This window comes from Bactrocera oleae, chromosome X (assembly GCF_042242935.1).
Source record: "Bactrocera oleae isolate idBacOlea1 chromosome X, idBacOlea1, whole genome shotgun sequence".
NCBI lineage: Eukaryota > Metazoa > Arthropoda > Insecta > Diptera > Tephritidae > Bactrocera > Bactrocera oleae.
In genome coordinates this window covers 29,901,143-30,015,949 of record NC_091541.1, presented here as the reverse complement: position 1 = coordinate 30,015,949, position 114,807 = coordinate 29,901,143, and the positions used below count along the sequence as shown (strand labels likewise).

Sequence of the window (114,807 nt, the reverse complement as noted above, 5' to 3'; positions counted from 1 at the left end):
TGCCTCATTGAAAATATTAGTACTACTGAGTTTTGGGAAGTAAATTCAAATTTTGATTATGCTATTGCTATTTAAACTGTTACTTATTTTCTGAACATCCCTTCCGCCATTAGAAATAGCAGACGATATTTAACGTGCAAAAAAACTATGTGCCGGGCGTACAGGTTTATATTATATGTGAATCGGTATTATATATTCAAACAATTTGAAAGAATTAAAGGCAGAGGAAAAACTTTAGGCTCATATATATTTATATACTACAAGTATAATGAAAGTATTAAGTGACATATCTCGCTCAGTAAATGGTATGAATTCAGTCAATAAAATGTACAGACTTAGGGAAAAGCTTCCTTCAAATACAATACTTGGTAAAATAAATCATCCACATAAAATACTGTACATTTATTGTGGGGGCATTTATTTTCGGGAAAGTATGAATATCAAATATGTATAAAGTGAACAAAGTAGGCCACGAAAAAAGCGTAAAATTTAAATTCTCTTCATTATATGAGTTCCTAGTTTCTTCTATTTAAAGAAAATTCTTACATTTTGCTTTTTTCACTAAACTTATCCACAGTATTTCTTTAAGAATATTTTTCAGAATATTATGACAGATTTACAGGATTGCACTTCGATATAACCAAGCCACCTGTAAAAATGTCACGGTTTTACACAACCGCAATGACGAAAATCAGAAACGTCTGAAATCCTATAAAATATATAGAAATATATATGATCAGAGTGAAGAGCTGAGTTGATGTCATGTCCGTCCATCCGTCTCTCTGCATATACGCGAACTAGTCCCTCAGTTTTTGAGATATCGCCTGAAGAGTCAGAGTCTTTTCTCCCAAAGAAGCTGTTTATTTGTCAGAACCGCTGATATCGGACCACTATAGCATATAGCTGCCATACTTGCAAAGTTATTTCCATGAAATTTGGCATTTATCTTCTAAGGCATAGCTAAAATATCTGAAGAAATTTAGCTCATCGCTCTACTATAACGTAAAGCTGTCATACAAACTGAACAATCAAAATCAAGTTTTTGTAAGGAAACTTTTTTTGTGAAGGGTATTCGAACTTCAGTTCAACCGAAGTTAACGTGTTTTCTTGGTTTACAATACTTACAGTTTTCAACAATGATCATACATATATATATATGAAATGAAAAATTAAAAATTATGAAAGGGCACTGTCCGTAATTAAAATAATAGGTACGTTCGTCAGGAAATTGCTAAATTTCTATGCGTTGACATTGACTTTTTTCAAGTTCTTTAATATTGGCAATTTTAAAAAATTTTAGAATTTAGTTCTAATTATCAATCAACAGAAAATATAAATTTAAAAAAATAATTTACAATAAATAAGCGTAAAGTAAATAATACTACAGCAAGTAAGGAAGAGGTAAGTTCGGGTATAACCGAACATTTTATACTCTTGCAACTTGCAAGGATCAAAGCCGGGGAAATATCTTCTGATGTTGGCAAAACTTTATATTAAAAAAGTAAGGAAGGGCTAAGTTCAGATGTAACCGAACATTTTATGCTCTCGCAAAGTCAAACGGTATACTCGTTTGAGTCTTCTTTATATATTTCGCTTGATTTGCATAGTGGAAAGTGAAAGAATCAGATGGAATTTAAAAGGGATTTCGCTCATTTTCGCACTCTAACATAGAAGAATGTTATGTACCAAAAATGTTTGCAATCGCTTGAGCAGATCCCAAGATATGGGTTTTCACCTTAAAGTGGGCGGTGCCGCGCCCACTGTCTAATTTTGAACGTGGTTCCTATAAAGTCATCTCATACCATCCCAGAGATAAAATTTAATGTCTCTGGTGTGTTAAGTGCTTGACTTATCGCGCTTTTAGTAGTTTTAAACAGTACCGTTATATGGGAAGTGGGCGGAGTTGTCACCCCATTTTCACACTGTCGATAGAGGTGCTAAAAGCATTTGTTCCCAGTGAATTTCGTTATTTAGTGGTTTAGGAGATATGCACATTAAACCTATTAGGGTGCAGATTACATGCAGATGCCCCTCCCTAATGTGATCCTGTATACCAAATAACAGTCTTGTATCGTATTGTGGAGCTTAGTTATGGCAATTTATTTGGTTTTGATTAATGGCGTTTTGTGGGCGTGGCAGTGGGCCGATTAAGCCCATCTGCAATACCAACCGTCTTGCGGTACTAAGAAACACGTGTACGAAGTTTTATAGAGAAATCTCAATTTTTACTCAAGTTACATCCTACACGGACGGACGGACGGACAGACAGTCACCCGGATTTCAACACGTCTCTTCATCCTGATCATTTATATATACATAACCCTATATTATTGTCGAATTATAATCAAATTTGTCATTTTATTAAATTACATTATAGGTCATAGACTTCTTTCGTTTTACTAATATATTTTACTAGCTGAACAGGCGAACTTCGTACCGCCTAACAGTCAATTACTGTCGTGTTACCTTTAAGCTGAACTAATTTAGGCTTTGATGAACGTAATACAATGATACAAAATAAATATGAACATAGAAAGTATTTTATTATGATTAACAATACATACAAATAAAAATTCTGAAAAAAAAGATTAAAATAAAGTATATTGTGCGCTCGGATTAACTATCTTCATTCAAGCACCTTGTGGTAAATGACATTCTTTGTTTTTTTGTCCGGCGCAAGAACAAATAAAGCGGATGGTTTACCGACACGTGAACATGTCAGGTACAATAGACCATGAGAAAAACATGCATTTTCTAGATTGAGGCCACAAATAGTCAATGGTTGGATCGTCATGGCGAAGGCAAGACGGATCGAGAATTGAATTAGTTTAAATTCAAAGGGCATATCCTTTGGTATCATCGGACTCCTTGGAATAAGAACTGGTAAACCAGGCTCATCCAAGGAGTTTAAAAATTCATTTGGATAATTAGTGGCTTCATCTTCGTTACAATTCGTTCGTCACAATCGATAGATTTGAAAGAATACAGAATACCTAGATTTGATTCTGAATTATAATATTTAGGTCAGCTACATCTTTATTTTTAGCCGTCAAAATTAATCGCTCACTTAACCATTTAGTATTTTTGTGATTAGCAATGATATCCGGGAATACTTTGTTGATAAGCTTGTCTTTCGATGAGACGAAATTGCAAAGATTTGGAGGAAACGAAATTAATCCGCTGGATTCGTCAACTCTCATATTTACTGACAATTGAAGTTTAAGTAATTATTAATCTTAGAAAAATCGCAGACAACATAAAAAGACATTTACTTTTTCGTTAACGTATAGAATAAATCTTAGAACTTGTTTTCGAGAATATAAACTTTAATTTACACAAAATAAATTTATGAACGCACTCGTAAACGTTAATCATTTGTCATTATTTCTGCACGCATGTTAACCATAACTTATAGTATTTGACATGATGGACAACAAATGTTTGGCAGGTACGAAACAAAGTAACATTTAGGGAAAATGATTCATCTTTTATAATTATGTTTTCGTCCAGTTTTTATTATTTTTAAGATGTATTCTGCTATTCGGGGCGGGGACAAATCCAACGAACCAAAAACCATGAAAATTGGTCTAGCCGATCTCGAGTTATAAGTGTTGTAACAAACCCGACTTTGTTTTATATATAATATAGATTTGGCGTCAGCTAAAATTTTATTTAAAAAATCTTCAAATGTGATTTATATGATATAAACTCAACCGAAGAGGTCGACTTTAATATATTGAGTTTATGTGGAAATCGTCAACCAGAGGATCGGTATTTATTATTTAGGGATAAGAGGTTAACACCAAAGTCTAGATCAAGTCCATTAATATACCTAAACCTTTAATATAACTTTTAAGAAAAATTGTTCACTTAATTTCATTAAAATATCACACATTTTGACCAACCTAAACGGTTTGAGTCAGATGGAAAGGCAAAAAACACTATACAGGGTATATTGGGATCTTGTTGCATTAACCTTTGACATTGCTCAGGTATACTCGAGAATATATTTTTGTTAAACAATTTTATAAATAAATAACTCACGCACTGAACGATACATTCGGCATAAGACTTGTTAGAATAATGAAAATCATTTTATGTAGTATAAAATAATTTGATATTGTTTTGGCATTTTACTATAATATGGTATATCCAATATTACACTTTCAATTAATTTTGCTGAGATATTTTACTTCATATACAATCACCAATATATAGGGAGTAAAGTCAACTAGATATTTGAAAATACTGATATTAGGTATATGGGGGCAAGTTTTCAGCCGAGCGCGTAAATGTTCCGTTAAAAAAATAAAACAGGCCCACTCAATTTTATTAAGACATCTCTCGTAGTGACGGAAATATGTAGTATAAAGTCAACCGAAAGTTCGAAAATCTTTTTATTAGGTATATGGGGGCTAAGGGAAGGATTGACCCGATTCCATCCATTTTCGACATACAAACACATTGCTATAAGGAAAGGATTATATCCAAATTTCAAAAATATATTTCACACGTTGACCGATATTTTCGGCAAAGTCAGCCATAAGCACTTTTGTTCACATTTTAGGTACATGGGAGCATGAATAGTTATAGTACGATGTTGACATTTTTCTCGCGATGGCAGATCTTAAAGGTGCTATTTTATTATACTGGAAAGTGAAAAAATCGAATGGCATGTAAATTTGTTTTGTATGGGAATGGGCGGGGTTGTAATTGTGATTTCAACTCATCTCGTCATCCTGATTATTTATATATATAAATATAACTATATCTAAGACAAAATTATTATACTCTGTAGCAACATGTTGAGAGAGTATAAAAGCTCCTAAAGTTTTTAAATTTTGAAGACCAATTTGGCAAATTATTCAAAAATAAAGTACACATATTTTCTTTAAAGATGTTTAATGTATTCAAACTCTATAATTCGCAAAAGAATGCAGGCAACCGTGCACTTGAGCAGTTTCCTGATTTTGACAGTTTTTAATAAGGGTTGATAGTATTGGATAATATACACATTTGTCTAAGCATAATTAGTTGCCCGCGTTATCTCTTTTAGAAGCCGTTGAATACACAGAAATAATACATACTGCTATATAACACTACCAAATTTATAATCTGAGATCAGCGTGCATTGCTTAAGTATGTAAGGTGTGTTCAAAAAATAAATTTCATTTTTTTGTTTTAAATATTTATTCATTCGTCTACATTAATGATGTTGGCTTCAAAATAGTGCCCATTCGATATTATGCACTTATGCCAGTGCTTCTTCCAATTGTCGAACTACTTCTCAAACTCGACTTTTGGGATATTCTTTAGCTCTTTCAGTGATTTTCATCTATCTTGTTAAACGACGGCCCTTCAAGGTTATCTTTATTTTTGGAAATAGGAAAAAGTCACACGGAGCCATGTCTGGTGAATATCAATATTATATTAAAACATCAAAATTGGACTCTCCAAGCGTTCTTGTGGACAACTCTGCTGACTATTTCAATAAACTAAACATGTTTCCATTTCAAAAGACTGTTTAAATTTTATTTTTTAAGCTTCGTTTTTAGTTTTTTTGGCGATTGAAAGAAATGTATTTATTTTTAGTACAATTCACTTTTATTATATGTAGTTAGTGGGCAATTAGTTTCTTTCAACTAATTTTCATCATTTGCTAGCTTTAAATCGATAATTGAAAATAACCTTCAGTTATTTATTTTCTTCACTGCTTTGCGTTACATTTTGCTAAACAACATTAAAAAGTACATTGATTGGTTTATTTAGTTTAAATTTTGGATATACTATGTATATAAAAGGTGCAAATTTATAAAAATTATGTATACAGAAGTAATATATATGTAAATATATGAATATGTACCATTTTATAAATACATATAGAATATTTTTATGCAGTGATGGACAATGAAATGCTATGTAAGTTTAATATTCACCTGAAAGACTATAGAAAAAAAATTATTAAAAAATAGGACAGATGAAAATACTTTTTTTATGTTTACTGATTCAAAATGATTTCAATTTTCAAAATTAGATAAAAAATTTTGAAAAAATGACAACTTAATAGAAAACCTAAGTTTATTTGATGATATCGAAAATTTTAAAATTATTTTTAATCACTATAATTGGATGTGTTGGATTTAAAAGTATAGTCATCAGAAATTTTGACAAACATGAAAGCTTCAGGTTCAGCACGTCCAAAAATTACCCCGGCAGCAGAAACAGAGAGACTGAAGCCCCCTTTTCGGTTTTCCACCCAACTGAATTTTGGCTGAAGTTTTTAAATTCGGTGTTATCGATATCAACATAACCCGTAAAAAAAAAATTAGGTTGAAGTGTTGTCAAACTTCAACTTTTTTGTGGTATTACGGCTTTCAACTCTGTGCGAGTGGATTTGACGAGGGTCAAAATGTTCAACTTTTATATTAATTGAAAATGGGTAAAAACAAAACTATTATAACTTCAAACTATTTTATACAAATACATAGAAAGGTGAAAAATTTGTTAAGCTCGTGGAGTAAAATCCCGAAACACGACGAATCTACAAATCTATAACAGTAAAAAAAAAAAATTAAGTGAACGTAGCGAGTGTTTCGAACTTAAAGAGGCGGCACAATCTACAACTCCTAGGAATATACTTTTTGAAGCAAATTAAATTTATGAAACGTTTTAATTTTCAACTATTTGTTCATAGTATTTGATAGCAGATTTTGTAACAACCATAAATCGTTGGTTGCTCCAGCCGATAGTTAAAATCGTTTAAACTGCTTCTTGATAACTACCATTAGCTAGGAAATGGAAAGTTTGTGGTAATGTTCCTTCATCTCATTCAGTAAAAAACAAAATTATTCCTTATTTAAACGAAAATAACTTATGAATTTGCAACAAACACAATTTAAAAGCCATTTAATTGTCAATAAAAGTTTGGCTTTCTTTGTGTATGGAAGTACCACTAGATTTGAGTGACCCCGAAGGCTTTTTATTATGCGCAGCACATCAGTTTTGGCCCAAAAATATTTGTCAATGTTATACCATATAAATAAAAACGATTGTTATGTTAAAAAAGTTTCACTTTTTCGTGTGCAATAACTGATTTGAATTTCATTTAAAAATTAAAAAGCTGTCAATTCAACTGAGCGGAGTTGAAAACCGTAATAGGGATATGAATTATTGTAATTTTGAAATATATAATAATGATGCAATTTCAACAAAAAAGTGACACAATAAGCCGTGATTAAACTATAAAAAGAGACCTAACTAAATAATAATTATGGCGCCATAGAAATATGTTACTTACATTGTGTTCTAGCTTCTATTGACACTGATTAGATATTATCACACATATATAATTGAAAAAAAAACGTTAAGTTCCCGCAAAATCAAATAAGCTGTTTGAAATATTATTATTGTTCGATATGTTCACTCCCTTCAAATTCGTTACAAATATGAGCGTTGCCTTACATTCTTCAGCACTAGCTTCAAATTGTAATATGTGATCTAAAAATACATCCGTATATATGTGAATGTATGTAATGTTTTTTCTGTGGGCATATGTTTAAATTCTAGTAAGAAAGTTATGCTTATTTTTTATTTCGATTTTATCGAAATTTAAAATTTCCAATTCTTGTTTAATATAAAACACAACATACAGTCTCCAAAAAAATGGCAAGAATAACGCAAATAATTTATACTATTGTAAATTAATACGTTAGCTACTTCAACTATTGCCACAGATTACTTCACTTGAATATGCGATAATCTCTTTATGATTATTGGTATGACTGTTATATTACAATACAGAGATGACGATATTTTCGCATTTAGTGAGGAATAAGGGAAATATGTTTCGAGTTTATATTTATTGCATTTCTTTCACGTTACTTTAAAATAAACTAAAACTCTAAATTACTTGTATAATTACACATTTACAGAGCATTTTTTGAAATTTCTCTATAATTTATATCTTAATTTTGTATAAACGAACAACAAAGCAGACATACAAATTAAGGTACGTAAACATTTTGATTAAAGATATTTGCACTTAAAGTTAATTTGAAGATGTTGGTAGAACTTACATACAACCATTCGCAATAAATGAAACCCGTTTATATCATCAGAATTTCAATTTATTCGTAAATGAAATGATTTTGGATCAGAATAACTCTGGACTAAATTAAGGCTATTCTATAAGTAGTTAAGTCTTTGCAATATTATTACACTTACGAAATAGGAAAAAAAAACAAGAAAATCCGGCTGCATCGAAGCTATAATAACCTTAACAGGTTCAAGTTTTCTTACAAGAGCTTGATTTTGATCTACCAGTTCGTATAGCAGCCTTATGCTATAGTAGCCCGATCTGAACAATTTTATCGGAGATCTATGTGTTGCCTTGGATAAGAATCCATGCAAAATTTCGTAAAATATTTTGGGAAATAAAAAAGTTTTCCGTACAAGGACTTGATTTTTATCGATCAGTTGGTATGGCAGATATATGCTATAGTGATTCGATATCACCAGTTGTGGCAAATGTGCAGCTTCGTGGGGAGAAGAGGACGTATGCAAAATTTCAGATCGATATCTCAAAAACTGAGGAACTATTTCGCATTTATACAGTCAGCCGGACAAAATCGATTCATCTCGTTACGCTGATCATTTATACATGATTTTATAGAGTCTCTGACGTTTTCTTCTGGGTGCTACAAACATCCTGGCAAACTTAATATCCCTATTTAGGGTAAAATAACATTTGCTGGTATAGGTAGCATGCATATCGAACCTGTTGTTTTCATATGAGGTGTTGCTATTAAACGAATAAACAATCTCTAATCCGTACAATGATGAGGAAACATAAACAAAAATTTAGAAAACAATAATTTTATGCGCTCTTCGGTGCTCCGACCGGAAACAACTCAAACGTCCTACTCTACTACTCTGTACTCTCTCTGTAAAATTTATTTAAGAAAGCAAATTGAAAATACCATTTTTAAAAACTTCAAAGGGTTATTCCTAAAACTATGGTTTTTTGAACGGGTGACCAGTGTAGCTCAAAAACCGCTCGCTAGATTCCAATGAAACTTGTACAGCCTTTTGAAAATATAAACAACTCTCACAACATATTGCTACAGAGTATAATCAGGGGTGTTGTGAAATCCAAGACAGATTTACGTAGTTATCAGAATTGCAAACCAATTCTGATTTTGAATGGTGTCACAGAATCTGATTAGATTTGCGTCTTTTCGAACATATGCAAAACCAATATTCGAATCAGCTGTTTGCTAATGTGACAAAATTTGCAAATGAATAAATTAGGAAGTGTTTTATAAATTTGAAATGCTGAATGAAGTCTACTAAAGTTTACAATGAGTTCCGCTATTTTAGCTTTTATTATATTTGAAGAAAAAAAGCAACGAAAACAAGTAAGGAAGGGCTAAGTTCGGATGTAACCGAACATTTTATACTCTCGCAAAGTCAAATGGTATACTCGTTTGAGATTTCTTTGTGGATTGACTGATATTTTCGGTAGAAGGTCAACTATAGGCACTGGGGTCCACATATTTAGTACTTAGGGGTTTGAACAGTTTTGGTTCGATTTAGACAATTTTTGGCCGCAAGGTGGCATACTATAATTGCATTATTCACGCAAAGTTTTATCCTGATATAATCATTGTTACCTGATTTGCATAGTGGAAAGTAAAAGAATCAGATGGAATTGAAAATGGTGTTACATGGGAAGTAAGCGTGGTTGTAGTCCGATTTCGCCCATTTTCGCACTATGACATAGAAACATGAAAAGAACGTTATGCACCGAATTTGATCGAAATCGGTTGAGCAGATCTCAAGATATGGGGTTTCACCTAAAAGTGGGCTGTGCCACGCCCACTGACTAATTTTGAACGCGGTTCCTATAAAGCCAATTTATACCATCTCAGAGATAAAATTTAATGTCTCTGGCGTGTTTAGTGCTTGATTTATCGCGCTTTTAGTAGTTTTTAACAGTACCGTTATATGGGGAGTGGGCGGAGTTGCCACCCGATTTCAACTATTTTCACACCGTCAATAGAAGTGCTAAAAACATTTGCTTCTAGTGAATTTTGTTATTATAGCATTAGCGGTTTATGAGATATGCACATTAAACCTATTAGAGGCGGGACCACGCCCACTTTTTAAAAAAAGTTTTAACTGCAGATGCCCCTCCCTAATGTGATTCTGTGTACTAAATAACAGTCTTGTATCTTATTGCGGAGCTTAGTTATGGCAAGTTATTTGTTTTTGATTAATGGCGTTTAGTGGGCGTGGCGGTGGTCCGATTACGCCCATCTGCAATACCAACCGTCTCACGGTACCAAGAAACATGTCTACCAAGTTTCATAAAGATATCTCAATTTTTACTCAAGTTAGACGGACGGACGGACGAACGGACGGACGGACAGACAGTCACCCGGATTTCAACTCGTCTCTTCATCCTGATCATTTATCTATATATAACCCTATATCTAACTCGATTAGTTTTAGGTGATACAAACAACCGTTAGGTGAACAAAACTATTATACTCTGTAGCAACAGGTTGCGAGAGTATAAAAATAAAAGGAATATATTAAAAGATCACAGTAATCCACTTGATGCACCAGGGGAGTCGCATGTGAAATTCGGCTTGCATTTACTTGTATGTTTGTATACATGCTTACTTTACAGATTTATATCACATTATCGACTGAATAAAGACGCATTTGGGTGTTATATTACGTTAGTTACGTTGTGTAAATTCTCTTAAAATATCTTGATTTTTTTCATAAACTCGAAAATTATGACATTTTTTGTTTTATTCTTATGTTTTCCCCAATATATAAAACGATAAGTTAAATCGTAACAATAACATAAATTATTTTCTTAACTTATATTTCAAATCTGTCAGCAAAAATCCTGTTGCTTTGTTTCTGATAACAAAACCGATAAAATTGGTTTCTGTGACACCCAAAACCAATACAGTTTCTGTTTTGAACGTCAAACCAATAATATCTGAATTCATGACACCTACTACATTTTCTTATCGGTTTCAATTCTGATTCCGACAACTATCAGATTCTGCAACACCCCTGATAAGTTTTGTTCACCTAACGGTTGTTTGTATCACCTAAAGCTAATCGAGATAGATATAGAGTTATGTATATATAAATAATCAGGATGACGAGACCAGTTTCGTCCGTCTCTCCGTGCAAGCGATAACTTGAGTAAAAATTGAGATATCTTGATGAAACTTGCTACATATATTCCTTGGCACCCAAGTTAGTATTGCAGATGGGCTTTATTCGACCACTGCCACGCCCACAAAACGCAGGGAAACCCTATAAGCTACCATAACTATGCACTTAATTAAGATTCATAGTTGTTATTTGGTATGGGGAATCACAATAACGAGGGACACCTACTGGCTAAAAAATTTTCAAAATAGAGCCCCACCTACTAAATGGTTTAATGTACATTCTTCCAAACCGCTTAAGTTAAATTAAGGAAACCTACTGAAAGGAACTTTTTCATATACTGTGAAAATGAAAATAATAAAACCAGATTATAATCAATCCTACCTCCGATAACTAAAGCGTTTGTTAAAAACTACAAAAAGTGCGATAACTCACTGAAAAAATACGCCACATATCTTAAATTTCACAACCAAGATGGTAGAGAAAGGCTGTATAGGGCCGGTGTAAAAATTGGACAATAGGCGTGGCACCGCCAACTTTTAGGTGAAATCCTGAATCTCAGGAACTACTTGAGCAATTTTAACTAAATTTGGTAAGTGAGGTTACCCAATTATTACTATCGTAGACTGGGCGAATTCGAAATACAATCCCACTTGCTTCCATATAACAAACTTTTAAACTCCATCTTAATTTTTTACTTTTCAGTATACAAATCAAACATCAATCAGAAAGATCTTCTTTCTAATCTCTTCTTTCCGGTGATTGTAAATAATGGTTGCAATACTTCCTACTGTTAATTAAAATATAGGTATACGAAAATCCTGTGTATCACTCTACCTTCCGAGTAGAAAATGTTCGATAACATCCGAACTTAGCCCTTCCTTACTTGTTTTTTTTTTATTTAGATTTTTTATAAACAATTAGAAAAAAAGCGTTTCCTGAGGCTGCCATTTTGTAAATTTAAAATAAAAAAAAAACATATAATTAAAAGATAACTATTAATAAAACTCTGCGGTGTCGCAAAGAGCTTCGGTTAGAACTGCATCAACACAAACTGCCATTACTAAAGCAAATTTTTTTTTTTTGCAAATTTCTGTCAAGTCAAGTGGAAACCTTCTTTAATGACGCTATCTATGTCTTTTTTTTCATATAATAAAATAATTTACTGGAGAAAAAAACCAAGTAAGGAAGGGATAAGTTCGGGTGTAACCGATATCGCATATTAATAATAGAAAAAGATGATCTCAGAGTTTCATTAATGTACCTCACATACCATTAAAATCTTGATATTAGTTATGTGGCAACTAGGGCAAGTTTTTACCCGAATTTATCCATTTTATGAACAAAGATACATTGTTATTAGAAAAATGCGCTCTTTCATTTCATTAAGATAACTCTCATATTGACCGGTATTTGTGTTATAAAGTCAGTCGGAAGATGGAAAAATTTTCTATTAGGTATAGGGAAACTAAAGGAATTATTGATCTGATTCAGCCTATTTTTGGTACACGGGCATATTATTATCAGATGAGGGCTCTCTATGAGTTTCTATAATATATCTCACTGATTAACCGATATTTTCAATAAAAAAGTTCGCAATAGGAACTGGAGTCCATGTATTCATTATTTGGAGTTTTGAACAGCTTTGGTTCAATTTAGATAATTTTGTCATAAGCTGGCACAGATGCCCCTGCGATTCCCTGTGTCAAATTCCAGTTTAATATCGTTATAAAGTGCTTAGTTATGGCACATTCGTTTTCGTTTAATGGTCTTTTGTGAGCGTGGCAGTGGTCCGATTACTCCCATCTAGGAACTCGTCCTCCCTTTTTTGCCAGGTAACACGTATACGTATTCATTACGATATCCTAATTTTTACTCAAGTTACAGCTTGTTTAGACGGACCGATGGACGGACAGACTGAAGCTCGGATTTCAACTCGACTCTTTTTTTGTTCATTTATATATATACATCTATGGACAAAATAATAGGTGTATACAGTTTTTATTTTATTTATTTGAAGAATTTGCATTTAAAACAATTTTATTTTAGACATATATACGGTTTACTGTATTAAACATATATATGTCGAAAATCATTCATTCCGAATTTTAAAACTGATTTTTTTTTTCAAAATAAGAAATATCATTGGTCTAAATAATAGGTGTAAAAATTTTTTTTTAAATAAAAATCAAAAAATTCAAGTTTTCCTTTTTCGGTCCATGGGTTTTTGATAACCTGAAATACCTCCGTGGTTTTTCATTAGTTTTCCAATTCTACTCGGCATGGATTGAATTAAGTTTTGGCAGGTTCCTAAGGGGGTAGCATCCCAAAGTTTCTTTGCTTTTCGCCACAGTCCCTCCTTATTTTAAAAAGAAAAGGCTGCCATTGTCATTGTGTCCTTTATCCAAAATAACGGAACAACACTTTGCCAAGATCATTATCTCCACACCATTATGTTTTCGGCCCATGCTTAATTGTCTTTTTGGTGTATCTACAATCAAATTATTTCCCTTTATGGCGACGGACAGTTATTTTATAATCATTTCCATAAAAATTAATCTAACCTTCGTCACTGAAAAAAATATTTCGCCACTTTCTTCTTCAGTGGGACCGCACTAATTTTTATGTTCAGCGGCAAAAGCTTTTCTCTTCTGTATGTAGACCTTTCTTAGACGAGGAATTTTTCAGGCCTCACGCACCGGTAGATTACCGTTCACTAATCGACGACGAACTGTCGGTGTGCTAACATTTAGTCCAACTTCAGCTGCATTTCGCCGGAAAGTCACAAAAGTGTTCTTTTGTGCCATGAGAAGTATACGCCGATCATCAATCAGGCCAGTCTTTCTTGGATGATTTAAAAGCTTTTCCTTCATCACGCAATTTTTTTACCAATTGATACTCTACATCGGTACAGTGCCTTTTACGACCCATTCTAAATAATTTCTTGTTTATAGTTTATGGTGTTCAAAGGAATATAAAATTACAAATACTCTACATTAATATGAAAAATACTTCGAAATAATACTTATTTTTTAAAGATATTACTTAAACCTATTTTATTGGCCAACCAAATTTAATAAAGCAATGATAACTAGTCACTCAAACTCAAAACTAACAAAAGAGTAATGCAATTTGTTGATACTTATGCATGATTCTTTCGCCTTCATCGTAAAAATGTAAAGGTATCAAAAAAAAAAGTACGGATGCGTTCGAGCTACGTAATAATTACAGCAGTACATCTACTATATTGCATATTTGCTGATACTCTGCTGATGTGCAGACAAAAGTTTAGTGTTGCCGATTATTTGCATAAATTGCGTGCAAAAAGTGACAGTAGAAAGTGATGCCGTTGCAAGTATTGCCAAAAATTCACGCAGAACGTGATACTTTGAGAAATTTTCAACACTGCTGTCGTGATTGCCATCTCGAACGCACCCTACCAGTTACAACACCATTTGGCAAAAAAAAAAAAAAAAAAAAAGTACCAGCTAAACGCCCACCTATTATTTTGTCCATAAGAGTATATAACCCTTTCTATCTCGATTAGTTTTAGGTGATACAAACAACCGTTAGGTGAACAAAACTATTATATTCTGTAGAAACAGGTTTACAATTGTAATTTTTTCATTTCCCTGACTGCACCTAACCCCTTAATTTTTTCTAGTGTCATAAATTATGATTTAATTTCAACATTTGTTGTTAAACAAAACATGTGAGTATGAAATAATAAAAGGGCGTTTTTCCAAGGCATAGAGCAAGAATCACAAATTCACAATGGAGATCAAATAATGTTTTCACTACCGCGAACCGTTATTCCATTAAATTTTACTACCTCATTTTTATAACTTTCATACTAAGGCAAAAGCAATCGTGGAATATATAGCAGGTGTTATGCATTGTTTTAACGAACAATGATTAAGTAATAGTTTTCTTTAAATAAATGAAGATGATGTTTGTTGGAAGCTCAACAAAATATGCGAAATGTTAATTACGCTTGAACTATGTTAGTTAAACCGAAATAGTTTTATTATATTAAAAAATGTATCCCTGCTAAGCATGTTTTTATTTTAGCATCATCTCTTATTGCTTATAACTATTATCAACTAAAAAAACCAAAAAAATTTTTTTTTTAGTAAAGAAGACCTCGAAGTTCAACCAAAGGGTTCTGATGATATCAAAAAGTTGCATCAATCAGCAAATGTTTCTGTGTACATATAGTATGTACATATGTATCTGGCAATTAAATTTTGTTGTCAAGAGCATATGTGTATATGTATTTGAATTTGCAATGTGTGGCTAGTTGTTAGCCCCTTTAACTGCTTTTGATTTATTTTTAATTGTTTAAAACAGTTACTTCGCATAATACAGCTGCTTACGCGTTTAACTACTTTTTATAGATTTGTTTGACTGAAGTTTTTACTTCACACGTACATACTGCCCCTAAATAAATTGATATCCATAACTGCATTTATTTACTTTCGTTTTTTTCATATTCAGTTTGTTGTTGCTGACTTTCTGTATGATTTATAACTACTGAACTAAATAATTATCGAAATTTGCGTAGAAATGTCATTAGTTTACACAATACACTTATTTAATATGTACTTCGTTCGTTCAAATTAACTTTTTATTTAAATATTATTATTAGTTTTTCATTTTCATATATATTATTTTGCTATGCTTTAATTATATAATAAATTCTTAAATAAGTGTCACTAGTTTCCTTTGTGTTGAGATTAATCAGTTTTCTTAGGAAAATAAAAAGTTAGTAATCACGCAGTTAATTTTAATTTCATGCTTTCATTGTTGAATTTTTTAAAATTATTGTTTTCTACATAATAGCTTTTGAAGCCATTTATGTATCAAATATGTATATACATAAAAATATATTTACTTGTTTAATATCTTAAAATTAGTTTAAAAGTGTTTTATTTTTCATTTCCGTATCTTTCGCTTTGCTGTTTCAAATTGGTTATGTACTTGGTAAAATTTTCACTCGCTACAAAGTTTACTTGAAAATTCTACGAATCTAAATTACCACATAAATTTTATTAGTAATTAAAGTAAACATATATGTATATAAATGTGTATGAATACATTTTATAACAAACAAAAATTTGTTTAAGCCTTCTGTTCATTTACATATATGTAAAATATGTGATTGTTATAAGGGTATGCAAATTTTTTGGAGATATGATTATAAGAGAACGGATCTAATTATATATGCCTGACCGAGCACCACTAGATAAACTCGCATGCTAGTAAATAAAACTTAAAGATATACATAAATAGTTTTTTTTATATATAATTAATAGACATAGTGGACCATTAGTCAAATAAATTTTTTAACAGGTTTTCATATCGTATAAGTCTCATTTTTAGCATTTTTGTTAAATTTGTTTAAAAATCCTATCACAAAAATTTTTTTATATTGGACATTTCAGAATTACGTACCACGAGACCATGGTCGTTGTATTTTTAATTTTCCATTCATATCCATAAGATTTATGTAGTATTAAGAGTTACTTTAGTCGGACAATAGTCGGTTACGTTAGGTAACTTCGATTCGCGAAGCGTTACTCTCTAGCGAATCAAAGAAGCTATACCAGATGCTCAAACAACCTTGCACTTGTAGTGCAACCCTGCGCTAACATGCCTGCTGACGCATCCGCAATAGAGTTATGATTCTTTCTTAGTGGAGACATTTTTTTCACATTAAAAAACGTTGCTGTAAGCCTTAATTTTTGTTTTCTATAAATTAGTGTAATTGATTTTAAGTTTTAAGATTTTAGAACAAAAGATAAAAAAAGAAGTTTGTATTTTCATTTGTCATTTGAACCATTGACACTAATACAACTGATCTAAAATATGCCAAATAAATATTGATAATTTTTTTGACAAGAGAACATAAGCGAGCAGAGAAGACAACTATTATCTGGTTCATTATACCATGTTATGTATTACGGCTATGTACGGAGTAATTTAAAACTGAGACAACTGAGCAAAATACATCAGACGCAGTTTTTGAGGATTATATTTATGTTTTGTTTAGGATAGGTTAAGAGGTCGATTTTAACAGGTATCTCAATTGAAGCTTCCATATAGTTGATTATAAGACCCTCCCAATTCGACAAAGCGCTTTGAGCCTATCACAAATTTGATGAGACGGCTAAAGTCAGCTTCGGCTATGATTCCTGGTTCACCAAAGGTAAGACTACCGAGATGTTTCGCCATCAGTCTTGCAAAGGCTAGACAATGGAGGAAAAGTGTATGGATGTTTTGTTAACTTCGTTATGAAAAATAAATCAATATTTACTTGTGTATAAACAGAGTCACATTCAACTGTGCGCATGAACTCCAACAGTGTTTACAGTGGCATTTAAAGAGGAGAAAGTGCATGATAGTGTTTAGTAATATGCGGAGCACATTACTTATTTGGTGTTCTATTGAATAGATGAGATAATTGAATTAGATACGTAATACAATACTTCATCTGAATATAAAAGTATATTGATCCTAGTTTCAACATATCCACTAACATACTCAAAACTAAAGATATGCCTTATTATTCAGACATCAAGACAGACAGACTGACTCACAAAAGATTGGCTAGTTTGAAACGGCTTTAGAATCTTAGTCTTTGGTTGCCTTAAATTGCTTTAATTACATTAAAGTATATAAGTATACAGATGTGTTTATATACACATGTACTTCATATATGTATATTTGCTTATAAAACGGATCTTTCTCAAGTATTACAATAATATTTTAACTTGATAGTTAAACGTCGCTTTCGGCATGGCCCAACTCTTCTTAATCATATGCATACACGTAATTTGGATTTTATTTTCACCATCAGAACCCGCCATAACCACCTATATCGGACGGTTTCAGTCGATCAAACATCGATAACGGATGAGCATGCGGATGTGTTGCGTGAGGATGATGGCCGGGGTGATGAGTATGATAAACGGCGGCAGCAGCAGCAGCGGCTGCAGCAGCGGCAGCTGCTGCAGCGGCGGATACCGCACCGGGTGGTGGTGGTGCACTCGCTTCCGGGGACTGTGTATGATGAGAATGCATCGCTGTTGGATAATTACTTTGGGCAGCAGCTACTGCAGCAACGGCTACTTGACTTCCATAACCGTAGGGATAATTGGGACTGGGTAAATGGAGGGGTGCAGTTTGTGGTGCACCGGTAACGGTGGGCGTACAAAAAGGATTGCCATAATCGCTATTAGTACTGTGTTGCGCTGCTGAACCGTATGTTGAGTGATGATGATGATGATGGTGTGCTGGATGATGTGTCAAGTGGTGGTGATGATGTGATGGTGCTGGAGCATACACGGAATTAACACCTGCCATATGTGGTGGCAAATGTGGATGTGAATACATTTGTTGATGTGTAACATGGTGGTGCGCTGCGTGATGAGCCGCCACGGCAGCGGCAGATCTGGGTGATGTCTGTAAATGATTGGTGGGTGAATTCACAGCGGCCGCAGCTAAGGCAGCAGCGGCCATAAAGTTTGTATGATGATATACATTGCTTGCGGCAACTGCCGATGTTGTTGTCGACAATGAAGCATAATTGTTGTTGCTGCTGCAACTATTACTGGGCGTAACAGACGAAGCGGCTAAACTGCTTACGGAAAAGTTATTAGAACTTATATTGTGCATATTTGTTATTGTTACGTTGTTATACAAGCTGGTCGGCACTGTTGAAGTATTGATAGTGCCACTGATTGGTGGTGTACATGCATTTGCAACGTCTTCAACCAAATTTTTGTCGGCTGGACTATTTGTATGGCTAGCTGAGCTTGTCATCGGCGTTGATGGTAATAAAACATCTGCCATTAGCGGTGTGCTTACTGAACTTCCGTAAGGTTGGTGTAACGAAATTTGATGTTGTGTCTGCTGATGGTGAGGTGACATCATTACTGGCGATGAAGCAGCTGAGGAGTTAAGTCGATGGATACTATAATTGCGTGGAGAATTTGCGCTATATAAACCATTAATTGGGAGTGGGGTGTTGCTGCCGCTGCTATTATTACCCGCTATTGTATCAGTGTCAGATACCGTAGGAACAGCATTTATTGTGCTGTTTGGTGTACAATAATGATCGGTATGTATTTCAACCGCTGTATCACCGGCAACAAGGTGCGGTTGCCGCTGATGGATATGATGTTGTTGTTGCTGTTGCTGTAAACTTTGTAAACGACTCTCCACTGCTGCATTTACACCGCTATTTCCTACTGCTGGTGATATTGGTACTGATTCATTATCTGACAGTGAAGGAATTTGATCGACTAGTGACTCCAGACCAGAGATGCTTTTGCTGCTCACATCTGTAGGTAAACGTGAGTGATGATGTGAGATATGACTGGGATGATGCTCAGTAATATGCTGCTGTTGTTGCTGGTGAGGGTGTCGCAGATGCTGTTGCCTTTGTTGCTGCTCCTGGTGATTTAAATGTTGTGATGTGATGCTATAATTACCACCAACGATATCAGCGTAGTGCTGCTGCCGCGCCCATTGTGCATGCATGGGCGTTGTTGATGGCTCTCGATGGGGCTGTGTTGGATGCTGCAGCTGCTGGATATGATGCTGTTGCTCAAAGTTTAAAATCGGTTGTGGTTGTTGTATTTGTTCTGGTTGGTGATGAGTATATTGTGCTGACAATGACATTGCTGAGTGCGGGTTCATCCATTGCTGATAGTGATCGTCTCCTTGATGTTCAGACGACGACTCGTTTACCGGACTAGCGTATCGTGTGCGCTGCTGCAACTGCTGATGTTGTTGCATACGTGATTCTATTTCAGTTGGGCCCTGATTACGCATTTCTGTTCCGTGCTCATTTGCAAGAGCTGCACTTGCTGTTGGTGGTTCAAAGTCAACTGTACATATGTTTGGTGAACTTGGAGGGGGAGACTCACCCAACTGCGTTTCGTGAGCAGCAGTTATAGATACCTGTATAGCAGCATTGGCTGGTATTTCATTTACAAGTTCATTTGAAGTTATTGCGTGCGGTGTGGATACAGTTGATCCATCATGGAGCTCCGAACTGTTCGAGTTTATGACAGCCCCAATGTGTTTACTACTGTAATAGCTATTTCTGTTGTTACAGCCGCTATCCCTTTGAGTTGCTGCTAAGTTCGTGGGACTCTCCATGATACCACTAACATTCTCATGCAATTTATCACAATGCTGTTGATGTGTGGGCGGTGTAGATTGCGTTGAAGTCGGCGGTGTTATACCAGAATATGAGCAATTTATTGCTGGTGACCTCATAGGCGAACTTGATGTATACGTTTGTTGGGACGAATGTTGTTGTTGCTGCTTTGGCATATCCTTACTACTATAAATGGCATGCACGTGCTGCTGCATGCGTTGGGACAAATTATTATCCATGCCGGAAAGTGACGGAATTGGCATTGCATTTGACTTTCCTTGTATTAGTGTATTTTGAATTAGCTGAGCTTCATTTGTTGGTTTCACTTTCTTTGGTCTGCCGCGCTTCTTCTTTGGCGTCTCACAGTTGCCGACACCCGCACTACCCAAAAGTGCATCATTGCCACTTTGACCAGCTCCGCCACCACTCATCATCGACAAGTTTAATATGTTGCCAAAATCGTTAGTGTTTGACATCTGTCCCAGAATTTGCATACGATTACGTGCGACTGTATCGATTGAATCCAAGTCTTTGATCTTTTTTGGACGCCCGCGCTTTTTTTTCTCCGGTGGTGGTTGCACATAATTTCCAGTCATCATGTAGTTTTCATTTGGATGTTGTATAATGGAGCCTATAACTGAAGTGCCTGGTGGTGGCGGTGGCCCAGGGCCGGGGGTATGAGCAGCCATATTGTGGCCTCGTTCATTCTCATTTGTCCTATATATGTAGGTAGTCTCCGTAGAACTCCCCTGAAATCTAGGAAACTTCTCCTGCTCCTGACGCATAGAACAACTCTCATTAGGTATAGTATTACTATCTCTGTTGATACCTCCACCATTATTTATCACAGTGCCACTGCCGTCGTTACTATTAGGGCAACCACCACAATTGCCAGTATCGACACAAAGCCCACTAATATCATTGCCATCGTTGCCTATCCCATCGGCTCCATGGTGTTGTGTCGATACACCTGTTTCAACATCATCAATTGGTTGCATTGGCATCCTATTGTATGTAATGGTCATACCGTCTGCTGAAGTAGGTATACTTGCACCACTGTTAGCTCCACATAAAACCCCTACTGCTGAAGTAATAGTAACGGAGTTCTTATAATTCTCTTGCTCACAAACCTGCTTAATTTTTTGTTCTGTGAATATACATTCGGACTCGTCCATATGTGGTATTAATCCATTCAAGTAGTCCCGAAACTTTTTAAGCGCAGCATAGAAGGGCACTTTATCTGCTGCTCGCGGCAACTGTGCGCATCTTGCCGACGATGATGGCATAACCCATACATACTGTAATACAAATAAATATCTAGATATAAAAATATAAATATTATAATATATCTAGTAACCTACGGTATCGGTTCCCTCTACGCACTCTGGTTGGCGACCAAAATTAAAGTCTTTCTTTCCAGAGAAAACTTCAAAAATTAATTTCCCATTAAATACAGCAATTTTGGGACGAAATCGCTGAAGCTTTTCAACTAAAATGCGACTACCCTCTTTGATTTCCTTGCGGGTGAGGTCAGCGGAGCCCTTAGTCGCACGCTGCACCATATTTGTGAATCCAATACCGTATTTCAATAGTTTGTAATCCTGTTCAGCGCTCATTTGTTCTCTTGTAAGCCCTGATAGGTATAAGCATTTCCAGAAATGGTTGCCAGGTCCAGCATAATGATGGCCTTTATATGCAGCAAATAAGCCTGGATTAATTCCAATCTGTAAGTAGACGAATTGTTAAGAGTCTAAATTATTACAACTTCACTTTGGTTAATATAGCGAGAGATAATGGTAGTTATAACATTTTTATAATTTGACTTAACCAACAGCTATTAAAAGCTAGAGCTAGAAATTTGATTTAATATTTTACGGAACAACATACATAAAAAAAAACTTCGGTTGCATAGAAGCTAGAATACTCTTCATAAATAAAATATATTCCACAAAAGAACTTAATTTTGATTGTTCAGTTTGTATGACAGATATATGATACAGCGGTCTGTTCTGGAAAATTTCTTCAGATATTGTAGCGCTACCTTAATAATCTCTGCCCGTTCCCACGACAGTAGGGACTATGTAACCGGAACGGACACGGATTTTTATCCGGCCAAGGACTGTCAATTCGGCAGCATTTCTTCAAATTACTTAAGGGATGGCTGCTGTTGTGGTTGTTTTAGCGGCAGAAAGTAACAACAATAATCTCTGCCAAATTTGCTGAAGATACCTTGTCAAATAAATTTGTTATAAAGGTCCGATATCAGCAGTTCCGACAAACGATCAGCTTTTTATGGAGAATAGGACGTGTGAAATATTTCAGAATAATATCTCAAAAAATGAGGGACTAGTTAGCGCATATACAAACAAACGGGCAGACGGACATGGCTAAATTAACTCAGCTCGTCATGCTGATCATATATACGAATATATGTATTTTATAGGGTCTTCGACGTTTCTTTCTGGGTGTCACAACTGTTCAGGGTATAATAAGAGATAAGAGCTGATACACTGGAATCTCCATTTAAACAACTTTGAATACTTTTTGGTAAATTTGTCTTTCGATATTGTTAACTAAATGTTAATAAAGTTTAGCATATATGATATTTTTATATACAGAAATACATAGTGTTGTCCAGTTTATGAACTTCTGCAGGATTATGTTCCCTTCGGTATGGAAATAAAAAAGTGTGAACAATTTCAAAAAACAAATCATTAATGGTATTGACTACGTCAATATAATGTTAATATATTAAACTTATTTAAAGCCATTATCAATTGGAAATTTACACTCACTATGACTATATCAAGATTTTCACATAAATGGTCGGGTAGTGTACGCTTGACGACTTCTTCTTCGGACATTCCATTGAAGCGGTCGTGCTTCTTGCGCTCCTTCGACTTCAGCAGACCGGTAGCATGATTTTCACTTGAGTTCATTAGCGTGTTGTCAGCGATGCAGCTTTAAAACCGTACAAATATGTAATTTAGAATAGATATCAAAGTGTTTGTTGATGTTACTTACTTAGATGGCAATTCTCCGTTTGCTGGTGTTACACCGCATTCGTTACTTCCAGTTAGTAATTGTAAAGATAACGACAATGTATTGTCGGCATTTGACTGAATTTTCTTTTTGCGACCACGCTTCTTTTGTGGAGGCCTGAGGACCACATTGTTTTCCGTGAAAATGAATTGGTTTGGCGTAAGAGATTGTTGCGGAAGTTGTAGCTGTTGCTGATGCAAGTTTTGATGTATCACAGTATGTTCCAACTGTTCAGCATCGCTTAATCCGTTTCCAGATGTTGGTGTCATTTTTAAATTATAATCCATTGATTGGGGTAATTCGATGTTGGTCGTATGCAACTGCTGCTGTTGTTGTGGCTGGTTTTGGTGTTGCTGCTGATTTTGAATACTATACATATCATTCACATGATGGCTCATTATATTAGTGGGCGCACACATATAAGATTCTACAATTGGATCGCTATTTTTAACAGTCTCACTACTAAGTTGTGCGTCCTGCGGCATATTAATAATCCCTTTATTTCCTGTGTTATTAGTATTGGAAACTGCTGTCATTGTTCCCGCTATGTCCTCCAAATAGGAATATGAATCCGTAGACAAATTTTCCTTCCCATTCAATCCAGATATTTCGTCGTTTTGATTATCTGTATTGGCCATTCTATGCAATGTTCCTTGTGTATTATTCCGCGGCGATTGTTGTTGTTGGTTAATTTCATCAATAGCAGTGCTTTGAAGTGGCTGTTGCATTATCATTTGTTGATCTTCACACTTCAGTTGAGGTATAAGATTGATACCATGCTGCATCTGATGCTGTGGCGTCACCGAATGTGTTGATGAGCTGTGGGAATTCGGGGTGAGCACATCGCCGGCGCTGGTCTCATAGCCATCATCTTGATTTTCATGCTTAACGTGATTTGGTGAAAGAGCACTGTAATAAAGTATAAAGTTTAATATAATTTGGGGTATCGTTTTAACAATGTTACGTTAAGCACATAACATCAATTTTAATTTAACGTTTTTGGTTCTTTGACTGATATCAATATTCATTCATTTTCAGTCTTATGAAATACACATAAATACATAAATACCGACTGAGGAAACTGTGCTTTTGAAGTTGCTCTGAACACAAATAAAAGTGAGAGCGTAAAAAAATTAGTGCGTCATTTCGACTATTATACTAGAGTTAAGTCATATCCGTAATAGTAATTCCAATATTTCTGGGGCTTTGTTATCAATATAAAATTGAGAAGAAAATCACGGGTGAAGAAGTAAAATTCTCTTACATGACATTTATATTACTATCTTGAATGATAGAGGTAGAGATTATGCCAAGTCTTTACAGTTACTTTTCTCGGTTTAGGCTGTAACAGTTGTGACCAAGAAGGTAGCAATAAAGTGCAAGCGGTGACGTAATAAATTTAACAATTTAACTGTTTACAATATACCAGCCATTTGACAGCTTTTCTGTGTTACCTCTTCTCATTCTTAAATTCATGCCGTCAAGATGGCGCTATCTTTCTTCTATCATTCTTGTATTAGCACTATTTTGCCTAATCGCTTACTTTGATTTTCTATTGACGTAACTAACAAAGTAAACATTTCAACACCATATGTACATACTTATATCACCTAAACACTTGGCAACACCTCATGGTTAACACTAGAACTACGAAGATTTCCATATACCTATTTCAAATAGGTCTCTCTCTTTGAAAATTAGAAGCGTAAGAACAAACTAATCTATAATATTATTTTATACACAAATTTAATAAAAATCATGACAATATCGTAAAATATTAAATAGGAATAAAGAGGAAATGGTATAAATAAATGATGCAACCGGTCATTTTGACCGGTTCGTAGTTCCAGTGTTAATATAAGCGTATGAGCCGCCATAGACATACATATTGTGATTCCACATCTGCACTTCGGTTTTTTTCAGAAATAGTGTCATGTTGGGCTTTGTGTACGGAAATCATCGTTAAATAATGTTAATTGTTTAGTCGTTGAAATTACTTATACTATTGTTTTCTTTTTCATAGAATTGTGGTACCCGAAATTTGTTATAATTGACTTTTTATATTCAAAAATCTATATGGCATTAAGCCATACTAATTTTAGCACGATTAAGTCTTAACAAGAAAAAACCTTAACAGTTTGTATGAGCCATATGATACAGTGGTCCGATGTAAACAATTTGTTCGGAGATTTGAGCAATGCCTTCGATAATAATCTTTGCCAAATTTCGTAAAGATACCTTGTCAAGTAAAAAAGTTTGCCATAGCAAGACTGGAGTTCGATCCGAACAATTTGTTCGGCGATTTAAGCGATGTCTTGGGTAATAATTTATGCAAAATTTTGTGAAGATACTTTGTCGAATTAAAAAGTTCGTTCAGTATGTATAGCAGCTACATATATGCTATAGTGGTCCGATATTGACGGTTCCAGGAAGTGAACAGCTTCTTGGAAAGGAAAGGATGTATGCAAAATTTTAGATCAGTATCTCAAAAACTGAGGAAGTAGTTCGCGTATATACAGACGGACAGCCAAACAGACATGGCTAAATCAACTTAGCTCCTCGTCACGCTGATCATTTATATATATATTTTGTAGGGTCTCCGACGTATCTTTCGTGGCAGCTACGATTAATCATTGACAGCATGATTCGAAAATAATTTATTCTCCTTGAAAGGAGAAAAGCAACTTTATCACCATGCTGCTAGCCTCATATACCACCACGTTACTAGTTAGCAGTTAGTTGATTAAAAAAACAAAATAATGACAGCATGCTGACTAATAGTATTTATTGATATGTCTAGCCTAATGTTTTAAAAATTCTACCTATAAAGGATATGGAAATATTATTACTGATTCCAAACTTTTTTTATAATTAAACTACATGTATGTATAACTAAATTTAGTAAATAAGCTATATGAGTCTCATACACTACTCACAGTTTATAGGATGCATGGGGATCTTCTGAGAATTCGTCTATTATGAGGTCATCAATACTAGTGGGTGGCGGACGATTTATACGTTTCAAATCCATTGATATATGCGGCTGTTGATTCGGCTGTTTTTTGGCTATTAACAGAAAATTTGTCTGCATTTGTTGTTGTTGCTGATGTTGATTGTGACGATTTTGTTGCTCTTGTAGAAATTGTTGCTGGTGTTGTTGATATTCATGGTGTTGTAATTGTTCCTGTAATCGGGTCTGTTCGGTAGTGTGATGTAAATATGCAATTAAATGTTGCTGCTGTTCCTCATCATGCCTTTGTTCATGCTGATGCTGTTGCGCAAAATGTTGGGTCTGCTGATGGCTATGCCGCAAAGCATCATGCACCGGATGTAGTTGTTGCGAATGGCTATGTAAATTATAATCGTGCAACGAAATTTGTTGTACTACTTGAGATGCATCATGAGGATATTGCTGTTGGTGCTGATGGTGATGATGACGATTTAACTCTTCTTGCTGTTGATCATGCAGTTGTTGCCGCTGCTGGTGCTGCATTTGTTGACATAGCTGCGCCTGCATATAGTGTTGAATGTCCTGACTCCCTTGTCTTTGCTGTTGTAGCTGTAATTCAGTATTGTATATATTCGTGGCGCTCATTGAGACAGAAGCATCGGTGGACTGCCGCGGTAAGTATTCACTTTCGTGTGAAGTTTTTGAATTCAGCTGATGCTCTTTCTCAGCAGTGTAATTAATTACATTTTGTTTGTTGACAGCAGTCTGTTGGTCCTTTAACGGTTTCTCCCTGCGATCGTCTGATATTTTGTAGCCCAACTCAGCTGTCCCCGACAGGCAGGCCTCTGAACCACCATCAACAGGGGTTTGGCAAAAATTATTGCTATTGTTATAACGTTGGTAGGCCTCGTTAGGCGTTGGGGTCCAGGGCTCATTGCGGTTATCTAAATTGTCGCTGGTGCTGGTGTGTGGAGGGGCGTATGTTGTTGCTGATGCTGATAAAGTTTCTTCTAACTCCTGTGAATTGTTCAAATTATAAGTACTTTCGCCTAACCCATGCTCATTAACTATGTTTGTAGATGCCAATTGTTTGCCGTTTTCGCAACAATCCACGGTATTAGCTGCATATACTTTTGCAGCCGGTGTTTTTATTGCTGCAGAGGAATCTGATTTTGTATCATCAGAATTAGGAATCTTATTAATAGTAACATTTGTTGAAACACAACCTTTTGTAATCGTAGAGCTAGTAGTATTAATAGTAGTAGTAGAAGTAGAAGTAGTATTAATATTACTAGTGGTGGTATCATTTATATCATTTATATTTGTAGTAGTAGTTGATACTGTTGTTAATGCTGAGCTTTTGGTCTTACTGGTTTCGTCTAATGATAAGGCATATCGATCCACTTCTGGTTTTTCGATATACGCCTCATCGTGTTGTTCAACACAATTTGAATCCTTGCTCGTCTTAGCGTTAGTGCCGGCACTTTCAACTCCATCATAGACATTACAAATATTTTCCATATTTTCGTTGTGCCTTCGTGACGGCTGCGTTGAATGAACAGTTTCTTTCAAATTAACGGTACTACCCATAAGAGATGTATTGCAATTACTCATGTCATTAATATTTGTGACTGCTAACTGCTGTGAGTTACTATCACCTGCACGCTCCTCTGCATAAACTGACTGCTCCCTGTTGCAATCTTTTATACTATGTAATTGGCTGGATACATACGTTTGTTCTTTATTACAGTCAATGTTCTCCCTAACAGGGCTTTCACTTGTGCAGCCCTTATCATTATCATCAATATTATTAGCACTGTTTTCAGCACTAGTTATATTGCAATTCGTTTTGTTGTGCTGCCAACAGCTGACAGCTGTAGCATTTTCATATTGCTTTAAGTCTACGTCACTGTCAACGTACGGGCTTGTTTTCGTTGTCGATCGCTCGTTTCCAACATTCATTATATCATATCTATAGCTATGCGCACGTTGTGCTAGACCGGTTGTCTGTGTGTTTTCTGTGGATGTTGAATAGGGTAGCACAAGCCTACGGTCCGCCTCAATGAATTCGTGCAAATTACTGTTCTGTTGATGTAGTTCTGGTCGTTTTGTTGACAATTGCATAACTGAATTGGACGGCACGTTTTCTTCCCAGGGCCGTGGGTTGCATGGTGTTGTTTTCGTAGTAGCATCAGTAATGTGCGTTTCATTATGACCGCAATACAGAGTACTCTGAAATCTACTACTATCTGCGTACTCCTTTCCATTATAAAACATTCTGGCCGTATTTTGTGTAAGTGAATTAGTTGATGTTTCCCGCATTTTCAAACTATTATTATCGTTTAGAATTCGAAACGTATTATAGTCTAGCACATTTGATGTGTCAGTTTCCAGTCGCTGTTTACCTAGTTGATCCTCCAACACATCCGTATCTTCAAGCTTTTCTCTAGAACTGCTGTTATCAGAATTGAAAAGCTCATTTTCACAACCATCGGCTTGTTCATTATGAACATCATCCCCACAGCAATCAGATCCCTCAAAATCCGATTTTTTTACCACTTTTTGGGCCATACGTTTGCGATATTTATTTATCAATGCGCGTTTGCTTTGATTTCGGCAACTTGCGTCTTCATCTTGCTTAAACCGCTTGCGTTCCGAAACATAACTTCTCTTGCTAACTTTTGGGACAGTTTTCTGCTTGAGACCAGCTATAGTTGAACGCAGCAGTTTTTTTGCATGTGCTTCGTCATCGTTTATATCAAGACTAGTACTTTCGGTATTGTTACTATCGTAGTTAGGTGGAACAAACTCTGATGAGGGACGCAAATTCTTGGGAAACACTATTGTTTTATCACCCTCGTCTGCCACGTGTACTAGACGGCTTTGTGCCTCCATTTGAAACTTCTGCTTGAGGTCTTGTTCATGCAGTAGTTGGTGCTGCTGTTGCATTTTGTGGCGTGTTATACGGTTGTGATCTTCTTCAGTTAAACAACGTTTACGTTTGCGGTCCCGTTCACGTTCAATTATATCCATTTTGTTGATGTCGCTTTTACTAATATTATCACTGTTGTCGTTTAATATGCGCTCGCTACCCGCATTAAAGGAAACAGCGTCCACATTCAGTACCCTACTGCAATTAGAGTCGGACAAATTATTCGCGAAATTCTCAGTTCCCGGCAATTGTAAGGTAATGTTTTGTGGATTCATTTTGTATTCCAGTGTAGCTTCTAATATGATGGTATCTTCTACAATACTGGATTTAAGCTTATTTAGGGTCGATTTCTCGGGTGTAATATTTTCTATTGTTTTAGTTCGTTTTTCTATTACGTTGTTGCTAGTTTCATTGCTGATATTCAAATGAAAACCCTTATTTCTCTGTATTCTGATGAATATGTGTTGATCAATTAAGTTAATATTGTCAGCATTTTTGGCAACAAATGGGCTAAGTGTTTCATGCAAGTTACGTTTTACACTATTCTGCTTGTATTCGTAGATAATGTAAATTTCGGTGACTGTACTGAGTGAGGCTAATGCTGTCTTCTCCCTATACAATGCTATCGTTTCCAAATTGGGCAATCCAGACATGGAACGACCCCTCCGGTATATCAAACGGCTGTCAAACTAAATTTTTCCGCTGAGCTGTAGCACCAAATATTCGGGCTCGTGCCACCTAACAAGAAGGACATATATATGTACACCATAGTTAAGTAAATCATAAATTTCTCTCTTGTTGGTTTAGGTTTGTTGTGTTTTTGTCAAAATAAATGATTGATAGCTTCTTTAATTTAATATTTCCTTATCTGCTTACAACATTGTCGTTTGTATTTATCGCTGTTCCCACTGAGCTTTGACCTAATACTTTTATACACCATGTTGCAAATAGTACAATAGTTTTGATCACTTAACGATTACTTATAACGTCTAAAACTTATTGTGATAGATATAGAGTTATTTGCATATATCAAGATTATCAGGATGACGAGACCAACCGACCATCTAACCGTGTCAGCGATAACTTAAGTAAAACTTGAGATACAATGACAAAGCTTGAAACAAGTGTTCCTTAGTAATACGAAGTTGGTATTACAGATGGGCAAAATCTGACCATTGCCACGGCCATAATTTTCCGTTAACCAAAAATTTTGGTATAGAGGATCACAGGTTCTTTTTTCATACCAACTATTATATCTACGAGTATTAACAAATCTGAAATGAAATCCGTCCAACAATTTGCGTCCAACGGAAAACATTTTGTTAGTTCTTTCTAACCACCTTGTTTGATATAAGCAACCTTTATGTCGTACAAAGACTACCTAATAAGGCATAAATGGCTTTTATGAAGAGCCGTATCATGATTTTTATCGGTCAATTTGAATTATATCAGCTATACGCTATAATAGTCCGATCTAACCAATTTGTTTGGATATTGTAGCGTTGCGTTGTACAATAATCTATTGCGAATTTCGTGAAGATATCTTGTTAAATAAAAAAAGTTTTCTATAAGATCTTCATTTTTACCGAATAAAAAGGTTTTTCAAACAAGGACTTGATGTTGACCAATTAAATTGGATGATGCAATATCTTATAGTGGTCCAAAGAATGAGCAACTTCTTGGGGAGAAAAGAAAGTGTGTAAAATTTCAAATCGATATACCAAAAACTGAGAGACTAGTACCATATATACATACACATATGTCTCAATCGGCGCAGCTCGTCACGCTGATCATTTATATATATTGGGTGATCCAAGTAGAGGTACTTTTTCCAATTATCCTATTTTGACAGATCACGCGTAAGTCGTGTCAAGCTTTCATAATACTTTTGTTCAGTATTGTTTGGCATTTCATCATGGAAAGACTTACGCCTGAACAACGTTTACAAATCGTTCAACTTTATTACGAAAATTTACGTTCTGTAAGGAATGTGTGCGAAACGCTTTGCTCAACTTATGGTCAACATAATCGGCCTATTAAGCGTTCTATCCGCAACACCATTACTCATCTTGAGATCCAGCATTCATTATTAGATAATATTCGACCGAATAGACCACGTCCAGCACGCAATGAAGAAAATATAGCGACCGTAGCTGAGAGTGTACACGAAAACCGTGGAGCGTCGATTCGGCGCCGTTCGCAGCAATCGGACTGACGTATGGAACGACATGGCGCATTTTAGCGAAAAGCGTACAAAATACAGCATGTGCAACAACTGAAGCCGCTCGACCTCCCCATGCGACATCGCTTCGCTCTATGGGCTCTTGAAAAGTTCCAACAAGCTCTGACGTTTTTGAGCTAAATTTTGTTCAGCGCTGAGGCCAATTTCTGGCTCAATGAGAACGTAAACAAGCAAAATTGCCGCATTTGGGACGAAGAGCAACCTGAAGAGATTCAACTGCTGCCATTTCATCCAGAAAAAACAACGGTTTTTGGTGTGGTTTGTGGGCCGGTGGAACCATCTGTCCATATTTATTCAAAAATGATGCCGGTGATGCTGGTCAATGGCCACCGTTATCGCGCCACGATAACCGAGGTTGCCTGAGCAATCACGAGCTTCTCGGTGACATTTAATTTCAACATGACGGCGCCACTTCTCACACATCGCATCAGTCAATGGATTTATTGAAAAACCCCTTCGGTGAGCAGATACTTTTGCTCACTACACGTTTTGGACCAGTCGATTGGCCACCAAGATCGGGTGGTATCACACCGTTAGACTTTTTCTTGTGGGGATATATAAAGTCTAAAGTCTATGCGGACAACCTCGCTTCGATTCAGGCCTTGGAGCAAAACATCACGCATGTCATTCGCCAGTTTCCAGTAGCAATGCTCGTACGAGTCATCGAAAATTGGACTCAACGGATGGACAATCTGAGACGTAGAGAAAGATATAATCTTTAAAAAATAAATGCCAACGAATGTTCTTTGGAATGAAAATAAACAGTCTTTATTAAATTTGAATTCTCTGCGTTTTTTCTTTAAAAAGTAAAGAACCTCGAAATGGATCACCCTATATATACTTTTTGGAGAATCCGACGTTTTTTTCTGGGTATTAAACACGTGAGCATAGCACAACTCCATAAAATATCTAATATACATACATATCACCCAAATTATTATAGCTGAATCAACCAGATCTAGTGGAAACATAGCAACATGTTGTAACAGAGTATACTAGTTTTGTTTGTCAAACGATTCTTTCTTAGTGGGGGACATTTTTTTCGCGTAAAAAACATCGCTGTAAGCTTTTATTTTTATTTCATATAAGTTACTATAATGGACTTTTAGTCTTAGGTCTTAAAAATACGAGAAATAGATAGAAATTTTTATTTAACTTTAACTCGATAACTTTGTTATTGATTTTACATTTTTTGTTTTACAAGAGAGCAGCGCGTAAATATAGAAGATAACGGCAGATAAATGGCGGCGAATCGAAGATAGCTATTGTGGGATTAATTAGGATGAAAAGACGAGTTGATTTCTGGAATACTGTCCGTCCAACTCTGCAAGCGATAATTTGAGTAAAAATTTAGACATCTTCATGAAATTTGTTACACGTTTTTCTTTATATTACACTGGTTAACAAAATTAAACTTTTTTTGTTTTATGAAGTTTATTAACTGTTTCTTACTAATCTGACATCGCTAATTTCAAATCTATCTATCTCAGTTTCTTTCTAGCAGCTTTAGTTTTACTGATACAAGTACTTCTTGAAATTTTTTATTTTGCAACAATATTTCTGGTTTGATGATTGAAACGGGATTAACAAACTATGATCCAAGAGATTGGCGTTAATTTATTGATTCGTCGAAACGTAATCTTAAATGTGTGCTCTTACATAATGGAAATAAAATGAGATGTTTTTTAAAGTTAAAGAGGAATATCCAACGGTAGCCTTGGTAATAAAATACATAGAACATAACTGGCTGATATACGTCGATGTAAAAATGGTAAATTATCTTTCATTTCTGTTTTATGGATAGCCGAGACAAGGCAGGACACTAAACTAAAAAAGTTTAACCTTTGAAAGTGAATTTAGTACCGAGTAGTATAAATTTGATGAATGCCCCTCTAGTAGCCAGAGACCGCATTATATAACCCTCTCTTCAAATAAAGTTAGGTATAATGAAACAGTTTGTAAAAGCTCTAAATAAGGATGGGAAACGTTTCAGTAAAATATTTCCGAAATTGAGCACAGCAAATAATGTCGGTATTTTTTACGATATTTGAAAAAATCTGGGTCGTTGGAATGCAAATATGATGGTTGATTGATGCTAGAGCATTTAAAACAAGTTGTTTATGTTTCTGATGTTTCTACCCATGCAAGAAAAGCACAGAAAAGAAAGTTTTTTTTTAATGTTAAGTAAGAGCAATTTATTTTAAAATTGTAGTATTATTGGCTTAAAATGTAATATGTTCATATTTCGAAACCAGCTAGAGCTGCTAGAGAAAAACTCACTTCAGATTTGGAATCAGCATAAGAAACTTCATAAAACAAAACTACTGTTTCCCAGTGTTATTGGAAAGTCGCTATTGCAGTCCACAGTGTCAATCAATACTCGTAAAACTGTAAAAGACTTTAACTACGCAAAGATACAATACCGTTATTTGCCACAAGGCATTGAATTAGGTTGGTCATCTGTGGTTTGAAAAGTTTAATAAGTGAACGACGCCCGCCCCTATTAAGTTTAAATATCTTACTAAACACAAAGGCAATATCAACTAAACTTGCTGAGAGCAATTTCTTTCAGAACCTTGTTAGACAGTGTGAAAATGGCTGAAATAGGATGATAATCAAGCCTACTCCTCATATAAAAGTTAAGTAGAAAACTACTAAAAACAAATACATCAGAAAGCGCTCCACGGAAGCCGGAGTTAAAATTAGACAATAGGGGTGGCACTGTCCATTTTTGGATGAAATCCTTTATCTCAGAAACTCCTTATGTGATATTGTAAAATTTAGCTACAACCGCACCTACTTCCCATATATCACAATTTCAAATTTGACTTTCACTTTACAGTATATAAATCGAGAGCCAGTGACGTTATCGGAAAAAACTTTGTATGCATTTTTTTGCGGTGCATTTAAAGTGTGCCATCTTACGTTCAAAAATATTCGGAATCGGACTATAACTTTTCCCAGATATCGAATATGTGGACCTCAGGGGGTACCAATCTGGGGGTACCTTAATCAAATTCGGGGTGTATCATAGTATGTCATGCTGTCGAATATGGCAAATACCGGTTCTATCCTTCCTTTAGCCCACATATACTTTCTATACGGATTTTCATGCATCCGCTTGACTTTATACCGTATATTTTGGTCCATAATGAGGTAACTTAATGAAACTCAGAGAGCATCTTGTCCTAATAATAGCACGTCGTAATGCCAAAAATAGATCAAATCGGGTTAGTACTTACCCTAGCCCAAATACATATAATACAACTACTTCAGACTTTTTTTTTTTTGTGATGTTTCAATGTTTTCATAAACATTATGTGGTTTAGCTCTGAATATGAATTAAATCGGTTTATACCGCTTATCCCTAATAAAATGATTTCTGTTTCAATGGAAGAGAAGCTTAAATGGAGTTGAAGGAGAAATTAAGTACTAATAACGTTCGATACTGTAAAAATCTTTCAATACAATTCTTAGATTTTAAATTTTAACTCACGTTTTTAATAACGGCTTAAAGGTTACTACTTTTCCAACCTATCAAAATTTTAAAAGTGTTGCTGTTTTTACAAGGTTTCTGAATAAATGTTTCCTGAAGCGGAACTTACATCCTCAATTTTTATGGTAAAGATAGCATTATGCCATTCAGTGTAGTAGTTGCACCATTCTCGACTTTTTAGATCTGATTCCTTAGCTGCATTAGTTGCTTATTAATCCACTATTTTTTCCTTATTATTTTTTTAGTGCCAAAACGACATTAACGAGGCACATTTCTGAAGTTTATTCGTTGTTTAGTATTAATGGTTAATTTGTTACAGTGCAAAGCCAAATTTAACCTGAAATGAAAAAATAACAACAAATTTGATTACTTGCGTGGTTTCTATTTATTGATCTAGATTTTCCATAACTTTTATATTGTAGAATCGCAAATACAGGTAGACATCCGCGTATACAACCGGCTAAGTAAATTTGTGTTTAACCGCTTAAAATGCTAAAGCACTCCAGATCAAATATCATGTCACGTGGGATGTATATTGTATTTTTTACCTCTTCTATTTTTAACAACAACAGATGTTTCTGCAATAAAATATGTTCTAGGGTGCATTTGAGCTACGTAATAATTACAGCAGTATAGCCACTATGTTGCATATTTGCTGATACTCTGCTGATGTGCAGACAAAAATTTAGTGTTACCGATTATTTGCATATATCGAGTGCAAAAAGTGATAGTATAACGTGTTGCAGTTGTCTGAAATTCACGCAGAACGTGATACCTTGACGAATTTGCAACACAGCTGTCGTGTTTACCATCTCAAACGCACCCATACTCTCAACTACGCTCTTACAAAACATAATATTTATGAAAAGAAATTAAAAATGGAAAAATACTAAAAGTTGGTCTAATTTTTCATTTAACACTTAGACCCTGTTTCAAGCTTGCAACATTTGACCTTATAAAAAACTATACTTTTCTAACCCCAAATCCCTTACCTAATACACCTACATGCTTGATTTTGACAAAAAAAAAAATTAGTTATTTTATTATGTTCAGTCATCCCAGAAAAGTCCCTTAGCGGAACCGATTAACAGAACACTGTTGCAACAGGAATTTCAGGAATATCAAAATTTGGAATGACCTTCCGACGTTCCGAATGTTACAAAAAGTGATAATATCAGTGCTTTTAAAAATAATTTCATCTTAAGAGCCGCCCATCCTGGTAGACAGTGAATATTCCTATAAGTGGATAAAAATAAACAAGAAGAACTTATTTTTCATTTACAAGGAAAATATACAATTTAAGCCACAAACAATTTTAAATTGTTAACAATTTCCATATGTCAAAAACAAATATCAATTATTGTTATTATTTTGAAAGTTAAAATACTAATAATGGATTTTTTTAGACATTTAAATTTGAGTTAAATAATTTTTCTTAAACAAATTTTACAAGTGTCTTTCTTTATAGCGTGTGACATAAAGAAGTATGGAACAAAACATATTGGAAACCACTTAAATGTTCCGACGAGTTATTCACCAGCGGTAACACGCTGATAACAGAAGCAGAGGCTACGTAACAAATGAAAAACATACAAGAGTAGCACATAACAAATCTTACAACAAAAGCTAGAAATAACAAGTAAGGAAGGGCTAAGTTCGGATGTAACCGAACATTTTATACTCTCGCAAAGTCAAATGGTATACTCGTTTGAGATTTCTTTGTGGATTGACTGATATTTTCGGTAGAAGGTCAACTATAGGCACTGGGGTCCACATATTTAGTACTTAGGGGTTGAACAGTTTTGGTTCGATTTAGACAATTTTTGGCCGCAAGGTGGCATACTTTAATTGCATTATTCACGCAAAGTTTTACGCCGATATAATCATTGTTGCTTGATTTGCATAGTGGAAAGTGAAAGAATCAAGTGGTATTTAAAATGGTGTCATATGGAAAATAGGCGAGGTTGTAATCCGATTTCGCCCATTTTCGCACTATGACATAGAAACATGAAAAGAACGTTACGCACCGAATTTGGTTGAAATCGGTTAAGCAGATCTCAAGATATGGGTTTTCACCTAAAAGTGGGCTGTGCCACGCCCACTGTCTAATTTTGAACGCGGTTCCTATAAAGTCATCTTATACCATCTCAGAGATAAAATTTAATGTCTCTGGCGTGTTTAGTGCTTGATTTATCGCGCTTTTAGTAGTTTTTAACACTATCGTTATATGGGGAGTGGGCGGAGTTGCCACCCGATTTCAACTATTTTCACACCGTCAATAGAAGTGCTAAAAACATTTGCTTCCAGTGAATTTTGTTATTATAGCATTAGCGGTTTAGGAGATATGCACATTAAACCTATTAGAGGCGGGACCACGCCCACTTTTAAAAAAAAAATTTTAACTGCAGATGCCCCTCCCTAATGTGATCCTGTGTACCAAATAACAGTCTTGTATCTTATTGCGGAGCTTAGTTATGGCAAGGTTTTTGTTTTTGATTAATGGCGTTTTGTGGGCGTGGCAGTGGTCCGATTACGCCCATCTGCAATACCAACCGTCTCACGGTACCATGAAACATGTCTACCTAGTTTCATAAAGATATCTCAATTTTTGCTCAAGTTAGAGCTTTCACGGACGGACAGACAGTCACCCGGATTTCAACTCGTCTCTTCATCCTGATCATTTATATATATATAACCCTACATCTAACTCGATTAGTTTTAGGTGATACAAACAACCGTTAGGTGAACAAAACTATTATACTCTGTAGCAACAGGTTGCGAGAGTATAAAAAATAGCAGATTATTTTCGTTTTAATTTCTTGCTCTAAATGTGGCACATCTTTCTGTCTTTTTTATACTCTGAACAGGATATATTAAGTTTGCCACAATGTTTATAACACCCAAAAAGGAAACCTCGGAGACTATAAAGTATATAAGTATACTAGAAGCCCGAAAGACGTTGTCCTGTCCCACGTCTTTAATGTAAACTTTTTGAAATAAGCTGTAACAATTAGACCGTTTTGATGAAAATTTTTATCAACAAACTTGTTACAATACCTAACGTCATTCATATATATTTATCAGAATTCGAACAATAGCAGTGAGTATATGTATTAGTATGCTTTCAGAGATGTTAAATATAGAAGCTGTATTGAATGAAAACTTGAAGTTTTTTTAATTGCAGGTGAAAAGGTTGAGTCTTAAACTATTCTATAACGGGTATTTATTCTTAACTATCACACAAAAACTGAAGTTATCGTAATGCCATAGGATGTACAATATTTTTGGTTAATCCTTGAGAGGTATAATCGTCAAACAAATCGTCATTGTGTCCTTGTGCCTTATTAATAGTTATCCCAAATGCCAAGCAGATGGGTAATTATAAATGTTTAAATGGTATCGGCGAATCTGAAGGAATCATTGGAATCCGTGGCAGAAGTACAACTTCATCTTGAAATTTTCTACTCAAAATAGTGGCTTCAAAAATGTTGCCCATGATTTTTTTTATGATTAATCCTCAGGACTAATCTTGGTCCTTGTGTAGTCTCTATTTCCGTATAGAGTAGCATAGCATAAGGGATGAATGTTTAGACACTATACACCATACACATGTCTATAGTCTTAATAGTTTAAACTATACTTATGCTATCTTAGAATCTGATCTCAGCGCCATCTATCAGGCTCAAATATACTTTTGAATATCTGTCACCACTGCAGCGCAGTCTGCCGGAATTCTATGTAAAACGTTCTAACATCTGCGAGGGTAGCGCAGTCTACCGGATCCAATGTAAAACATTCCAAAATTAACAACTACTTATAAATGAAAAATAAGTAAATAAGCATTTTTCCTTGGACCAAATTGTGAATCTAAACCAAATTCATCAAAATCGGTCCAGCCGTCTAGGAGGAGTTCAGTGACATACACACGCACACAAGAAAAATATATATAAAGATAAAAAGTCAGCGTGACGAGCTGAGTCGATTTAGCCATGTCCGTCTGTCGGTCGAATCGGATTCAAATGCTTGCACGGAAAATTTTTTCATTTGTGCAGTTGTGCAATTACCGAAAAAATTGGTCAGATACAAACTGAACGATCGAAATCAAGTGTTTGTATGGAAAACCTATTTATTTAACAAAATATATACACGACATTTGGTATGGGTTTTTGTCCAAGGCAACGGTACAATCTCCGAAGAAGTTGTTCAGATCGGATCACTATAGCATATAGCTACATTATAAACTGACAGATCAAAACCAAGACCTTTTGTATTCGTGAAGAGTATTATAGCATCTGTCATTAGATGAAGATAAATTCCTTGAATCCTAACATGGTCCTAATATTTTCGATCATAGGTAATGCATTTGGAATTATCTGATACGCCTATGCAATATTTCAGGGTACTTCAGGTATACTGATATACTACAGATAAATAATGATGGTACAATAAATTTACATTTATTATACTCTCGCAACCTGTTGCTACAGAGTATAATAGTTTTGTTCACCTAACGGTTGTTTGTATCACCTAAAACTAATCGAGTTAGATATAGGGTTATGTATATATAACTGATCAGGATGAAGAGACGTGTTAAAATCCGGGTGACTGTCTCTCCGTCCGTCCGTGCAAGCTGTAACTTTTTGAGTATAAATTGAGATATCTTTATGAAACTTGGTACACATGTTTCTTGGTACCGTAAAACGGTTGGTATTGCCGATGGGCGATGGGCGGACCACTGCCACGGATACAAAACGCCATTAATCAAAAACAAATAAATTGCCATAACTAAGCTATACAATAAGATACAAGACTGTTTCTTGGCATACAGGATTACATTAGGGAGGGGCATCTGCTATTTCAAATTTTTTAAAAAGTGGGCGTGGTCGCACTCCCTAATAGGTTTAATGTGCATATATCCTAAACCGCTAATGCTATAATAACAAAATTCACTGAGAACAAATGGTTTTAGCACTTCTCACGACAGTGTGAAAATAAGTAAAAGCGCGATAAATCAAGCACTAAACACGCCAGAGACATTAAATTTTCCTGGGATGGTATGCGATGACTTTATAGGAAACGCGTTCAAAATAAGACAGTGGGCACCGCCCACTTCAAGGTGAAAACCCCTATCTTGGGATCTGCTCAACCGATTTCAACCAAATTCGGTACATAACATTCTTCACATATTTCTGTGTTATAGTGCGAAAATGGGCAAAATCGGATTACAACCACGACTATTTTACATATAACATTTTAAATTCCATTTGATTCTTTCACTTTCCACTATGTAAATCAAGCAACAATGATTATATCGGGATAAAAGTTTGCGTGAATAATGCGTTTATAGTATACCACCTTGTAACCAAAAATTGTCTAAATCGAACCAAAACTGTTCAAGTACCTAGGGGACTAAATATGTGGACCCCAGTGCCTATAGTTGACTTTTTACCGAAAATATCGGCCAATGTATAATATATCTTTGTATATATTATATATTTCTTGTTTGCGTGGGTATGTCACTGAACTCCTCCTAGACGGCTGGACCGATTTTGATGAATTTTTTTTGTGTGAGTTCAAGGGGATTCGAGGATGGTTTAGATTCACAATTTGGTCCACTGGAAAATGTTTAATTAATTTATCATTTATAATTAGTTGTTAATTTTGGAATGTTTTACATTGGATCCGGTAGACTGCGCTACCATCGCAGATGTTAGAACGTTTTACATAGAATTCCGGCAGACAGACTTTTCGCGCAGCTATTTATACGTTGCTTGCCCGAGAGTAAGAAAACCATCGAAATTATTTGTTTATACCTCTCCAGGATTAACCAAAAATATTGTACATCCTATTGTATTACGATAATTTCAGTTTTTGCAGATAATTATCTCTAAAAATAACTACCCGTTATAGAATAGATTCAACCTTTTCACAATCAATTAAAACGACTTCAAGTTTTCATTCAATACAGCTTCTACAATTACTATCTCTGAAAGCATTCTAATATACATATTGACACGCTATCGATTGGTCGGATTGTGATAAATATATATGAATAACGTTAGATATTGTTATAAGTTTCTAATAAAATTTTCATCAAAATGGTCAAATTGTTACAGCTAATTTCAAAAAGTTGTTGGCATTATCGACATTTATCGAAAATATATTGGTATTACGCATTTAGAAACGACTATGATAACGACATAGAAACATTTATAACACGTCTAAAGCATATATAATCACAGGAGTTATTCTCCTTTTTTTAATATGGACTAAAAGCGAAAAGAAATAGATATTGGCGAAGGAAATCTTTGTTGGATTGTGGCAAAATGGCAAAAGTTATCGAGAAATCGCGAAAACTGTTGGCAGAGTACTGTCAGTCCAGAGAGTAATAATTAATTACAAGAAAACAAAATGTCGTGAGTCCAAGCCACGTTCTGGACGTCCAAAAAAACTAACTGAAAGAGAAGAGCGCAATATAACCTCTCTTGTGAAGTGTAATCCACGACTGACCACAAGCCAAATTTCAAAAGACATAGAATTTAAATACCAAAAGAAGCAATGTCCAGATACAAGAAAATAGCCGGATTTTACGGCAGAGTGGCACGTAGAAAGCCCTACATATCGAGAGTAAATCGACTTAAAAGGATGGCCTTTACAAAAGACCACTTAAACAAGCCTCCAGAGTTTTGGAAAAGCGTTATTTTTTCAGATGAAAGTAGGTTCTGCATCTTTGGAATGAAAGGTCGTAAGATTGTTTGGAGGAAAAGTGGAACAGCACTGAATAAGCAAAATCTCGTACCTACAGTAAAGCATGGTGGATGATGTGGGGGTGTATGGCAAGTTCGGGCGTTGGAAATTTTTAGTTTCTTGAGTCGATATTGAATAAATATGGTTATCTTGATATTTTAAAAATAAATTTAAAAGAAAGTGCAGTCAAGTTGGGACTAGGTGTGCGATTTATTTTCCAACAAGACAACGACGCCAAGCACACAGCAGAAATTGTGAAGCAGTGGTTGCTCTATGATATTCCGAAACAACTTCGTATACTCCCGCAATCACCAGACCTAAACCCAATTGAACACTTATGGAACCTACTAGAGACAAAAATTAGGCAGCGTGGTATCACCAACAAAGAAATGCTTAAGGACGCGCTTAAAGAAGAATGGGAACTCAAATATTTTCTTCAAAACAGACACAGTTCAAGTTAGAGTGCTGCCGTGTCAAGAGCTATTAATATATAAGTAAGAAGTTGCGAATTCGGCTAATGAGTTGTAAAGCGTTAAGTTGTTCGGATTAGAAATAAAGATTAGTGTATAGCCATTAAATAGGGACTTTTATTTAACAATCCAGTGATCGAACTCAAGAGTGAGTTACAAGGTAAGGTAAGGTACAAGGTATCGAGAAATTGGTTACAATAAGAAGATAGAAACGAAGCGACGATAACAACGACAACGGGAATAGGGCCGAATATAAATATGTATATACATATCTACGAATAAAATGTATGCTGTTTAGAAAGTATTTATAAAATTACAATGAAGATGCCTTTTAATGACTAGAAAACGTTTATCTGAGTTTTATAAAATATAATATACACCTTTTTCTTGTATCATCTCTCATTTCTAAAAAAAAATACCCATATGATCATACCGTCACCTAAAATGCAAAATAACGCAACATCAGTAATTCTAAATTGAGTTTTTTATTGATTTCGACCCTCTAAATCATATAACATACGTATACAAAGTTTTAAGCGTCTGCTATCAGATATAACCAAGCATATCCAAAATTCCAACATTGTTTCAATATGAATAGTTTCTATTTTATAGAATTTTGCATTTTAGGTTATCATACATTTATTCCTACACATACATGTGTATGTATATGGTAAAGTACATATATGGTATAACTTTCACAAAATATATCTACGGGTGAAGCCGAACATTTTATACTCTCGCAATTTGTAAGGTAGACCATTGCTGAAGAATTTGAAAATGGTAAAAAGTGAAAGAAATTCATAGCATAGTAAGTGTACCAGTGACCGGACACTACTCAGGTTTTGCATTTAAACTAAAAAAACCCTTAAAACTGGGATGCTTAGAAAAATTTATCCGAAGCAGCCATCGATATATAACGGTATGACAAGCTTAATTTTCTGATAATTGCGTCGCCGACTTTATTAAAGAAATTTTAGTTGGTGCACGCGAGATGTTATAAAGTTACTTTTTTGCTAGTGACATAGAGATTTTAGCAAGTAATAATTATAAGTTATTGTGCGTTAAAGGGTGTTATTAAATATTTAGTTTTGATCATAAATGATCTAAAAAGAAATCGTGGTAAAAATATTGTTAAAAGAACATTATTTTATTGATAATTTTCAACTGTCCGGCTATTAAAATTAAAATTATGTTGAATTCCAATGTCCGGAAATGTCATTTTAAAAAAATTTTATATTAAAATAAAACTTATAGAGTATTGAAACAACTGCCTGTAAGAGAGTATGTGGATACCTCATTAAAATGGTATAACCGCTATCTTCACTGCTACCAAGTTTTCATTAGCATATTTTAGATCAGTTTTATTGCATTACTATACAAATTTCTTTTTTTATGATTTTAAAAACTTGACACTTAAAATCAATTCTAATAGTTTATAGTTAGAAAATAAACCTAAAAGGTTACTAAACCGTTTTTCGAATCGAAGACAGCTATAAATGGACAAAGTGTTGGGTAGAGCCCTTTCGATTAATCGATAAATATCCGAAGCGATTTTTGGTACTGCCAACCCATGATTTCGTTTTTATACGCTTGCAACATGTTGCTACAGAGTATGTAAACTAGTTTTGTTCCCCTAACGGTTGTTTTTATCACCTAAAACCTATGGAGTTAGATATGGGGTTATATGTATAATATATAAATGATCAGGATGAAAAGACGAGTAAAAATCCGGGTGACTGTCTGTCCGTCCGTCCGTCTGTGCAAGCTGTAACGTGAGTAAAAATTGATATATCTTGATGAAACTTAGTACACATGTTCCTTGCCACCTAAGGAGGGTTGGTATTGCAGATGGGCGGGGTTTTGCCACACCCACAAAATATTAATCAAAACTTATAAAGTTCCATCATTAGGCTCGACAATAAGATATAAGGCTGTTATAGTATAACGAACTATTATAGTATAACGAACTGCATTAGAGAGGAACATCTATGGTTCTAATAAACCATTGAAGATATAATAACCAAATTCGTTCAGGGCATGTCTTTTTGGCATTTCTACCCACCCTGTGAAAATGAGTGAACTATTTTGTTAAAAATTACTAAAAGTGCGATAAATCTATAAATAAATGCGTCAGAGACATTAAATTTTAAACCCGAGATTGCACGAGAGGCCTTTATAGGACCCGGTGTCAAATTTGAACGATGGGTGTGGCACCGCGCAAATTGAAGTGAAAAGCCATATCTCAGGAACTACTTTACCGATCTCAACCAAAATCGGTTTGTAATATTTCGCTGAAATTCGTACATTATAGTGCAAAATCATGCATATAACACAATTTTAAATTCCATAAGATTCTTTCACTCTCCAGTACACAGATCAAGAACCAATCAATGTATCCAGATAAAACTTTGTACCAATAGAGATAATCCTTCTTTGACAATAATATGCCTGTATGTCAAAAATATGTTGAGTTGAATTAATAATTCCCTTAGCTCTCATATACTTAATAAAAAAGATTTTCGAACTTCTGGATGACTTTTTACACCATATATCGGCCGATATGTGAGTTATCTTAATTAAATAGAGTGACCATGCTTATAGGGAGTAAACGAATTACCCAAGCTTCCACTATATATAATAATTTTCGTTATTCTAACAAACCTTATGCCGAATAAGTCGGTCAGTGTTTGTGTTTCATACTTATAAAATTGCTTGAAAGTATGTTCTCGAGTATACATAAGTAATGTCAAAAGTTTGTGCAATCAGCCCAATCCTTTTCTGCCCCTAATGTACCCTATATAGTGATTTCCGACTTTCCACCTTTCTTAAACAGTTTAGGTTGGTCGAATACGTGATATTTTAGTAAAATTAAAAGGACAAGTTTTCTTAAAAATAATGTGGTTTAGCGCTGAATATAAACGGAATTGGTTAAGACCTTGGTCCAAACTTCCCATTGCTAATATTATGAATTCCGATCCTCTGGTTGACGTTTTGCACATCAACTCAATATATAATAGTAAGTAAAGTAAAAAGTTCGTTCGGTTTTTTATTGATTTTTCAAAAGATGATAACTTTGTGTACATTTGTCCGATTTAAGTCAAATATGCGCCGTTTTGTTCGTAAACTTGTTGCCAACGAGATGCTAACCTCATTATACCCCTCTCGTAGAAGGCTGCGTCCCTATTGCCAGAAAACTCGGAGAGCCAATTTTCACAGGCCTTTCTTGAGGCCAACTTCTCACCATTAAGCGCGTTCGCCATGAACAGGAAAATATGGTAATCACTTGGTGCCAGGTCCGGACTATGAGGTGGGTGCATTAGGACCTAACATCCGAGCTCCCGGAGCTTCTGACGCGTCACCAAAGACGTGTGTGGCCTGGCATTGTTCTGAAACACAATTCGGCCGCTGTTGATCATAAATGGCCTCTTCTGGATGAGTGCTGCCTTCAAGCGGTCTAGTTGTTGGCAGTAGAGGGCTCAATTGAGCGTTTGGCTATAGGGGAACAGCTCGTAGTAAATAATTTCTTGCGAATCCCACCAAACACGCAGCAAAACCTTTCTGGCCGTCAATCCGGTCTTGGCCACCGTCTGGGCCGCTTCCCCGAGCTTTGACCACGACCGTTTGCGCTCGATATTGTCGTAAGTGACCCATTTTTCATCACCAGTCACAATCCGCTTCAGAAACGGGTCGATTTTGTTGCGATTCAGCAGCGATTCGCAGACGGAAATTCGGTCCATCATGTTTTTTGCGTTAGTTCGTGTGGCACCCAAACATTCTTTTTGAATCCAAGGTTATGCAAATGGTTCCAAACGGTTTTCTGGCTTATCTTTATTTCCTCAGCAATTAAATAAGTGCTCACGTGACGGTCTGTTTCCACTATTTCCATCATTTTATCGCAATTTTCGACGACAGGCCTCCCGACGCGTGGTGCATCTTTGACATCGAAATTACCGGAACGGAACCTAGCAAATCATTTTGTGCTACACGTTCGTTTACAGTATCGGGCCCATAAACTAAATAAATTTTTTCAGCCGCTTTGGCTGCTTTTTCGCCTTGATCGAAGAAAAATTGTAAAATATAGCGAATTTTCTCTTTGCTGGTGTCCATCTTTGACGAGCGCTCACAACGTACTGAGTCAATCAATTGAAAAACGGTCAAGGATAAACTTTTAGCGCGAATAAACACGTTTTCAGCGCCGTATAGTATGACATGATGCGACACGTAACACGTACACACGTACTATGGACAATAACGCCATCTCTTAAATAAAAACCGAACGAACTTTTTACTTGACCTAATATTTAGCCTCTTCGAATGAGTTTGTGTCAGATATATTTAAGGAAGATTTTAAAATAACTTTCGGGAATGTATTGGTGTTTCCGTAGCCGTGACTTGCTGGGAAATATCTGAAATTAGAGATATGAACCAAAAAAAAATTTTTCACCAACTAATTGGCACAATTTCTAAAGAAATAAAAATAAAATTGTGATTTGAGTCACTCGACACAAAAAAATTTAATAATGTTATTATTGTTTTTTTTTTGTGTAGGGCTTGCATTTTTTATAATAGTATATAAATTATATACGAGTATATAAATGATCAACGTGACAAGCTGAGTTGATTTAGTCATATCCGTCGGTCTGTATATACGCGAACTAGCCCCTCAATTTTTGAGATCTGAAATTTTGCACACATCCTTTTCTCACTTAGAAGCGGTTCATTTGTCAGAACGGACGATATCGGACAATTTTAGCATATAGCTGTCATACAAACTGATCGATCAAAACCATGTTCTTCTATGGAAACTGTTGTTTCTTTTTATGCATTCATATTACTTATTAAATAGAAAGCTGATGTTATAATATGTTGGTAGCGGAATATTCTTAATGTCACACCATTTGTGGAGCCTATCTTGAATGCTAGTGTGCACCTTTATACTCCATTTGTACAACTTTTAACGTGAATTCGAGTATAAACGCAATGATCAATGAAAGTATTACATACTTATGTATACGCTTCAGCTCAATGTGTTCAGATATGCATACATATACCTTTATGGACAATTCAAGTAGAACTTTTGCTTCTATTTGCGTCAGACATTTGTTTTGACAGAAAAGTTCGATGCAAGCTTTTGTATGAGCTCGTTGACAAAAAAAAGTTTTCGACGCGAAGCCAAGCAAAATGTTAGGCAACTTTCATCTTTTTACGCTTTGCAACAGTCGCCATTTTTTAAAAGCAAAGCGTTAATTGTGGCATACACTTTGTTTTCTGCGCTTGGTTGTTTCAGTATGAACTGCCACGCAAAGCGAAAAATTGTATGTGAATGGGCATTTAGGCTTCAATGCTGTTTTAACGAGTTTTCAGTTCCAATAGTACACACATATATACAAACATATATTGCGTTTTAACTGCATCTGTGCTATGAATCATGTACTGATACGAGACATTTACAAAGGTATATATATATATGATTATTCGTTTCTGAATATTACGATAATTCAAACTGTATGAAATGCAGCTGAAACCGCTATCCATGAGGTATTGCAGTTATTATTATACTATCACTATTGTCCTTATATTATATGACTAACTGCATTTTTGAATGTGCGATTGGTAAGAAAAAATTGAGGTACTCTTTTGGCCGAAAGGAACACTTCACTAATTTATTAATCAAAAATTGTTTATGACAAAAAACATATATAATATTTCATTAAAAGTAATAAATTGTTTTATGCCTGAGAAAATACGCAATCAGTAGACCTAATACCTATGACTATATCTAACCAATATGGCAAAGCTTTATTGTATGTCTTGAAATCTCAAAAGTATACATTTCATTACGCAAAACACCAAAAAATGTTAGCTTCGCTGCAAAAATATCCTTCGCAAATATAGAAGTTTCGATACAAGAACTTGATTTTGATATAATACCACAATAATAACGTTTGAACAAGGTATATTATGTTTTCCACAAAATGTGTAACAACGAGAAGCAAACGTCGAAGACCCTATAAAACACTGTCAGCGTCAAAAGAAAGTGTACACCTTTTTCTCATACATTTCAGTCTTTATCTCAGTATAAAAATATTCAAAAATTTTCAAATAAATTATAATTTATGAATGATTAAATATTGTTCTTACAAAAAATTAACAGCAATCCAAAAAAAATTCATAAATACAAAAACAGTACGAACAAAACCAAATATTCTCAGTACCAAATATTTCACGCGTCAAAACAAAGTGTACAGTTACGGAAATAGGCCTCGCATATTTATTTTACGCAAAAAAATATATCGTTGTCAATAGTTCTTTCTTTGTAATTAGTTTAGTGAATTAGAAGATCGAACACGTTCGGGTTGACCAAAGCGGCTCAGTGCTACAGAAATGCGATCAGTTGTGAGAGCTGCAAAGATAGATCCAACTGACAGTGCCGTAAAAATATCGAAGGAAGTGCCCAGAACATCCGGACTGAACGTAAGTGCCAGCACGATCAGGCGAGCGTTGCATGCCAATGGTCTCTATGGCTGGGTACCGAGGAAAAAACCACACATCTCTACACAGAACCAAAAACGACGATTGCAATTTGCATTGAGCATCTGTGGGAACATTTGGACCGGAAAATAAGAAAAAGGAGAATAACCAGTAAAAATTCTCTGAAGGTAATTTAACAAGAGGAATGTTCCAAAATTTCCCCGGAAGTAGTGTCCAACTTAGTGGAATCAATGCCAAGGAGGTTGGAAGCAGTTATCCATGCAAAGGAAAAACAAACAAAGTATTAACTTTAGAATTTTTTAATTTTTCTTAAACTGTACACTTTGTTCTGCCGCGTGAAATATTGATTGATATATTTGGTTTTGTTTGTGTTGTTTTGTACTTGTGGATTTTATTTTGGATTGCTGTTAAGTTTTTGTAAGAACAATATTCAATAATTTATAAATGATAATTGATTTGAAAAAATTTTAATATCTTTATACTGAAATAAAGAATGAAATGTATGAGAAAAAGGTGTACACTTTCTTTTGACGCTGACAGTATATACATAAATGATCCGCGTGATGAGCTGACTCGATTTAGCCATGTCCTTCTGTCCTTCTGTATACAAGCGAACTAGTCCCTCTGTTTGTGAGATATCGATTTTGCACTGGACCTTTTCTCCCCTACAAGCTGCTTATTTGTGGGAATCGCCAATAGCTGTCATACAAACTGAACGATCGAAATCAAGTGTGTATATGGAGAACTTTTTCGTTTAGCGAGGTATCTTCACCAAATTTGGCATGGGTTATTGTCCATGGCAACGAGCCAATCTCCGAAGAATATATTACAATCGGATCACTCTAGCAACCATACAAACTGACCGGTCAATATCAAGTTCTTGTATAAAAACTTTTTAATTTGTGAAGGGTATTATAGCTTCGGTGCAGCCGAAGTTAACATTTTTTTTCTTTTTTCTAGTCTCATTGACATTGTAATTAGCAAAGCAAAGTATTTGCTTTTAATTTTATTAATCGTACGCGTGTATTTGAGTATTTGATAATGTAAATATCAAAATAAACAACGTAATTGTGTTTGGTTTGAAAGTCAAGAGACAAAATTTTACATTCCTTAGTATGCAAATTTGTCTTTATATTACTTCCACACCAATAAAATAATTTTCTAACTTTATATACATAGTATAGTACATATAGTATTTACTATATACAATCTGTAGAGATTCCAGGATAATTTAATGACATTACTTGGCTATAAATATATATTTATATTTAAGTTCGTCTCAGCTAATATACATTCATACATACCTCATCTCATGTAATCTCGTTTTTGATTTTGCTTTTAATCCTTTTTTATGCTCATAATTTATTTATTTTACTTTATTTCATTTGAAATGATACTGCTAACGCTTACTGGTATTTCGAGTGTATTGTTTTCTGTGGGATGAAGGGATGCATGTATACATATTATATATGCGTCAGTGTTTGCAAGTATACGTAATATTTTCTATCGCTTTTAGTTAAACTAAACTAAGCGCAATCGAAAAGCAACAAACAAACTACTCGATTCATGTATGTTACTACTTGCACACAATTGCATTGCGCATATATTCATATATGTATGTATATACAGTGTATTTTAATACTCTGCATGGAATGGGTACTAACTAATTCACCGTATAGTTCAGGTGAATTTTGTCTAATTCGTTAAAAGTATATTCAATTTTTATGATATACATAACTTCAGACAATAATTTTTACATGTTTGAGTCGCGCTGAGTTATGAATGTACATAATGGTCGCTCCGAAGAACCCAGAATATTATATAATAATGATTATTTTTGCCCTTGCGATAAAACATTTGGTGTAATAAATATAGAGTCAATGCCACAAACTTTCGGTAGCTTGGCAGTTATTTGTATCAAAAAAAAAAAAAACAAAAAAAACGTTAACTTTCATCGCAGCAAAGCTATAATACCCTTTACTGGTGCATTTATATAATAGGGTGTAAAAAGATCGTTATTATCTTGATTTTGAGCGGTCAGTTTTTATGGCGGACATATGCCGTATATATAGAAGGACAACGTCCGGTGTGTTTAACGTGAGTACCTGCCGGCGACGGCCTTACCTCACGGTGCTCAAAAGCACAACGTATCAAAACAATGCGTTGATCAGCTCCCCAAATAATACGAGCTTTTTGCAAGTATTAATTTGGTTACCAGTGGCCAGTGTGTAGGGACACACCGACCATCTTGGTAGGATTCGAGGCCGACCTAAAACCTCTTCCGTTTTCGCGTACGGAACCCAGTTGCTTGTGCAACTTCTTTTTTCGAACTGAAATTCAGTTCTTCCAGCATTTAGGTTTAAACCACAGCCACCACGATACTCCCCAAAGGGCCGAACCCAATGAACAGATTGAACCGAAGTCCAAGGGCATTCTGCTCCCCGTGGTACCCGAGTTGAGTCTCCGGTAAGACTGTGTAGCCGAAGCTACTGCCAGTTGAGCAACCCAATACTCAATGACTGGTGACATTTGTCGCTTGAACTTCAAATGTCTTTTTATTTGGAATCTCATTTAAAGTCTATAATATCAGTTCAAGCTGAGTATTATAGCACTATTTCTGACATCATTACTATGCTGATATTTCTAGGCAAGGTAAAATAACAGTCATAGTGCATTTGGCTTTTAGTCGCCTCTTACGACAGGCATGCCTTACCGCGGGTAAATTCTTACCCCTACCCGCAGGGGGAACATAGAGAGACAACGTGCTTTGTGTTTTACGTGAGTACCTACTGTCGACGGCCTTATCTCACGGTGCTCAAAAGCACAGCGTATCAATACAATGCGTTGATCAGCGCCCCGATAATGCCAGGCATTTTTCAGTACCGATTGGTAGTGTGGAATGGACATACTACACACCTTGCTGGAGTTCGAGGCCTGTCTAAAACCTCTGCCGTACTTTGGGTCCGGCACCCGGTTGCAGTGCAACTCCAGATTGAGTGATCAAAACACTCTTCCCGCATTTGGGCATCAACCACAACCACCACTATACTCCCCGAAGGGCCAGTCCGCATGAGCAGGTTGGAGCGAACTAAAAGGGCCCCTGCTCCCCGTGGTGCCAGAATTAAGTCTCCGGTCAGACCTCGTAGCCGAAGCTACTACCAGTTGAGCTTCCATACTGCTCTGTACTGGTGACTAGGAATTAAACCCTTACCCCTCATCCAATTCATATATATTTCAAACAAGATATCTAACCCCTATTTTCAGCTAATTGTGTCCGCCGCCAAAACAATTCACGCGCAAACCTATCAAACTACCCTAACTGTTCGGCATTCGGACTAGTGGAATATAGAAGGACAACGTCCGATGTGTTTTACGTGAGTACCTGCCGTCGACGGCCTTACCTCACGGTGCTCCAAAGCACAACGTATAAAAACAATGCGTTGATAAGCGCCCCAAATAATACGAGCTTTTTGCAAGTATTAATTTGATTACCAGTGGCCAGTGTGTAGGGGAACACCGACCATCTTGGTAGGATTCGAGGCCGACCTAAAACGTCTTCCGTTTTCGGGTACGGAACCCAGTTGCTTGTGCAACTTCTTTTTTCGAACTGAAATTCAGTTCTTCTAGCATTTAGGTTTAAACCACAGCCACCACGATACTCCTCAAAGGGCCGATCCCAATGAACAGATTGAACCGAAGTCCAAGGGCATTCTGCTCCCCGTGGTACCAGAGTTGAGTCTCCGGTAAGACTGTGTAGCCGAAGCTACTGCCAGTTGAGCTACCCATTACTCAATGACTGGTGATATTTGTCGCTTGAACTTCAAATGTCTTTTTATTTGGAATCTCATTTAAAGTCTATAATATCAGTTCAAGCTGAGTATTATAGCACTATATCTGACATAATTTACTATGCTAATTCTGGGCAAAATAAATTAACAGTCATAGTGCATTTGGCTTTTAGTCGCCTTTTACGACAGGCATGCCTTACCGCGGGTAAATTCTTACCCCTACCCCCAGGGGGAATATAGAAGGACCGACAGATATGGCCTCCGACGTTTTCTTCTGGTTGTTACAAACTTCGTGGCAAACTTAATTAACCCTGTTCAGGGTTTAATAATAATTCTAAAGATGCAATTGTATACTAGAGCTGAACTAGTTTTCAACTTGTATGTATGCATGAATTCATGAGGCATATGCCTGCAAATCTGGGAAAGTACATAGGTGCACTTACTTTTGTTTGTATATATGCACATAAATACATTTATGTCGATTCGTATGCACGTTTAGTCCTAATTGCATATACCCATGCATGCCTGCATTGACAACAGCTATTGTGTGTGAAGTTTAGGTACATTTAGTGTTAGGATGTGAGTCGATTTTAAAAGATCTCATCGATTCTTCTACATGATGTATACAATCGGACAGTCAACATACACATTTTTAATGTATACACAAACTTATATGTAGAAATATTTATTCCTATACATATTGGTAAACTATATCCATACATACAAGAAATACAAGGTTGCCACACAAAAATATTTCTTCAAGATGTATTAAATCAACAAGTATGGAATGCAAACAAGACAATCATATTTAAGTCGGTTTTGTGCCTTTTTAAAACTGAAAGTGTTAATGGTAATTTTTTCAGATTCTTGAAAAAAAAATTGGAAGACTGATAGCTTCTTTTCTCCCAAAAAGTTTGCTTTTAATCTGGCCTATGCTCGGGCTGTCTTGCGTCCTCTTTTCTCAACATTTTTTTATGTTCGTTTGTTTCTTTTTCTCAGAATGTTGCCTTATAACTTGGAAAAACTGCGACATTTTCTGCCCTTTTTCAAAATTTAGGGGAAAGAGTTGGCCGGCGGATGTTTATTTATCGTTTTTGATAGTTATTTTTTTGAATAAAGTTTTTCTATGAATCATAATGAATCGGTCAATTATGTTAAGCGCAATAATAATAATAATAAATAGTGAAGAAGTTGGTTGGCATTTTTTGTTCTTTTTTCATGTAAAAAATTGAATATTGGAGCATATATGTATATAATGTTGTCATATAAAGAGAATATATTTTCATCAAGAAAAGAAAATGTTATGAGATGAAGGTGCTTTTTTTAAGTTTAAGTTTTGTATGTAATTAAATCCTTATTAAAAAATATCCTTTTATCTTTTAAACTGTCATGCATTTGTTGTACTGCCACTAGTATTTCTGAATGGTAATACAAGTTATAATTTTCTATATTTCTAAATGAAGGGTAATCATCTCAAAAGCTTGGTAGGGAATAAATGAGGGATACATCCAATTAAAAATTAAGTGAATAATCAATTTGGATATGATGTTACTCAAAGAAAACCATCACTATGATAAGATTTCGCTTATTTGCCGAGTATATTTAGTAGAGATCATGGGATATTTACTTAGCAATTGTATTGCGGTTAGAAAAATTGTGTATTCTGTATGCTTTCGTTTTGGTATATCTTCCGTGTTTGTTTTCTCTCAATAAGCTCCTAAAAAGCGTATATTTTATACCTTAAACATTATTACGTTTGCCAAGAGAACTTTGAAGGCTCTATAAAATGTATATAGAAATTAAGCGTGACGAGCTGGATCGATTTAGCTATCTATGTCCGTCTGTACTTCTGTATATATGCGATCTAGTCCCTCAGTTTTTCGAATATCGCTCTGAAATTTTTCACACGTCCTTTTCTCTCAAAGAAGCCGCTCATTTGTTGGAAACGCCGATATCGGACCACTATAGCATGCCATAAAAACTGAACGATCTTTTGATCGTCGATCAAGTCCTTGTCTCGCAAAATTTTTTACTTGATTAGGTATCTTCACGAAATTTGGCATAGAATATTGCCAAAAGTAACGCTACAATATTTGAAGAAACATTTCAGATCAGACTACTATATTATACTATTAAGCTACAATATTTGAAGAAACTTTTCGGATCAGACTACTATATTATATAGCTGCCATACAAACTGAACGATCAAAATCAAGTTTTTGTATGGAAAAACTTTTTTATGTGACAAGATATCTTCACGAAATTTGGCATTTCTATTGCCCGCTACGATCTCCGAATAAATTTTTCAGATCGGACCACTATGCATATAGCATCCATACAAACTTACTGATCCAAATCAAGTTCTTGTATGGAAACTTTTTTTTATTTTTTAAGGTATTTTAACTTCGGTACATGCGAAATTAACGTTTTTTCTTGTTTTGTTCTGATATACATATGTATCCTATCTAATAGGAAGTTATTTACTGACAACACCATTTATTATATGAGCCTAAAATATATATTTTACACATTGACCGATATTTTCGGTAACAAGTCAACTATGGGCACTGGGGTCCACATATTCAGTACCTAGGGGCTTGAACAGTTTTGGTTCGATTTAGACAATTTTTAGTCACAAAGTGGCATACTTTAAACGCATTATTCACGCAAAGTTCTACCCCGATGCAATCATTGTTGCTTTATTTGCATAGCGGAAAGTGAAAGAATCAGATGGAATTTAAAACGGTGTTATATGGGAAACAGGCGTGGTTGTAAACCGATTTTCGCACTATAACATATATATATACAGTTAAATTTTTTTTTTTAAGTGAGCGTGGTCCCGCCCCTAATACGTTTAATGTGCATATCTCCGAAACTGCTAAATCGGGTGACACCATCTATACTAATATTATAAATGCGAAAGTCCGTTTGTTTGTTACCCTTTCACGCAAAAACTACTTAACCGATCATCATGAAACTTTGTACACATACTCTTGGAGGTGTCAGAATGAACATAGGATACTTTTTATTAAAAAATCTGTAAATTTTTTTATTTTTTAAAATTTTTAAAATTATTTTTGAGGATTATATATGTTTGTAAAATAAATTTGAAAATTTTGAATTTTGAAAAAAAAAAGTTTGGCAGATATGAAGTTATTGGCTCAATGGATAAAAAATGTCAGCATTGTGATGCTTTTAAATAGAAAGATGAAACTGCTGGAATGTGCTGCAGCACTGGTAAAGTTTCACTTCCATTACTTGGTGAATCAGAAGAAACTTTAAAAACTTTATTATTTAGTGTCACAGCTGAGTCAAAACGATTTCTAAGTAAAATAAGGAAGTATAATTCTTGCTTTAAAATGACATCCTTCGGAGTTGATAAATTGATAAGAATGCCTGGATTTTCACCAACCTTTACTGTATAAGGACAAATATATCATCAAATTGAGACATAGTATTACGAGCACGTAATAATGCGTTAAAGCGCGTAGCTGATACTGATAAATTTGATGGCGCTTCGCAGTATCCATTAATTTTCAGTAAAGGTGAAACAGGATATCATTTCAATATTTCAGTCATCAATCCGACAACGAACGAGCCAATTCCAAATAAAAAAAGTTTCCTGTATGGACTTTTATGCGTATTATATGATGCTTCGAGAACATGACTTCAATCTTTTTCTGCGTACAAGGCATCGCTTCACTCAATTTTTAGTAGATATATATATTAAAGTAGAGAGTGAACGTCTTCGTTACATTTCTCTAAATCAGAAAAAATTACGAGCTGAAAATTACATACATCTACACGATGCGATTAACGCAAATGACAATATTAGACCTAATGACATTGGCAAAATGGTTATTCTGCTGTCCACTTTTGTGAACAGTCCCCGTTATCTGCATGAGTACACTCAAGACGCATTTACTTATGTACGAACTTAAGGAAGGCCTGACCTCTTCGTAACTTTTACCTGTAATCCTTCGTGGCAGAATGTAACTCAAGAACTAATGGCTGGTCAAAAAGCAACTGATCGTCACGATATAGTTGCTCGCGTATTTCGTTTAAAGGTTCAGAAGTTATTGAACGTTGTGACTAAAGGAAAAATATTTGGAGACGTCGAGTGCCATATGTACTCCATTGAATGGCATAAACGAGGTCTACCACATGTGCACATATTGATTTGGTTAAAACAGAAGCTACTTCCTAATCAAAAAGACAAAATAATAAGCGCTGAAATTCCAGATACAGAAGAAGATAAAAATCTGTACGACACGGTTATTAAAAACATGTTTCCCGTCAAGCTTAGCTTTGCCGTAACTATAAACAAAGCACAAGGACAAACATTACAGGTGGCAGGAGTGCATTTAGAAAAGTCAAGCTTTTCACATGGTCAACTATATGTAGCCTGTTCGCGTGTATCTAATGCCCGGAATTTACACATATTTGCACCCAACGGGAAAACGTATAATATAGTTAATAAAAATATCCTTGATTAATCATCTATATTGCTTATTTTTAATTGTTACATCTCAAAATTATTTATTTTCGTTATAGTGAAATATATTTTAATCTTTCTTGTATTGCTTCAATAAAGTATATTTTAAAATTTTTAAATTCATTGTATTTAGTAAATTTTGCAAGTAATCCAAGCCAAGCAATAAAATATATTCTTTCTATTGATCCGTTTCTACTATAGTGATATTTGATACTTATTTGATGGATTCGATGCGAGCGAAGCCGCGGGTAAAAGCTAGTACATACATATATACGTATATTAACAAACTAATAAACGAATTTGTACATACATATATCTACATCTACATGTGTACAAGTACACGAGGAAATCGGTGTATCGGATTTAATCATACAACTATGAGTATGATTCATTTTCGGTTATTACCTGCACAAGCGAACGTTCATAAGAAAAGCATGTATAAGCTGATCGCTGCTGATTCCAACTTGTTCATTGTAGCTGGTTTGAAGACGACCTGTGCGATTTGTGTACATTAATCAAAGTGACAGGATCAGTCAGAGTAACGGATCAGTACCCGGGTATGAACAAAAATCGAATACTCGTTGCAGTTCTCTGGTGGTTATGACTTCTGTAGCATGCCAGGTAGGACGTTCTAAAATCGAGTCTTAGATTCATACAATTCATGTAAAATTATAGGTTCATTTTCGATTGCATATTAATTTTTAATCTCATATCTGCTTTGCAATTTCTTGCTTGAGCGTTTCAATGTAAGAGAAAAAAGAGTTAATACATAAATGAACAGCATAGATTGGATAGCAAAATTGAAATACTTTTTTTTTGTTTTGAAAATCGAATGTTAAGAGTACAATTCTAATGAAAACCAATGAGATTTTCCAATTCTCACAACAGCCGGTTCTACGATGCCGAAATTAACCCGCATTTTATCCAGCTAAGGACTGTTATTTCGGCGATTTAACCTTATTTGAATAAGATTTTAGATTTTTGAGATTTGATTTTAGTTTTGAGCTTTTGGATTATGAAAAATTATAACTAAAAAAACTAGATGTGTGAAAAATCGTATAAACAAAAAGAACAATGGCAACATTGGTGAAATTATACAAAAAAAAAAAAAAATGATTTCTGCGTTGCAACTACGGGCATTACTTATCACAAATTTGGTTTAATACGGGCGGTAAGTACGGAAAGAAGGAATGTCGGTGACTGTTTGAAGCATTAAGACCTGTTCAGGCCCTAAGACACATAGGGAATGGTCCACACGTTATGTGACCCCATGCTACCTACGCAATACAGCGATAACAGCCTCTACGGCCGTGCTAAATGTACCTAGTTCGCACAATGAGCCGACACTCCAGCCGAGTGGCCGACAAGGAACCTCTACGGTCCCACGGAGCTCAACTAGGCAGCATGACTCCCAGACTGACATACATATATGACAGGGTATAGCTATCCGGTCAGGCTATGTTGAGCTCGAAATATTTAATATACACTGACGGACAAAATTTTTGGCACAGCATGTTTTGGTTCCTTGAGTTATCTGTAAATACGTTAATATAAAAGATACCACCCGAACATAGGTGCGCTGCTTCGAAGTGAGAACCGATTGGTACTAGGCGCACCACGATCTATGGCACTCTTGCCTGTCAAGCGATCATAGAGGGGATAGAGTTGGCGGAACAAATAGACGATTTGACATTCCGCACAATGAATGACGAAGCCGCCACCAGAATCATAGGCACCTGTAGAAGCTCGCCTGGTATATCCATCGCTAGTGGTGGTCTGATAAACAGCATAGCCTGGCGACCTATGCTAACTCTAGCATCAGACCACCTGCAAATAATTATCTCTATCGAGAAACCATCCGACTATATTTCTGTGGACAACCGCACCTACGTTAATTTTAACATAGCTAACTGGGTCGTCTTCACAGAACTCACATAGAGCACCGTCAAAGCACTACCTACTAAGGTGATCACTTCTACTACTGCTCGCTTCATTCTCGTTGAACAAATTCATGAAATGCGCCCAAACTTCTCAGCCGAATCAGCAGTCTTAGCAAACGAGCGCGACTTCTTACGCCAGGTCGACCCCTGTGATCCCCGTATAAGGGATCTCAATTTGGAGATTCGACATCTGTTAAATCAACATAAGCGGACGAAATGGTTAGAGCACCTGAAGTCATGCAACCGCTCCGCGGAGTGAGCAAGCTTTGGAATACTGTCAAATCGTGGATATCTCTGAGCAGTCGTCAATCATCGGTATTATTTCGAGGTATATACGCTGCTAGGGACCTAAACCTCTCCCCTGCCAAATCCACGGCCACCCTATTCACTAACTGAACGGAGGAGTACATACTGGATCCCAAAATCTTCGTCGATGACGTTAAAATTTTGACGATTAACAACCCTAAAATTTTAGGCTTTACCGCGATTGTTACAAAGGTACAGAGCCGCAACAAGATCTTCAAGTCGCTAGACGGCAGCACTTGGAGCAAAGAAAAAGACACGTTGTTGGCAACATACAAAGCAAGCGAAAGGCTGGTCATCAACTACGCCGCCCCAATATGATCGCTTAGATGCAGCAGAACGCAGATGAAGAAGATTCAGACCTGCCAGAGCACCGCACTCCGAACTATAACATGATGCCTATTGATGTCACCTATCGAACACCTACACAGCGGGGCTCGCATGCTACCTGTAAAGGAGCATAACACGCGTCTCTCCAAGCCGTTTCTACTCGGATACTTTCGCCGAAATCATCTGCTTGAAGTGGAGTCGCCTCCTAGGAACATCAGGATAACATTTCCCCAACATGTCGACGAACTAACACCATAAACCGACCGACCACGTTTCGGACGTGACCAACTTCCGACAGGCACTGAACGCCATTCACAGCGGAGCTATGAGTCCAAACACCACCCAATGAGTTCCCGCACGACACTAATCACCTCTTGTATGCCCTATGAAACCTACTCACTTAACCCCCCTTCTCCCAATGGTCCTTACCCGTCGAAACAGCTCGTTTCCTTGACCTACCGTTAAGTGACCTCGATGACAGTTAACTTTTTGCTCTCCTCCAAACAAGATCTAGATAACCACTACAACAACAACAACTGGTGTTCCACAACAGTCCGCTCTACTTCAGCGGAATATTATCCGTCCAAGGTCAGTTATTTCAGCGATCTAACCCCGTTTGGATCGGTGAGTAGTAACTTAAATCATCCTTGAAGCAACACCAGCGTTTTTTCGTATACTCTTGATTCGTGCTCCATCTAAATTCCACCGCGAAAAGGTGCAATAATCCGAAGACTGGTCGGCGCACTGTGTGAGGTCGTCGACGTAATCGGGTAAAGACCTCTCGATGTTCCTAGGAGGCGGCTCCGATTCAATCAGATGACTGCAAGGATGGTTTCCACGAAAACATCCCAGCAAAAACTGCTTGCATTATATTCTTTGTTCGGTAGCATGCGGGCCTCGGCTGAAGATTTCAAGAGACACCCAGTAATCATTCGAAGTGCAGTATTCTGTCTAACACGTCTAAAGCTTCTACGTCTGCGTTTCACTATATCCAGGCGACTATATGGTGCAATGTAATAACACAAAATTTTTTGTTTACGTGCAATTAAAGTTATTTATGCACTATAATGAAATAAATGTGTAAAAACGAATAAGTGAAGTGCAAGTGGATATAAAAGTAAAAAATATAGAGCCTCACAAAAATATTGATATTATATTTTGTTAGAAAAAGGAACCCATAGGTTTTTGGTTTCTAGAATATATTTTTGGAAACTCTGTTATTACTTCAAAAAAAAGTTTTTTATTTTGAAATAAAATATGAATTTAAACTACTTCAAGTATAAACTTGACCAAACCAACATTGCAAAAGTATTCGGAAAACTAATTTCTAACATACTTTGCAAAAGTCCTGTTATTATTGCTAGCGTTCTAAGTTTTCAGTAGCAATTTATGTTTAGTCTGAATAAAAATTTAGTAGCATTCAGTTATTTTTTTTGTTTGTGAAAAATACGTTAAACTGTGTAAAATATGAGAAGAAAATCAAAATAAACCACATTCGAAGAAAAAAAATTTAATATTCGAAAGGAAAAATGTTGCAGAAGATATAAAAATCCACTAATAGAAGCGGTTCAACCATCCACAGCATTTTGCAGAGGAATTCGCTGAAGTTGAGGCTACGATCAGGAAGGCCGATTAAACTTCAAAGCCGTGATAAAGCTGTTAGCGTAAATTGTTAAAAGTTAATTTAAATATTAGCGCGTATAAATTCGGATTTTCAGGTCGTTGCATATTTAAAAAGGACAAAGACCCGACACAAAAAGTTCCCGTTCTCAGTCCCCGGATCTTAATCTGATTGAGCACTTGTAGACAGACTTGGAATGTGCTACTCGAGCAAACAAAGTAACATTCAAAACCGGCCTCCAGGGAGGCCGCGAAAATAATAGCCTTATTTTAACGCGAAGATGAGAATTCCGTGAACGGAAAGTAAATGTTTTGAAAATAACTTTTATCTATATATAATAAAGATACACGACTTTCTTTTTACACTATTTATACCTCACGAACGGTTGAACCGATTTGGTGGAGAGGCAGCTTAGAATCAGAGGACAGACATAGGATACTTTCTATCTTTTTATATTAAAAGTCAGAACAAGTCATAAATTCACAATAACAAAAATATTTCAAATCATACGCATGTGTTCAAAATTCATGTACTTGTCATTTGAATTTGAATGAATATTACTCCAAAAATAAAATAATAACACATAGCTGCAACAGTACAATAATTTAAATTTTTTGTTCCCGTGAGTGGCAAAATCATCATTACAATGCCTAGACTAAGACGATCGAATCCTTCCCCACAATAAGGTCAATTAGGAAGGTTACGAAATATTGCGAATGAAAGGACTGTAGAAGAAATCGCCCGTGAAGAGCGCTGCGTTAGTATGGCTTGACTTCATGCTTCTCAATCACAAGAGTAAAATGAGACAGCCCATTGTTATTGTAACGGTTATCTAGTCCCCGCTTGTATCAAGCGTATCAAGAACGCAAGGGACACTCTAGATTCACGTGTCAACTCGTGCTCTACGGCTGCGATGGGTGCTGGTTTGACCCCAAGTACGCCATTCACTGAGAGGGAGTCGGTGAAGGTGTTGATGGCTCCACTTTGAATCGCTGTCAGTGCATGTCTAAAGTGCATTGCGTCCGAAGTCTGGTCGGCGTTCTGTTCAATGTCGTCGTCGTAATCAGGGAAGAACCTCTTGATGTTTCTAGGAGAGCAGACGACTGCAGGTGTGGTTTCTACGAAAACATCCCAGCAGAAACTGCTTGGAAAGAAGCTCGTTAAGTTCCTTGACCGGAAGCATAAGGGCCTCACTACGTAGGTGTTCGATTGGGGGCATCAAGTGGCATCCTGTAATAGTCCGGAGTGCAGTGTTTTGATATGTCTGAAGCTTCTTTATCTGCGTTCCACTACATCCAGGTGACCATATTGGTGTAGCGTAGTTTAAGACCGGCCGGCCGATTGCCTTGTTGCCAACAACGTTTCTTTGTCTTTTCCCCAAGAACTGCCGGCAAGCGATTTGAGAATTTTGTTGCGGCTCTATACTTTGGTAGTTATCGCGGTCGTGTGAGAAGTGACAGAAGCACAGACTGTCGAATGTAACTCCTAAAATTTTAGGTTTCTTGACTGTCGGAATTTTAATGCCATCGACTGAAATGTTTAGATCCAGTCTATACTCCTTCGACCAGTTTGTAAAAATGGTCGCTGTGGATTTAGTGGGGGAGAGTGTTAGGCTCTTTGCAGAGAAGAAGCGAGAAAGATCGGAGAGATAGGCGTTTACTTTTGAGCACATGCTATCAATTCCATTGCCCGACGTCAATATCGTACAGTCATCTGCGTACGAGGTCATGGAAATTCCCTCTGGTGGTTGGGGGAGTTTCGAGATGTAGAAATTAAGCAGTAGCGGAGAGAGGACACCGCCTGTTTTATTCTTTTCAGCTTGGAGTTTTGACCTCGAAACAGTACGGATGAATGCCGACCGCTCAGGTAGTTCATAATCCACCGCTTGTCCTCAAGTAGCGTTGTGTGTTTGACTACGAGGAGCGTTCTCTTGCAGGGTGGCTTTTGGTTTAGGTCATTAACGTTTATGACGTTAAATGCTGTGAATGACACTTGTTAATCTCGTCACCGAGGTGATTAGAAACTGATCTACTCAAAATTCCCCAGTGCGACTCTGATTTAGCGCCAGCTATTTGTCAGTTGGGAAATGTATAACATTATCGCAGCTGATTTAGACATTTCAAAATATCAAAATGAAAAAAATTAAACCAACAAATAAAAAAAAAAGGGTAAAGAAATAAGTGAAAATGGATGAAATAGATTAAGTGCAATCTAATCAAATTAAATCCATTGAATGGTAAGTATTAATATCATAGCCTCTGCGAATGGCAGGCACCTTGCCGTGGTGCAGGGGCTGAAGTAGCAAGGCATTCTCGGCATCTCCCAACCGGGGTGAGGAGTGCTGCCAGCACCTCTCACACGGGTTGGCAGAAGCCGCATGCGTGCGACAACAAAAAGCCTAATCCAGGGTGGTATGCGACTCCAGTGCCCATTGGATGATTTGCAGCCAGGAGGTAAATTCGGCTGTATTTCAACGGAGCCTTCCCAACACCGGGCCGCATTGGGAAGTAACGGTGGCCTTACCGCGTTATGGACTCTGGCGCGGCGGACTTTTGAGTTCCCCACAATGAATGTTGGCCGGACGGCTCGCCAGGTCGAGCGCATGAGTAAGAAAAAGATGAAAAACAACCAACAACACAGCAACGGACACAACAAGGCAACAACAACAGCGAAAGGACAAGGACAAGACCATCAAACCAAGCACCGGTGCAGGTAAGGGAGGTTCAAGGGCTAAACAGAATTTCAGCTTCCTGGACGCCCTTTCGTCAGAAAAGCGAGCGCTGTTCGAGGAGCATGCAAGAGACGATGACGACGACATGCTCTCGTGCAGCGGCACTCAGCAGGCGAGATTGACTGCGGCCGGCGCTGGTAAAGCGAACCCCATCGAGGCTCCCTCGAGTAGAATCAACTGCTCGGATTCGGGGGAGTCACAACGGGTATCTACCGAGGGGGTTCGCAAAAAGAAACGAAAGAGGGAGGTAGACTACCCCCTCTACCACCAACTGGGTATTTTAGAGTTTCTAACACAAGACCTGGTTGCTGTGCAGGCTAAAAGCAACGAAGGAGCGGACTTCGTCCTGGCAGCGGCCTACTTTCCGGGGGACACAGTGACAGCAACTCCAGAGGCCGTTGATAACCTGGTGAAATACTGCGGGAGAATTAACCTGCCTCTCGTCCTAGGATTCGACGCCAACGCCCATCACACGGAATGGGGCAGCACGGACTGCAATACACGGGGTTAGTCTCTCCTTGAATTTATAATTAGTAGGAATTCAAGTATTGTAAACGTGGGGTGCGAACCCACCTTTGTAACTAGTGTAAGAAGGGAGGTGCTTGACATCACTCTTGGTAACGAACTTATGACAGAGCTGATCGGGCAATGGAGGGTGTCATCGGAACCCTCCATGTCAGATCATCGTATCATAAGATTTGCACTAGAGGTAGAAGTCAGACAAATCTCTCCCAGGCGTATCCCCAGAAACACGGACTGGGCCACTTTTAGGGATACGCTTGAAATAAGGGTCAATGGGAGGGGGCAGCTAGACGGCACTGCCACTGCTTCTGGACTGGAGAGCAGATTGTCTGCGCCAGTCCATTATAGAGGCATATAACGGCAGCTGCCCCCTAAAGACGACCACCAAGTGCCGAAGTTGTTCCTGGTGGTCAAGTAGGCTCTCAGAACTAAGAAAAACGGTACGCAAGCTATTTAACAAGGCCAAGCGTACCGGGAACTGGGAGAACTACAAGTGCAGCCTAACTGCTTACAACAAGGAGATTAGGTCAGCAAAGCAGAAGAGCTTCAGGAAGTTTTGTGAAAGCGTCTTCTCAACGCCAGAGGAAGCAAGATTGCATAAGACTCTGACTAGAGGCAAGACCGACACACTGCCAGCAATTAAAAAATCTGATGGGACATATACGTCCAGCGCAGAAGAAAGAGCCGCGGCCCTTCTACTTGCGCATTTCCCGGACACATGTCAAGAAGACCAGATCCAACCTATAGTGGAAGCCATCACGCTTCGATTGGATAGTCGCAAAACAGCTCTTCACTACAGACTCCATCAAGTGGACTTTGGCCTCCTTTGAAAGATTTAAGTCCCCGGGTGCGAATGGCATACTTCCAGCATTTCTGCAACAGGGGGAACAGGTACTACTGCCCCACCTTTTTCGGCTGATGAGCGATAGCCTAGCGCTGACATATATCCCAGAACCATGGCGCACCGCAAAGGTGATCTTCATACGCAAAGTAAGAAGGAAAGACTACTCGTTGGCAAAATCCTTCAGGCCAATCAGTCTAACTTCCTTCCTACTTAGGAGTATGGAAAAGATCATTGATCACGAAATATGATCGAAGGTACTGAAAACTGCACCGCTACACGCAAAGCAGCATGCTTACAGAGCAGGCAGGTCAACCAATACTGCTCTGTATCAGCTAACCTCAGAGATCCGAAGTTCGTTAGATGGGGGTGAGGTGTTGTTACGCCAGAAAACTTAGAACAACGAGAAGGTGCAAATTGAATTTTCTATGATGCTCGATTGGTTGGCTGAAAAATTGAGATCAAGGAGTTCACCATTTTCTGTAGTATATGCTGTTATTTAACAGAAATGAGAATTTATAACAACGTTCTCTGACAAATTACGTATCTCCCAACATAAAGAGAAAAATGAAATGAAATGAATGAGAAAACAAAAAATACAAATGCCACTTCACATATGCATGATTTTTTTTTGCCATATAAACGATTTTTATGATGAAAAATTGATAAAATATGATTTTTTTGCACAAATGCTACATTGATAAAATGTGAAAGATTATGCAAGAAATGATATTTTACTATTTTCATAATTTTCTAATTTCAGTTGTTACATAATTAATAATTTGTACGTATGTATATTAATATGATATATTATTATATATATATTTCATTCATAAAAGCAAACGCCTTACACATCTCCCCGAGCAGGCGTTTGCCCACAAGCGTATTTTCGCGACGATGGCAAAACCTAGAAATTGAACATCTTTCTGATGTTCCCTCTAGAAGGGAAAAGTGACAACCCTGCAAACACAGAAATCAATGACAAAAGTGGCAACAAAGCTTTTGTCGATTTAAAATATTTCACAATTCTAAAATATTTTTCCGTGGCTCGCAAAAATCTTCGTCAATATGTATGCATGTTCATATAAATACATACATACCTACAATGATTTGTAGGCAAAGCTGTTAGAGCGGCAAGGGAAATGATGACAATCGGCGAACGTTCGTTTATTTTTCGGCACATCTCGGATTTTCTACCAACAACACAACGCTTTGTCGTGGCGTCAGTTCTTCGACAGATTGACATAAAAGCAAAAATGTGTCAACGGAGATTTCACATGAAGAATTGAGTGTACATATATACATACAAATGTGCAAACGACATAATATATGTAAGTACATATTTACGTACATAATTACTTTTACACATGCATTTGAAAAGAAAAATTGAAGCATGAATGTGAAATGCCGACGGCAAAACACAATTCTGTACTTTTGTGAATCCATAATGGTGTCAAGTAAATGAATGATTTTAAGAAATATATCAAAATATTTTTAAATTATTATTAATAACTCACAATAAAGTAAAAATGAATTAACATAAAATAATTTAAAAATAAAAATAAATAATAGTTCAATAAAAGGGAATAATTTGTCAATTGTCATATCAATATTCCCAGTTTTGCTTACATATTATATTCTCTTCAATATTCGTCGGTTGGTTATGTTAAGAGAGCGTATGTTTACAGATTCACCGCTGTTATAAAAGCGAGAAATGTTATTTGTTTCTCGTGCATGTGTGGTGAACTCCTTGATAAATTCCTACAAATTGTTCGCTGTCGAACCTGCACCTTCTCGTTCATTTAAGTTCTCTGGTTACGCCTTCCTAGACATCGAAGGTGCTTTTGACAATACGTCTCACGAAAGCGTGTCAAGAGCGCCAGAGAAAAGGTGCACCAGTACGCAGATGGATAGAAGCCGTACTTCACACCAGGGTAGCTGAAACCACAGTAGGTGACACCAAAATTAGTTTTGGCACAACAAGAGGTTGCCCACAGGGTGGAGTGCTATACCCCCTACTTTGGAGCCTAGTTCTGGACGATCTTATTGAGCTGCTAACTAGCAATGGAATCCGCTGTCAGGGATATGCATACGATATTGATGGGAGAGACATTGGCAACATCTTCAAGGCATACACCATACCAGGTTGTTGTTGTTGTTGTTGTAACGATTATCTAATCCCCGTTTGGGTGATAAATTCTAGATTCGTTGTCGTCGAGGTCATCTAACGGAAGGCCCAGGAAACGAGCTGTTTCGACGGGGTCGGACCATAGGGAGAGGGGTGTTAGATGAGTGGGGTTTGTTGGGCATGCAAAGAGGTGGTTAGTGTCATGCGGAGACTCATTGCATGCAGGACATGTGTTTGGTATGTCAGGGTCTATTCTGGATAGGTAGGAGTTTAACCTGCTACAGTATCCAGAACGAAGTTGCGCGAGGGTCGCTCTAGATTCGCGAGGCAACTCGAGCTCTGTGTCTGCAATGGGTGGTGGTTTGACTCGTATTACGCCATTTACTGAGAGGGAGTCGGTGAAGGTGTTAATGGCTCCACTGTGAATGGCGGTCAGTGCCTGTCTGAAGTTAGTTGCGTCTGAAGTCTGGTCGGCGTGCTGTCTAATGTCGTCGACGTAGTCAAGGAAGGACCTCTTGATGTTCCTAGGAGGCTGCTCCGCTACAAGCAGGCGACTGCAGGGGTGGTTTCTGCGAAAACATCCCAGCAGAAACTGCTTGGAGAGGAGCTCGTTATGTTCCTTAACCGGAAGCATACGGGCCTCGCTATGTAGGTGTTCGATTGGAGACATCAAGAGGCATCCCGTGATAGTCCGGAGTGCAGTGTTCTGACAAGTCTGGAGCTTCTTATTCTGCGTGTCACTGCATCCAGGCGACCATATTGCGGCTGCATAATTGAGGACCGGCCGGCCGATTGCCTTGTATGTTGCCAACAACGTTTCTTTGTCTTTTCCCCATGAGCTGCCGGCAAGCGACTTGAGGATTTTGTTGCGGCTCTGTACTTTGGCAGTTATCGCGGTCGTATAAGGAGTTAAAGAGCACAGACTGTCCAAAGTGACGCCTAAAATTTTAGGGTTATTTACTGTCGGAATTTTTGTGCCATCGACTGAAATGTTCAGGTCCAGTCTGTACTCCTTCGTCCAATTGGTGAAGATGGTCGCTGTGGATTTAGTGAGGGAGAGTGTTAGGTTCCTTGCAGAAAAGAAGCGAGAAAGATCGGAGAGGTAGCCGTTTACTTTTGAACACATGCCATCGATTCCATTGCCCGACGTCAATATCGTACAGTCATCTGCGTACGAGGTCATTGAAATTCCCGCTGGTGGCTGAGGGAGTTTTGAAATATAGAAATTAAACAGTAGCGGGGAGAGGACACCGCCCTGCGGAACCCCCTGTTTAATTTTCCTGAGTTTGGAGTTTTGACCTAGAAATAGTACGGATGAGTGTCGACCGCTCAGGTAGTTCATGGTCCACCGCTTCAGCCCTGGAGGGAGCGTTGATTGTTCCAGGTCCTCAAGTAGCGTTGCGTGATTGACTGTGTCAAAAGCTTTTGACAAGTCCAACGCTACGAGGATCGTCCTCTCGCAGAGTGGCTTCTGGTTCAGGCCATGAACTATCTGGGCGTTTATGACGCTAAGTGCTGTGGTGGTACTGTGCACTTTACGGAAGCCATGCTGATGGTCTGCTAGGCTCAGGTGGTGGGGGAATGACGGGAGTAACAAGGCCTCAAGTGTCTTCACTACTGGGGAAAGGAGAGTTATCGGACGATAAGACTCCCCTTTGTTGGCGGGTTTCCCAGGTTTCAGCAGTGGGACCACTCTTCCGACTTTCCACACATCGGGTATTTGAAGAGTGGATATCGACAGATTGATGACCTTGGTGAACCATACCAGGTTGCTGATGGGGGGTTACGACCTCAGACGGTTGAAAACCGTAATCAATCTCCCGAGAAATAAATTCCGGCCGCTTGCCACGTTCTACACCGGCCATTGCAAGCTCAATAAGCGTCTATCCAACATGGGCTTGGTCTCTTCTGCAAACTGCCGGGTTTGTGACATGGAGCCGGAAACCCCAGAACACCTGTTAGTGGACTGCCCCAGCAGTCTGCAGACGCAGAATTAAGGCCATGGGATCCATGTTTCCCAACAGGAATCGCATTGCACCTAGCAGTATATTAGAGTTCATCTATATGCTGGGGCTAGATGAGTCGTTGTGACTTAGGGGAGGGCACAATAGACCATAGGTCGCGGTGCATACCTCTATTCATATCTATTCTATTCTATCAATATCATAGTTCAACATGGCGTACATTTTACATTGTTTGGTTTTGGTTTACAATAAAAAAAAACAGAATTTCACTGCTTATTACCAGGAGAAGATTAAGGATTGTTTACATAGATAAAACTAGACAAATGAGTGGCAACCGATTTAAAATCCTTTATCTTCACCCCTTTATAACTTTGCTAAAAATTTACACACGAAATATTTTACCTACTTTTTTAATTTAAGGTGAAGAAAGTTAGCTCGATGAATTATTACGCATACCGTTTGATGATTCGTCAAAATGCTGACAACTATTTGCAGCGGTTTCGTCGATTGTTTCAGCCGTATTGCGTTGACATGTACGTCAAGTTAGAAACGGAGCTTTTAATTTTCATTTCATATATCCATTTACGTGATACAATTCGTACCAAAGGAAATGCAGCTATATGCAAGAATATGGGCAAGATGGAATGACGTATGTTCGTCATTACGGTCGGCAAGATCTATTAATTACTTTTACTTGTAATCCAAAATAAAAAGAAATGTTTCAATTACTGCATCCCGGACAAAGATCAAGTGATCGGCACGATATCACAGCACGTGTATTCAGGGAAAAAATGCGGTCCCTGATGAACTACATTGTTAAATGTTAAATAACGCGTCTTTGGAGATACTCGATGCTGGATGTATTTACTCGACTGGAAAAAACGAGTCAACAATCGGGTTGCTCCATACACGTCAGTGAAGTCCATAAAATACATTTGCAAATATGTCTCGAAAGGCAGCGATATGACCGTTTTTGACATTCTCCAATACCAACGATGAAATTGCGCGCTATCAAGTTGGTTATTATGTCAACTGTCATTAGGTCACAGGTCACTTATTATCTTACAACATGGAACCCATTTGTTATTGTTCATATAACGAAAATTTTGTATAAATAAAATGCTTATTTAAAGCAAATATTTAAATATTTAATATAAAATAAATATGTAGAAACCTTGTAGTAAAGTGTTAGTGTATAATAAGGGCATAATATAAAAGAAAAGTTAACCATAAATACCCCTCTTAACCCTGAAATCGTGGATTTCTAAACTAAAGTTTTCCCTTTTCAGCTTTAAACGTAAATATCTCGAAAACTATAAGTTTCCCGCGCCTATATCTATATGTATTGTTAATCTGGAGGATCTCCTCTATCCGCCTATACCCATTTTACCTCCGAAAGCCTGAGACGGTATACTAAAGTTTTCCAGCCAATAATGTAGCTACATTATGAAAAATTTTAACTTTTACAAGCATGACAACCGGCTTATTTGAAATTAAGTTTATGTTTGGATTTTAACTTAAACTTAATCTTTAAAATGACGCAGCGAATTTAGGACAATAATTGGTAAATGTATAGTTTAGGTCCCCCAACTAAGGAGGCCTCAAAATTGAATTTTTTTTTTACATCGTCTTATTTTTACGCGTAGATTACAAATCCGTGAGCGGAAAGTGAATTTTTTTAATATTTCTATTTTTTTTTTATTTTTTCAAAAAAAAAAAAGTTTTATTTTTTTTATTAATATGCATTAACAATTGTGATACATTTAAATTAATTGTTTTATTTTTTTCTTTGAAAAAATCACATATTGTTCAAGTTTTTTAGTGTATTTACTGTTCTTCATAAACGTTTCTGGAAATTTATATTAAAATGTCAATGTTAGTGCACTTTTATTGTCATCGAAGTTGAGAGCAGCGAAAAGGAGTTTGACACGATTGAATTATGAACACCCCGGTTTTGGACCGACCAGGGTTATTCCGCCAGTGCGGAAAGGAGTTCAACGATCTCCGATATTCGTCCATACCATCAGATCGCGGCGCAAAGGAAATTGTAAATGTTACATGTCTTCAGTATATTTTTTTCATAAGAAAATGTTTAACACGTTGGACTGGTTATTACAGCTAAGTGATCTGAATTCTACAGAATTTTGCCGCTACAACAACAACAACTAAGTGACTTGAATATGTGATATGTGCAAAGTGTGTTAAATAAATTTTGAAAAATATACATAAATTATTTTAAAAAAATTCACTTTCCGCTCCGTAAAAATGAGACGATTTAAAAAAAAAATTCATTTTTGAGGCCACCTTAGTTGGGGGACCGAAACTATACATTTACCCAATAATTAACTGTTTTTGGTGCTTTTAAACAATGTGTGCTTAGCTATGAATTTACAAAATCTACAATTTCGCATCTACTAATCATTCCTATCACTTAATCTAGTCGCAAATTTGGTAATAACACATGGGGAGCAAAGTCACTGATTATGTCAGACAGTAGATGATAGATATAAACTCGGATATGTCTACACTTATTCATATATTATCTCAATTTAGAAACAACACCAATAAACAAAAACTACTTTAAGATGTTTAACAAAATATAAACATTTGTCTGTAAAGATGAGCGGTTTTAACTTTTGTGGTTAAAGTTTTTTGAGATCTACAAATTTTAGTGCGTCTGAAAGCTGGCATACCGACAAATGTTCCATCTCTAAAAGTATACAGGTTAGATGGTATACGCTGCAAAAATTTTCTTTAGGCTAAGCTGCATACGTACATATGTATATACCCCAGCATATAAAGGTTTTATTTGTGTACATATTTCTCTACTATTGTACATGAGCAAGTATTTATATTTAAAAATACGAATGTACACATGAATGTACTTATTTATATGTACATATATAGAAATATTTAGATAGATGTAAATATAAGTATGCTAAATTTTAATGAGCTATATGGATGGCTGCTGCAGTCATACTGGCTTTACCTACATACCCATACTTACTATACGTTTAGATGAATATCTTTGCATAGTAGCAAACAGATAGATGCACATATGGGACACACATATTCGCGCACAACCATATACAGGTAAGACGCGAGAAGAGAAGGCGATTATATGAACAAAGCATATATAGAATTTTTGCCGTTAGGAAAATCACAATGCTTATTGTGGAAAACTACACACATGTTAATACGTACACTTATATATTTTTGCACAATGCATATATTTGTGATATTTTTAAGTTACGAGGCAATATATTTAGAACAAATATTTTTTCATATTTTTTTCTTCACTGATAGCTGGTCGGTCGTTCTTATACAAAGAAAAACCCACCTTCAAAGCACACGACTATTTTATTATTCGAACACCAGTATCCAAATCTGCCTCATTATACCGTCCATAAAAACTAGCATATGAGTGCATAAATGGCTTTCTTAGTTATTCAAAAAATTAAAACAGTTTATAACATGATTTCCAAGTTTCTTTGTAATATGTATCTAAGTTATATATCCGATTTTAGATGGCAAAACGAAACGTTTATTCCACTGTACGACGTCAAACGCGAAGTGGTATCGCCGTCCCGAGAATCAAAACAAAACTCTGGATTAGATTAATGATGTTTTCTCCATTTACCGCACTGAAAACTTTATACACCAACCCCCGTAGTAATCAACGAAGCTTCCGACCGCGAAGTGTGCCTTTATAATTAAAATGGAAATTGCAAGGAACGACCGACTAGAAAACAGAATTGCCGTACCGAAAAAATATACAAATCTTAAAATAATGTAATACATAAAAATAAATATCGTAAAACATCAAAGTTACGGCAAAAACTATTTTGTACATACATATTAAATGTGTCTTATCAGCAAAAAAAAATTAAATTTAGTTTAAATAGTCATTGGTCATAAAATTTGTCGTACTTGCCTAAGACCGCATCTCCACAGGCAACAGCCATAGCCAACCAACTGTCCAATCTATTGCCATTAAGGTTGGCAATGTTTTTCTGTGAGCATTTGATATCATGAATTATCATTTATGAAATGGCATTGGGTAGGAACGTTCGAGCTGTTGTAGGGCATGTTTGAGCTCTTGATAAATATATAAGAAGACAATGGAAAACGTAGAAATCTACTTTTTTCGACAAATTTTTGGGAAAAATAAGATTTGATGTGTTATATGATTCAATCTTTCAGTACTTTTTGCGGAATGCCCATTTACCAATACCATTATTATATATATGCATAGATATTTACATTTGCTACCAATTATTTCTCTTTATATATACATTTATTATATAATTTATAAATATTTTAACCATATATTATGTATGCATACATATATATAGGTATTAATGATTATTATCCATGTTTTGTTCAAATGTATGCTTTGTATATAACTTTGGTACATTGCAGTTTACGGAACAAAACATGAAACATCGGGCACTGTCATTTTATTTTTGCTGGCAACATGCGCCGGAAATTTTCAGTAGAAATGTAGACGAAACGACCAAAATGACAGTTTATTGTCAGCAATAGATGTCAAGATATATATTTAGATAACTTTGGCTCAACATAAGCAATATGCAGTCTTTATTTGCAATACTGCTAGCAACACAGATTGTCAGAAATACCCTATCTATCGTAAATCTCTCAAAAGTATAAAACGTTAATCCGAAATATTGTTGATAACAAGTTGTAATATGCTCGAATATACATGAGTACATATAGGTATATGAACAAAATTACTTAAAACTATTAAAAACAAACAAAAAAATATCTAAATTATCTACGAATACCCCAAAAAATTAAACTATAGATCACAACATTGACATAAAACAATTTAATTTTATTTATATTAATAAATACTGCATTAAATTTGATAATGCCACGTGACTAGCTTTCGAATTAAACCTAAGCTGTTCGAACTTAACTTAAATTTCGGCTTCATGTTAAATTGGATTTCTTTATTATAATATTAAGCTGTGTGCCAAACGATAGAAAAATGAAAATTCTGACAGATACAAGTGAAATTTTGACGTTTTTCATTGTGAATCGGTGTATCAGAATTTGACAAATTATAAATATGACTACAGATATGCATTCAGGTAAAAGAATTTAAAAGAACAAGTATGTTATAAAATAGGTTATTAATTCGAAGTTACTCATTTGTTTATGTGAGCTTTTGACAACTTATAAATATGACTACAGATATGTATTCAGGACTAAACGAATTTAACAGAGTCAGTATGTTATAAAAAAAGTTATTAATTTGTTTATGTTATTATATATTCCATTGAATATTGCAAACTATTATTAAGATGAAAGAGTTAAGTAAAAATAATGTTTAAAATAATATTTTTGGAATTGGTTAAAAAATCTTAATGTAAATGTGTTTCTGAATATATATATTAAAAATTGTATATAGCCTGATATAATTATATATAAACATATGTATGTGCTCCGCATGCAAGTAGCGTCGTAATCGACTAGCACGTTGTCTAAAATTATCCATTAAAACAAATCTTCTAATCAATATATTTTTTTGTAGTTTCATTAATATTGTTATTAGCAAGCAAAATATTTACTTTCCATTTGGCACAGCAAAATCTAAAATTTGTTAACACCATAGGAAATTTTTTCACCCCAACTCAACACAGGGAAATATGTTATCGTTTGGCACACAGCCTAAATATTCGCACATATTGGTAGCACTGCTTAGTCGTGGTCTCCACTGCTAGCAGGCAAAAATAAACAACTATCTTAACACATTTAATACATAATAGCTTAAACAGTCACCGACATTCCTCCCTTCTGTACTTACCGTCCGTATCTAACCAAATTTGTCAAAAGTTATGCCCGTAGTTGCAACGCAGAAATCAGTTGCTCTCTTTTGTTTTTATTTCACCAATGTTGCCATTGTTCAATGTGTATACACGATTTTTCACACATTAATTTTTTTCTCTCATAATTTTTCATAATGTAACAGCTCGAAACTAAAATCGAACTATTAAAAATAGTTTACCTATTTATAAATAAATGTATTCGACCGTGGTTTTAAGTTATTTTAAGAATATTTCAGTATATTCAAGTTAATTTTATAATTGAGTTTCTGAAACAACAACTAGTTGTATTAATAATAATAATTACTTACAATTGGATTCTTTTAATATATCACGGACTATCACGCACTCATTTTCAAATTTTGAGGAGATGAAGCTTTAACACATAGACTAGAGCTTTATTTTCGTCTCACTATCAATAGTTTATGCCTTAACTAGACTTACCAACAATTTTCATAAAATTGCAAAATTTCACTTAATCTAGCTACGTATTATTATAGTGGGAGTGCCTAAAGTGAATTCTAATTTTGGATAACATGGTAGCACTTAAAACTATCGTATAAAATTTAACAATTTACACTTTTATTAGGTGTTGGATGAGTTAGAATCATTGTATAATCCTACAAGTAACAAAAGAATCAGCTGTTTTTCCCGTGTGTAACACAGCTGAGATCACCTGGTCAAAATCTGCCTATTATGACACAGAGATGTAAATGAAAGGAATGCAGTTTAACAACTTGTTTGTGAAGAGGTATTTGTAATGGAGAATATTAATGAAAACTTTCAAGAATATTTTCGAAACAAAAGGTTTTTATATTTATTGCTTTTCCTCACCTCCTCTGAGGTTGCAATATAGACGCGTTACCGTTACAATCTTACGCGTTACAATCTACTTTTTGTAACAACTAAAACTCGAAAGATGTATACATAAAATCAGGTACATGAATCAGGTTTATGAATATTAATAACATTAACAATACAAGTTCAAATATTCAACTTGATTTAAACCAAATCCAAAATAAATATGTAAAAATCAGGAACAATTCAATTGTGTTCATGAACAAATATAAGTGAAAATAATCTACTTGTATTAATTTAACAAAAACAGAAATAAATATAAAAAACAAGAAAAAACGTTAACTTCGGTTGCGCCGAAGCTATAATACCCTTCACAAAAACAAAGGCCCCTTACAAGAACTTGATTCCGAACGTTCAATTTGTATGGCAGCTATATGATATAGTGATCTGATCTGACCAATTTCTGTGGAGAATAATTTGTTGCCTTAAGCAATAACTCGTGCCTAATTTCGTGAAGATACCTCATCAAACAAAAAAATGTTCCATGCAAGCACTTTACTCCGATCGTTCAGTTAATATGGCAGCTATATGCTATAGTCATCCGATCCATACAATTTCTTCGGAGATTAGATTAATGCTTTAAATAATAATACAGGCCAAATTTCGTGAAGATACCTCGTCAAATGAAAGAGTTTTCCATACAAGCACTTCATTCCGATTGTTTAGTTTGTATGGCAGCTAATCAAAGGAATAGTGGCGGAGAAAAGGGTCCTATACACCAAAACACTTGAAAAACAAAAAAATACGTAATAATTGGCGTACAAACCAAAAATTCTCATTTCAAAATCATAGATCCAGGTAACTATGGAAATGCGGCCTTAGGATAAACTTTTTGATAATTGTAAAGTCATTCAGAATGACAGACATATATGTATATAAATTCCGACACATATAGGCAGACAAACGGACGAGATAACTATTTATGTGGAACACGAAAGAACATAACGTTTTTGAAATCACTTTGTTTCACTTTTTTGTTAAAAGCATTTACTAGGAAATATGTTCTAATTCTAATGAATAAACATTTTATAGTATCGGAATTACAATTTTCACAACAATAGTATGATTCTACGTCCACCATTTTTTCAAATAGTATTTGGCAAAAGCCGATCCTGTAGCAAGTTGAATCAAAATGTTGTATATAAACATTTTCGATTTTTGATAAAAAATCTACAAGCTCGGGTTGTTTAAAATTTTTTTAATACTATTATCTGCAAAAATATACAAAAGCATTTTTATGTAGAAAGCTGCTTTCATCTACGTCCACATTTACCTCGATTTGTATATTTTGAAATGAGGAACAATTGGTAGGTCTTGGTAAACCTTGAATAGTTTGCCAAGAGGTGTTTTGAACCAAAGCGTTGTTTCAGGCGCTTTGGAGGTAGCTATTAGACTAGCAAGAGTTCGCAGATCCCCTTTATCTCAACATTGAATATATCCTATGCCCCAGGCTTGTCTGAAAAGATGTGAGAAACGCTGCGGAGTTATTCTTACATCATCCCCACAATCCCCCTTCTGCGTATATGTCCGAAAAAATTATCCAGTCTGAATACGGATATCTGACCATTAACATTGACTTTGTTCTTTTTATTTTCTAAGCAGTTTTCTTTACTTTTTAAAAGATGAGGAGAATCAAAGAAGTAAATGACTTCCGAGTCACTGGAAGCTACTCGAGAGGTACGATTTTCATATCCGTAATCCTCCAATCCAGTCCCCATTTCTCTCATGCTGAAGGTAAATTTTCAAAGACATTTCGTCAAAGCATATCGAAACATATCTCTGTGCGTCTGTAAAACCACTGCTTCTCAACTCCAGGGCTTTCATGCTGCTAAAATTGCAGCCAGGGTTACGTGGCCGACCCTGAAAAAATTATTTGATGGTAACTTGCGATGGCCAATAAAAAATGGGATGCAAATACCTATACACAATAGGTGATAAAAATTTAACAGCAAGAGCTAATGTTTTTAATTCCCTTCGAAGTACGGGTTTTTTTTAGACAATTTCTCACACATATAGAGGGAGTTTGTCGCAAAGCTCTGTAATTTGTCTATTTTTTTCCTGCCCAACTATACACAAATTTTTTCTACTTTCTAAAATTTATATTTTACTTTCTAAAGCTCTCACTTTATTGCGTAAAAATTCTATCTCCTGCGATGTTTCGTCTAGCTCCTGCCGATACATTCTTTTCCTAGGCATTCCTCCTGTCAAATATCGCTCTTTTTGCGTTTGCAAAGACGTTGTTAAAGAAGAAGAACATGTGTGATCTTCATTACATAGGGGTTGAAGGGATTTAGCCAAGGTCTTAACTTCAAACATATTAGTGTGATAATATTCTTAAATTTAAATCTGGTACAGCCAATTTGGAGAGAAGGCGTCCCTTCCTCATCCTTAAAGAGTAATGCCTTATGTTTATTAATTAAACTACTAAACTAACAATTTAAATATAATATATAACTGACAAAGAAATTTCCATCCCACAAACATAAACATGTAAATTAACGTAATTAAACTAAAAGAAAAATTCAATATCTTTCGAACGAATAACTAATACAAACTTCTGTAAACGGATTATGAAAGGTGAACGTTTTCCGTGTAATTCAACTAAAGCAGAGAAAATATGATAGTATAAATACTTTTTAATAAGTCCATCAAATTTCTTTCATATCTTACTTGTAGAAGAAATGTTGCAGAAATATTGTAACAGATTTCTCGATAAATCGTCTACCTTGTACCTCACTCTTAAGCTCGATTACTGTCTGATCGTCCCGATTACACATATTTGCGGTACCAAACACAAAGCTTTTATTTCCCCAACTCGTCTTCTAAGCTGGTGTTAACTTCCGTAGCCGTTCTTCTCTTCTTGGAGGTAATTCCATCCGTTTTTCGGATATCCAGTTTCTGATACATCCCTTGACTTAAAGCTGACTCGAGATTCCATTCTTGATCAGAATGTAACTCCATTGAAACACTGAATCGCGATACCCACTTGTTGATGAATGCGTTCGCCACTGTTTCAGTCTCTTGATTAGGAATTGTGTATAAGTTTGGCCATGCGATGAAACAGTCCTTGTCTACCAAAATATGACTATTTCTTAATTTATTGGTGTGAAATGGACCATCTGCATCCAAGCCTATTTCCTCAACTGGCGCACCCGAATTGTGCTCTTTCATCTGGCTATGACTCCTGGACCTTGATCCTTTAGCTACAATGCACTCAGCATATTTCGCAATCCTCTCCATAGCTGATTGACGACAACCAGTCGAATAAAACCTTTGCTTCAATTTTTCAAACGTTTTCGTGATGCCCTTCGCTTGGACCTTTGTACTGCACGTTAAGAATTTCAGGAATTCTAACTTTTGGAACCACCATAAGTACTCGAGAGGTTTGCCCATTTTCGCTTTTCCATACTCGATGCAAGCAGCCACACACCAACTTTAAACTGCTCCGCTCTGTCCAACATGCTTTTGCGACTGAGCTTTCTAAATTTATTTCTCCACCGTTGTACATTGGTTCAACTCCACATCATGCATTACATTTCCAATTCTGGACCTTCTTGCAAAGAGTCATCCGTTTCAGGTTTAATTTTATCCTGTTCATCCACCTATGAGGCTACCTGTGTTGTTATACACGCTTCGTGCTCACCCGACTGTGAGGACCCTTGTACTGGTTTATACGCTTCCTACTCTTCCAACTGTAAGGACTCTTGTGCTGGTATACAAGCTTCTAGTTTTTCTGATTGTGACAACCCTTGTACTGGTACACACGCTTCCTCCTTTTCCAACTGCGAGGACACTTGTGCTGGTGTACACGCTTCCTGCTCTTCCAACTGTAAGGACACTTGTGCCAGTATACAAACTTCATGCTCTTCTGACTGTGAGGACCCTTTTACTGGTTCACACGCTTCCTCCTTTTCCAACTCTTCCAGCTCTTTCGATTTTGAGGACCCTTGTTCACATGCTTTCTCCTCTTCCAACTGTGGGGACACCTGCGTTAACATACGCACGTCCAGCTCTTACGCTGCTTACAAATGTGTTGAAAAACTCTCAAACAACGACGCAGTACAAAAAACTTCTACTAAACATGGAGTCACTTCCTTTTCTTGTATTTTTATTGTCTCTTCTTCTAATTCCAATTGAAAGACATATTCGTCAACGTTAGTGTTTTTCGCTTCCATAGCTCTTCGTAACCGCGTATTTAATTTGGACTTTGTTCCCTTTGTTGCCAAGCCACATTTTTGCAGCTCCGTCTTCAGTTGTGGAATCTTCAGATCCTTAAACTTGGCCATTTTCATCCTCTCTTTGGAAGTTTATTTGACAATCCCACTTCGGACACCAATTGTAACGGAATTCTCGATAAATCGTCTACCTTGTAACTCACTCTTTGAGTTCGATCACTGTATTGTTAAATAAAAGTCCCAATTTAATGCTATATACTTATACTATGTTCGCACCGAATTGAAATCCTCTTGAAAACACAATTTGTGGATTGTGGAACCAAAGTCGTTCTGACCGAAATTGTGTGTTTTCGATGAGTTTTCATTGACAGTTCACACATATAGTTGTTTACATTTGTTATGTACCCTACAAGAACAGTGACGGTCATCTGATGGGTAATATGACAGTCGTAGCTGAAAAAATTTTGTCAGCGCGCAGAACAAAGTTTCTATCATTTTCTTAAGGGCCTTGTATTCTTTTTGTTTGTTTGTGTTGTTTTTTCTGAGTCATTGCTGACCATAAATCCGTCATAGCTGAAAATTGTCAGTTATGACTGAAACGCTATCCGAAGTGAAAAATTCTTTTGCGCAGTAGATAATATAATATTTATTTCTTTAATAAATTTCAAACTTTTAATCAGAATTAGTTATAATAATATACTTAAATATAAAAAGGAATGCAACAAAAAATATAATAATATGAAAATATAAAAATAAATTTTCACTTGATGCCATCTCCTCCTCTCAATAGCTCTGCGTACGTCTTTTTCCAATCAGTGGATAGTTCTGAATTTAAAAATGCAAATGTAAATTAACAGTACTGACATATCAAATGTGAGAGTATTGGTGAACCCATCAGCAGTTGCTTGTACGGTACGTTTAGGCCAATTATGGAATGTAAACAAATTGTCAACTGACATTTAGGGCTGGCAGCATATGTCTTCTAATAATATCGATTAAACTAGAGAAAGCACCGATTGTAATGAGTGGAATGTAAGTTTTCAAGAAGTTTTCAGCGAAAACTGTGTTTTCGTTTGACAGATTTTGTATGGATGAAAACACAAGTTTTCGCGTGAAAACCTCTTTTGTCTATGAAAACACGAATTTTGTGTCGGTGCGAACATAGTATTATCTTTATTTATAATTCCAACAACTTAACACTTATTGCTAGTTTTTCGAGCTTACAACTTGTTGCTTATAGCTAAATTGCTTTTTACACGGCAACAATCTAATTAGAACTGTGTGTGCTGCACAATCTGGCAGCCCTTATATAGTACATCTTTAATAAAACTTCACCTCTAGAACATTCTGGCAACTACGAATTCGCTGTCTAGTTGCTTCTGGCAATTTATCGTCGGTTCGATTTTGTTCTATCATCTATGTTCGTCACAATATTTATAATTAGGTTAGAATTTCTAATGTTCAGAAATGGCGGATGAACATAACCCCACTTACTCATACAGAATCAGAGTTTTTGACGTCGCGGTTTTCCTGTATTTTGATAAGAATTAATAATTTAATATTAATAAGAATTAAACAAGTGGATTATTGAGGAATAAAGTACTCTGCCGAAACGTATTATAAGTATCAATTTCCTGCCCTCATATTACATTGAGTGAGTGTATAAAAATATTTACCTTTTAATAACTTGGATCTGTGGATAGAACAGAAAAATATAAAAATCGCGATTAAAAATCAGAATTGATTGTATTATTTAATCCTGAATCATGCAAAATAAAAAAAAACCTTAACATTTAAGGTATGAAAAATAAATGTTGTCCGATTCTCAGAGCTACTCGATAACCACACCAAATTTCATCAAAATGGGTCCAGCCGTTTAGAAGGAGTTTGGCAACAAAGCGTAACACAAGAAAATTTATATATATGATGAACAATTGTATTTATATATAACTTTATAATTATTTGTTATTTGTTTTTCGTTATTGTTCATGTATTGTTCTATAATCAATCTAAAGTTTTTTTCATAAATATAAAATCTACAAAGACAAGGGGAAAAATTATGGATACTGTCGATAGCATTTTTTCGAGTGGTCCCATTATCGATAGTTTTGCAGCTTTAACATAGACGACACGACTGCACGACAGTGAAATTTCCTTGTCGGCAAATGGCGTCTTGAAGCCAGCTTATTGAACATTTTGAAGACGGCAGCGACATATCATATAGCTGATGTACACAACTTCGTTGTTGCCGTAGTAAAAACTTTCACTTCAATGATATTAAAACGTTTTGTTCAAAGTGAAATTTTTTGTGCAAAAAATAAGTAAATAATTCGATTCATTGTTATACCCTAAACAGGGTATATTAAGTTTGCCACGAAGTTTGTAACACCCAGAAGGAAACGTCGGAGACCCTATAAAATATATACATAAATGATCAGCATGATGAGTTGGGTTGATTTAGCCATGTCCGGATTATTATTTGAGGCAAAAATGTAATTTTCACGAAATTTGGCATGTATAATTATTTAAAGCATTAATCTAATCTCCGAATAAATTGTGTAGATCGGATGACTATAGCATATAGCTGCCATATTAACTTAACGATCGAAGTAAAGTGCTTGCATGGAAATTTTTTTATTTAACGAGGTATCTTCACGAAATTAAGCACGAGTTAGTGCTTAAGGCAACAAATTATTCTCCACAGAAATTGGTCAGATCAGATCACGTTACCATATAGCTGCCATACAAATTGAACGTTCGGAATCAAGTTCTTGTAAGGGGCCTTTGTATTTGTGAAGGGTATTATAGCTTCGGCGCAACCGAAGTTAACGTTTTTTCTTGTTTTAAATTATTAATTGCTATTACAAATGAAAATGATTAGAACAGCTGTTTTTTTTTTTGATTAATATTACTGCAGCGACTAATGAAATTCCAATTTATTGAAAGAATTGGTGGTACTAACACATACACAACATGGAATTCTTAAAGTAATTACATAAGGAAGAGATGAACGTTTTCGGTTAGAATTGTCTATTGGGCCTTAAGAAACTTATGAAAACTTTAACAGAAATCTTTTTTAGTGGTGTTGAGTAACATGTTTTTTTTCCCTTACTATCTTAGCAAATTTCAATGGTTTTAAGTGTCCAGGTTATGAATTTATTCATGAAAGTATTGCTCTTGCTTTTATGATTTGCATTTATTAATATTTTGACCAATGATAAGCTTATTAATAATAAAATTTATTTTCCAGTCATGAATTGGAGGAATAGGAGATATTTGAACCCACAGTCTAACAAATGTTCAGTTTTATTCAATAAAAATCTCACTGGTGTCGTCAAATTCCCAGAAATCCGTACAATCAATCAGCGTATGGAGGAAGTTGGGTTAAACATCTACTCCAAAGTAGTTTTTTCCAAATGAACTCTGGTACCTATTTAATATGTGTCCAATTTAGGAATGATATAGCAAATTGTCAAAGCGTTGGACTTGGATAAATATTGTTTCAATTAAACTTGAAAAGTGAAAATTTCCGAAGCTTGGTATGGAAAAGTTAAAAGGTAGACTATGTGTTGGTCCTCAAATACGGCAATTCAGATACAGATTTTATTAAAGTTATGAGTATTCCTGAGTGTAGGGCTAGGAAAAGTTTAGTGAAATTTTCCTAGATAATCATAAGGCACCAAATTATGAAAAAGTATTGTAAAATATATATAAATAAGATTCTAGGAGAAAATACGGATTTGAAATTAGACTATATCCGCAATCATTTGGATTAATTATAGTGAGAAACAGAGAGTGCGGCTCCAGTAGGATCTCAAAGTGATGGAAGAAAGGTATTAAGGTTCATGGAATCGTCCCGTTTTGGCAGATTATTGCTGATCCTTAAAAAAAAAAGATTATCAACTGGAAAATTATAAAGTAAAAACTAATAAATCGCGTTTAATTGAGATGTAACATATGCTTTCGACATTTGTTTACTTTGATGCATCTTTATTTTTAAAAACTAAACTCATATTATGTATATATCTGTTATTTTGTTTCATGTTGTTTGCTTTTTGTAACGTAAAATAACAAATAAAGATTTAAAAATAAACGAAAACAAGTCTTAAATAATCACTGATAGTGTCAGGAATTGTGAGCACAAATATATCCAAAATCGATGTTCCCTAATTTTTGAAAGAAAAAACACAGAAAATTCAAGTTTAATGGGGAATGTTGCTACAGAGTATAATAGTTTTGTTCACCTAAAGGTTGTTTGTATCACCTAAAACTAATCGAGTTAGATATAGGGTTATACATATATAAATGATGAGGATGAAGAGACGAGTTGAAATCCGGGTGACTGTCCGTCAAGCCATCCGTCCGTCAGCGTAAGCTGCACTTGAGTAAAAATTGAGATATCTTTTTGAAACTTGGTACACATGTTTCTTGGTACCGTAAGACGGTTGGTGTTACAGAGGGGCGTAATCGGACCACTGCCACGCCCACAAATCGCCATTAATCAAAAACAAATAAATTGCCATAACTAAGCTCCACAATAAGATACAAGACTCTTATTTGCTATACAGGATCACATTGGAGAGGGGCATCTGCAGTAAAATTTTTTGTTTAAAGTGGGCGTGCTCCTGCCCCCTAATAAGTTAAATCTGCATATCTCCTATACCACTGAAGCTTTTGTATAATAACAAAATTCATTGGGAACAAATGTTTTTAGCTTCTCTATCGACGGTGTGAAAATGGGTGAAATCGGGTGACAACCCCGCCCACTCCCCATGTAACGGTACGGTTAAAAACTAATAAAAGCGCGATAAATCAAGCACTAAACAAGCCAGAGACATTGAATTTTATATCTGGGATGGTATAAGATGATTAGATAGGAACCACGTTCAAAATTAGATAATGGGCGTGGCACCGCCCACTTTTAGGTGAATCCTGTTAAAAATTAATAAAAGCGTGATAAATCAAGCACTAAACAAGCCAGAGACATTAAATTTTATATCTGGGATGGTATAAGATGATTAGATAGGAACCACGTTCAAAATTAGATAATGGGCGTGGCACCGCCCACTTTTAGGTGAATCCATATCCCTATGTTATAGTACGAAAATGGGCGAAATCGGATTACAACCATGCCTATTTCCCATATAACATCATTTTAAACTCCATCTGTTTTTTTCACTTTCCAGTATGCAAATCAAGCAACAATGATTGTATCGGGGTAAAACTTTGCCTAAATAATACGTTTAAAGTATGCCACCTTGTGACCAAAAATTATCTAAATTGAACCAAAACTGTTCAAGCTCCCTATATGCCCTTGAGATGGCATATCTTAAAGGCAATATTTGTGCAAAGTTGTATCCGCATATATTCTTTAGTGCTTAATTTATATACGGGAAGTGAAAGAATCGGATGGAATGGAAATTTGTGTTATATGGGAAATGAGCGTGGTTGTAGTCCGATTTCGCACTGGATCACAGAAATGTTAGCATAATTCTATCCACCGAATTTTATCGAAATTGGTCGATTAGGTCCGGAAATATGTGATTCCACCTAAAGGTGGGCGGTGCCCATTGTTCAATTTTGATACTGGCTCCCGTAAAGTCCTCTTTTGCCATCCATTAAGTTAAATTTAATGTCTCTGACGCATTTAGTTATTTATGGCTCTTTAAGTCGTTTTTAACAAAACCGGGGTGTGGGCGGATTGTCATCTATATTCACACTTTGGTAAGAGCTGTTAAAATGATTTGTCCAATGCAATTTTGGCTTGATACAGAGGTATGCAAATTAAACCTATTCGGGGCGGGGCTACACCCCTTGTATCTTAGCTTGTGGCTTAGTTATGTCAATTTATATGTTTTCGTTTAATGGCGTTTTTGGGGGAGTGGCTGTAGTCCAATTACCTTCCGAACTCGTCCTCCCGATTTGACCAAGGAACACGTACACAAACTTTTGTGAATACATCTCAATTTACAGCTTGCACAGACAGAACGACGGGCGGATGAACCGACAGACAGTGAACTGTATTTCAACTCGCTTCGTCATCGTAATCATTTATATACAAGGTTAGTTCCAAAGTAAACAGTAAAAAAGTAACAAAGTAAACTCTAGTGGCGCCATCTATATGTCGACTAGTGCGTTAGAGTCTGCTATCCTTTATCTTTCTTCCAGAAAAAATTTGTGTTTTATGTGTCAGTATGTTTTTGTCATCGGTGCGAAAATGAGCTTCAAACAAAGAGCCAACATTAAATTTGGTTTTATAATTGGTAATACATTTACCGAAACGTTTCAATTGATGAAACAAGTTTATGGCGATGATTGCCTATCCCGTAGCAGAGTGCACGAGTGGTTTCAACTTTTTCAAAGTGGTCGTGAGGACATAAATGAGAAATGAGCCGAAACCCAAAAAATCGCGCCTGGAGAAGTCAAAACTGAAGACAATGCTGATTTGTTTTTATGACTCCAATGGTTTTGTCCACAAAGAATTTGTTCCACCCGGCCAAAACGTTAATGCGGTGTTCTACCTTGGAGTTTTGTGCGCCGTATTCGACGTTTTCGGCCCGAATATCGCGAAGATGGAAGTTGGCGTTTGTTGCACGATAATGCGCAGTCTCATCAATCGACGCTTGTAGCCGATTATTTGACCAAAAATCACATTTCAACAATAATCACCCCCCGTATTCACCTGATATGGCACCGTTCGACTTCTACCTTTTCGGTAAAATGCATTTACCGATGAAAGGAAAGCGTTATGCAGACGTGGAGGCCATTCAAAAGGCTTGCACCGGCATACTGGCGGCCATATCGGGCAACGAGCTAAAACACTCGTTCGACATGCTCTTGGACCGTGCAAAAAGCTGTATTAAAGCAGAAGGAGACTATTTTGAATAAAATTAATTGATTTTGCCTATAAAACCATTTGTTCTGTGTTTTTTTTAAAAGTCCTGTTTGCTTTGGAACGCACCTTGCACATATATATGTGTAACTCTATATCTATCTCGATTAGTTTTAGGTGTTCCAAACAATTGTTAGGTGAACAAAACTATTATATTCCGTAGCAACTTGTTGCAAGAGTAAATATTCGTTTACGTGCATTTGGTCGATCATTGTCTCGTTTGTATTCAGAAGGTGATTATTATCTGTCTATCATTGGCGTCCATCGTACCAAATATCAATTTGGATACATTGCCTACAGCATTTATTAAACCTATCTCTTTTCTTTTTACTTTCAATTTCGATATTTTACTTTTCATATAACGTAACTGTTTTCGTACTTTTAATAATTCTGTATGTAATATATCTTTGTTGTTCGTTCGCCTTCTAATAAATTTAATTATTATATCGCCTAAACCATTTCAGCTATATGACCCAAGTTTGCACAGAATAAATATTTTTTATTCTTTCTTCGACAATGTGAAAACGGATGAAATCGAATGATAACCCGGCCCAAACTCCATATAAAAGTTTTGTTAGAAACTACTAAAAGTGGGATAAATCAATAACTAAATGCATCAGAGACAAGTTTTACATCCGGGATGGCACAAGCGGGTGTTATAGGAGCCGATGTAAAAATTCACAATCACATGAAATCACATATCTCCGGAACTACTTCACCAATTTCAACCAAATTTGATACATAATATTATTTTTACATTCCCATACTTATTACAGTGCAAAAATGGAATCGGACTACAACCACGCCTAAAATATGTGAACTTAGTCTACGAATTACCCCAACTCCTAAATATATTGATTTTCTATAGTATATAGAACTATCCCAACTCCCAAATACTACATATGTATATTGATTTTCGTTATTCTAACACACTTTATGCCGAACATGTCGTTCAATGTGTGAGTCAATATTTATTTAATTGCTTGAAAATATGATCTCTTGTTTACTTCAGCATTGTTAAAATTAACTCACTCAGCCCATCAGTTTCTCTGTCCCAAGTTTTCTTAAAAATTAAAAATTGTGCAAAAAATAAGTAAATAGGTCGATTCATTGTTTTAAATTATCAATTGCTATTACACATGACAATGATTAGAACAGCTGTTTTTCAAGAGGGGCGATTGATTAATCAGCGGCTAATGAAGTTCAATTTATTGAAAGAATTAGCGTGGTACTAACACATACACAACATGGAATTCTTAAGGTATTTACATAAGGAAGAGAAGAACGTTTTCGGTTAGAATTGGAAACTTATGAAAACTTTAACAGAAATCTTTTTTAGTGGTGTTGAGTAACATAGCTCTACAAACAAACTTGTTTTTTTTGCCCTTACTATCTTAGCAAATTTCAATGGTTTTAAGTGTCCAGGTTATGAATTTATTCATGAAAGTATTGCTCTTGCTTTTATGTTTTTATTATTTGCATAATAAAAAATATAGCATGCTTGCTATTTGTAATAAATATAATTTACTAATTCGAATTTTAATATTTATTAGACTCAATTTAATATAATATGTTGTTTTAAGTAGCTTAGTGGATGTATATAATACCTTATTAAATAAAATATAAGGTTGTCAAATATCTCCCTTCCGCTTTTTTGTCTTTTGGATTTCGCGGCTATGTACAAAGCGCTACAGAGCTCGTATCTGGCAACACTATACATAATTTGAAAGGTCTTGACATAACCTACAAAACAACGCTATGCATGATTAGTTTGGATATTGCGTTCAACAGTTATAGACGTGTAAACATGGAGTTCACTAACGCCGAAATTCGCGCTATTTTAAAGTTTTCCTTCGTTAAAGGCAAATCCGCTAGAGAAACGTTCCGTGAGATTAATGGTGTTTTGGGGGATGGTACTCTATCACTTCGAACCGCGGAGGAATGGTTTCGACGATTCAGAGCCGGTGAAAACGACACCATGGATAAGCCAGCCGGCGGAAGACCTGTGACGACAAATACCGATCAAATCATGGAATACATCGAGTTAGACCGGCATATGGCATCTCGTGACATCGCCCAGGAGATGGGAGTTAGTCACCAAACCATTTTGAACCATCTGCAGAAGGCTGGATACAAAAAAAAGTTTGATATTTGGGTGCCGCATAATTTGACGCAAAAAAACCTTCTGGACCGAATCAACGCCTGCGATATGCTGCTGAAACGGAACGAACTCGTCCCATTCTTGAAGCGGATGGTGACTGGCGACGAAAAATGGATCACATACGACAATATCAAGCGAAAACGGTCGTGTTCGAAGGCCGGTGAATCGTCCCAAACAGTGGCCAAGCCGGGATTGACGGCCAGGAAGGCTTTGCTGTGTATTTGGTGGGATTGGAAAGGAATCATCCACTATGAGCTGCTCCCATATGGCCAGACGCTTAATTCTACCATCTACTGCGAACACCTGGACCGCTTGAAGCAGGCGATCGACCAGAAGCGTCGAAAATTGGCCAACAGGAAGGGTGTAGTGTTCCACCAGGACAACGCCAGACCACACACTTCGTTGATGACTCGTCAGAAGCTACGGGAGCTCTGATGGGAGGTTTTATCGCATCCACCATATAGCCCGGACGTAGCGCCAAGTGATTACCACCTGTTCCTGTCCATGGCGAATGCCCTTGGTGGTGTGAAGTTGAACTCAAAAGAGGCTTGTGAAAAGTGGCTGTCCGAATTCTTCGCAAATAAGGAGGGGGGCTTCTACGAGGAAGGTATTATGAAGTTGCCGTCTAGATGGAAACAGATCAACGAACAAAACGGCGCATATTTTAACTAAATCCGATCACTGTAACACTTTTTATAAAGCATTGAATGAAGAGCAAAAAAGCGGAAGGGAGATATTTGACAACCTGAAAATAAATGTAATCAGAGTAAAAAGTATCATGAATACTAATAAATGTTGGTTAAGTGTTACCCTGAACAGGGTGTATTATACGCGAACTAGTTTCTCAACTTTTAAGATATCAATCTTAAGTTTAGCATATAACCTTTTCTTACCAAGAAGCTGCTCATTTGTCTGAATGGCCGATTAATTGGAATTAAGTTCTTGAATGAAAAACTTTTTTATTTGACTTTTTTATGAGATATCTTAATTAAAGAAGAAATTGTTTAGATCGAATTACTATTGCATATAGCTGCCGTACAAACTGAACGATCGGAATCAAGTGCTTGCATGGTAAACTTTTTTATTTGACGAGATATCTTCACGAAATTTGGAACGGATTAATCCAAGGCAATAAGAGAATCTCCGCAGAAATTGTTCATCTCGAATCACTATAGCAGGGTATGCGAACCTTTATGCATCAACGTGCCATTTTTTCTAAAAAAAAGTTTAATGGGGTCATTCGCGTGCCATCAAATAATTTTGACTTTCTGATTATTGGGAAAATAAAAATTATAAATACTATCAAAACTCTTTATTAAATAAAGTATGCAAAAGAGGTACATTTTGGTATGTTTATATTAAATTTCAGTAAATATAGTGTGACTTCTGTTGCTGCAGGTTAGATGACAAATAATTTATGTTAGGGTTGTAAGATGTTACTTTTAGCAAAATGCATGCTGAACTAGATTCATCTGTCAAACGGTTTTTCACCGAGTTTTTAATGTTATTCATCTCTGAAAATAATGACTCGCAGGCATATGTAGATGAAAACATGGTTAAAATAGCATGAGCCAGCTTCTTCAAACAGTTAAATGTGTCTGGTAACGCATTCCATGTTTCCAGAATTTTATTATTAGCATTTTTACTTAAATTACTTGTCGATCTTTCAGTTTCAATTAATTCCAACTCTTTCCTTGTTTCAACAAATTTTTGAATCCATATTGAACTAGATTGGAAATCAATCAGCTGCATTTCAAATTCTTCAATTTCCAACCAATCAAATTGAGAGAAGTTCAGTTTATGAAATGACGTCACATCTGGGTACATAATGAACTTGAGTATTTCCGACAATTCTTTGAACTGAAAGAATCGATCACAGAAATAAATTCTTCAGTAATTTTTTCTTTGTCTGCTGTCTCGTGAATATCTAAATCATTCATATATTTTTTCAAGTTTGGAAAATACTTGTAGTTTCTTGTGATAATATCGTTTCTAAAAACTTGCAGCTTTGCCTCAAAAGCGCGAACGAGATCTATGATGGCAATAATTGTTTTGTTTGTCCCTTGAAGCTTTACGTTTAATGTGTTTAAATGTTGGCATATGTCTGTAAAAAAACATCAATTTTGAAAGCCACATAACGTCCAATAACTGTGGGTATTGTTCAATTTTTCCCTCATTTTGCAAAAACAGTCTGATTTCTTCCAAGCAATCAACAAATCTTTCAAGTACATTCCCGCGACTCAACCAGCGAACACTATTATACATCAGTAAGCCATTATACACCGAGTTGACTTCGTCCAACAAAGCATCGAATTTTCCCTTGTTTAAAGCCTGTGACGAGATGAGGTTGACTATATTTGTAACTACCGCCATTACATTATCAAGGGATATTAAACCACTCTTAGCACACAAGACTTGTTGGTGAATGATGCAGTGGAATTCAAGAATCGAATGTCCTACGTCAGCTTGAAATAAACTTATGAAACCGTTTTTTTACCCACCATACTTGGAGCACCATCAGTTGTTACAGAAACAATTTTTTTTATATCAATTTCTTTTTCAGCAAGCGAATTTTTAACTGCCGTACTTATATCTGTTCCCTTTGTAGTTGTTAGCAACGATTTTACTGCAATTAATTCTTCCTTAATGACGTTTTGTACGTAATACCGAGCAAAAACAGCTAAACGTGCAGATTTAGTGACGTCAGTGCTTTCGTCAAGACATAGCGATATAAAAGAAGCATCTTTAATGTCAATTTTTTGTTGATCTGTTATATTTTCGGCCAGTTTTAAGATTCTTTCTTTTATTGTGTTTCTTGATAGAGGAGTATCTTTGATGCGCTGAATTATCTTATCTTTATTGTCGAAATCTTCAAAAAGAGAAGGCGCGCATGCTAACCAGGCTTCCTTCAAAAACTCACCTTCTTGAAAAGGTTTACCATGCCGAGCAATGACATTTGCCGCCGCGTAACTTGCCGCGCTTGTATTACAATTTTTGCCAACAAATTTAATCATAGACGTTGACTGTTTATTTCTGTCATTCAATGCACTTGCAATTAATTCTTTTTGTTCTGCCTCGCTTTTTTGACTAACAGATTTATGATTTGTTTCAAAATGTCGTTTAACAGACGATGTTCTACATACCACTGTTCCAGAACATAAAACACACACCGCTTTGTCACCTTTACTAATCATGCCATATTTCTCAGTCCACCAAGTTTGAAATTCTCTGTTAAACTTAGTATCATGAACTTTTTGTTTTTTTGCTGAGTTGGCCATATTAAAATTTAATAATAATAAGAAAAATATTTAATATCAGTTTAAAATCACTCGAATAAACTTTACAATACAATTATGTCAACAAAACTCACTATTACTTTATGCGTAAGCAAACAATGCGTCATTCGCAATTGAAACCCACGGCATTATAAAAACAAAAAAAACTAGCGCCGTGCAGCGCTTCCTGCCTGCCGCCACGCTGCCCCCATCCCGCGCACCGTACACTCCGCAGCGTAGGAGCATCGCGTTCGATCGTCTTAAAATACCTAATTCTGCGACGTGCCCAAAATATTGTGTCGCGTGCCATTGGTTCGCCTACCCTGCACTATAGCATATTGCTGTCATACAAGCTGAATGATCGGAATCAAGTTCTTTTAAGGAGCCTTTTGCATTTGTGAAAGATTCGGTGCAACCGAAGTTAACGTTTTTTCTTGTTTTATTTTGAATTAAAATTTTATAACTAAAGGTGTTAAGGTTAAGGGTATATTTTTTTGTCTTTAGGTATACTGTTTGGATACAACGTTTGGGCATAAGAGAAAACCTGTGACCGCCACTTCTCAGATAAAGTAAAATATTTGAAAAAACTGTTGCCAACTGCGGTCGCAGACATACATTTAACTCCTACACCCAGTTTTCAGGTAGAATTTGAGGAGCCTAATTCGACAATTATTTCAAAACTTTGGTTTTAGGTGTATATTTTCTTTCACCTTTAGCATATAGACACCTAAAGCCTCTTCTTAGATTTCCAGAAGAGAGAACTCTTGACAAGTTCGTTTCCGAATGACCCCGAGACGCCGGTTGTTGTAATAGTTCCTTAAAGTGTTTAGAGTTAAGAAGTCGGAGTTTCACGCCAGATCAACAGTTCGTGTTGATTTTTTGTGACGAAATGGCACTTAAGAGTCATTACCAATAGGTTCCTTAATACGATAAAATTATAGGAGTAGAAGATTACGGCGATGAAAATCGTACGTCGCGAATAAGTATTAGCGCAATGACTCTTATGGATCAAGGTATTGGTGGAATGTCTTGGTCACACCCACTCTTCTATTTCATTGTCCATAGATCATGTAAAGGGGATGCTGTCAAAAAATATCTACGAGTATTTGAGGCCATCCCCAAATACAAAACATAGGTCTAATACCTTGGCATTATGTTTCAGACCAGGGATCTAACTTTGTGTATTTATCTAGAATTTTAGGAGTGCCAGAAAAGCGCCTATATTTTCAGGTCAATGGCAAGGATACTTGTATATTCTTTTTTTTGGTAGCCCCACCCTTTAAAAAGCACTAGGAATTGTTTAGAAAATTCAAAAAATAAAATAATATTTATAATAAATAAATTTTATAATAAGAATTCCCAAAATCCCGTGCGTTGTGCTCCCAAGCTGTCTGAAGAACATATGTATGTTTCCAAATAGCTTGCAAAAAATGTGTGTAAAGCTAGCGTCCCAGGTTATGGCGATAGCGTAGCCTCTGGTACGCTCGCTTCATTATAGTTAGTATATTAAGTTAAGACCAGTTAAAATTTTTAGATGAGGACCCAAGAGTTTTAAAGACAATTAGAGTAGAAGACGAAAATGGATCGGACATAACAAATTCTTTCAATTATATTATATTAAAGGTTTGAATTTTAAATATTAGTAGTTTAAAACGTTTGTGGCGGTTTTTGTCACACAAGAGGTGGAGAAGCGTAAGGATTACATCTTACATGTTTTGAAACCTCTTCAAAAAATCTTGGGATTAAGATACGCCAATTTCAAGTGTTTAGCAAGTGTGTGCAATGACAGAGGGGTACAGGATCTTTCCTTGCAAGAATTTCAAGGTCTACCACGACGAGGCCATATCTTTAATCGGATAGCAGTAGGAAAAATTTCAGAGTTAGATTTCGTAGTAGATTTTTTAAAAGAAAACGTATTTGCATATTTCTGCGGTTATTTACATTTAAAACTAGATTAATTATAAACTATTCAATACAGTAAAATTGTATTTATGATTAAAAGTCATTCTAAATTTTTAATAATAATAGAATATATAACATTTTTAATTATGAACATTAGATATCTAGATGATTTACGTTTTCATTTTCATCAACAACAATACCGAATGATCTAAAATTCATTTGATAACTTGAAATACATCTGATAGATTGTTGAAAACTGTTGTAACTGAAAATTAATTTCATCAGCTTCTATATTTTGGTCGCTAATATAGCCCGTTGAACAAGCCAGTTATGATCCAAACAATTAATTTTTACTTTCTGGAATATAGTCTCAATTAATAAAGTTTTCTTTGTGATGTATTTTCTGCAAATCGGTTAAACCGTTCTTAAGTTATAAACAGTGTAACTACCACGACTCACTTTTATATATAACATGTGTGGAATGTCCACAATAATTTTCGATTTATTTACTTTCCAAAAAATGATATAATGTGATTACATATAAAAATAGTGATGACATGCTTACAGCTGGACGATGCGTGATGAAAAGGGAAGATAAAGGTACGTCAGCATGACAGATAGTCTAGGTTGAATGTTGGCATATCTGCTTTATAAATAACTTTTGCAGAGTTGCATTTGTGATTGCCACATCACTCCCCCGATTTTGTCTGGTACTCTTTTGGCTGAGTTGTTTGATTCGACGGATTTTGGCTATCCTCGGCGATGAAGGCTGATTTTAACCGGTCGATGGAGATGTTCACGTCTTTTCCCCGGATTTTGACTTTGAAAAACTTGTCGATGCGTTTGACTACTGGAAATGGCCCCTTGTACGGTGGTTGAAGCGGCTGGCGAATTGCGTCATTGCGCACGAAAACTGATGGTGTTGTGTGCCGATTCTTTTCCACGAATGGTACATGTGCTGAGTTATTTGTTGTTGGTGACGGTCTCAGTGTCTGCATGCGTATGCGTAAATTTCCGACAAATTCACTTTCGGTGACGTTGTGCGTGCGATCTTCGGAAAATAGCTGAGTGAGAGTGTTGCCGTAACTATTTCTGCTGGTGTCGCTTTTAAGCCATCTCTCCATGCGGAACGAAAGCCTAAGAGAATTAGAGGGAGAACTTCAACCCACTTGTCCGTCATGTGGCATTTTATCACTGCCTGTACCATAAGCGGTAATCTTTTCACAGACCAGGCCACACAAACTTCTCTGCGATCAATTTTGTGGTTTTGGAGACGCCGATGTGTGCCATGTTATGTATGGAGTCGAAAGCTGTTTTGCGTAACGAAGGAGTTAAGTATGGTCGGGCTTTGCTGGTGCTTACATCTCAAAAGATTTCTATGTCTGTGCCTGGAACCGTGAAAGGCCTAATTTGTAAGTTGGAATTCGAATTAAGTAATTCTTTAAACTCTGAGTCAGATTTTTGAGTCTTTGCAAGTTCGGCGAAGTCGATAGTGTTTGGAGTATGTATGGCGTCAATGCGTGACATTGTATCTGCTATTATGTTGTCTTTTCCGGGGATGTATCGAATGTCTTTTGTAAATTGTGCTATAAATTCAGAATGGCGCATTTGACGCGGCGATGCTTTATCTAGCTTTTGCTGGAGCACATATTGCAATGGCTCGTGGTCAGTGAGGATGATAAATTCTTTGCCTTCCAGCATATGTTGAAAATATTTGACTGCTTTGTACGCCGCTAGCAGTTCACGATCGTAAGTGATGTATCTCGTTTGTGTTTCGGTAAGGCGTTCGGAATAAAAACCTAGTGGTTGCCTGGTCGTTGTCATGTTGTTGTAATACCGCACCTACAGCAGTTCCGGAAGGATCCACTGTCAAACTGAGTTGAGCCTCGGGTTTAGGATAGGCGAGTAAAGTTGCTTTACATAAATCGTTTTTACACTGCTGGAATGCCTCTTTTGCTTCGTCCGTCCATTCTACTGCTGTTGTGTCGTTTTTCTTATAACCTTTCACGAGTTTGAATAACGTCATTTGCCTTTCGGCGGCGAAAGGCAAAAATCTGCGGAAAAAGTTTACCATGCCGATGTCACAAGTCACATGCTCTAGTAGGTAGTTTAAAATTTTTAATGGCATGCACTCGTTCTTCTGCTAGTGAGATTCCGCTGCTGTTTATCTTGAAACCTAAGAAATTCACTTCCGGCTGGACTAGTATACACTTCGAATGGTTGATGACCAAACCGTACTCGCGCAGTTTTCGAACACTAATTGCAGATGTTGACGATGTTGGTTCATATCCTTTGACAATATCAAAAGTGAGTGCGTGAAGTCGTGCAAGTGTGGAAGGGGGTACCTGTCGCCTTAGTCGCCTGAAATCCCCGCATGGCCTCCACTCGCCGTTTTTCTTTTTCGCCATGTGTAATGGGCTGGCCTATGGGCTGCGAGATGGACGACAAATGCCTGCATCTAGCATGAATTGTATCTTGGCTTTTGCTGCTTTTAGTTTCTCAGATGATAAGCGTCTAGGTTTTGAGAAAACTGGTGGCTCTTTGGTGACGATGTGATGTGTGACCAGGTGTTGTAGTTTATTGATCGTGAAATTTTCTACCGTGATGTCTTTAAATTCTCTCAGCAAATCCTGGAACGGTTGATTTTTGTTAATGCATGATAAATTCTATACTACTTCATTCTTAGTTGACACTGAACAATGTGTGCTAACGCTTGTGATGTCGTCGATGAGTTTTCGTTGTCGTAGGTTGACCGATAAGTTAAAATGCGATAAAAAATCCGCTCCGATGATGGCTTGTGATATGTCGGCAACTATGAAATTCCAGGAAAATTGGCGGCGTAGACCCAATTTAACATGCATGACTATTTCACCGTAAGTTTTATCGTGGACCTGTTTGCTGCGTAGAGGTAGTTTTGTCAGGATATCTACGTTGTTGTTACGTCGGTAGAATTACGCTGACTTTGGCTCCCGTGTCGGTGTGAAATTTTATTGCAGATACCTTATCTCGAACTATTAAGCGGCGGTTTGCGTTGTTGAGCCTGTCGTCCATTGATGACAGACTTATTAGTTTAACTTTCTTGTGCAAGGGCTGCGACATTTTTTAGCTTCGTTACCGAATTTTAGGTGGTACCAACACAAATCGATCAAGCTGTTGTTGCCGGAGCGTGACGGAGCACCGTTCCTGCTTCGACTTCTATATCGACGATTTATGTTTGCTTTTATCGAGGCGATTTCTTTTGTGATCTCAGCCAGTTGTTGCTCGATGCTGAATTGCGCGTGTGTGGCTGTGTGTTGGGTGTATATGTGGTGTGTCGCTAACCTCACTTATTTTATCTGCGAGCAGAGCTACTACGCATCTCGCGCAAGAGTTGTGATGGACGAACGTCACCAAGCTCTTGTTCTTGAAGTAGCTTCTTTACACGTTTTTGCTCGGAGTCTGCGAATTGCGTAATTATGCGATTTTTTAGTGTTGGGTACATGTCGCTGTTCGGTGGATTAAGAATAATGTCACTTATTTGTGCTAGCACGTTGCTTTCTATTGCGGCCACGACAGTGTGATACTTGGTCTTGTCGCTCGTTATCCCTGCGGCATTAAATTCTGACTCCACTTGTGCGATCCAAAGTACTGGCTTTGCGTGCCAGAATGGTGGAATTTTGATGGATACTTTAGCAACTTCCACGCAGATAGTCTAGGTTGAATGTTGGCATATCTGCTTTATAAATAACTCTTACAGAGTTGCATTTGTGATTGCCACATTTTTTGTTTTTTGGTTTTTTTTGAAGGATTATATAATTTTATGGAAAGTAAATAAATCAAACATTATTGTGGACATCCCACTTATGTATGTACATACTCGTATACAGATATATAAGACACACGATTCCTCCCAACCCTTTCCATATATAGGAGCAGATAAATTGACAGGTGTAGTTTGATAAGACCGAAAGGAACTTGATTCGATTTGTCGTAGAATAGGTGTAGGGAAGATTTTATTTGATAAATTAAGAAGTGTCAGACCCTATTCCTGTTGTGATAACAGCAGCACTGATTTAACATTAACATTTTAAGAATAAGAATTCTTCTTCTTTTTAATTAAATTCTATAATAGAAGCCCTAGCATTTATAATTTTAAGTCGAAAATATTATGCGTTTCCCACTTGTAGGTAGATTAGGTTTTTAGGAGTAGGTGGTTAAATATTTTTTATAGTAAAGTGAAGTAAACTTTATTTTTTTAATTTTTTTCACATATATGTAAATATATTGATTTCAGCTATTTTCAAAGCACCCATCTTCTGCGCACTTAATGCCATGGCCTCCTCGCACACGCTTCTCAGAGCGGGCAACGTTAGGGGGGCAACTCTCCGGAGAAGGTGCTGTAACAACCTGCCGGTGGCCAATCCTAAGGTGGACGGTGGAGAATAGTAGGTGAGCTCTGCCACCTGCAGACTTTAGGGTTGAATACGAGTCTTAGTCTATACCCATTGTTCATGCGACTTCTAATCCCGCGACATTTTTACAACTAAGCTCACAACCACCGTACAACATCATACAACACAACATAACACAATGCAACATCATACACCACCTACAACACACCATATCACCCACCAACACAACCATATACTTGTACAACTAACCCACCACACTATACACCGACACTTCCATCATCATCTTATTCACCATCCAAAGAAACAAAAAGGATTGTTCAGACCAGAATGGTCTCTTTCTGTTTTCTCGACACCCGTTCGAAAAGAAAAAAAACCGTAGCAGCGCAGTTGTCCGGAAGTGCCCAAACTCAAGTTTTTTTTAACGTTGAACAATTTAAAGTGTTATAGTGTATAAAAGTGGGATTCTATATCTAATCGGGATAAAGTGTATTTAACATTAAAAAATTCAAAATATTATATAATATATAAGGAAAAGTGGGATTCTATATCTCATCGGGATGAAGTGTATTTAACATTAAAAAATTCAAAATATTATATTATATATAAGTGAAATTGTATTTCTGAAAGAATAAAGCAAACAAAGTGAGTAACTAAATGGTGCTTCGAGCCTCCTTGAAAGGCACCTATCAAGAAAAAAAAAAGAGAAATAATAAAGTGAAATCTTTTCAAAACATAAGTACTAATATACATACTATACTAAGTGGTTAAGTGGTTAAGTTAAATTACAACAAACGGGCGCGAAACCAACTAAAATATAAACAAAAAAAAAAAAAACAGACCGAAAAATAAAAAGCGGGCGCGATACAATACCACATAAGTGAAACAACCAAACTTACAATTACTTAAAACAAAAAAAAAATCTACATAAGCCACCGGAGAGTACCGTAACAAGCACGCAGAGAGGAGGACTGTAACGCACAGGAAAAACGCCGTAGACAAGAACAAAAAACCCATAATAAAAAGAGAAGAGAAAGGAAGTATTGCTACCCATAAACCATTGGTTGAAAAAAAGTGAGTCCATTCCGATTAAATTTGCAAATAGGAACATTTTATGCGCATATGTACATATGTATGTTTGTTTACAGTTTTATCGGTATTTCGATGGAAATAAATAACCGAACGATATAACTGAAAAAGGAAAAAATATATATATATATGTATATATATATATTATATGGTACCTGCCTCAGCTTATTTCGTGTCTCCAAACACAAAAGTATTCCTAATTGCGATATTTTCAGCGGTACCCCTTAGGCTAATAAAGCAACAAGCAGGTTCGCTTATAACACATAAGCAAAGGCTAACAAAAACTCATATATATTACAGAAATACATACATACATATGTGCAAATACCTATAATTTAAATACAAAATTTTTGGGCTTTAAAACTTTGCCGCGAAAAATATTAACCGCAAGTAACATCCTTTTAATAACATACATATATGCATACATAATCATATGGTACATACATAAATTAACTACTTTTAAAAGTTCAAATAAAAAATAAAATAAAAAATTACTGTTGTTCAAATACCTGCCTGCTTAATTCGTGTCTCCAAACACACCACAAGAAAAAATACAAAAAAAATGTTATAAGTCAAGTTCATCGACTTGCACACTTTCCAGCGATACCCCTTGGACCAATAAAGCAACAAGCAGGATCGCTTAGAACATATAAGCAAGGGCAGAAAGAAAAAAAAACAATAACATTATCGGCATTTATGTATGTACACATATTTTCTTAAACATTGGCATATTTCCCGCACTACATATATACCGCAACCCAACCTTTTTGCACTTCTCATTTCTCTTATGTATTCTCTTAAAAAATATACATAAAAAGTAATATATTTACAAATATATATATATATAAATATAGGCACTCAGCAAAACTTTACAAAAACGCGTTACATGTATGCATGTACATATATGTATATGTACATGCCAATATAACTTAAAAGTATACTGTCAAAACGGATTAGCATAACCAAACATATGAAAATTAAAATTAACATGCATAGGTATGCACATATACCTATATACATTTGTCGTTAAGAACAATTTTATTTTCGCGTTCCTTTTAAACGAATGTATATAGATACATAGGTATAATAAAAACGAATATACATACATACAAAATATACAAATTATTCGCGAGTGAAACGAATACCCAGTAAGCAATTTCGGAAATTTTTAAGATAATAATAATACGGACATAAATTTTAATAAAATCTAAATTGACTTGTCCGATAAAAAACAAATAAAACAAAATACAACAGACTAATTTTACAATCATCATCAGTTATAAATGCAATCTGATAAATCAAAAGAGGTTAAACCACGAACACCGCTATCATTAGAAATTCCAAAAATGGCTGATGATGATAAAGCACAAGGCACACCCGCAGAAGCTACACGCTCAAAGCAGGGTGCAAAACAAAAAAGAACCAAAGACAATTCACTGTCAAGGTGAAAGTGACAGTTTTATTAAATACTGCACAGAATCAGCCCTAAATTTAAAAATTCAAAGCATAGATAATATATGGGCACGCGTTCTGACAGCGTACGATACAATATTAGATACTGACGACGCTGAACTTCCAGAAAACATTAAAGCTTCGGCGTCAGCCAAATATGAAAACTGCCTCGATCAGTACGAAACTACGAAGGCAATGATATTAGACCAAATAAATTTATTAAGGCCATGTAGAGCCACTACTCCTCCTCCGGGAGTAGTTACAAATCCAAAAGAAAACCTAGATACAGGTATATTTTTAAAAGTACCAGCTTGTGATACGGAAGTTTTTCATGGAGGTTATGATCATTGGCCGTCCTTCCGGGACATGTTCACTGCCGTGTATATCAACCATCCTAAACTTTCACGAGCACAAAAGCTGTACCATCTCAGGTACAAAACAAAAGGGGAAGCAGGCAGTATTGTCAAGCGTTTCGCTTTGAATGACGAAAACTTTAATCTCAAATGAAAGAATTTTTAACAACTCAGTACGAAATAGCTGAGCGAGTAGATAAAAAGATAGTTAAGCCAAAAGGTCATCAAAATGACTCAAATAAAAACTTTTTTAAATCCCAAGTCAGTAATAACACACAATATAATAGACACGTTAAAAAAAGCCAAACATTCGTGTCAAATCAAACAAACCATTGGCAATCATTATGTGAAATCTGTAAGGGAGGACATAATATAAGATCTTGCGAGAAATTAAAAAAAACAATCAAAGAAACAATCTTGTCCGACAACATAAGCTTTGCATCAACTGTCTTTCCAATTCTCACGGGACAAAAGACTGTGAAAGCAAATTCAGTTGTGTGTACTGTCAACGACGACATCACTCATTGCTTCACATAACCAATTTCACAAATATGAAGCAAAATCATATACATAAAACCACGGGCCTAGTCGCGACAACCAAATAAGGTAATCCCGAAATCCCGAATCCCGAAAATAAAGAGGAACACCCATGTTGCTCAAAAGCAGCAAAAGTTCAAGCGCTTCCTTCAGAGAATGAAAGCAAAATTCTTTTACCCACAGCGGTCATTTCTATAGAACATAAAGGATTATTCAAATTAAGAGCATTAATAGATCAAGGCTCTCAAAGATCCTTTATATCATCAAAAGCTCAGAATCGGCTAAAATTGCCAGTCAAAAATTCCAGTTTTCAAATTTCGGGAATGGGCGGAAGAATTATACAAAATTCAAATAAAGTTTGCCGAATAGATGCACAAGCCATTGTTCTACCGCAGCTCACTAATTTGCTTCCAAGCTATGAAGTAATAAAAAACAGTGGGAAAAATGCTCATATCTCAAATTAGCAGATCACAACTGCCATACCCCATCACAAATCGACATATTATTGGGCAGCGACTTAATACCTCAAATAATTCTTGAAGGTATAGAGAAAATCTCTAATAAATTGTTAGCCCAAAACGCAATCTTTGGATGGATTTTAGTGGCCAAGTCACAGAAAAAATTAACTCCTTCACAACTCAAGTTAAAAATATTTCAAACGAATATTTAAATAATCAACTCAAAAAATTCTGGGAAGTAGAAGAATTACCCCCAATCACAAAACCTTCAGAAGAAGACCTGGCATGCGAAGCCTATTACCAGTCCACAACAACAAGAAACGAACATGGTCGTTATGTTGTGCGACTCCCATTCAAGCCCACCACTCTAGAGCTCTAGGCCACTCTAGAATATCAGCAGTCCAGCAATTCCTAAGTTTTGAAAAAAGCTTGATAAAGAAATCAGCATATGATGACGTGATGGATGAATATCTTGACCTCAATCATATGGAAGAAGCTGTACCATATGAAAAAATATCTAAAGGTAGATATTTATCTTTTTATCTTCCACATCACGGGGTAATAAGACCAGATAAAATCACAACAAAAGTACGAGTTGTTTTTAATGCTTCAAAGTGTACGAGCTCAGGCAAATCACTTAATGATGTACTATACACAGGGCCAACATTACAACCTGATCTCATGCTGCTAATACTAAATTGGCGCATGTTTAAATATGTTTTCAATGGAGATGTAGAGAAAATGTATAGGCAAATTTTAGTACATAACGATGACCAAGATTTCCAGCGGACAGTCTTCCGAAAATCAAGTAATAGTCCAATCAGTGACTACAAACTTAAAACAGTTACCTTTGGCATCAATTGTGCACCCTATTTAGCCATTAGGACATTACATGAAGTGGCAAAAACCTGTCAAACAAATTTGCTTTTAGCAACTTCTGCGCTACAAAAACAAACATACGTTGATGATATTCCATCAGGTAGCCACAGTCTCATTAGCTTGCGAATCATTATCTCAAGTGATCAAAGCACTAAATTCAGCCGGGTTCCCCCTAAAGAAAATTACATCAAATCGTCCTGAGATAATAAAAAACATAAAAGGGGAAGACTTATTAGATATTAATTTCCTTAAATTTGAAAAGGCCAGTACTACAAAAACTCTCGGGTTTCAATGGAACGCGATAACAGATCAATTCTCATATACAATTGAGTCAATATCTGCAATATCCGCCATAACCAAACGTCAAATACTTTCCTCGGTGGCAAAACTTTTCGACACCGCAGGATGGCTTTCGCCAATAATGATTCAAGCAAAAATCCTCATTCAAGAACTGTGGCAAGACGGCACTGAATGGGATGAGCAAGTAAAACCCATACGTTTAACAAAGTGGGATCAATTTGCAAACAATCTACATACCATCTCGGAAATTCGAATTCTTCGATGGGTAAATTTTGCACCTGACTATAATGTAGAATTACATGGCTTCTGTGATGCCTCTGAAAAGGCCTATTGTGCAACAGTTTACGTGCGCACTGAATATGATAACAAAATATCTTCACGTCTTTTGGTAGCCAAAGCCAAAGTTGCTCCCCTGAAGACACTAAGCCTGCCACGGCTCGAACTGAATGGTGCACTTCTGTTAGCAAAACTAGTCTCAATTGTCCAAACCCATCTGAAATTACCCAATCACAAAATGTACCTTTGGTCAGATTCAGAAATAGTTTTAGCATGGCTAGAAAAACCACCATATACCTGGAAGACTTATGTATCTAACCGTATATCTCAAATATTAGACTTAGTTGGCCCAGCACAATGGCAACATGTTGCAAGTGCAGATAATCCAGCGGATCTTGGGACAAGAGGCTGCAAACCACTTCATCTCACCAGCACTCCACTCTGGTGGAACGCTCCTACGTGGTTAACAGAATCACAAGAAGTCTGGCCAAAGTCTCCCGCTCGCAATATAAAGCTGAAATTCGGAGAATTGAAAACTTTCATATCACTCCTGATGAAGATGATATATTACATCCATTTTCATCATTCCCAAAAGCACTAAGAGTAGTCGCTTACATGTTTAAATTTATCCAAAGACTCAAACAAAAGGTTAAAGGAATAACAAATGATCCTTCCGTACAACTAAGGCATTCCGACCTGCAACATGCCAAGGTCAGCCTTATTACATATACACAAACTCGCTATTTCATTCGGGAGAAATCAAAGTTAGTCGAAAGACGACCCCTCGATAAGGGAAGCTCACTTCTCGTTTTAAATCCTTTTTTGGACACTAAAGGATTAATCCGGGCACATCTAAGACTAGTGAATTCCAGCCTTAGTTATAACGAACAACACTACGACGACTAGAATTTTATATACCGCACAAAATACGCACGCAGATCATGGCAGCTTTGCCACCTGAACGCTGCAATTTTGCTCTTCCCTTTACCATTACTGGGGTCGATTTTGCTGGACCTTTCCAGATAAAGGCCTCTATGTTAAGGTCTTCCTCATTCAGAAAAGGGTATGTGGCTGTCTTTGTATGTTTCACGACAAAGGCAGTACACCTCGAGCTCTGTTCGGATCTGTCTACTGCGGTTTTTCTCGCAGTATTTGCACGCTTTGTCGGACGACGCGGATTTCCATCAAAAATTATGAGCGACAATGGGAAAAACTTTATCGGAGCTCAAAGAGCCACAGAGAAAGAGTTTGTAAAATTTACTAAAGAAGTCTCCCCAGAAATTGTTAAAAAATATGCACCACAAGGAATCGATTAGCAGTTTATACCCCCTTGTTCTCCCCACAAGGGCGGACCCTGGGACTCAGCTGTAAAAAGCTTTAAGTCCCATTTAAAGAAAACGGCAGGTAATCATAAATTCAATTATGACGAATTTACCACACTACTCGCTCGTATAGAAGTCGTACTAAATTCAAGACCCATCTCACCACTCTCGCAAGATCCCTCAGATTTCACAGCTATTACACTTGGACATTTCCTCAGAGGAGCTCCACTTCTCGCCACACCTGAATCAGAAAGAGACTCACTCAATTTAATAGACCGATTGAAAAAAATTAAGATACTTCATCATGAATTCAACCATAGATGGAAGAAAGATTACCTTAAAGATCTCCATAAGAGACATCAGTGGAAAACGATCCAGAAGGAACCAAATATATATAGTTACATATACATATGTATATATGTATATATATCTATTTTTCAAACCAAGCAACAAATATCATAATTCAAAATTATGAGCCGAACCATATTTTAATATATTCCTATTCCAATAGAAATGGACGTAGAAGATATCCACAGCGCTCCCAAGACTGTGAGGTCCGTAATTGCTGCGCCTAGAGCATCTGGTCCACCCATCGCAGCACCAAGGATGCAAAGCGCCATGGCTCCGCACAGCCAATCATCTGCAGCAGCAGTCAGAGATGCAAACGAGGAGCAGTTTGATGAGCATCTGCCTCCACGATACAGTCTATGCCGTCCTGAAGAGGTGCACCATCTTCAAAAGCATGAAGCCCGCTCAACGCCAACAGATCGCCAGAGCCCACGGACACTGTATGACTTGCTTGGCAGATAGTCACTCCACCGTTGACGGTATAACCGACAGATCGTGTCAATATTGCCAACGACCGCATCATACTTTGTTCCATCGATTCCCTCGACGAGCAAATCCGTCCACAACGCAGACCAGTCACCGGCATAGACAACAAGGGAATCCCGTCCAGCGCCAAAGAGTACATCGCCCGAAGCCATCCAGAGGGGCATGCTCACGGCCACCTCCACCACCCTATGGTCATCGCAACCAGCGGCAAAGGGCAACCGGATTGAACGCCGTAGTGAGCACTTTGCAACAGTTGCAAAGACTTCTAGGCAATTAATTCGCCTAGGGGGGCCGGGATGTTCATGCGACTTCTAATCCCGCGACATTTTTACAACTAAGCTCACAACCGCCGTACAACATCATACAACACAACATAACACAATGCAACATCATACACCACCTACAACGAACCCACCCACACAACCATATACTTGTACAACTAACCCACCACACTATACAACGACACTTCTATCATCATCTTTTTCACCCCAAAAAAAAAAAAAAGGATTGTTCAGACCAGAATGGTCTCTTTCTGTTTTCTGGACACCTATTCGAAAAGAAAAAAAACCGTAGCAGCGCAGTTGTCCGGAAGTGCCCTAAACTCAAGTTTTTTTTAACGTTGAACAATTTAAAGTGTTATAGTGTATAAAAGTGGGATTCTATTAGTCCAGTCATATAAGCTTAAATTAGGTAAGAACCTCAGAATTCAGATACCCAGCTTTAAGTCTGTAAATACTTGTATATTGACACCCTAAAAGTTGTCTCAAAACCTACATATGGTAGGGTGTACGCAACTATTAAATTTCAAGGTCAAAGGTCACAAAAATCGGTTTTTTGTGCTTTTTTTTGTAAATATCTCATTTCCTATGGGTTTTTTGCTATTGGTATTTATTATCAATATTGTAGAATACAAAATTCTCTACAAATTTTGTTTAAAAATTTTTTTCATACGGTGAACCGTTTTCGAGATAGAGGGCTTAGAGCGCGCGGTCACAGCATCACTTCAGGTCAACCGGTGCCTCCGATCAAAAACGCGCCATATATAGTTGATGAACTATCGATAAATCAATGATTATAAATATTTGTCAATTTTTATTAACTATTATATTATATTTTCTTATTTTTTCCTAACCTATGTGTTTTGGAATGAGGATAATTATCAAAACTTTTAGTCGAGAATATCTCCGTTTTTACATTGCCTTTCCCAACTTTTTTAAAGAAAATTTCTTGTTCGTAAGACAGTGTACGCCCAATTAAAATGATGAGTAAATCAATATCTTGTCCTATTATTTACAAATTTACAGATATTAAAGAAGATGCACTTAATTACTTTCTAATTAAAATGGCATTAGTGTTAATGGGAATATAATTATAGTAAGATTTAAGTTTTTCCCTTCATTATTTTTTAATTTTAGGAAACGGTGATCAGTATTATTGAATAGATAAAGATTTAAGGCATGAAGAAAATGATAAAATATAATATAATAGTTAATAAAAATTGACAAATATTTATAATCATTGATTTATCGATAGTTCATCAACTATATATGGCGCGTTTTTGATCGGAGACACCGGTTGACCTGAAGTGATGCTGTGACCGCGCGCTCTAAGCCCTTTATCTCGAAAACGGTTCACCGTATGAAAAAAATTTTTAAACAATAATAATAACAAATACCAATAGCAAAAAACCCATAGGAAATGAGATATTTACAAAAAAAGCGCAAAAAACCGATTTTTGTGACCTTTGACCTTGCAATTTAATAGTTGCGTACACCCTACCATATGTAGGTTTTGAGACAACTTTTAGGGTGTCAATATACAAGTATTTACAGACTTACAGCTGGGTATCTGAATTCCGAGGTGAACTTACTATAATGACTGGACTAATATCTAATCGGGATAAAGTGTATTTAACATTAAAAAATTCAAAATATTAGGTAAAGTAAAAAGTTCGTTAGGTTTTTTAACCGAACTGGATTGCAATCATATTTGTTATCTTGTTAATGTTTATTATAGGTCGTAGACTCGACCAAAAAGAGGCCTAATTTAATACGTTGAGTATATGAGGAAAAAATCAACCATAAAGACCGAAAAGTACCTAATAAAATAGAACAAAACTGAGCTGATATCTCTATGCATTTTTTTCAGGAAGAAGTTCTCAATATATTGGTAGTAAAATTCTTTTTAATATTTCCAAAGAAATGTCACGTATTATTGTGAAGATGTTGTAACTGATATTTGCAAAGAGATATTACATATTATTGTAAAGATACTCCTATTGATATTTCCAAAGAGACATCGTATATTATTGTGAAGATACCCTTATTGACATTTTCAAAGAGATGTCACATATTATTGTGGTGATGTTCTTATCGATATTTCCAAAGATATATCTTTGAAGTTTCAATGGATTTCCTACTATAAGTAAGTAGAAAGTCGACTTCGGTTCATTTATTAACAAATAATGGTATACTTCATACAAAGCTACACAAAATTAATTTTATTATATAGTGATTTACATATAAATAAATAGCATTGCAATGTTTTTACTATTTATTTTTGTTTTATTAATTTTTAATCAATTTTTAATCAATTTTTTAAAAGTATAGCTCTTTGCCTAACTGAATCCGTATAAATATAAATTTCAAAGAAAAATAATATTAATAAAATTTAGTAAACATTAAACATTAACAAATGTCGTACTTCTATTACTTTAATAACTCAGTTCCAGTATTTTTCCAGTCTTAAAACTTTAAGTCCATTATTGAGATCATAAAATAGTGTTGGTGGCCCATCTAACTGTTTAAAGTGTATTATGCAAATACTGCATCCTGCATTTTTCCCAAAATACTTTATTTGCACACACAGAATGGCGAAATAATCTAAGAAGCATCTTTATATTTTCTCTTTTCTGCTTTTCATTTATAAAACGTTCTATGAACATGCGTCACTTGGATCTTGCTTTTATTATTATTATTGTTAAGTTAGAAGGATGAAAAATTTCGAAAACAAAAGCTACAAACACATTAACGGAAAAAATTCGTAGAAAGTGTCAAAGCAATCAAACATAAAAATGCTTTAAGTGCTGCGTCTGTCAGCACGTCAATAAAATCCCATTTTGTATCGGCTTCGGATTTACATTTAGCGACAATGGAAGTAGTGTAGGCCTATCATGTGTTCAATCACAGTTTCCAGTCGTCGAATTGTGCCTTGAAAAAGTTTAAATTGTGTTTTCAAATGAAGTAAGAAATACCAGGCAGTCGTTAATGTTTTCGGAAAAATTGCTTGAAATTTTAAAAGAATGTGATTTTGTATCAATCTACACATTTGCATCGAATCGTCGCAATATTAAACTTTTTCCCGTGGTCGTTCGATATTTTGTTCGCAGTGCTGGTGTACGTTTATAGTTTTGAATTTAGAACAAACAGCTATTGGAACTTTTGCAATAATATCCGAGCTGATAGAATCTGCCACCAGTAAATACGGTCTGAAGTTGAAAATCGTTTGCTTCTGCGGCAACAATGCAAAAGTTAATTTTGGTGAGGACACTCGTGGAGCTAAGAATAATGTTTTTACCTATTAAAGCAGTGGCTCCCGCATTTGATTGGCATCGGCTGTGTCGCTCGCATTACACTCAACGCATAAAAATTAGCATGTGGCGAGACACCGTTTGTCGTAGAGTAGGTTGTTGTTAAAATAAATTCCTCTTTCTACCGTAATACTGTACGCGTGACGGCACTGAAGGAATTTTGTCAAGACACCGAAGTGGAATATAAAAAACTGCTGGGATATGCAAAGACAAGAGTCTTAGCTTTTGCACCAGCTATCAAACGTATTTTAGAACTATATGATGGTCTCAAGTCGAATTTCCTCATATATTAAAGGAGGAAAATAGCAGAAGACATTTTTGAGAAACGAATCATTGAAATTTTGGTTGATGTTTGTCCAAGTACAGGCTGAGTTATTTCCCAAAAATGTAATGAAGATTGAAGGTGATGATGTCACGGCAATTGAAGTGGCAAAATCTTTGAATGGCCTTGAAGAATCGCTGAAAATGCGGAAACAAGATGATTTTTCATCACCAACAACAGTAGCAGAGAAGCAAAGACTTATTGATGATGAATACAATTCCGATGAGATGGCTGCTATTCGTAATGATCTTTTCGGCAATGTGTTTGCTTGCTTTTGTATAGCTCTTCAATTATTTGATACTAATTTCCAGACTCTGTCCTCTATGGACAGCATCATTTAAATCGCACAAACTTTGGAGGGGGCTTTATTGAAAGAAACACCAAAATTATGTGATGTTCAAGAGGTTATGAACAACTTGAGCGAAAACAATTTGTACGATGGCAATGAAAATGCCACAGATTTGCATTCATAATTCCGATATGTTACAAAATTGTACGAGTTAAAAAGAGTCTCGCAGTGGAAGGATGGGATTAAAGGCGATAGGTTTAATATGTAATTTGAACTATACATGTGTTGATTTCTACAACTACCTCAAGGCAAAGCCGAAATTGCTTCGTCAAATTACTGCTAATGATAAATACAAATCATCAACAACAGAAGCAGATGAAGATGTTGAACTCGAAAACGCAGGTGATAAAGATTAGTTAATCTTTATTAATCAGCTTTTTTGATTATTTTCATTTAATAAAATTAATACTGTATCCCAACTCCCAAATACTACATATGTATATTGATTTTCGTTATTATAACAAACCTTATGCCGAACATGGCGTTTAATGTGTGAGTTATATATTATATATGGTAGATTTTAAAAATTACTTGAAAATATGATCTCAAGTATACCTCAGTAATGCTAAAATAAACTTACTCAGCTCATTACCTTTTCTGTCCCCAACATAGCCTGTATAATAATTTCTGACTTTCCACCTAAACACTAAAATGTGTGATACTTTAATAAAATTAAATGAACAAGTTTTCTTAAAAGTTGTGTGGGAAAATGAATAAAATGGGTCAAACCTTATATCCCTAAACTAGGGATTTGCGATTCTCTGGTTGACGTTTTCATCAACTCATTGTACTAAATTTGGCTTTAGTTGAGTTTATATCTAACATACATATTTCATTTGAAGATGATTTTATTACAATTTTAGCTGACGCGTAGGAATAACATAATAACATATAACTTAATAAAATACCAAATTTGATTGTAGTCCATTTACGATCTCATCGAATAATGAATGCTGAATTCTTTCGCAGCATTTTTATACTCTCGCGACCTGTTGCTACAGAGTATAATAGTTTTGTTCACCTAACGGTTGTTTGTATCACCTAAAACTAATCGAGTTAGATATAGGGTTGTATATATATAAATGATCAGGATGAAGAGACGAGTTGAAATCCGGGTGACTGTCTGTCCGTCTGTCCGTGCAAGCTGGAACTTGAGTAAAAATTGAGATATCTTTATGAAACTTTGTAGACATGTTTCTTGGTACCGTGAGACTGTTGGTATTGCAGATGGGCGTAATCGGACCACTACCACGCCCACAAAACGCCATTAATCAAAAACAAATAAATTGCCATAACTAAGCTCCGCAATAAGATACAAGACTGTTATTTAGTACACAGGATTACATTAGGCAGGGGCGTTTGCAGTTAAAATTTTTTTTTAAAAAGTGGGCGTGGTGTCGCCTCTAATAGGTTTGATGTGCATATCTCCTAAACCGCTAAAGCTATAATAACAAAATTCACTGGAAGCAAATGTTTTTAGCACTTCTATTGACGGTGTGAAAATAGTTGAAAGCGGGTGGCAACTCCGCCCACTCCCCATATAACGGTACTGTTAAAAACTACTAAAAGCGCGATAAATCAAGCACTAAACACTCCAGAGACATTAAATTTTATCTCTGGGATGGTATGAGATGACTTTATAGGAACCGCGTTCAAAATTAGTCAGTAAGCGTGGCACATCCCACTTTTAGGTGAAAACCCATATCTTGAGATCTGCTTAACCAATTTCAACAAAATTCGGTGCGTAACGTTATTTTCATATTTTTATGTTATAGTGCGAAAATGGGCGAGATCGGACTACAACCACGCCTATTTCCCTTATAACACCATTTTCAATTCCATCTGATTCTTTCACTTTCCACTATGCATATCAGGCAACAATGATTATATCGGGGTAAAACTTTGCGTGAATAATACGTTTAAAGTATGTCACCTTGTGACCAAAAATTGTCTAAATCGAACCAAAACTGTTCAAGCCCCTAAGTACTAAATATGTGGATCCCAGTGCCTATAGTTTACCTTCTACCGAAAATATCAGTCAATCCACAAAGAAATCTCAAACGAGTATACCATTTGACTTTGCGAGAGTATAAAATGTTCGGTTAAATCCGAACTTAGCCCTTCCTTACTTGTTAAATATAAAGTTATTCTAACACCTGAAGGTATTTGGCCTGATTTTCCTTGCAAGATTATAAAATGTTGGATTACACTCATACTTGTTTTAATATATAGCGAATCTCAGTGAGAGTTTTATAGCTAAAGTCAATGAAATATTTGTTCTAGAGGTAATATTTCTTGCATATTGCTTGTGCAATGGGTGTACAGCCTCTAATCTAAATGACCATACAAATTTCTGCATGTTCTGCAAAACTAATTTATGGAAAACATAGTAATACTTGTATATCAAAGTGCAATATTAAGCCCAAGATTATCACCTAAAATTTGAGCAAACTTAAAACACATGATAACTCAAGCCATCCAGTCAGTTTCAAGTTTTTTTGTAATATTAATTACAGGTGTGAGTGAGACATTAATTTCATAATCATGAACATCGCTGGCTTTAACAAATCCTGCAACAAATATGTTTGCTAGTCTACTTATTTGAAAATGTGGGATACTTGGAAAACTGTAATATATATCACAAACTTTCTGATGAACAAAATTATAGGTTCAGAAAATATGGTATACTTAGTTACGATTTCTGAAAGATCTTCACTATTAATGTACTTCTGTGGACATCTATACAGATTTAGTTATTCGAATTGTTTAAAGAACTTATGTTCAAAGCTAACTTCAGAAAATGGTTCAGTTTGGGTTATTTCATTGAACACATTTGTGCTCACTAACATTACGTAATGCTTTTTAACAATTATGTATTTATTAGTGTCATATAACATTGTGTAACATAACTTTGTATAACAAGTACGTCTTTTCGAGAAAAATTTGAATTTGAATGCAATTGAAGAAGGAATGAAATTGTGGATTCTTTAAATGATGAAGAAAATGCTGATATTATTTGATTTATTACGAAGATTTTTTTGTCAAATCTGGCCAAAGAGGTGAATTGTGTAACACTTCCTTCTGTTTCCAGGATAATTGATCAGTACTTTTAGCTAGTTTTAGTATGCTATGTTAGATGATGCTGAAAACTATATACATTATTAAAGATTTGATTATATTTTTTATTCATAATTCATAAATTGTTGTGACGTCATGATCTGATTTCAAATGTTTTATCAAGTCATTCGGTGTTCAATTATTTTTGTACAAATGAAGTAAAGAAGTAGAGGCATTTTTCGTAAAAAGTAGACAAGATATGTAAGTAAGGTATATTATACTAGTTTGCTTCTTTGTGAGTATTCAGTATAAAAACAAACGATACTTTTATAATAATATCAACGCACTTCATACAGGAGCAGCACTTCCATTTAATGCCATCGCAAAAAATACAAAATTCGAAAATACGTGTAATACGTGTATTGTCGGTTCCAATGGCGATATTTCTAGGTTGACATTTTTCTTTTCTGAAGACTGATTAAAAATTTTCATAACTTTAGACTGAATATCATTTGGTGTTGCAACGATAGTGACAAAGTCTTTTTGAACATCGGCTATTATACTTAGGTTTATCGGTTTTATTAAGAAGCGTAGGAGGTAGCAAAGCATGAAAAAGAATTGTAGTAATGCAATACTAATATGTATTTGGTATCTATTAAGAGAATACCCTTATTTAATTAAAATTAAGTTAATAACGTTAAAACTAAATATTTACTATTTAAAATATTATTGTTGTATAAATGTTTTAAGTACAATTCTCTGGAAGGACGATCGTTTGTTTCTTTTTTAATACCTTTTTATTAGCTTGGGTTGTTTGTATGTAATGGAATCTTAGAGCTCAATTTTCACCGGTTTCCAAAAGCCTGATCCACTTGAAACTTTGCAGACGTGTCAAGGACCGATGACAATGCAATAATTTGGTAACAGTTTTCTATTACTTTAAAGGTGACCGTAACCCCGCCCCTAAATGGTTTAATGTGTATATCTTCCAAACCGCTAACGCTAACTCAACCAAATTTGCTGAGAGGAAGTCCTTTTAGCCCTTTTTCATATTCTTTTATTTATTCGCTGTAAAAATGGGCAAAATC

The 114,807-nt window shown here is 36.0% G+C and overlaps 1 protein-coding gene, 1 long non-coding RNA gene and 1 pseudogene across 7 annotated transcripts; 2 read left to right on the top strand and 1 right to left on the bottom strand.

Moving 5' to 3' along the window:
- Window positions 1–5,581: 5,581 nt before the first annotated feature.
- On the bottom strand, window positions 5,582–72,933 carry Tdg (Thymine DNA glycosylase). 6 transcript variants are annotated; one of them, XM_036367578.2, is made up of 8 exons: window positions 72,743–72,933; window positions 35,140–35,367; window positions 35,031–35,068; window positions 26,347–30,030; window positions 23,393–24,319; window positions 23,164–23,329; window positions 21,730–22,092; window positions 5,582–21,666 (listed from the first exon to the last, which is right to left on the bottom strand). In XM_036367578.2, the coding sequence occupies exons 4-8, from the start codon at window positions 29,943–29,945 to the stop codon at window positions 18,055–18,057; spliced, it is 8,667 nt and encodes a 2,888-aa protein (XP_036223471.2). In that variant the 5' UTR covers window positions 29,946–30,030; window positions 35,031–35,068; window positions 35,140–35,367; window positions 72,743–72,933; the 3' UTR covers window positions 5,582–18,054. The 6 variants fall into 6 exon arrangements, with proteins under 6 accessions (XP_036223471.2, XP_014095009.2, XP_036223435.2 ...); XM_014239534.3 differs by lacking the exon at window positions 72,743–72,933 and adding an exon at window positions 72,410–72,548; XM_036367542.2 differs by lacking the exon at window positions 72,743–72,933 and adding an exon at window positions 72,400–72,488.
- LOC118681735 (uncharacterized) lies at window positions 72,391–73,245 on the top strand. The gene is made up of 2 exons (XR_004977474.2): window positions 72,391–72,495; window positions 72,930–73,245. It is a non-coding gene; the product is annotated as an uncharacterized lncRNA (long non-coding RNA).
- A 20,028-nt stretch (window positions 73,246–93,273) lies between these two features.
- On the top strand, window positions 93,274–93,905 carry LOC138858193 (uncharacterized; annotated as a pseudogene).
- Window positions 93,906–114,807: the final 20,902 nt, after the last annotated feature.

Excerpts from the sequence above, each read along its gene's own strand:
- Tdg (XM_036367578.2), bottom strand. The coding sequence starts at position 29,945 with ATGTCTGGATTGCCCAATTTGGAAACGATAGCATTGTATAGGGAGAAG. Across the intron at positions 22,093-23,163 it reads AAAATCTTGATATAGTCATA|ATTGGAATTAATCCAGGCTT; the intron begins GTGAGTGTAAAT and ends GTCTACTTACAG. Across the intron at positions 21,667-21,729 it reads GCGTAGAGGGAACCGATACC|TATGTATGGGTTATGCCATC; the intron begins GTAGGTTACTAG and ends TTTGTATTACAG.